General features: G+C 37.0%; 6 protein-coding genes and 1 pseudogene across 18 annotated transcripts; 4 read left to right on the top strand and 3 right to left on the bottom strand.

Moving 5' to 3' along the window:
- The first annotated feature begins 10,711 nt into the window (after nucleotides 1–10,711).
- LOC139783907 (complement component 1 Q subcomponent-binding protein, mitochondrial-like) lies at nucleotides 10,712–12,582 on the top strand. Of its 2 annotated transcripts, none has more exons than XM_071723066.1 (4): nucleotides 10,712–10,924; nucleotides 11,292–11,494; nucleotides 11,719–11,807; nucleotides 12,350–12,582. In XM_071723066.1, exons 2-4 carry the CDS (start codon nucleotides 11,347–11,349, stop codon nucleotides 12,497–12,499), a joined length of 387 nt encoding a protein of 128 aa, XP_071579167.1. In that variant the 5' UTR covers nucleotides 10,712–10,924; nucleotides 11,292–11,346; the 3' UTR covers nucleotides 12,500–12,582. The 2 variants fall into 2 exon arrangements, with proteins under 2 accessions (XP_071579167.1, XP_071579168.1); XM_071723067.1 differs by lacking the exon at nucleotides 10,712–10,924 and adding an exon at nucleotides 11,012–11,182.
- A 9,425-nt stretch (nucleotides 12,583–22,007) lies between these two features.
- LOC139783908 (uncharacterized) lies at nucleotides 22,008–25,333 on the bottom strand (annotated as a pseudogene).
- A 1,484-nt stretch (nucleotides 25,334–26,817) lies between these two features.
- LOC139783909 (uncharacterized) lies at nucleotides 26,818–28,560 on the bottom strand. The gene is made up of 5 exons (XM_071723069.1): nucleotides 28,417–28,560; nucleotides 28,208–28,324; nucleotides 27,989–28,079; nucleotides 27,686–27,831; nucleotides 26,818–27,492 (listed from the first exon to the last, which is right to left on the bottom strand). Exons 1-5 carry the CDS (start codon nucleotides 28,482–28,484, stop codon nucleotides 27,309–27,311), a joined length of 606 nt encoding a protein of 201 aa, XP_071579170.1. The 5' UTR covers nucleotides 28,485–28,560; the 3' UTR covers nucleotides 26,818–27,308.
- Nucleotides 28,561–42,361: 13,801 nt separating this feature from the next.
- Ints8 (integrator complex subunit 8) lies at nucleotides 42,362–47,222 on the top strand. Of its 3 annotated transcripts, XM_071723082.1 has the most exons (12): nucleotides 42,363–42,575; nucleotides 42,811–43,228; nucleotides 43,327–43,564; nucleotides 43,642–43,878; nucleotides 43,957–44,202; nucleotides 44,456–44,705; nucleotides 44,823–45,233; nucleotides 45,320–45,574; nucleotides 45,791–46,037; nucleotides 46,209–46,327; nucleotides 46,427–46,779; nucleotides 46,930–47,222. In XM_071723082.1, exons 1-12 carry the CDS (start codon nucleotides 42,371–42,373, stop codon nucleotides 47,047–47,049), a joined length of 3,099 nt encoding a protein of 1,032 aa, XP_071579183.1. In that variant the 5' UTR covers nucleotides 42,363–42,370; the 3' UTR covers nucleotides 47,050–47,222. The 3 variants fall into 3 exon arrangements, with proteins under 3 accessions (XP_071579185.1, XP_071579182.1, XP_071579183.1); XM_071723084.1 differs by having other exon boundaries at nucleotides 42,362–42,575; nucleotides 43,642–44,202; nucleotides 44,564–44,705; XM_071723081.1 differs by having other exon boundaries at nucleotides 42,362–42,575; nucleotides 43,642–44,202.
- A 191-nt stretch (nucleotides 47,223–47,413) lies between these two features.
- On the top strand, nucleotides 47,414–49,098 carry Spase25 (Signal peptidase complex subunit Spase25). Its single transcript, XM_071723085.1, has 3 exons — nucleotides 47,414–47,609; nucleotides 48,073–48,377; nucleotides 48,602–49,098. Exons 1-3 carry the CDS (start codon nucleotides 47,589–47,591, stop codon nucleotides 48,843–48,845), a joined length of 570 nt encoding a protein of 189 aa, XP_071579186.1. The 5' UTR covers nucleotides 47,414–47,588; the 3' UTR covers nucleotides 48,846–49,098.
- Nucleotides 49,099–49,758: 660 nt separating this feature from the next.
- Naa20a (N-alpha-acetyltransferase 20 A) lies at nucleotides 49,759–51,215 on the top strand. The gene is made up of 6 exons (XM_071723086.1): nucleotides 49,759–49,982; nucleotides 50,086–50,110; nucleotides 50,399–50,489; nucleotides 50,581–50,710; nucleotides 50,785–50,921; nucleotides 51,006–51,215. Exons 1-6 carry the CDS (start codon nucleotides 49,930–49,932, stop codon nucleotides 51,089–51,091), a joined length of 522 nt encoding a protein of 173 aa, XP_071579187.1. The 5' UTR covers nucleotides 49,759–49,929; the 3' UTR covers nucleotides 51,092–51,215.
- Nucleotides 51,216–51,350: 135 nt separating this feature from the next.
- LOC139783910 (uncharacterized protein CG43867) lies at nucleotides 51,351–113,512 on the bottom strand. 10 transcript variants are annotated; one of them, XM_071723070.1, is made up of 21 exons: nucleotides 113,294–113,507; nucleotides 106,605–107,930; nucleotides 70,754–70,816; nucleotides 64,174–64,341; nucleotides 63,537–63,722; nucleotides 63,066–63,277; nucleotides 62,374–62,608; nucleotides 62,038–62,212; nucleotides 61,655–61,891; nucleotides 60,991–61,282; nucleotides 60,518–60,791; nucleotides 59,799–60,188; nucleotides 59,118–59,336; nucleotides 56,468–56,760; nucleotides 55,502–55,835; nucleotides 55,024–55,263; nucleotides 54,741–54,877; nucleotides 54,510–54,639; nucleotides 54,158–54,367; nucleotides 53,945–54,080; nucleotides 51,351–53,608 (listed from the first exon to the last, which is right to left on the bottom strand). In XM_071723070.1, exons 2-21 carry the CDS (start codon nucleotides 107,658–107,660, stop codon nucleotides 53,544–53,546), a joined length of 5,052 nt encoding a protein of 1,683 aa, XP_071579171.1. In that variant the 5' UTR covers nucleotides 107,661–107,930; nucleotides 113,294–113,507; the 3' UTR covers nucleotides 51,351–53,543. The 10 variants fall into 10 exon arrangements, with proteins under 10 accessions (XP_071579171.1, XP_071579173.1, XP_071579174.1 ...); XM_071723072.1 differs by having other exon boundaries at nucleotides 59,163–59,336; XM_071723073.1 differs by having other exon boundaries at nucleotides 56,468–56,757; nucleotides 59,163–59,336.
- Between the last annotated feature and the right edge of the window lie 334 nt (nucleotides 113,513–113,846).

Here is a 113,846-nt window from a genome sequence, read left to right as displayed (position 1 = left end):
CACGAATTCTTTGTATGAAACACAGTGCACAAGATGACACTAATGAGATAGATGAGCGAGCGTATATTTTATTTGCACAGTATAAACAGCGCTAAGAGCAGAGATGCATTTTGACAGTAGTCACTGCGGCGAGCGCAGAATGCAGTTTGACAGTAGTCACTGCGGCGAGCGCAGAATGCATTGACATTTAACAATAGTCACTGCGGCGAGCGCACAAAGTTTGAAAACAAATGGGATATTCAAATTTTATATCACGTATAATCATCGATAATTCGAGAATTTTCTTTCTCTAAAACTATATAAATTTTCTCCAAAATTAGTTATTAAGACTGTATATTTTGACATTAAATTATATAAAATAAAGAACGCCATCAGTCCGAGCTAGGATCTAAGTAGCAAATAATTTCCGTGTGAATTTCTAATACTATTTCGAACTAAACTGCGCGCCAACGAATTGTCGGTCTTGAACACAGTTTTTCGTAGAACAGTAAATTTACTTAAATAAATCGCAAATCGATTTAATTTTTTGATGCTGATACAAATCGTATCTAACATCCCTCTTTCCCCGAATATTACTGTAAAGAAGTTATTGCGAAAAAATATTATCTCAGTCAGGGTTTTTTCGCAATAAGTTGTTATGTAATACATATAAATAGGAAAATTATTGACAATCATTAAAAATATTCGCATATTTTCTAAACAACTTTAGGAAAATTAACGATTGCTAATAAAAAAAAATTAGAAAATTATTTCAAATTACAAAATAAGTTTTCTTTATTATTATATAATAACAATAGTATTGTTATTAATCCTCGGTCTCGGCTTCATATAATATATATATATTTTTTTTTTTTTATATTATTATAATTTATATTTATATTATTTATTTATTTATTTTATATGTATATATATAAAATCAATAAAATATTATAAGTAATTAATAAGTACGACAAGACCTAGTGCGCGCGCGCGAGCGTGAGCGTCGAGAAGCCTAGCACGATTCTCGCCGGCTCGCGGCTGACCGAGCGTCGAGCATCTGACATCACTGCTGAAATCACCGGAAATAAGTTGGCGCTGGAAGTTCATATTTTAATAAACTATAGCTCAAACGATTGCTCCCTAATTGCTCCCTCAGAATCAACAATTGCTCTCCTTTTAAAATTATTATTTTTTAAGATATTTAAAAAAAACGTAAAAGTTATAACTTTCACTCAAAAAACATATTTCTAATAACTCTATGCAACTAAATCCGGCATAGAACGATTGCTCCTTATTGCTCCATCATTATTTTTAATGATTTATTGCATTTTTATTGAAAAATTAACAAATTAATCATTTCACAAGTGACGCCGCCGCCACTTATCGGCCGCCTATTGTTAACTATGGCTCGGCAGCCATGGCGGAAATATTTAACTAATTTTAATCAGTTATCTAATAATAACTAAATTTATTCATACCTAATTTACAGAGCATTCTTAAAGATACTGCTAAAACAAAAGTGGTTCTTTCAATGCAACAAATTGTCCAATCCACAACATCTTCAACACCTTCCATATCTCATTATCTAAACGACTACAACTTCTAATTTCATTGACGCGCATGTTATACTGGTCCCATAAAGTTATCCAAACAACCGAGCCATGGCTACACATAATGTCTACACTATAGTGCCAGACATTAAACAAAACCCTGGCGTCCCTCGAATCGGATCACGCGGGAGTATTAACGGCGATCGGCCGCGAGGCCTCACGCCACTCTGACACGCTTGGCTGTAGAACACCGTGACCGCCGGGGCACGACCTCGGGGCACGCGCTCCTCCTAACCGAGTAAGTAAGGAGGAGGACTGATGGATGGCCGATGGATTAACGCACCCCGGAGGATGGCTGTGGATGACCGATGGATTAACGAAAGCCGGAGTATGGCTGGTGGATGGCCGATGGATTAAACGCACGCCGGAGGATAGCTGGTGGATGGCTGGTGGATGCCGATGGATTAAACGCACGCTGGAGGATGGCTGGTGGATGACCGATGGATTAACGAAAGACGGAGGATGGCTGATGGACGGCCGATGGATTAAACGCACGCCGGAGGATGGCCGATGGATTAAACGCCACGCCGGAGGATGGCCGGTGGATTGAACGCACGCCGGAGGATGGCTGGTGGATGGCCGATGATTAAACGCACGCCGGAGGATGGCCGGTGGATTAAACGCACGCCGGAGGATGGCTGGTGGGATAGCCGATGGATTAAACGCACGACGGAGGATGGCCGATGGATTAAACGCACGCCGGAGGATGGCTGTGGATGGCCGATGGATTAAACGCTCGCCGGAGGATGGCTGGTGGATTAAACGCACGCCGGAGGATGGCCGGTGGATTGAACGCACGCCGGAGAATGGCTGGTGGATGGCCGATGGATTCAACGCACGCCGGAGGATGGCCGGTGGATTAAACGCACGCCGAGGATGGCTGGTGGATGGCCGATGGATTAAACGCACGCCGGAGGATGGCTGTGGATGGCCGATGGATTAAACGCTCGGCGGAGGATGGCCGGTGGATTAAACGCTCGCCGGAGGATGGCTGGTGGATGGCCGATGGATTCAACGCACGCCGGAGGATGGCCGGTGGATTAAACGCACGCCTGAGGATGGCTGGTGGAATGGCCGATGGATTAAACGCTCGCCGGAGGATGGCTGGTGGATTAAACGCACGCCGGAGGATGGCCGGTGGATTGAACGCACGCCGGAGAATGGCTGGTGGATGGCCGATGGATTCAACGCACGCCGGAGGATGGCCGGTGGATTAAACGCACGCCGGAGGATGGCCGGTGGATTGAACGCACGCCGGAAAATGGGTGGTGGATGGCCGATGGATTAACGCACGCCGGAGGATGGCTGGTGGATGCCCGATGGATTAAACGCACGCCGGAGAATGGCTGGTGGATGGCTGAGTGATTAAACGCACGCCGGAGATGGCCGGTGGATTAAACGCACGCCGGAGGAAGGCTGGTGGATGGCTGATGGATTAAACGCACGCCGGAGGATGGCCGGGGATTAAACGCACGCGGAGAATGGCTGGTGGGATGGCCGATGGATTCAACGCACGCCGGAGGATGGCCGGTGGATTAAACGCACGCCGGAGGATGGCTAGTGGATGGCCGATGGATTAAACGCACGCCGGAGGGATGGCCGGTTGGATTGAACTCACGCCGGAGGATGGCTGGTGGATGGCCGATGGGATTCAACGCACGCCGGAGGATGGCCGGTGATTAAACGCACGCCGGAGATGGCTGGTGGATGGCCGATGAAATAAACGCACGCCGGAGGATGGCTGGTGGATGGCCGATGGATTAAACGCTCGGCGGAGGATGGCCGGTGGATTAAACGCACGCCGGAGGATGGCTGGTGGATGGCCGATGGATTCAACGCACGCCGGAGGATGGCCGGTGGATTAAACGCACGCCGGACGATGGCTGGTGGAAGGCCGATGGATTAAACGCACGCCGGAGGATGGCTGGTGGATGGCCGATGGATTAAACGCTCGGCGGAGAATGGCCGGTGGATTAAACGCACGCCGGAGGATGGCTGGTGGGTGGCCGATGGATTAAACGCATGCCGGAGGATGGCCGGCGAAGGAGCGGCCACGAATAAACCGCCCGAGGAGCAGAGCGAGAAAGAGCGAGAGAGAGAGAGAGAAAGAGAGAGAGAGAGAGGAGAGAGAGGGAAGAGAGAGAGAGAAGAGAGAGAGAGAGAGAGAGAGAGAGAGGAGAGAGAGAGAGAGAGAGAGAGAGAGAGAGAGAGAGAGAGAGGAGAGAGAGGAGAGAGAGAGAGAGAGAGAGAGGAGAGGAGAGAGAGAGAGGAGAGAGAGAGAGAGAGGAGAGGGAGGAGGAGAGAGAGGAGAGAGAGAGGAGAGAGAGAGAGAGGAGAGAGAGAGAGAGGAGAGAGAGAGAGAGAGAGATAGTGAGCGAGGAGCGTGGGAGCGAGGGAGCGAGGGATGGGCATGGCACGGCAAGGGGGCATGGCAAGGCTTGGCAAGGGGCATGTCAAGGCAAGGGGGCAAGGCAAGAAAGTCTTATCAAGATTATATACTATCAAAAATTATTAGATAATAACAAACAATTTGAATAATAATTCGTATAAACTGTTTACTAAAATGTTTTTGCTTCAATAAATTTTTAAAATAAAATAAATATGTGCGTTTCGTATTTACTTTTGTACATTTTTTAATATTTTTTAAATATTCTATATATATGATAAATAATATATAACAGCGTAAAACATATTTTTTTATGTATATGTATATTTACAAAATAAATTAGTATAGATAACAATCTAAGATCTAAGACATATGTTACGCTGTAACGCTGCACACACATACACACACACACACACACACACACACACACACACACACACATATTTCCTTTTCTTTTTCTTTTTGTCTTGTTTTATCGCGATGCGAGGGAGAGGTAGAGGCCGAGAAAGAGGCAGAGGCAGAAGAATAGGAAGAGGCGGAGCTGGTGAAGAAAAAATATATCGGGCATCAACATATTATTACCAAAAATAATCTTCAATAAATAATAAAGTAACAATTAATATATATTTCATTTATACATAGCTCTCTCTACTCCTAAAGCTAACTCCTAAATTTTTGCCTTCCTGAATTAGTGTTTATAAATATTTATTTCATTTTATTTATAATTTTTACATTTATAAATAAATATATATATATATTTTTTTTAATATGCATATATATATATGGAGGGGTTAAAGCCATAGTGGTGTAAGTCAATTTTTTTGACCACTTTTTTTTCTTCTTTTTTCAACATATCTGCATGTGTAGACTGCATCTATGAACTTAACTCGATAGGTTAAAAAAAGTGACTTACACCATCACTATGGCTTTAACCCCTCCATATATATATATGCATATTTAAAAGTTATAAATATAAAAATTGTAAATATAATTAAATAAATATTTATAAATATGACGTAGCGCATCGTCGACTTGGCAGTCGGCGAGGCACGAGACACGATACCCAAAATGCGTGGCATCGTGGCAACGTCGCATAGCCGGCGCGTGCCGCCGCTGCGGCAGCATATCCCCTCCAGCTGGGTAGTTCGTACACGAACCATCAAAGACCGACAATATCGAAAAGTGGATGTATACATAGCACGGACTTGAACCAAATTCATCGACACTATCGAAAAGTGGATGTGACTCGTAGTTCCAATTCCTGAAAGTGGATGTGTGGCGCTACTGTACGGCCTAGCAAAAGCGTCCCAAGAAAATCGCCGTCATTGCGCCTCTCATCCTTCTCTCTGGTTAGTCCGGACTCAATCCTAGGGGCAAAGTCTGTCGGTAAGGGGCAAAGTCTGTCGGTAATCAAAGCACGGAAATGCTGGTCTCGACTTTTGAGGGGCCATTGGCTATCTTCTGTGAAGCCACACAGCCAATTAGGAATGTTTGGTGTAAAACTCGGGGCAGATGGCGCCATGGCGTCCAGTCCTGTCATGGCGGCGTCACCAACACTAACTCAATATACATGTGTGTGTTGGTGTATCTGTGAGCACATCCGTGAGATATAAGGTCTGTTTTCTGTTGCTGCACTGCTGAACTAGTGCACTCTAGTACAGAACTCTGTAGTACAGAACTCTGTAGTACAGAACTCTGTACTAGAGTGCACTAGTTCAGCAGTGCAGCAACAGAAAACAGACCTTATATCTCACGGATGTGCTCGCAGATACACCAACACACACATGTATATTGAGTTAGTGTTGGCAGAGAGAAGGATGAGAGTGGTCATGCCCGCATTTTAGGTGGTCCCCGTCCATGAGCGCCTCTATGTGCACAAAACGTGCACATTGAACTACGTAGCCATGTCCACGAAAATTTCTGATGGGTAACGCGTTATGTGCACGCTCTATTGGTTCTGTTCCGTGCTATGTGCACGATCTTTTGGTTCTGTTCCGTGCTATGTCGAAAGCGTCGGTAATGCATAATACTTGTATGGAGGGGATGTGCTGGCCGCGGCGGCCGCGCTCGACGCTCGACAACACTCGGCAAGCTTCGAGCCAGTTCGAGCGAAGAGAGAAGGACAGACATACGATCTGCTGTCTCCTTATTATGATGTAGCTGTAGCTGCTTAGCACGCATTTCGGGTATCGCGTCTCGCGTCTCACCAAGCGTCGAGTCTCGAGTTGGCAAATCGACGATGCGTTGCGTTACATTTATGTTTCCACTTACGAATTTTAATTGTTATGTTTATAAATATATATTTATTTAATTATATTATATATGAAATTTATAAATATAAAATTTACAAATATAATTAAATAAATATTAACAAACATAAAAATTAAAGTTTGTAAGGATAATGTATAAAAATAGCAATCCTTGTTTTTGCCCATACGCTTTTTTATCTGAAAAAAGTCCTACATTAAAAACATTAACTTTAGCACAGTATAGCATAATATTTAAAAATATTTAAATGCATAATAATAATTAAATAAATATTAACTATCGAGAAAAAAATTGTAGTGTTGTTTTTACTCTTATTAAGTATATAATTTTAGCTATCCATGTTTAAACGACCAAATCACGAGCGCCAAAAGAGAGATATTGGATTAAAATAGAAACAATTTATTAAACAAACAATACACACGGTTAACGTTTCGACTGTACTTATAGTCTTCTTCGGAACGGATTGCTATGAAAGAAGAAAATAAATATCAAAAAACATGATAACGTGTTTAAGTTAACATTTTAAAACATTAAACAATCTCTTAATAATAATATAAATAAAATAAACAATCTAATTCAATCACAAATATAAAAACGCCGAAATAATCGAATAAAACGATGACAATATAACTATAAAATTTATTTATATTGAGAAGTAAAGAAGGTAATCTCTTCCATCAGAAAAAAATGTAAAAAATTGTTAAGGAGATATTCTGGTTTGAAAAGTCATAAAGAAAGATATTTTTCAGGAATTTTTTGCAGGGAAACGAAAAGAGCGAATAACGCTAAACTGTATATACATGTTTATTTAGCCTTATTTTGAAAATATATTTTTAGTTTTAAGTAATAAAAATGCTCTTCTTTTCCATATTATATCCTGTCATTAGAAGGTGTAAATGACAGACGCGAGACGGTGTAAATGATTCTAGCTGTTCTAAGTATCTGAAACGCAAAAACCAAAAATTTTTTTATTCAGGAGAAGTGTGGCTATCGTCTGAACTAGAACTGAACTAATATTTCCATTCTGGCGGCCTTTTTATTAAAAATATTATAACTTTTTTCGAAACTTTGGAAGTATTTTATTAAAAGAAAAAAAAACTAATAAACGTATAATGTTTATTCTAGTTCAGACGATAGTCACACTTCTCTTCTGAATAAGAAAAATTTTGGTTTTTGCGTTTCTGATACCTAGAACAGTTGGAATCATTTACATCGTCTTTCATTTATACCTTATTCTAGTGACCAGGATATAACATAGAAAATAGAGCATTTTTGTTACTTAAAAATAAAAATATATTCTCAAAATAATGTTAAAAGAACATGAAAAGTTTAATGTTATTCGCTTTCTCCGTTTCCTACAAAAAATTCATGAAAAATACCTATTTTTACGAACTTTCAAATCAAAATACTTCCTTAATTTATTATTTGTTATTAATATATATTGTTGGTAATTCATATGTAAGTAATTAGAAAGCATATAGTACAAAATAGTTTCAATATTCAAATTATTGCAATAATGAAGAAATCAATTATTTACAATATATTTACATTTTCTTCTGTGTCTGTATCGTATGTATTATTGCAGACAAGTTTCTTTGCACGTTTACATTTCTTTTGCAGATTTTTTACAAGCTTATCTTTCACAAGTGTGATATGTCAAATACAGACAAGATTTTTGCACGCTCATCTGTTATAAGCGTAATGTCAATTGCAAGATTTTCATAATCAAACGTTCAACATTTTCGACATTTTTCTACAAACGAGGGACCAGCAATATCGTCCGCAGCATGTAGCCTCATAGGCCAGTCAATTTACGGTTTTAATCGAATTTGAATTCGGAAGTTTAATTTATGTGCCATTCGATATAGTAAATGGCACTGCAGATATAAACATATCAATTTTGTGCTTTGTAAAAAAATAATAATAATAAAATATAAATTATAAAAAATTGGTCCCTTTCGACCTTTTACTCGAAACGCTGCGAAAACCGTTCGAAATACAGCAAAATTGCACAAAGATAATTTTGTAGAGAATTAAATTTCCTATAAAAAGATCCGGGAGGAGGGCATTTCTCTTGTAAAATTAATAGCTCAGACATGAGCCGAAGTCGCGCGATCAGGAATTCGCCAGTCGCTAGCTCTGGTTAGTTGTAAAATTCAATATCAATACTTTAGCATTGAATGAAAACTCTCAAAAAATTCAAGGCTTAACTAGGTAAAATAGGAAAGCTATTTCTGGGTTCAAACATTTTTTTATCGATAAATTCAAATTATGACAGTTGTGTGACAAAAATTTATTTTTCGTTCGATACTGTATAACTTTGATCGGCTATATCTCGGAAAGTATTAACCGGAGTTCTATTCTTCCTCTATGAGAAAGCCAAATTAATAAATACTTATTATGCATCAAATAAAACACAAGAGCTTTCTCATAGAAGAAGCTTTATGAGTGAGCGAAATCAAATGGTTGATGAAGCAACGTGCAAATTCTTAATTTGCACACTTAACAATGGTGAAGAAGCGATGTGCAAATTCCTATAGGAATTTATTAATTTTGAATTCGAAGTATAGGTTCCAATCGAAATCCGCATGAATATAGAAACCGGGCTAATTAAGAACCAGCGCGGTAAATGATGCGCGAAAGTTTTATTTATATTTTTATTTTACATATTTTCCAACCTTTGACTGCGTGACGACTAGATTTGCCAGACTTGAAACACAGAACCTGGAAGGAAGTTCCAGGTTCGAACCCCCTGGCAGAGGTAATATTTTTCGCAATGATTTCTTTACAGTTATTTAGATGCATATAGCATCAAAAATTAAATCGAATCGATTTAATTAGGTGAAGGGGGGGATGATTTTACTACTCCAACCGGAGCTGTGTTTCAAGTCTAACAAATTTAGTCGTCAAATGTTAAATGTAACGCAACGCATCGTCGATTTGCCAACTCGAGACTCGACGCTTGGTGAGACGCGAGACGCGATACCCGAAATGCGTGCTAAGCAGCTACAGCTACATCATAATAAGGAGACAGCAGATCGTATGTCTGTCCTTCTCTCTTCGCTCGAACTGGCTCGAAGCTTGCCGAGTGTTGCCGAGCGTCGAGCGCGGCCGCCGCGGCCAGCACATCCCCTCCATACAAGTATTATGCATTACCGACGCTTTCGACATAGCACGGAACAGAACCAAAAGATCGTGCACATAGCACGGAACAGAACCAATAGAGCGTGCACATAACGCGTTACCCATCAGAAATTTTCGTGGACATGGCTACGTAGTTCAATGTGCACGTTTTGTGCACATAGAGGCACCGCCGTAGAGTTAGCAGACAAATTGAATATTTTTGAATTATTCTTTTTCATATAATTTGGGAATTATTTGGGGAAGTTTGGGAAAATTGTTTAAACATTTGGGAAAGAATAGATTTTTTGTTATTAACAAAATTTATCGAGCGTCAAGTTAGCAGATAGCGACTAGGTTTAATGTTTATTATAAATGGAATCGATTGGAAATCATTTGGGGATGACATCTTCATTGTAATTTTTATTTAGGAAAAGTCGCTTTTTTTGTAATTTAAGGTGGTTCAAACAGTAATTTGAAGTCACAAAAACAACTATTGTTACTAGTGACAAATATGAATGATTTAGTATGTAAAAATCAGCATACATTTAAATTAATTATTCCGTAAGGTGTTTTCTCATTTAACCGTTGCTATAAACTGAAAATATCAGAGCAAAGTCACAAATTTGATTAGAGTTGGTGATATAACCATAAATATGATCACGCCGGTAAGAATAAAATATACTAAAATAGAAAAAATATACGTCACAATTTTTACAATTCCGCGATAGTGAATATATTCATACAAATGCCGAAAAAGATATGTTATCCTTATAACCTCCATTCAACGGTGGGTGAATGGTAGGACACGCGTCTTGTGCGTCAGCTGACGCGTGCGACGTTGCCAAGCAGCCACTCAAGACAGCCGCCATGACTCTCGTGTCGTGTCGAAACGTCGAAAGTTGCCGAAAGTTTGTCGAAAGTTTCGCTTTATTTATATACGGTACGGTCAATCAATTTGGTGTCGCGTCAGTATCTTTAGAAATGTTTATTGCATCGATTAAACAGTTTTTTATTTGTTCATCTACTCGAGAAGTATGAACGTATTCCATAAATGTGCGATCTGACCCTCCTTTCCCTATTATCACCATGTAAAATTGGCAAAGTTTACGGACATATATCTCCGGAACCAAGCGGTAAAAAAATTTGAAATTTTTCAGACACACTTTAGGAACGTTAACCTTTCATTTAATATCATATTTTCCGGGCTATCTACATTTGACCTAAATGCTTGAACCACCTTAAATAAATCTTTGTATTAATGTTCTTTTTCGCTGCACTTCTGCACTAGTACATACAACAAGTGAACTTATTGCACTAGTTCAGAAGTGTAGCGAAAAAGAACAAACCATTATCGGCAGTAGTGTGAAAGTTCGACATGACTCGACATGACAACATACTCCGAAAAGAAAATTTGTAGATGTTATTTTCTTTATATATACCTACGTATATTCACTTAATGAACACATATGTGTATCTCTACACATATATTTATGTAATTTGTAAGATTATATATAAACTGCAATAATTAATTAAGTTTAAAATGTTTTATCGTGAAGAGGTTAGTATTTATATTTAACATACTATTTGAGCAATATTTCTTGACGGGAAAGCAATTCGTGTTAATTCATAAAATATATACGTATATTCACTTAATGGACACATACCTACTACGTTTACGCGAGCGTTACTTGAAGATGTATGCGAGCAGTCATTATATATACTGAAGTCTTTGGTAAATGTGTAAAACGTTGAAAAGCTTTTAATGATTTCGGAGAAAGGATTTGGTGGAAATTATACAGATACGTAGATATATATTGTAAGATTAGAAGATATATTGTTTATAAGATATAGAAAATTTTGCCATATCGACTTATGGATTATTCCGTACATTTTTGATATATTAAATCTATGCTATTTTTTTCTAGTATTCATATTTCGTTTAACGTGAACCATACAGTGGATGCAGATGCCGAAGAGAAAATGAATCCTACTAGTGATAATGTAGAAATTGGCGAAATAAAGAGCAAACCGACTTTTACAGTAGATATAGTGAGGAGTAATCAGACTCTAGGCTTCACGTGTTCTTTTAATAATCAACCTGGTGCATCGGGTGCAGATGATAATTATAGTATGTACACTTGTTATATCTTCTCTTTTAAAATATTGAATATAAAAAGATCTCTTGATTTTATCTTGATAATTATTTCTCGGTATTGTGAAATCACTCTTCCGTATATTATAATTAAATGCTACAGATAAAATCGATATGCGATTTAATTTGTTATATTATTAGTTTATATTATTTGTTTCTTTAATTTTTTTTAAATTGTAATTTAACTTTCTTTTTTGCAGATGACATATTTGGCATCGATGAAGTCTCGCTGTATGAAGGAGAACACAGCGATAAGGTATACTCTGTAGCTGGTGAGATCATCGATGGTGTAAGTATTTATATTCTATCTCTATTTTTTTCTAACATGATAATTATTTAACAAAAATTAATATAATTAATAATTAAATACGTTATTAATTAATTTTATATAGTGATAAATATCGTTAATCTTCAGAAACTTAATAACCGGTACTTTAATTGCTTTTCGAGAATATCGCTTTGATACTTAAAAGTTTTAAAGTAAAAAATTAATGGAGTCAAAATACATCCAATTTGTGAAGATTAACTATCTCCCCAAAGTGTTGAGTACAAAGTGGCTACATTATGTATGGTTACTTTGATTATTGATCTTTGGGAAATTATAAACAGTCTTATAAAGCTAACTCATGATCTTCTTTCATGTGTGCGTTGAATTAAGATTGTGACATTTTATTTTAAATCTTTAGTTGTTACTAATATGTTTCCTTAATTCTCTTTTTTCTACAATATTTAATATTTCTATAACCAGTCATAGGCACAAACAAGACAATCCCCTATAAGTGTTAATTAAGCTTCTTTATTATATTAAATAAAGCACTATTTATTTTACAGTATCTGTACGACCTACTGATGAACTACATCGAGGAGAAAGGCATTTCAAATGAATTTGCAGAGAAACTGATCGATTTGAGCGCATGCTACGAGCATACAGCTTATGTTAGCCTACTGGAGGGCTTATCGAAATTCACATCCGGAAAGTAATTCTAGGATCTAACATTAAGTTTATGCGATTCATGATACTGTAGTTTGTAAGAATTGTTAATAAAAAGATGTGCTGACGCGTATTTTTACTGATTAATTTCCAAAATACTCAAACAAAATGGAAATAGAAAATTAGAATAAACGATAATTTTTTTGTTTGTCTTATTATGTGAAGAGAAAACATAATTTCCTGTTGAATAAACTATAGTTTTTTCATTTCATAAGTTTTATAAAACTGAATTAAATTAGAACTAAAATTTTTATTAAATATTTTAAAAGAGTTTGGTCACACACACGTTAAGATAATTCTCTGTATTTTTCTATTCCCTTGTTCTTGCCTATTTAATAGTTTATATATATATATATATACATATATATATATATATATATATATATATATATATATATATAACATGTTACATGTTTGATATGTTACATAAAAAATACAAGTAGAGTGCTTTTTCTTTATGTTTTTTAGAAGACAGCCATATGATAGAATGTAACTTATGTACTGTATTGTATTATAAGTTGTCTAGTGATTATAATGAATAAGAATGAGTTTATAGCATAAATCAACTTGTACTGCTCTTTTAATTTTGCTTATAATGTAGAAAAAAAAGAAAATATAATATATTACTGAAGTTTTTCTCTATATCATCTCCTATATCTCGTTTAAATTCTTCTGATACTTTATTTACTTTGAGGAATTTAGATTTTTGCCAACATTAGATTTAAAATTCTTGAAAATGGATAGTGTAACTTCCTTGCCGATTATGTTTTCTTGATACTTTGGAAAAAAGCATGCTTATTCACAAGACAAGTATTTTGTGTTAATGCATAGACTTAATTAAATTTTTAAAAATTACAAAATAATTACATTGCTTTTGCACTTACATTCATGCTTATTCGTTCTTACATTATTTTAATTCTTATAAAATACTCAGACGGTCAAGTCTGTCAAAAGCAGAGTATCTGCTACAAATTTTTGTCAGCAGAAAGACTACAGATTTGATGACGGTTCTGATATATTACATGATGTCAGTAGAACGCTAACAGAAGTATAACAGAATCTGCTAACACAATCTAAATAAATATGTGTTCATATGTGTTCACATATGTGTTTATTAAGTGAATATACGTAGGTATATATAAAGAAAATAACATCTACAAATTTTCTTTTCGGAGTATGTTGTCATGTCGAGTCATGTCGAACTTTCACACTACTGCCGATAATGGTTTGTTCTTTTTCGCTACACTTCTGAACTAGTGCAATAAGTTCACTTGTTGTACTAGTGCAGAAGTGCAGCGAAAAAGAACATTAATACAAAGATTTATTTAAATTACAAAAAAAAGCGACTTTTCCCAAATAAAAATTACAATGAAGATGTCATCCCCAAATGATTTCCAATCGATTCCATTTATAATAAACATTAAACATAGTTGCCATCTGTTAACTTGACGCTCGATAAATTTTGTTAATAACAAAAAATCTATTCCTTCCCAAATGTTTAAACAATTTTCCCAAACTTCCCCAAATGATTCCCAAATTATATGAAAAAGAATAATTCAAAAATATTCAATTTGTCTGCTAACTCTACGGCGGTCATAGAGGCGCTCATGGACGGGGACCACCTAAAATGCGGGCATGACCACTCTCATCCTTCTCTCTGCCGGTATTCATAGTCGGATCTTATTTCAAGACCGTCTTAAGTGATATCTTAAGATGCTAATACGGCTCTGTGATTGGTTAATGACATCTTAAGATTGTACTTAAGACGGTCTTAAATATAAGAACCGACTATGAATACCGGCCTATATCTTGGGACTAGAGTTCCTCTAGTAAGAGTTAGGACACCCCGGTCTGACTTCTGATTGGTTCCGCCATTAAGAATGGGGAAGACGTTAGTGGGAGTGAGACAAAGCTATAAGTAGGAGTGAGACAAAGACCCATGAAAAGTACGAGTGGGGAGGCTGTCTCTCTCGATCGTTCGCATAATTCCCCATTAATGGCGGACGGTGTCCTAACTCTTACTAGAGGAACTCTACTTGGGACGAGGTGAAAATTACAAAAGTGAGGAAATTCACTAGAGAATCTACAATTTCATTTGTCGAAATCTAGTAAATCTGTTCACTTTTGTAATTTTCACCTCGTCTCAAGATACAGAATCGACCCCCAGGAATTTAAATCGAAGAAAATATTGAACACCAAATTGGTTGTTGAACGAAATTCTTACGGGGCTTTATATATAAAATAATTTCCAGGGATCTCCGGAAATTTTATAACAGCCAATTATAACACATTTAGGACAATTTCGATTAACAAATTCCGATTAATGTCTATTTCTATTAATGCAGATTAACTTTAATCTCGATTTAATTTACTTTTTACACAATTATAGATAAAAGTTACTTTTTAAAATTAACTAATTTTCTTAAAAGTAAATTTTACGAAAAGAAATAAAAAGTAAATTAAACCGAGATTGAAGTTAATCTATATACATTGATAGAAATGGACATTAATTCGCAGTGAAGATAGCACCGACATATAGTTGGCAAACAAATTAATAATTATTGAAAATTATCTTATCCAATCGTTTGAAAATCATTTGGAGATATTTGGAAAAAACTTTTCAGAGTTTGGAAAACCATACAATAATCACAATTAATTAAAATTAATTAAGCGTATAATTAGCAGAAAGTGTCTAAAAAATATTTTTTTTAAATCCAATCGCTCCTGAATTATTTGGATAAAGTGTCGATATAATTTTTATTATTTAGAAAACAACTCTATTCTAATAAAAATTAATTAAAGGCGTCCAACGGCGGGTATGCTTCACGGGCTTGGAAAAATTAGAGGGGAAAGAAGACCCTGTTGAGCCAGAGGGTTGAGCTTGACTCTTAGGGCCGGTTTCACCATCTCCGATTAACTGTAACCTTTGATTAAGGGGTTATACTACCTTGGCGCACTGAATAATGAACCCTTTTTTGAGAATTTTTTTCTCGAAAACTACTCAATGGATTAAAATGAAATTTTGAGACTTTATTATACATGTATTAAGGTATACAAAAATAATTTTTATTTAAATTTAAGATACAAAATGGCGTCGTGGCACTAGGTAACTCGAAACCACGTTTTTCAAATTTGCGTACATCGTAGCTCGCTCAATTTTTATTGGATTGACTTGAAATTTTAACTGCAGCTTCTTAGACAGATTATCCATCAAAGTACATAGGATTATAATTTTATTTTGAAAATTCGCGAATTGACATCAGTTTTAATTTTGTTGTTTCATTTTTGGGCTCTTGAATCGACCTTAAATTGTTTATTGCAAATGTAATTATTTATCAATCTTAAAAACCTTATGTACTTCGATGGATAATCTGTCTAAAAAGCTGCAGTTAAAATTTCAAGTCAATCCAATAAAAATTGAGCGAGCTACGATGTACGCAAATTTGAAAAACGTGGTTTCGAGTTACCTAGTGCCACGACGCCATTTTGTATCTTAAATTTAAATAAAAATTATTTTTGTATACCTTAATACATGTATAATAAAGTCTCAAAATTTTATTTTAATCCATTGAGTAGTTTTCGAGAAAAAAATTCCCAAAAAAGGGTTCATTATTCAGTGCGCTAAGGTAGTATAACCCCTTAAACTCACTCTTCGTCTCTTTCTAAGGGGGACAGTTAGAAAGAGATGAAGAGTGAGTTTAATCGAAGGTTACAGTTAATCGACGTTGGTGAAACTGGCCCTTATAGCCGTATTCATAGTCCTTCCTTGAGGAATAAGGATTCCTTGTTCCTTATTAGTTATTCTACATTTCATTAACCTTCCTTGATCGATCAAGGAACCTTAAAATTTATGAAGTGTAGAATGAGGAACAAGGAATCCTTACTCAAGGAAGGACTATGAATACGGCTATTAGTCTGGCACTGTAAAAAGACATGAGAGGTGTAGCATAAGTGGGAGATGGCAACATCGCCGGTGAAATACCACTACTTTCATCGTTTCCTTACTTACTCGGTTAGGAGGAGCGCGTGCCCCGAGGGCTTCGTGCCCCGGCGGTCACGGTGTTCTAGAAGCGTGTCAGGCTGCGGTCCACTTGACGCTACAAATGCTTCGAAGCATTCCTCTTTTCTTTTCTTTCAATGAAGAAAGAAGGAGAAGAAGAACGCTGCAAACCATTTGTAGCGTCAAGTGGACCGCAGCCGAAGTAGGGGTAGAATTTTCCGGGGATTTCCATGATGTGTATAATTTTTCGTTTCCGATTTTTTGGAAACCGGTACCGAAATTTGTCTAATTTTTTGGGAAATAATACGTAATTTTTCGGGAAATAATAAGTATCTATTAAGTATATATAGCGAACCACTTATTCATTAACCAATTTTCTTGAAACTGCGAGTTTAATTTTTCATTAATGTACCGATTTTCTTGAAACTGGTGCCAACATTTTTCTAATTAAACAGGGATGGGTTTAATTTTTCATTGATGGACCTGACGTCTGTCTGTCTGTCTGTATATCTGTCTGATCGCGAATTACTCATTCGTTAATGGACCGAGTCTTAAAGAATTATGTATGAAACAGAGGTAGAATTTTCCGGGGATGGCGGTGATGTGTATTATTTCTTGTTACCGATTTTTTGAAAACCGGTTTCAAAATTTTTCGAATTTTTCGAGAAATAATAAGTATTAATAGATCGATTTTCTTGAAATTAGTGCCAAAATTTTTTTGGTTTTTTGAGGATAAGTTTAATTTTTTATTAATGGATCGATTTTCTTAAAACCAGTGCCAAAAATTTTCTAATTTTTTGGGGATAGCGATGATTTGTAGAATTTTTCATATGGGTTTAATTTTTTATTAATGTACCGATTTGTTGGAAACTGCAGGTGCTAAAATTTTTCTGACTGCGAACTATTTATTCAATTAATGGACCGATTTTCTTTAAAACGGTGCCAAAATTTTTCTAATTTTTCGGGGATGACGACGATGAGTTTAATTTTTCAGTAATAGAAGCCGATTGAGTCTGATATGCAAACAGTCGATACAGATCATTTCTTCATTGAGCATTGAAATGCAATTGACGGAAAAGAAATTGATTCGCTTGTTTTGCTTCCTCATAGAGGAAGCTTTGTTTTCGTAAATTCGTATATGAACCTTTGATTGCGTATAAAGTTGGTTCTAATCAACCAAATTTAAAAGAATTATATATAAAATAGGGGTAGAAGAAACCAAAGAAAAGATTGTTTTTTGAGTTTTTAATGTCAATATGTTCAGAATGTTTTAAAACGTCGAAATATTGCATTAAAAAAAATGTCGGTATGTGTGTATGTCTGTGCCAAATTTACAGAAATTTCTATAACTCCAAAACTGATCAACCAAATCTTAACGAATTATATATGAAATAGGGGTAGAAAAGACTGAAGAATATAATAGAATTAATAAAAATTGTTAATAATAAAGGGGTTACCGATTTCTGTTAAAAAAAAATAACTAAGTTTACCGAAATTTCTATAACTCCAGAACTAATTAACCAAATCTTAACGAATTATATATGAAATAGGGGTAGAAAAGACTGAAGAATATAATAAAATTAATAAATTTTGTTAATAATAAAGGGGTTACCGATTTCTGTTAAAAAAACAGCCAAACTTACTAAAATTTCTATAACTTAAGAATTGATTAACCAAATTTTAAAGAATTATATATAAAATAGGGGTAAAAAAACTGAAGAATATAATAGAATTAATAAAAATTGTTAATAATAAAGGAGTTACCGATTTCTATCTAAGAGAAGAAAATAAAAATATATATATATTATTATACATATAATATACTCTTAGAGACAGAGTAGAAAATATAAAATATTTTCTCTATCATTATATTTTTTACTGTATATATGTATACATATAAAAATTCGATCATTTTCTAATATTATTTTTTACACACTCGTCTTTATGATAAATATGACGCCTTGTTCACACACGATGCCTTGTTCAGACACGATGTCTTGTTCAGACACGATGTCTTGTTCAGACCCGATGTCCTGTTCAGGCACGATGCCTTGTTCAGACACGATGTCTTATTCAGACACGATGTTTTGTTCAGACACGATGTCTTGTTCAGACTCGATGTCCTGTTCAGACACGATATCTTGTTCAGACCCGATGTCCTGTTCAGACACGATGCCTTATTCAGACACGATGTCTTGTTCAGACACGATGTCTTGTTCAGACATGATGTCTTGTTCAGACACGATGCCCTGTTCAGACACAATGTCTTGTTCAGACACGATGTCTTATTCAAACACGATGTTGCAGACATAATGTTTTTACAAATTAACATAAAAATATGTGAAAATACAATGAGTGTGTGTATGTGTATCATTCTGTATGTATTATATCCTTTAAATTTAAATTATTTTTCTTCCGGAAAAAGCAGTAATTTTTTTTCTTTAATAATCTTTAGACAATGTTTACGCATCTTTATCATATCTGTTGAATATTTTTTAATAGATGGATTTTCTCCCCTTGCTATTGATATAGCAAATGCTGCTGCAAATATACCACATGATGCTAGGTCCGGCTGCTTTGTAACTTTTTCAAATATTACATTATTCTGGGTTAAATTAGGATATCGCTTTTTTATGTATTTTTGTTCAACTAATGTTAGATTGTCATAAGAGTGCGTCTCAAAATACAAACTGTCATATATATGAAGTTTTACACCGTCATAATAAATACAATGCCAGTGGTTGCCAGCCTGACAACCTCCAACAATCTGAACATCCGGGGTAAAAATTGGATTAACCCAATGTAAACCAGTAATAAATAATATATCAACACGATTAAATTGAGTGTTATTTTCTATTATTTTCATAATTTCATTTAAAGGTCTATCATCTAGCCACGAATTTTTTTCTAGCACGTTTTCTTCTAAAGTTTGTGGGGATGGATTAATCTTTACTGTATCTGCTATTTTTACATTTTTTTTGTTGTCTTTCCTAAATGCCTCATTAGTTTGTTCAGATATTACATTGAATAAATATTTTTCTGAATTTTTGTTCTTGTTAGAATAATTTTCTTCTTTTAATTTTTCCAACATCTTTACATTTGATATTAGTTTCTTGTTCTGCTCGTTTAATCCGATAAAAATAGGTTTATGATCTAAAACTTTGAGAAAGCAATGTTCAGGTTTCTACTTGCACACTTAAAAATAAATAAGGAAGCAATGTGCAAGTTTCTACTTGCACACTTAAGAACTATGAGGAAGCAATGTGCAAGTTTCTACTTGCACACTTTTTTTAAGTCTGTACAAGTCGTATAATAGCGCTTCCAGTTGCTTCCAGTTCTATCGCGCGCCTTTTCTACTTCTTGTTTTGTTTACTTGTCGGTTGAGTTTTCTTGTTTCCTTTTTTTTATTTTAATTTAACACAAATTGTTTAATTTAATGTATGTACATACATGCAAAATATGACGATATACCACCGTGTGATCAAAGTACCTTATAAAACCATTTTTACTGGCTATTTACACCCTTTTTTTTAAGAGAGGAGTGTGTGGTCCAATCGATTGATTTGAGTATGGCAGCAACGTAATAATAATAACAGATGTTTATTTCCCATAAAGAAATACTTCGTGAAGAGGGTTGCGTGACAGCGTGACAGCGGACTGCGCAGATGCGATTCCACCCCTTCCAGCGCGTTATACTGTAACGTTCCTCATTCTAGTGCGTGCTGTCTTGAGTTACGGTTATTTATTCGCAATGGTACAACTTGCACTTGAAATGTCGACGTAACGGTTGTCAATATATATTGCTGATAAATGTTACATACAATTCCTTCTAGAAAATATCTTTGATTCGAGTATATTTGTATTTCCTAAATGGTGTTTTCTTACTTTTATTTGCCGATTGAATATTCTATAGTTTTGTTTCTTTTTTTATTTAAATATTCAGCTGAGTTGCCTAATTTTATTGACATGCAGTGCATAGTGAACGAAACACCGCCGTGAGATCAATATATTTGGCCATTTACATTTTTATTCTAGAAAGGATGTATAGTTAAGTGATCGATTTTTATGTGACAATAAAGTAACAGATGTTTCCATCAGCAAGTGTTTTGTTGAGGGACTTGTGCGACAGTCGACTGTGCAAGTGCGGTTCGACCCCTTCCAGCGTAATATATTTTATTTTAACGTTCTTCTTTCTGGTGTGTGCTGTCTTAAGTGACGTTTGATTCTTGAAGAAGGATCTTAGCTCGATACCTCGACGTAATGATTATCAATATAAATTGTTGGTAAATATCATGAAATGTTTCAGTGAAAATATCTCTATTTTGTGTACGTTTGTGTGTTTTCTAAATTTTATTTCCCAAAATCTTACATCCATATGTGTTCAACATACCTTGTATCTGTACGATATATTTTATATTTACATTTCGGACTTCATATCGCAATATCTCCGTTCGTAGGATACGTAGAGGAAAAATAAAAACACTTTCCCCTTATGTAAATCGAACCCAAGCTATCGATTGAGCTTACTTAGAACTTAATCGATTTAGCCGTTATTAGGATCCGATAATCTCAGGTACTCGCAACTCTCGGGCTCGCGTATAAAGATACACGGAGCGATCTCGCTGCGCGTATACTTGGCGCGAGACACTACCGTGTCTCTTGATATTATTTCTGTAACACTACTTGTGAACAAAGTTATAATTTTATAGATGGTAAACTTTCGCCACCCGCAGATAGTAATCAATATTTTCTCTACATTTTTTTACGTATATTGTTCTCAAGTTATTTATCGTGCAAATATGGATTAATTTGTGGGAAACTCTTTCTATATAAAATAAATAGATATTGAACATATATAATATTAAATAGTATTCGAAATTAAATAATGTTTACGTTTTATATGAGAATAAAATTATAATAACAATTTTCGATGTAATTTAATAGTTAAATTATCCAAAATTTTATTGTATTTACAAAAAGAAACTTATTTCGTAAAAATAATTAAACAAAACTTGAATAATGACGAATTTATATTGTACATAACGTTGTCATTTTTACATTTTGTAATTTTTATAATTTAAAGTACCCCGATATTTTTATTTAACTAACGATTTTCTCTCGCGCAAACAATATTACAAAGAATATTATCTAAGAAAAAATCAATTACCTTAACACATTTAATTTGTGCAAACTTTACTTATATCACATTTTATTCTGTAAATTATAAAAATTTATAATCGATTTTTATTACACGGAAAAAAAATGATGTATCAACAGCATCATTTTTTGTATCAACAGCATCAGTGTTATTGAGATAAAATTGATTGATGCAACATCAATATTAATGAATAAAAAACATCAGATAATTGTTTTAATAATTTAAATATTTGGTCCAATAATGTCCAGTTGAATTAACTACTTATGCTTGTGGCAGCCCGTGACGTCGACGTTTAATTGAAGTAACCATTTTTTTTCCGTGTAGATAGCATACCTTGATATTATTGTTGCATAGAATACATAAAGGTGAAATAGGACATCGATGCTTTTAATAACTGTAATAAAATATGTCTTTTTACATTATCAGTGGAAGAGTGAATAGTCATTTTTAAGATCCTGTATGAATCTAATGATTATTACCGTGGCGAAACATTCTAAAGATGCCACGAATATTTGGCCGACATTTAAAGCAAAGGCTTTGCTGCTTCTTCGTAATATAAAGAGTATCAACTTTTGTGTGTGCACGGGAACTATACATACCATCGAACATTGTATCTATAAAATGATGACAACAAATGAGAAGAATTTCGTTTACTGACAAAATGATCAACTATATAATGCCTAAGTACTTGCTGATATTTTAATTATCGTCAGTTCTAATTGCAGAGAGAGAGAGAGAGAAATTGTACGTATCCTATGCGAAATTTAGGATTGAGACGTCGCGTATTGAGATGTTATCAAATATAATTGTTTTGGTAAATCGACCAATGAAAAGTCAATTAATCGAGATTTCTCTTCCCTTCCTCTCAAATAATTGAGGAAGATAATTATTATAATAATTCCAATATTTGTATAATTATACTAATTATTAATATTTGCTTTCACTACTCGAATATGTACAATACAATTAATGATATACAATTATATGGACATTATATAAAACAATTTCTTACGCTGCAATATATATGTCGTTATTGTAATCCATAACTTCTTGTCCGGTATAGTTAGCTAAGAACATGTACAAAAGAATGACCGACACAATCAAAAGATGAAATACGAATTCCTCTTTGTTTCCGAGCGACACACACTGAAAAATCTGAAATATCACGATTATGATCAAAGTTCTAGTTATATTTAATCATTATTTATTTTATATGCAAAAATAGGTTATTATATAAAATTACAAATAAATAATACAAAAAATCATATCCATAATTTTTTCTCTTTTCTCAAAAATTTTGATTGATTAAAAATAATTTAACACTTTTTTCAATTACTTTTGTAATTATTGATTATATTATTCTTTATCTGCAAAGTCTTTAAATATTATGAGATAATTTACAGAAGTCATTGATTAATATGTTTAAAAATGTGAGAGAAAACTCACTGCAAAAAGATTGAGACTCAAAGAAATTACATTAATCGCTATTAAGAAGAAGAAGGATCCCTTAAAGCTGGATAATAAAAATTGAGAATACCTTATATAAAAAAGTAAAATATTATGACAAATACTATGTAAATAATATCATGTATAAACACCAACTTTAAAGCTTTGCGTTGAATGTCAACGGCACAAATTATTTTCTTGTAAATCATAATCTCGTTTCTTGTACTGATATTTTTGAGCATTTTTATCGTCATCGCTTGCTCGATACGATAACTATAAATTAATTTTAGGCTATAAATACATAGTTCTCCGTAATTTGTTTGTACGGAGGCATTTGATGCAAAATAAGTCTTATTTTCAACTATATAACTTTTGTATTTTTTCGTAGATTTGTTTTTTACCTGGCAATTTTAAACAATCCGTAAGCGTGTATGAGATATCCTCTGAGTAATGTCCCTGTTGTTGTCACTGTAGTTGCTCCTATACATATGACTGCATTTGAATGCAACAAAATTATGTAGAAATATTTTTCTTGATCGATAAAATATTCAGTCATGAAATGTAGTACTCGACCTGGCTGAGATCCATTTATATGCAAAGCAATATCAAGAACTGGCGTCAAAATTGGCAATAAAATAACGATAAATAAACAGCACATGCTGAACACTAAGAGCATTTGAAAAAAATTACTATATAAATTTTGCTTTTTTTAATGTTCTGAAATATTATAAGTAATACATTTCAAATTTCTGTGCTGTATAATTTTTTTCAGTATGATATTTTCTGCAAATGATGACTGCAAAAAATTCTTATGTTTTAAAATGAAACGTGTATATCTTATATTCCGTATAGTAAAAATATTCTTTGACTTTTTAAAATCACTTTTAAATTATATCTTTACATTTTAGAAATATGTCGATTATATTTAGTGTAAGTATAAAAAATAATAATGTTTAAATAGTCATGTTTATTTGGTCGTTTAATATTTCTTATAATTAATTCACTTAGCTTTAATTCTGCCTATTCTGCCTAGATAACATGTGTTATCTTACATATAATTACAACTGTATAACGTTTCACGCTGTTTCTATATCTCTTTCATAATATTAATCTCGTTCTCGTCTTTCAATTCATTACAAATTTGCTGTAGTCGTTCCATTAAACGCTTTACCTATTATAATATTTAACGCGTTTCTTATTGAAAAACTTGGAAAAGATTATTATATGTAAAAATTTATTTATGAAGTATGTTTTTTTGAATGCGCAAGCTTACATTATGCGTATTCATCCAAAATGCGTTATAATTTATAATGTACGTACTGCAAAACATCACGTTAGAGAGAACTTTTATTATAAGATAAGGAGTACATTCTGCGGTCAAAAATGTTGTAAGCTACAATCAATAAATTTACTGAATAGATCACAAAGCTATTTTCTTATTCGATTAGCAAATTACAAGTTAAAAATGATTAACTGCTTTGTAGTGCAAAATGATATATAATGAAACTTTTACAATTCTAATTCTAAAATAGCAGGTGTATCTCACGATGTGTTGTTAATATTAATATTTGGAGTTGGATAAAAGTTGTGAGAAGATAATAGTATATTGTGCACCAAGAGGCGAAAGTAGCGTTTTTCAGACGTCTTCGGCTCGGGCGGCAAATCACACGAGTCTGAAAAAGGTTTCGACCCGAGGTGCACACGATATTTTTCACAATACCTTTACGGAAAGTTCGACTTCCATGCCTAGAGAGAGGCGAGAGTGGCCCCTTTCACGTCAGGGCTTACTTTCCTCTCTAGGGAAGAAAATTGATACGTTCCACCCGGCATAGCGGGCGGAAAGTGATTACTTTCGCCCCTCTCTACAGAAATAGAAAGTCGAACTTTCCGTGGAAATGTTGTAAAAATAATTATTGTAATCAGTAACTTATGTAGTGGCTTATAATGGTACAATTAACAATGCGGTATAATATAATGGTGTATAATTAAAAAAATGTAAGATATAACATGGAATATACTTACTTGGAAAATAATACAACTTGTCAGAATACTGAGACACAAGGTTATCTGAAATCGAACAAAATTCGATTGATGATGAGGCCATAAGCCAAGAGCAAGTAAAAGAACCCGATTGAGATAAAAGTATTTAGTCTCGATACAGATCATTACTCTATTAGGAGCATGCGTTGACTTTGAAAAAGTCAGTGATGGTTTGTACACACGCACATTTTTCTCCTTTTATTGAATACTTTATAACTTACTACTTTCTTATAAATTGCACCATATCTAATCTAGCATAAGCGTAACAAAAATTAGCGAAAAATATTACTCTAAAATTGGAACATTAACAATTGAACAATTTTACTAGAGAAGGGGTCGGCGATTAAGCGATCAATATAATATGGGCAATTGAACGGATGTTCATTTCTCATAGAAATATAGGGGAGACCGGGGCGAAGTCGGCCCTTTTTTTCGGTGCCGATTTTTAACAACAAAATAAATTATTTTAGTGAAATATAGTATACCATTGTAAAGAGTGTACCCTTGGCTACAAAATTTATATAGGCATTTTTGGTCTACGTCGCTTTGTTCAACCGGTATAGAGTAAAAACGATAAAGGTGCAAAAATCGAAAAGTCAAAATTCCCGAGGCGGAGTCGTGTCTTCATTCTCGGACTGGATTTTAAATAAAGATACATAATTTTGATCATAAAAAATAATAGAATACACTTTATTCATTGTTTTTTAGTAGAAAAATGAAAAGCGGAAAATAATTTCAAGAAAATCAATTTTCTTTTTCGCTAACAGTTAAAGCATGTAAAAACAGAGTCTGACGAGCTCACGCACTCGTTGTGTGCCTTACGCCTGCACGAAATGCACTGTTTTTCATCGGCTCTGTTTTCTATTATCTCCGAGCATACGCAGCACATATTATTTAGCTTTCTTGACTTCGTTTTGGCTTGGAAACGACTTCGCCCCGAACACAAGTTTTAGGTTTGGTCGCTTATAAAATAATAGAAATCAATGAAAATAAAAAAACTGCACTGGATTCGTGTTCAGCATGCATTACTCTTTAGAATCACTTACTTTGAGATTCGGAGAGACAATAATACTTAAGATATTACAAACTTTCGACGCGGAAGAAATTTTACTTTTGACCTGCGAAAACACGTTTGCTTCGATAAGAATCACAACATGGCATGTAACCTCACTAAACTCCCTTGGTCACGTGGGCACCATAAGCCGCGCTTACAGTATTAATGGCGAGTACACAACATACAGATTTCGAGATAATTGCAAAAACGACTCCGCCCCGGGACCGACTTCGCCCTGGTCTCCCCTACTTGCGTATTCCCTGACAGAGAACCGCACAAGCATTTCGCCAATTTTCAGTAACGCAATAACATGTCTCTTCGTAGCATGATGCGTGCTCTCATAAGTTATATTAAACCATTTAGAGAAATGGTAATCGCTTAGTATTACATATCGCACTCAAGCAGAATACACAACTCAAAAAATTTCGATTTTGAGTTTGAGTTAACCCATAAAAAGTATGCGTAAAAGGTGTTCTCTATACATGCTATAATAGTGTTACAAATCTATATGCAAAATTCGCTGCACGGGAGCAAAAGTGTCGTTATTCTTTCAAACCGATTAAGTGGCAATCGCAGGATGAATAGTGTCATAAGTGAATTGACAAGTAAATCACAGCAGACGTCTTTAAAAAGACAATATAAGTTCATTATAACAAAATGTCGTAATTGCAATTGCGTTAGTTGTCTCACAATTAAAAAAAAAGTTGAATTATTTGTTTTTCCTCTCTCCCGAAAATTGTGAATTTCTGAGTTGTGACATTGTTTTTCTTTTATGGTGCGAGATATATAGGTATATCGATATATCAATTATTAATATATTATTGCTAACTTACTGTAAACATCACTGCTTTAAACACTTTCATATTTTCTTAGAATTAAGAGTTCTTACAATTTTATCGAGATTATCAGTCAATACAACTTTTTAGATTATAGTATGTAATTTGTTTTAGTGTGCTAATTAGTTTCTTCACTATCATTATTCCACTACACTATATCAATTGATTTGCTTTACATTAATTCTGCATCGAATGAAGAACGGTGAAATACGACACTGCCGTGCTCAGTAACTATAATAACACATAACTTTTTATTTTTATCTATCTATAAAATATATTTTACATTCAACACTATTTTGAAAGATATTCTTCTTACCATAGCAGCACCTTCTAATGATCCCACAAACAATCCAGCAATATTCATAGTAAACGTCTTGGTACCTCTTTGCAAGAGAAACAGTATCATTTTTTGTATTTGCAACGGAGCTACGTACCACTGAACGTTGTACCTACGTGATGATTAATTAATAATTGAGAAATATAAATAAAATCTGTGTTTGCAAACAGTTTTATTATACCTTTCTTAAACTATGAGTATGTTAAATGTATTTTTTATTACAGTGATTCATATAACGAATATGTGCATATTTGTTGTACGGATATACATATAATATAATTTTAACGCATAAAATAATCCCTTACACGGTGACAAAAACGTTATTATTATGATCCATAATTTCTTGCGCAATATAGTTGGCCACAAACATGTAAGTCAAGAGATATATCATAAATATTAATCGTAATGAAAGTTCTTCAATATCACATTTAAAGGATTTCATCTGAGAAATCTAAAATACATGGATATTGTAATAATTGTCATAAAAATTAAATCAATATTATAAAAAAATAACAATTAATTAGAATTGTCTAAATGAAAATTTAGTAGTAACTAATCTTATTACTGTTATTTATGAGTATATATCATAAAACAAAAGCAGTATTTACCAGAAAAATATTAAGACTTCCGCACATTACACCGGTCATTATCAAAAGGGCGAACATTATTTTAAATCTAGATATTGTCGAGTTAGAAAATCTTTAAATAAAAATATTATTATATGCGCGTATTTTATATCCTAATTATTATATATGTATATATATATGTATATATATATATATATATATATATATATATATAATTCATATTGCTTATTAAATACTAACTTCATAGCTTTGCGATGCATATCCACAGCAGAAATTAATCCCTTGTATATCAAATATTTGTTTTGCAAGCTGTTTTTTCGTAGAGTTTCGAGTGTCATTGTACGTGCGATACGATAACTGCAAATGATTCTTTTGGCATCATTAAATGGCCTTTCTATTTTTCCAATTTGATAGATCTTTTATATTTGTTTTTATATTTATTCCCTTACCAGGTAATTCGAAACATTCCACATGCATGTTGTAAGTAAACTATGAACATTGTTCCTGTCGCTATCATTGCAATTAACCCAATAAAAAAGGCTGCATTTGTATGGAAATATATCAAGTAGAAGTATCTTTTATCGACAAAGTATTCTGTCACAAGCAGCGGCGAAATACGTGCGCGAGTTTCATTTATAGACAGTAAGGTGTAAAAAACGCGCAACCAAATTGGGTATAAAATTAAAAAAATTGCGATAAATATAACAAGCACTGAAAAATGTTAAAGGATCAATTATTTCGATAAGAAGTTCATTATAAACTCGCCGCGCGTTTAGTTTTCTAAATACAATATTCCAAATATAATAATTCGCGTTCAAAGTAAATCTAAAGCAGTTGTCTTACATGTAAACGCAATCGTGTAACGTTTTGCATAGACAGCATACTGTTTTATGATATTGATTTCATTTTCGTCAGTTAACTCGTTACAAGTATGCTGCAGTTGCTCCAGCAAACACTTTATCTGTCAATATTGCATACTATTTCTCTTAATCATATTTTTAAAAAATCTGTCTTGTTTGTGCTATTTTTCGGAAATAATTCTGAAGAATTGATCTTTTTATACAATACAACTTGTTTCCGAAAAATAATACACATATGAATACAATATACATATAATATACCGCATGACACTCGAGAAATTATTGAAGCTGAATAGCTAATATTCATGTAATTAATCAACAAAATGAATAAATTAAACATATTACACTGCAGAAGAATTTCATAATTATTATCTGCATATTGCGTGAAAAAAATATCTGTTTATATACATGTAAAAATAAAATCTATAAAACAAATAAAAATTTGGTTAATTGCATAACTCAATAATATAACATGTGTATTTAGGAAATATCGATATGGATACTTCCATGAAAGAAATCTCCCCAGGATTCTTCAAAAGCACAGTTTCAGTTATTAATGTTAGATAGCATATGTAATTTTTAATATTTTGAAGAACGCCTCAATTATTGTGTCAGTTCAGTAGCCATCTCGAACTGATTATTGAGTTGTGCTATGAACTGAATTGTTGACCCTTTTTTATAATATTAATTTTTACAAGTTTATATATGACTTTTCTTTTACACTACATGCTGGTACAAAAAAACTGGTCTCTTTCTGTAGCGTTTAATTTATTTTCTGCTTTCTGCTTATCATAAAATGAAATCGATTTAGTTTCACGAACTTCCAGTCATCCAGTATGTTTTACTTACGACTTCAACGTTAATACTAAATAAACTATATTTAATTGCAAAGGTAATGTAAAATAATGCAGATGCAAGAACATTGATGAGGAGATCTGGAGTACATTGTGATGTCAGAAATGCTGCAAACTGCAAAGAAATTTTTTAATATAATTTTGCACTGAAATTATTATTTTCTTATGCAACTAGAGAAAGGCTCTAAGTCTTTAATTGTTTTACAATGTATCATAATTTGACATGATAAATCTATTTAACTGCAATATATTAAGCGAAATTAGAAATCAATTTTCTTTATATGTAATAACAAACACATGTTATAAAAACAATATCAATATATTTAATATTGTGACGGTCTTATAACGATTTTGGTATATTAAAACGCAAAATAAAAGATTGCTAAAAATAAAGTTAGATTTTTTATCTTGTTACTAGACATTACAGGCGCGCGCTACGCGCGCGCTATTTAACTTTAATATTTCACTGTTACTATTACACTATTAATCACACAACTGTCAAAATATGCCATGACAGCCGCTCATGAAGTAAGCGCAACAAGAGAACCAATTAATCGGCATCACGGAAAAGCGACAACAATATTTCGATAGATTCGAGTATCGATGACATGCCCTTTTTAGAAGAGGAACTAGACACTACAAGCGCGCACCATTTAGCTTTTTTTATAACAAAACATTTACACCACAATAAGAAAATAACTGCGTTTTGAATAAGTAACTTTAATTGTCATTCTACTTTGGCGATGACAGCCACATAAATCATATGGTGAAGCAAGCCGGGATGCAAGCTTCACACGAGATAACATCTGACACGAAGTATAACGCGCGCAATACATCGAGATAACCAATCAGCATCGCGGAAAAGAAGCAACAATAAATTCGACTATTAACTTAACACGGCCTTTTTAAGAGTGGATTATATAATTAAAATTATTAACATACCTGACCTAGGATAAAGGTCGCCAAAACACTAAAAAGCAATGTGAACTGGAGTTGAACAAGTTTAGACCGTTGATAAGGCCACAGACCAACTGTGAGTAACAGAAACCGATTGAGGCTAATATGTAAAGAGTCGATCATTTTTCCACGAGCATGCAGATGCGTGTGACACCGGAGAGGCCAGTTCGCTTATTTTTTTCTTTTTTTATTAGTTGCATATTGTATTGCTCCATTTTATTTCATACTCTATAGCTCAAATTCTAACATAAATTATCTAATTTGCGAAAATGTAACAAAATATTACCATGAGATCGGAACACGCGCAATTTAACAATTTTCTGTAAATAAGTCGATTAAGCGACATAAGATAATAGACAGATGTATATTTCTCATAGGTAAATATTTATGAATTCTCTGACAAAAGATCGCGCAGGCGTATTTGCCAGTTTTCAGTAGCGCATTTATTCATTCGTTTCGTAGTGAGTGAACTCGTAAGTTTCCCTTTGATCCTTTAGAAAAGTGGCAGACGGTCAGCTTTACATTTCGATATATCAACCATTGACTTAATATTTGTTAAATTTAATATACCACCGTTACCGATAAAATATATTTATATATATATTATTATAAACATATAAATTATTGTGTTTTACGTACTGTCATATCGATCGTTGCGCCCGTGCCGAGACACAGGTGTACTTGTGGGCTGAAATTGGCTCCACTTCGCAGAAGCTTCAAGCCGAAGCGCGTCCCTTGACAACGGGGACGCATAGAATTATTGATTTATTTACCGCCTGTCAGATTGATCTGGTGACCCGTTTTGTTCGGACCGGTTTCCCAGAACTCTTTATTGTATTCCGTTCTGAGCCTGAATAAACCCGAGTTCTTATTTAATAACGAGAGTGGTTATTTCTGCGATCCCGGGAGTACGCGGACGCGTTCGCGAGTGCGCGCGACTCGAAGAGCGAACGGAGCGTAACAATATTTTCTTAACTTTAATAATCCTTATTTCGGTTTTATCTATTTAATCTATCAGTTCTACTTCTTTCAAAATAGTAGGTAACACTACATCCTTATAATTATAATTATAATTATAATCTCTATACATTTTTTACAATATCTTTAATTAATGTATCTTGCCGTCAATGCCTCGTAGAATAAAGAACAGTGAAGTATGATAGTGCGGTGCTCAACAACTGTAATAATAGGTAAACTTCTTTTTACTTTTCCTGAAATATATTACATTTAACATATAAAATAATGCATATTCCAGATACATATTAGTTTCATATACGTTTTTTGAACGTATATTCATAGTTTCATAACCGTAAAAAACCATTAAGAAACGTTTGAACAAAAATGTTTTTGAAACCATGATTTAAGAAACGTATTTTTTACGTTTCTGCAGTTAACAAAAATACCTATTTGTTAAATTTTTCATTTCAAAATTATAATTTGCTTTATCTAATAATCTAATAATAATAAGCTATAAATAATAGCTTTAATAGCCTTTTTTGAAACATTTAAATTTATATCATACTATCATACTATTATATAAAATTCGACTGTTTGTCTGTCTGTCTGTCCGTCCGTCCGTCCGTATGTCCGCGAACTACTCATTCGTTAGTGGACCGAATTTTTACCAAAAGTATATGAAACAGGGGTAGAATTTTCCGGGGAGTGCCATGATGTGTATAGTTTTTCGTTACCGATTTCCTGGAAACCGGTTTTTCTAATTTTTTCTAATTTTCGGGAAATAATTTACCGAATCTCAAAGAAATGTATATGAAACGGGGGTAGAATTTTCCGGGGAGTGCTATAAAGTGTATAATTTTTTGTTACCGATCTTTTTGGAAGCCGGTATCAGAAATTTTTCCAATTTTTCGGGAATTAATTGACCGAATCGCAAAGAATTGTATATGAAGTGTAGGGGTACATTTTTCGTTACCGATCTTTTTGGAAACCGGTATTAGAAATTTTTCAAATTTCGTAGGAACAGGGGTAGAACTTTCCGGGGAGTGCTATAAAGTGTATAATTTTTCGTTACCAATCTTTTTGGAAGCCGCTATCAGAAGTTTTTCCAATTTTTCGGGAATTAATTGACCGAATCTTAAAGAATTATATATGAAATATGAAATATGATAGGGGTAGAAAGAACTAAAAAATGTAATAGAATTAAAAAAATTGCTAATAATAAAGGGGTTTCCGATTTTTGTTTTAAAAAATGTACGTTAAAAGACGGTCAGGATGATCTACTGCTAAGAGCAGCACTAAATTATGAAATGGAGAAAGCTGCAAAAGCCAAAAAAAATTAATGCTTTTTATATAAAAAAATTATATCATATTATAATATAAAACCCGACTGTTTGTCTGTCTGTCTAATAAATAGAAATAAGTATAAATTAATATATACATTAAAGAAACATGCTAATAATAAAGGGATTTCCGATTTTTGTTTAAAAAAATGTACGTGATTTAAAAAAAATGTACGTTAGAAGACGGTCAGGATTTTTATATAAAAAAATATATAATAAATATAAATAAATATAAATAAATATAAATTAAAAAAATTAACAAATGATATCGTTCATAGATCGAGCAATTTTAAGTGAATTATGTTATATGTAGGATAAGTTGCTGCTTTCACATATTATATGTTAAAACTGATAAATCAGTCACTTCAATTCGTGACCGTAGCGAGCAATTAAGAAAATATTCGCACATTATAAGAAAGAGAGAAAGCGATTAAGAGGATATTCGCACATTGTAAGAAAGAAAGAGAGAGAGAGATATATATTATATATATACAAAGAAAAAAGGTATGTATCTTAAATATCAAATTTATATTTCAAAAAATTTACGTCTTTCAATCTCTCCATCTTTTTTTTTTATTTCCTTTTTATTTCATTATATGATATCTTATTGACTTTCTGTCTTTCCGTTTTTTAACAAAAAGAAGGATATTCGCACATTATAAGAAAGAGAGAGAGAGAGAGAGAGAGAGAGAGAGAGAGAGAGAGAGAGAGAGAGAGAGAGAGAGAGAGAGAGACAAAGAAAAAAGGTATGTATCTTAAATATTAATTTCCTTTTTATTTCATTATATGATATCTTATTGACTTCCGTTTCTCATGAAAAAGAAGGATATTCGCACATTATAAGAAAGAAATAAAGAGAATAGAATTAGAAACATTGCTAATAAAAAAAGGTTTCAGATTTTTTAAAAAAAATGTATGTTTTTATATTTATTTCATTCTTAAGAAAAAGAAGGATATTCGCACATTATAAGAAAGAGAGAGAGAGAGAGAGAGAGAGAGAGAGAGAGAGAGAGAGAGAGAGAGAGTTTCCGATTTTTGTTTAAAAAAATGTACGTAATTGCCCTAATTTTCGCAAATTTTGAGATATCAAGCTGAATTTAGAGACAAAGAAAAAAGATATATTTATTTTATTATATTTTATTGACTTTCTGTCTTTCCGTTTCTTAAGAAAAAGAAAGATATTTGCACATTATAAGAAAGAAAGAGAGAGAGAGAGAGAGTTTATCCAGACAACTTATTTATTGCAACATATATATTGCGTAACATATACATTGATTTATCGCTGTCAGATTTATAAATTTTTAATGGTATTTTTTATAGTATGATTTCTGATCATGTTTTTTACCTTTAACAGATTTTATTTTACAAAAAAAGTTATTTTATCCTGTTCCGAATAAAAAGATTTGTCCCTGTTTTCTTGAAATTTCTATATAAATAATAGCTTTAATAGCCTTTTTTGAAACATTTAAATTTATATATATATATATATCCGGTTTTCATAGCGTTTTTCGCCTTCCGGTTCCCAGTTTCCAGCCTTTCCTGTCTTTCCAATCTCCTGGTTGTAGATTGCGTTCTGACATGGCCTTCTGTATTCCGCCCAACCACGTTGCTTTGGGCCTTCCTCTTTTCCTTCTCTACGTTGGGGTCCACTTCAAGATTTGCTTGGGGAGACTTTCGTACATTTAAATTTATACATTTAAATTTATATTGCACTAATTATTATTGAATAAAATAAATTATTTTATCCATGTACATATATCCTCTTATTTACTTAAATTAATTTTGTCCTACCGGTCTTAATCTATTTGTCATCGGACAAATCTGAGCTTAGAAAACTTCCAACGGTTGCTAAATGAACGTTCTGCTGAACGTGGCCATTGAAAGAACATTTATACGTGTGTTCCGTTTTGAAGAACTTCCTGAATTGGTGCACATCAGTAATGCAATTAAGTTAGAGTGAGACAAGTATATTTTGTTTCACTTTAACTTATTGCACGAATGTGCACCAGTTCAGGAATTTCTTCGAAAAAGAATAGACGTCATAGATGGTATATGCATAAAGCTTGTAGAACATTCTCACGCATGTCTCAAAGACGTCATAAACACGTTCAAAAGACGTATAAAGTACTTTATCATTCAAACAAAACGTTTCATCGAACGTTTTTCGAATGGACATTTTTACTCATGAGAAACGTTTCTAGAAATCGGTTATAAAACGTTTCGGAAAAACGCTTATAAAACATTTCTGAAACGTGTATGTGCTACTTGGGATGTTTCTTTTACCGTAGCTGCACCTTCTATTGATCCGGCAAACAATCCAGCAATATCTATATTAAACGCCTTGTTACTCCTTTGCAGTAGGAATAGTATCATTTTCTGTATTTGCAATGGTGCCGCATACCATTGAACGTTATATACCTGTAGAATAACGTGAATTGATGGTTAAAAGAAAATGAAAAAATTGAGAATAATTTTTAGTACATTGTATTTGTTCTTTAATTAAATAACAATGTTTATTATCGCAATACTCCGACGGAGATGTGTGATCCACAGATATCTATATATATATTACCTAGACCGCTAATACAGGCTTTGCGAATAAAGCCACAAAAGGGGAGGCAAGTGAAGGCAAGCGGAAGAGTAGGGGAAGAGTATATAGATATACTGCAGCTGCTCCAACAAACATTTTACCTGTCGTTTTAACAAGATTTCATGTCGTTGCACGGAAGACATTATATTTATATCGTATTGAAATCTATATTTTGAAAATGTTTACTCATATGTACGAACAAAGTACATAATATACATATAAGAATTGTTTTACTTACGATCACAGTATTAATACTAAATGAAATGTATTTAATTGCAAAAATAATGTACAACAATGCAGAAGAGAAAACCCTGATAAGTAAATCCAATGTACACTTAGTCACTAGGAAACTACCACAACTGTCCGGCTCCGATTTGAATTTCCTTTAAGTATGTTGTTAAACACAAAAATCCAACAGACACGTATTTTTTTATAGGGGCTCTAATTCATTTTTAGGGGGTGAAACACCCCTTCGAAAGAATCGGTTTTTCTCTTTCGGGTCGAATATCTCCGAAACTATACGAGATAAAAAACTTTTCAAAAATGGAAATGAAATGGCTTCAAAAGTACTTTGAAATAATGACAAAATAATTTTTTTATTTCTTTTATTTTTAAATATACCCCCGCCACCAATACATTTTTTTCAAAATTTTAAAAATTTTTTATCACCAAATAAGAGGTTATTTTTTTACGAATTCAACCATATATGATAAAGTTATGTTACGATAAACCATTTTCAAGAATTAATTACAAACGCCTCCGTATATACGCTATCCATGCTCATCCGTACTATATGCGTAAGTAATTATTATCGAAACAATAAGATATATAAAAAAGGTTGTAAGTAAAATTTTTATAGTATGTGTGTAATACGTTATGTGTGCAATGTGTATGTGCGCAATAATGTCATGTGTGCAAAGTGTATGTGTGCAATAACGTTATGTGTACAATGTGTTAATATGATTTTCTTATTTTATGTGCGCAATAATATTATGTGTGCAATGTGTATGTGCGCAATAATGTCATGTGTGCAAAGTGTATGTGCGCCATAACGTTATGTGTACAATGTGTTAAAATGATTTTCTTATTTTATGTGCGCAATAATATTATGTGTGCAATGTGTATGTGCGCAATAATATTATGTGTGCAATGTGTATGTGCGCAATAATGTCATGTGTGCAAAGTGTATGTGTGTAATACGTTATGTGTGCAATGTGCTAATATGATTTTCTTATTTTATGTGCGCAATAATATTATGTGTGCAATGTGTATGTACGCAATAATGTCATGTGTGCAAAGTGTATGTGTGCAATAACGTTATGTGTACAATGTGTTAATATGATTTTCTTATTTTATGTGCGCAATAATATTATGTGTGCAATGTGTATGTGCGCAATAATGTCATGTGTGCAAAGTGTATGTGTGTAATACGTTATGTGTGCAATGTGCTAATATGATTTTCTTATTTTATGTGCGCAATAATGTCATGTGTGCAAAGTGTATGTGCGCCATAACGTTATGTGTACAATGTGTTAAAATGATTTTCTTATTTTATGTGCGCAATAATATTATGTGTGCAATGTGTATGTGCGCAATAATGTCATGTGTGCAATGTGTATGTGCGCAATAATGTCATGTGTGCAAAGTGTATGTGTGTAATACGTTATGTGTACAATGGGTTAAAATGATTTTCTTATTTTATGCGCAATAATATTATGTGTGCAATGTGTATGTGCGCAATAATGTCATGTGTGCAAAGTGTATGTGCGCCATAACGTTATGTGTACAATGTGTTAAAATGATTTTCTTATTTTATGTGCGCAATAATATTATGTGTGCAATGTGTATGTGCGCAATAATATTATGTGTGCAAATGTCAAAGAAATAATGTCAATAACATTATGTCAATAATGTTATGTGTAAATGTCAAAGAAATAATAACAAGGCTGGGAGTATTTTAAAAATTATTACATTTTTAGAAAACCTAAATATATATTATATACATATATACAATTATAAAGCATATAGAAAACTATAAAAATTTTACTTACAACATTTTTTATATATCTTATTGCTTCGACAATAATTACTTACGCACATAGTACGAATGAGCATGGATAGCGTATATACGGAGGCGTTTGTAATTAATTCTTGAAAATGGTTTATCGTAACATAACTTTATCATATATGGTTGAATTCGTAAAAAAATAACCTCTTATTTGGTGATAAAAAATTTTTAAAATTTTGAAAAAAATGTATTGGTGGCGGGGGTATATTTAAAAATAAAAGAAATAAAAAAATTATTTTGTCATTATTTCAAAGTACTTTTGAAGCCATTTAATTTCCATTTTTGAAAAGTTTTCTATCTCGTATAGTTTCGGAGATATTCGGCCCGAAAGAGAAAATTTTTTCGAAGGGGTGTTTCACCCCCTAAAGATGAATTAGGGCCCCTATAAAGAAATACGTGTCTGTTGGATTTTTGTGTTTAACAACATACTTAAAGGAAATTCAAATCGGAGCCGGACAGTTGTGGTAGTTCCCTTGTACACTTAGTCACTAATACCGTAAACTGCAAAAAATATTTTTTTTACGAATTTTATTAAAATTACTATATTTTTTTTGTTGGATTAGAAAATTGCGTAAATCACCGATTGCTTATTAACGCATACTAATTTAATGTAAGAAGTTCATACAGAAAGTAACTTTTACATAAATAGAAATTATAAATCTTTTTATATTTTTTATTGTATATACATACATATAATGTTCGATAATTTTAACTATAAAGTAAATTGCTGTAAACAGAATGATCGCAACAATAATATTGTAATTGCACTATTATCTTTCTATCTGTCAATATCTGTTTGTAATGTAAAAAATTGCTACATATTGAAACTTAATATTTTATTAATTAAAAATTACAATGTGATGTACCTGAAATATAATGAAAGTTGCCAAAATTCCAAAAAGTAAAATTAATTGAAGTCGAACGAATTTAGATTGCTGATAAGGCCATAGACCAACTACAAGTAATAGAAGCCGATTGAGTCTGATATGCAAACAGTCGATACAGATCATTTCTTCATTGAGCATTGAAATGCAATTGACGGAAAAGAAATTGATTCGCTTGTTTTTTGTTTACTTGTCGGTTGAGTTTTCTTGTTTCCTTTTTTTTATTTTAATTTAACACAAATTGTTTAATTTAATGTATGTACATACATGCAAAATATGACGGTATACCACCGTGTGATCAAAGTACCTTATAAAACCATTTTTACTGGCTATTTACACCTTTTTTTTTAAGAGAGGAGTGTGTGGTCCAATCGATTGATTTGAGTATGGCAGCAACGTAATAATAATAACAGATGTTTATTTCCCATAAAGAAATACTTCGTGAAGAGGGTTGCGTGACAGCGTGACAGCGGACTGCGTAGATGCGATTCCACCCCTTCCAGCGCGTTATACTGTAACGTTCCTCATTCTAGTGCGTGCTGTCTTGAGTTACGGTTATTTCTTCGCAATGGTACAACTTGCACTTGAAATGTCGACGTAACGGTTGTCAATATATATTGCTGATAAATGTTACATATAATTTCTTCTTAAAAATATCTTTGATTCGAGTATATTTGTATTTCCTAAATGGTGTTTTCTTACTTTTATTTGCCGATTGAATATTCTATAGTTTTGTTTCTTTTTTTATTTAAATATTCAGCTGAGTTGCCTAATTTTATTGACATGCAGTGCATAGTGAACGAAACACCGCCGTGAGATCAATATATTTGGCCATTTACATTTTTATTCTAGAAAGGATGTATAGTTAAGTTATCGATTTTTATGTGACAATAAAGTAACAGATGTTTCCATCAGCAAGTGTTTTGTTGAAGGACTTGTGCGACAGTTGACTGTGCAAGTGCGGTTCGACCCCTTCTAATATATTTTATTTTAACGTTCTTCTTTCTGGTGTGTGCTGTCTTAATTGCCAGGCAACAGGCAATAGGAACAGGGAATAGAAATCAGAAATCATGTATAAATGCAGAATAAACAGTGATGCTGGGTCTACAATGCGAGTCGCAAAGTCGTGAGTCGCAAGAATTGACCAATCACAGTCGATTATTCTCCTCAAATTCGACTGTGATTGGTCAATTCTTGCGACTCACGACTTTGCGACTCGCATTGTAGACCCAGCATGACACAGGTAATAGGCACAGAGTTTCCGTCACGTTGGAAATTCTGTGCCTATTGCCTGTCGCCAACCAATCATAGCATTCGAATTTTTTAGGTTGTAATTAACGATTTTTTGGTTATTTCCTGTTCCTATTGCCTGTTCCCTTAGGAAAATTTACTTAAAAAAACTTAAAATAAACTAGAAAGTTTACCAAAGAAATTACTATTGATAAACTATTGATAAACTAGAAGTGATTTCGAACCAAACTTTAAGTTAACTCATGCAATTACTATTAATCACCCAAAAAAAAATATTCTGTCATTTAGTGGCTCCCGCTTGATTTTAGAGGATTTTCCTCTGAAATACGGTCTCAAGAAGATATTTTAAAATCTAGAGGAATATCCTTTAACCATGAGACACTAGACTTAAGATTGCAGTCCTCTTAATACTAGAGGACACTGATTTCCGATATTCACCCGGAATAAAAAAAAATTATTTATTTCGAAATTTTATTACTATTTTATAACTAAATTTGTTTCTTAAGATGCAGTCTATGATTATAAATATTTTCTCGTATTTGAAAAACACACTTACCTTGGTGGGATTCGAACTCGGGACCTCTGGATCGTGAGCCAACTGCCTTACGTGGTAGACTACTTCTTAATTTGATGTAAGTGTTATATATAGTCTACATATGTCATAACCAGCGCAAATATATAATTTTCCAAAAATCATTTTAAGAAACAAATTTAGTTTAAAAAGAGTAATAAAATTTTGAATTGGATATACTATATGATATAATATTTCTTAATGTCTCGTGTGGTGCAAGTGTGGTGAAAAAGGGAACTTGTCTTTTTAAGTATACTGTTGAAACAACACGCATAAGTTAAAATCAGCTTTAAGTATTACCTTTATAAAAAGTAAATTTAAAGTATATTTATAAGTATTACGTTTGTTAAAAGTAAATTTAAAGTATATTTGCGACTTGCTTATAAAGTTTTTATTGAGGTTAATAACTTAAAGAAAACTTTACGTTCGGCTGTCAGTATACTATTAGTCTACTATTATACTATTAGTATACTATTATTACGGCTAGTATACTTTATAATACTTTAAAATACTTTAAGTAACTTTAAAAAACTTTAAGTAAATTTTCCTAAGGGTTGCCTGGCATTGTGCAAGGGGCTTTACTCCTGTCGACCAAAAAACACAGGCAAAACACAGGCACCGAAATTATAGAAAAAAAATGCTTTATTGTATGTTGCTGGATATGTAGCACATAGATTCCGTAACACTTATAATAATTTAGGTGTCCCTACAAAAACACTTCCAGCAATTTCAGACGATTGGGTTTCTTTTAAATCTAGAGGAAATTTAATGTATCCCACTACCGAATTAGAAGCAGCAGCAAATATTATGAATTCCGAATTCGAAAAATTTCATGGTAATTTTTTAAATAAAGAACCACGGATTTTTGATAAATTAATTGATATTATTTGTACAAAAACTAATAATAACTTTCCTAGAACAGTCATTGCTTGTCTTGTACGTACTCGTACATATATACGATTGCGAAAACTAAATAAAGAAATTGTAGAAAATAATATTTTAAAGAAAAAAAGCAAAAAAATATCTAAAATATGTAATAAAACAAATCCCACATATATAAGATAATATATATATTTTTGTACAAAGTACTGTATAAGATATAATGTAAAATGTAGTGAGAAATAAAAATAACAGCATTTTTATACTACAAATTGTATTATTCCATTGTTCTTTTACATGTTACATACTCTGTCTATATTATATTCTTTTTCTTTTAGTAACACATATACATATACCTTTTGAAAAGATACCTTGTAATTTATTTTATGAGATTACATAAGAGATAAAATATTTATTATTTATATTTTTTTGAAATTTTATATATATTAATATTTTTGTACATAGTTAAAAAAATTTTTACATTTTCCTTTTACAATCTTAATTATAAACATACATTGCCACCGACGAGGTACTCATCGGTGACATTGATTACGTGATTATTTCCTATTTGAATTTCGCGCGTGTACTTGGACCCAAATTTCATTGGCTAATTTTATCGTGCGACCGCCATATGCGCAATGCTTCACCTTGTTTGTTTACACCATGGACGCACTTAAGCCGTGATCAGACTACGGATTGGGATTGAGATTGGATTGAAATTTGACCAATTAGAGCAAAGTTCACTAAACTTGAAGTTAGTTTTCTTTATTCTGATTGATTAAATTTCAATCCAATCTCAATCTCAATCCGTAGTCTGATCACGGCTTTACGCGGCTGAACCATTTACCCGCTAAATTCGAATAAAAATTATTTTTTTATTTATATTTTAGACAAAAATATATATTTAAATGAAAAGTAAATCAATTATTAAGAATGTACAAACGATATACAATCCGAATATATTAATGTTTTTGTATTTTGTCGTAGATGAGGGGCTAAATATATGGACCTATATTTGAAAGAAAAGAAATAACAAGTAAATTAAACCGAGATTGAAGTTAATCTACATTGATAGAAATGGACATTAATTCGCAGTGAAGATAGCCGCATTTATTTGAATCCACGTGCCCCACGAGGAAGAAGATGGAGTGCGCGATCTTCGTTCATTCTTCATGACCCGTGCTTGTAATTTATGTGTTTGTGTGGCATCTCGCACGAGCATTTAAAACGCAACGCTAAATTAATTAATTGTGGATATATTAATGACAATATCGGTGTTATGGATGTGGATTTGCTTAGACCGGGCACCGTGCCGATCTCGCCGGACACGATACTGTGGTTTGAGTTTCTGTTGAATCCTTCGTTGTTGCAGAAACATCTGTCAAAACCATTCCCGGGTAAACAATTGTAGCGCGTTATTCTAACCGCATGGAATCAAGGCATTCCAGGAATAATATTGAAATAATATTAGAAACACTTTCATTATTATTATTAATTAGCATAATGTTAGAAATAGTTTAAAGAATATTGAATGACAAACTGTACGTTTTATATATTTGATGAAACCATTTGTGGAATGAATGATATTAATTTTGTATTAAACAAAAGCTTTTTAAATACCATGACTTTCAGATCCATCGCCTACAGACCTGATGATAAAATTTATGACTATTAATTCCGATCAAAAAGAGACCGAGCCAAAGGCGATTGATTCAGAATCTAATGACGTAAAACCCAATGGCACAAACAAATGGACTCACAGAAACTTGGCATTAAAGATACTCTCACTGAAAGTAGCGGCTTACCTCAAATGGGACTTGGATGTGCTAGAGAAGAAGCTACCGCTGCCGATACAGTTGACGTTACTACAAGATCTGTTTTATATCGCTTCGGACGTTGTGGTAGAAATTCCTACAATTCCAGAATTTTTTATGGAAACCACTTCCGACCAGCTCCTGTTCACATTGGTTTTATATCATAGATGGCACCTAAGAGCGATTATTTGTAGGGCTCTCAGCAATAAACAGCCAAAACAACAATTACTTCACATGTAAGTTTTATTTTTATACGAATATGCATTATTGCAGTACCTTGAAATGATTTTACTTTATTATAAGCTATGAATAAAACAATCTTATTGCAATCTAGACCAGGTACTCAAGAATCAACGTATGTACCTCCCGGTATAGTAGATGATATTATTAGGAAATTAGAAGCGCACATACCAAGCAGTGTAAGTGCCCTAAATAGTATTTTACAAATGCCCGATATAAAGCCAAAGGTTCTGTCTTTTGATACTTTTCAAATGCTGACCGAAGACAGTACGGAGATCAAGCAAAATTGGGAAAATATGTGCCTGGTGAACATAGACGAGTTTAAATGTCAGGTACAAAATTTGCGAGCTGGATATTACTATTCTTGTTGGAGTTGATAAAAAATATAGTATGTTATTTTGCTTCTTAGATACATTATGATCTCGCGACGTTTCATTTATTGAGGGAAGAGTATCAAGAGGCCAAATGCCATATTAAACAAGCGAAGGAGTTGTACAGTAATTTTAACCCGGCAGAAAAATTGACATATTGTAAAGTACAAAGAGAGTTTTTAGATGGCTGTTGTTTAGCGTGCGAAGTGCCGATAGAGGAAGTCACGCCTAGTCTTACGCAGCGTTTGCACGCTTCTATCAAAGATCAATACACTGTGAGTATATTTTCAAGCATTTATCACATGTATGTACTTTTGGATACTATATATTCACCACACACGCAAAATCTGCAGAATATATTGCAGATTTTGCAAGCAGATAATGTTTTCAGGGAGATACCACAGGTTTATAGAGATAATTTGGAGTTAGATGTACAAGGCGGATTAGTTAACAGGAAATTTGTGGTTGCCCGGGATCTTCTGTTGCAAATACAGTGCTTGAATCTGGTTAGAAAAATCCTTGGTGACAATATAGTTCTGGGTGATTATGTAACTGAAATTAAGGCAGCTGGTACGAAGGGTCTGGATATCTTATTCTGGGTAAAAATAATTTCTATTCATATTTTTTAGTCTTTCTCAATCAAAAAATCTCTCTGGTCACTGGCAAAATCATTTCTCCTAACTTTTAAATGGTTGAAAATAAAAGTTTTCAGATTTTCTTGTTATTATTCTGTAAAATAGCTTTTCTTAACTTTTTTTTAATACGCATTAATTTATAAAATTTTTAATAAAATTTTTTAAAATTATTATTAAATAACAAATTAATTACTAGTCATATTTTGCTATGTGCTAGGCTTTAGATAATGTCTTGGAAAAAGTAACGACTGCGGATAAAAAACGAATTGCACGTTACCTTCTTTATCTTGTAAACACTACTAATATAGAAGGGCTTGCTTCAAAGATATTCAACAATCCTTCCTACACATCGTTATTCGATGAAGCAGAACTCGCTACTCTTCAACAAGCAGCTATTTCTGGTGAGATAGAATTACCAAGCTTGTTGCTACATAATGACTGGGGTATCCCATCTGTACCATATATACGTAAGTACAAACTGTTAAGAGAAATAAAGAAAAGAGAATATTATTAAAGATATTAAATGACTTTACTTGATGGTCTTACATGTTGACTAAAATTTCCTTTTTGTTAAAAATTTATAGAAAACGCGAGGATCGAAGTGTTCGAATTGGAACAAAAATTAATAGAGTCCTATGATCCTCATGTAATTCGTGAAACGTTGATCCACCTGGACGGAAAACATCGAATAAAATCGTTATATCATATAAATGGCTGTTGGGAGTTACCCATTCCATTGCAGAGTGTAGTAATGTCACTTCCCAGGGGCTTTATCCAGGATTATTCATACGTCCTGCTCGCGAAGAGTCGAGAATTGGTGACTTCTAAAAACTTCGATAGTGCCATCGAACTGCTCAAGATATTGGATAAGGAGCTACAGGAGCACGTGAAAAGCGGAGGCTCGTTAGTCTTCAAGCTGTCAAAATTAGTGAGCTGGGAATGTCTGCTCGTCGAGATATGGAAGTGTTTCCAGACTTGGCCGGTGACGAACGGTTGTACGTGCATGAAGAATTAAAAATGTTTGTGAAAGAAATGGCGAATTTGTAATAGCTCAATATACAAGTACGATATTACTTTTCAGGTGATGTGCAAAGTATGATTGTACGGAGTAAACAGTGCCTCGGTGCATTACAAGCGTCCGATCAGCTGATTCCGCGACAAGAAATAATGGAATATTGTACGGTCTTTCTTCTAAATTTGGCTGAATGGGATTATCTTACTAGTTTGGAGAAACGCTGGAATTACACTGAATTTGCAGCTGCCATCAGCAACGTTTGCCAGGACATCGTTAAGTACAAAGGAACCCGCAAATTTCCACGGGACGCATGGGATATGAGTATGTATTTTTATTAAAGTCACATACAAAATTTTTTTCGTAAGATTTATACCTCGAGCTTTAAAACTTTATGTTAATTTGATATAATGTTCTCAGATTAATATTTCTTCAAACGCAAATTTTGCAAATAGTCTAATTGTGTGTATTCTATATTATAAAATAAGAAATAAACACTAAAATAAGTTCTATCAAATAAAATCATGGGTTTTCTCTTAGTTTTAGCAGCATTTGGTCCCGCTAGGGATCAGTCACAAAAACGTAGCAGTAGTGGCAGTAACAGCGGGAGTTCTTCATCAAGAGATGTTGCCACTGGTATTGCCCATACACTTACTCGACTACGGGAACCTATGGTCCTCACTGTGGTGATATCATTATTGGCTCGTTTGCACAATGTCTTGCGCGATGAGTCTAGTTTGGAATTAAACACGCAGTATCTATCCCTTTGGCCTGCCGGAATACCAAAGTACGTTTATCATATTACATATTTACTGTAGTTTTTACAAAACTTGTAATACATATTACATATCCCTAATATACATCGACAATTTCAAATTTGAATATTAATATTACTAATGTATTTCGGAAGTCAGCGGAGTATTTAATGTCTTAGTGATACAGAAATTAACGTTTACAGTGCAAATTCGTATAACATCAGACATATTGGAGAACTGTTATTCCAACTGCTGACGCAAGCTTTAAAATATTATCCCTGCAATGTGCCTTGGTTGAGGCTAATGGGTGATCTCAATTTTGGTATGTTTCGTCCCGTCACAAATACAAGTATTAAATATTATTATATACATACTTATATTGTCTTTGTATTACACTTATACTTGTCTCTCCTTTTTCTAGTTCTATTGTACTACGAAAGTGCAATGAGATATTATTTGGAGGCAATCATGATAGCCAGTGATTTGTTTAGTCAACCCATCACATCGCGCTCGCAGATAGACGATCTAGTTTACAGAAGGATGATCAAGTGTTGCGCTCATTTACAGTGCTACACTCAGGCGGCTGTGCTGTGCCAATTTTTGGAGGAAGTAGATTATTCTCTGGCGTTTAAAATGGCAGCCAGCGATCAAAAGAGCTGCGCCGCGGCTGACGCTATGGACGCGTATTATCATTGCATTTGGGATACTACGATACTCGAGTATCTCATACATTTGCACACGAAACGCGGGGAACATCACAGAAAGCAACTCGCGGTAAATAATTGAATTAAGTCATCTAAGCGTTGAATGGTGTAATAATAGTTACATAATTGTACGAATAACAATCAAATAATTGCTTTAAATGAATATCACACGATCAGACTTCTTTACGTTTTTGCTCTTTACAAGAATTTCATTTTGCAGATCAAAGTTATCGGTTTGTTGGAATTAAACTCCAACAACAACGAAGAGATCCAAAGAGAAGCGGCCAATATTCGTAAAGCTAAATTTTTGAGAGCGCTAGCGAAACAGTACGTTTATTGAAAGGATTGCCTGAGATTTTTTAAAAATATACATTTATACATATAATATCGAATACATTAGTAAGTTACAATACGTACATTCGTACGCGTTGCATGAATTTTTTACGTTTAAATGTATGCTGCGTTACGAAACAATGTGTAAAATAAATATGAAATAAATATGTTGGATTGTGATGCGTCGTTTCGACCTAAATTATTAGAGAAACGTTTAAACTTCGCGGAGTTTTGCGCGATCTAAAGGCGAGTTGCTATATGTGATAAGTTTATAAATATTCGCGATTGGTTGAATATAGGAGGCATGAAATTCCTAAAAAAAAAACGCCGATACAACGGCCAATCGACATTTGCCGACAGCTTCATGCAGGAAACATTGTCCTAAAACACTCCTTCCCCGAACGTCCCATCGAGAACGATTTCGAGGTTATGGTTATGGTCGCTGGTAGCGATCGACGCACACACAAGCCCGATCATTCCAGATCATTCGTCCGTGTGTATCTCGAGGAGACGCGACGTATATTTTGCTGAGAGGTTACGGTCGTTATGGCTGCAGCAGATAATTCCGTATGTTTCTCACTCATAACTGAAATCATCCTCATTCGTTGCCGAAATGTCATTTCACGAACGGCGCGTGCATCCGCGACGAAAATGATTGTTGCTTCGGATCGCGCGATATTCGCCTCGCCGACAATACGGTCGTTCGTGTTGCCACGTATGGTACCCCGAGTAACTGGAATCGTGTCTTAACGGGAGTCTTCTCTCAGCTGTGCAATTATCTTTTTTTACAGTGCATTTTAAATACATTGTTGACGATTTGCAAATTTTCGCAATAAAACGAAAGTTCTAGTTTTTAATTTTCTGAGCAAGATGTACGTTCTAATTAAAAATTCGGACGCCTGTATGCAATTCTCCTTACAATATAAATTATATAATTTTTTTTATAATGCAACCTTGCAATTTGTTTTTATATAAAATATAATTTCTTGTTGCAGAAACAAAAAGTGTTTAATAACGTTTAATTCCGCAGGTCATAAAGATCAATAAGTGGGACGGTTCAGCCGTGAAAAATGCCTTGGACGATGCGGTCAAGGACGTACTTACGAAGAAATATAACTACATAGAAAATTTTAGTCTCCTCGATGGGAGACTCTTTCTCTGCGGAATCGCTGTTACAATAGCTATCGTAGCATTGTTGTGCGATTATTTATATCCATTCCCTGCCTCCAAGCCTGTTTTAGTAGCTTGCGTCTCTTTCTATTTTCTTCTAATGGGACTCTTGACTGTGTATACGTCATACAAAGAGAAAGGCATATTTGTAGTTGCAATTCAAAGGTGAATTTACATATATTTGATGATTTATAACTTATAGGACGTCTTTTCGTTTTTATCTCTATTTAATACTTTTATTTAAGCCATTTCTCTTTTCACTTTGCTTCTTTAAACTCAATTTTTAATGTGTTACAGAGGAAAGAATCAAAGTCATATTTAATACTGAATGTATAATAGAAATATGGATTTGTAGAATTGCATAAAATGTCAATCTTTCTCGCTTTCAGAGATCCAGCAGGTTTCAATCCTGACATGATTTGGGAGGCAAGTTCCTACTTAAAGAAATACGATGATAAATACAATTTGGTGTTGTCAGTCAGGAGCGCGTCAACGGGAGTCTTTAATGAGACAAGTGTGACCAAATCTGTCGCGAATTTCATCGATGTCAATGGTGTGGTGATACCGGAATTGATAGAAGTCGTAGTGACGACCATTCATGACAGTCTGACGTCGCAACGCAAGGAGAAGTAGCGGCGTTTTGAATTCTAACCAGTAAAGCTTTTTTCTCTAAAATGATAAGTGTTTTTTCCATATGAAATTGTGCATGTTCGTTGCGTCGCAGTTCTTCGGCCGTATTGAGATGTATGCAGTCCACATTTCCAGTCTCGTGTAACGATGTAAATAACACGTAAAAATAAGAAATCAAGCATTTTTCATTGATGTATTATAATTATTAATAATACTATATTCGACACCTGAAATAAGAACATGTATTACAAACCTTTTTGTAGAGCATTTATTACTTATCCCCAACTTGCAGAGAGGCCGCTGATAAAATTGTTCTAATATTTGATATTGAAGAAAAAACGAAACTGAATTAGAATTTAATTTTTTTTTTAATTTTTATTCGAAAAACCTCTTATCAAGATATATTTTAATAATTTTGATGAATTTTCGAAATTCATAAGACGTGTACTCTATAATTCTTGCTATGTAAATATTTTGTCTCAATAATTAGTGATTTTTTGAGAGTATCTTAAAAGATGAATATTCCAATTCTCGCTTTTCTATGAGAATATAATATCTTCTAATAATTTTGGCGAATTTTTTAGATTCTCAAGACGTGTTTTCTTTACAGTGTTTACTATCTGAATATATTATCTTAATAATTAATCATTTTTTGAGAATCTCGAAAAATGCGTATTTTACTTCTCGCTATTTTCTATTTTCTATAAAAATTTTTCTAATAATTTTGGTAATTTTTCAAGACTTGTAAGACCTGCATTCTAATCTCTTTGCTATATAGAATTAGAATGTATTTTCCTAATAATTTTGACGAGTTCCCGAGACTCTCCTATACATATAGTCCAATTCTCGTTATCTTTTTTCTATCTAAATATATTCTAATAATATAATTGATAATTTTTTGAGGATTTTAATTAATAGCGTGTTTTAATTATCGACTGATATGAAGGTGTATGTGGCGCCTACTGTAATAAGTGTATCGTTTTGTTGTCGAGTGAGACCTGGTGCGACCGTTCTCCTTCTGATCCGTTTCAGCTAAATTCTATCGACAAGTGATCCAAATAAACTAGTTCTTCTACAACTTTCAAAAATGACGACACTCAGGCCTTTCACATGCAATGACTTGTTCAAATTCAACAACGTGTAAGTAATTTTTAAACGAGTTTCCCTCGTCTAACCTAAAATTCGATTGAACGATAATTATACCGATTATGCCAAGTATTATGATTATATTTGTCATTTTTAGGAATTTGGATCCACTCACAGAAACAGTATCCTTTTGCCCGATCAAAAATTGATAATGTATCATTATTTTATCTCAAGTTTATTGAATCATATTAATCATGATATAAAATTTGATAAATGTTTAAAGATAATAAATTCTTGGAGAAAAATTATTACAAAATCACCTCGTTCGTAATGAATAATTTTATATGAAATTTTATCCATAATAAAGTGGAGCATTGTCCAATAAGTTAAGAAACTAAAGTGTTTTTACATTACGAGTTACGTTTCATTGAAACAATTTATATTCCTTGATTTTTCACATTTCTATTTAGTACGGCCTTTCGTTTTACATGCATTACCTCTCACACTGGCCGGAATACATTCAAGTGGCAGAATCTCCGAGTGGCGAAATTATGGGTTACAGTAAGTTCGTTTGATCCAAGTACATTCTTGCGAGTAAAAGCGTGAGTGCATTATTTAACGTTAACGTTATTATTATTTGAAACCAACAAAGTCATGGGAAAGGCTGAGGGTCACGGAGAAAATTGGCACGGTCACGTAACAGCCCTCACAGTTTCTCCCGATTACAGAAGGCTGGGTCTCGCTGCGATGCTGATGAAGTATCTTGAGGACGTGTCAGAAAAGTAAGCTCCAATTTATTACCTGTCATGGCTTATCGATACCCCTTGTTATATGTATATATTTTTATTTAAATCAGGAAACAGGCGTATTTTGTGGACCTCTTTGTTAGGGTAAGCAACAAAGTGGCTATTGCAATGTACCAACAATTGGGGTACATTGTATACAGGACAGTGTTGGAATATTATAATGGGGATCCAGACGAAGACGCATATGGTAAAGGTTCTTTAAGAAATCTAAAATAGTAAAATCTTTATGTGCGTGAGGTATAATAGATGTTATAATAGATCCTATTTCCAGACATGAGAAAAGCCCTGTCGAAAGATGTGAAAAAGAAATCTATGATTCCACTAACACATCCTGTGAGACCGGAAGAGGTAGACTGAAGCGTTGAGCTTCTCCTCGCATTGACAAAAACTGAAAAGTAAATTATATACAAATTTTCTGTACAAATTATAAAATTAATGAATACGTAAGAAATATGTCGTTAAAAATTTATAACGAATCTCATTTATAGTGACTTCTTTACATTTATCACAGAATATCTAATGTCCTTTTATGGTTCTCCCTTTTATCAGCATACTCCAGTCTCTCTCAAGTGAGATAAAAAAAATAATTCGACAATCGCTATCGACGTCTGTAAAATTGTATTAATGTGCAGTTTATTTGTTCCTCTGTACAATAGTACACAATGTTTTCCACTTGTCTCGCTCGTACCTTTTTCATACGAATAAATAATAAATATAAATGTAAGATGTGAGATAGGCTCGGTAGAACGCGATCCAGATAGAGCTCGATTGTGTAAATTGCTAGCTGCCTATTTTGATTCTACTAACTTTTTAGAAACGCAAGTCCGTTCTCATGATATTTACACGAATAGGTGAGTGTAATACGCGTACGATTCCCTCAACTACGTCATGATACACGGGTGCTAATCACCCACGCAACAGCATTCGATATCGCTTCGATATATTATATAAAAAATTAAGGACAAAATGTCGTTCTTGCATATCTTTGTACTGCTCTCAATAGTCTGAGGTTCGAATTATTCGTACAAACATTCACAGTGTGCTAAATGAAGCCGAGTATATGCGCGCCTAGTCCGTACAGTCCGTCCATATTTTCAGATATTTTTAAAAGAGATCGTGAAGACGCCTGAGATTTTTTTAGACGTCCTCCAGACACCTCGCAGAGATCCTTCGAAAATCGAGACCCGCTATTCCGCTCGGGACAGACACATAGTAATCTCGAAAATTACAAAACCGTAGAAGTCTTGTACGTATTGCACGAAAGCCCTACTTTCAGCTCATAATTTGTAACCGCTAGAAGGAAGACGTTTACTAGTTACGTAGGACACGTCGAACGCGAGTACAAAACTTCTCTCTTTCTCTCTCTCTCTCTCTTTCATTCTCTCATTTTCTCTCGTTTTCTATATATATATATATATATATATATATATATAGACAACTCTATAATCGTTACGCATGTTTAATACACAGTGTTGCACACGTATTACGCGTAGGAACGCAATGTTAATTATATTAAATAGTAAATTACGTTCCCGAATTACATCTATTTGGTCGTGAACCTGTAAAAAAAAGAAAAAGAAACCATGTAGTCGGTTATACCTTAAATAAATATCAGATACGAGACTAGTTGTTATCAAAGTTAATATGAGTATATCGGATTTTCCTCTGTTTGTTGATTGATTTCGCGAGAAGCCTCACATAAAAGAAACAAATAGACGTCCGAGGATATAAGAAGAGAGAAATATAGTCAATTTCTTTTTTTTTGTCAATAGACGGGATGTAAGATCATTCCGTTTATAAGATCGATTTGCTATTTTGTAACATATGACTGTTAAAAGAAAATTATCTTTATCTTTTCTCTCTTTATATTTAGCTCTTCTTTTCTTGCCCGAATATATCACAAAATCGAACTTAATTTCGAATAAATTGAAATTATGAAATATATAATTTCAATTAAATTTATAAATTCTCACGCACGACTCAGATCTGTATTAAATCTAAACTCTCAATTTCAGTTAAATTTAAATATGTGACAAAAATTAATTTATTTTAACAAAATAAATTTAAATAAAATTGATTTTTATGTCCGAAGAAGTAGAAACGCAACAAAAACTGTTGGATAGAATTAGAAACAATTGTGTTATGAGTTACATGACATAGCGATAGCATTCGTGTAGGCTTGGAGGTATTTCGTTCGACATCGAAAATTGGGAAAGAACGCATCGCTGTGTCATTCGAGAGAGATATACTCCTAAACATTTAATAACTTCGATTAATATATAATACACGACACGGGGTGAATACATTTCACTATTACGTATATTTTACGCATTCTTTTTCGTTTCTGTTGTGTTCTTAATTTGATATATAAATACGTAGCAAAAGTCTCAGCGTACGTAGCCGCGGGATGAAACTATTCGATGTGTAATCGCGCATACTAATTGGGCAGTGTTACAGATCGATTCGATTCGATTTCAGCCGCTCCCTAAATCACCAGCACGATCGTTCGTGATTAGTTCTTGCGCTTATCGTTAAGTATTTACACAGATACGTTCTTATATAAGCGTCGATAGTAATTTACATGCACATATGACGTAACGTAAACATGATTCGAATGCGTCTGACTGCGCGTTTCGTAGAAAAAAAACGACCGCACATCGCAGTGTACGATACTAATACTGCACTGTTACGCTGCCTTTATATGATACAAACAACAAAAGAAAATATGCATCGTAATCAGATCTTCGCGCGTATCAAAGAAATATATTCCCATTATCTTTCCGAAAAATTAACGTGACCAGCCTTTTTATTAAGGTCTTTGGTGATCCGGCGTCGATTTCAATATGTCAGGTTGAGTTGGAAGACAGCTTGAACCTGTAAAAATAAAATTCATTAAGCACTGTTCCTGTAAAATATTAGTTAGAGTTAATTGCTGACTAGCAATATATAATTGCTGCTTTATTAGACAGAAAATAATTACAGATTTATTAATTTTAACTTTTAATTTGTCGCTTGTCTATCAAAGAAATTAATTCTGAGAAGAGATCGATCATCAACATTTACGACACAAGAAATCACTAATCAAAAGTGGCTATTTTAGATCAATATTTATAGTAATTTTGTTTCCTTATTTATCAATCTCCGAAACAATCCTATATAATTATAATTTTGTAATAACGTTAAGAAAACAGAAATCTCTCTTTCACCGACCAGTCGCAGGTCTCAGAGTCGATTTGATGGACCGGTGTGATCCATTGCGTGTTAGAGTATTCATTTGTGGAGTGCCCGGTAAAGCGTGGCCCAGCGCGTTCATATAGTCGGCGATCAATAACGTTATCTCCAATATCTGAAAAACGTTACGATGCCGATGGGTGAAATAAATATTTTTCTAGTAGCTTTCCACAACGTTATAATTATACGTACTTTGGGTTTAGAGAGTGCGAAAAGCAATTTCTGCTCGGCCGCACCCTCGTCCGGGCAAGCGACGAGCATGAAATCGTCCAAACAACCGCCGAATGTTACTATATTTGCATAATTATACCGGCACATGACAGCCATTGTTTGTAATTCGAGCAACGTTACACTGTCCTCGCACACTGCTATCCAGACCGTCACAGGTTCGGTTTGCTTCAGCTGAATGAAATTACTTTAAAGTAAAATCAAATCACACGCGCGTATATAATCATAATTATATTACATTCTATTATTATACAATCATCTTATATAAAATATACTTATATAAAATGTTTGTAGCATAAAATTTGTATTATTATACCTTTGCTTGATACAAGGTAGCTCCGAAAAAAGGCCACTTTCTGGTACATGTGAGATATATACGAACGCAATCCAATACGCTACGTCCTTTTAAAGCGAGCCACTTTTCCTGTAACTTCTCCTGCAATTCCCTGAGGGAATCAAAATAATTTGTTATAAAACAGCGAGAAATGACGATATAATATTTAAATAAATATTCTCTCGATATCGAGTTAAATTATCGATCGTTTACCTCAACTGATCGGCGGTAATGTTGGCTCGATAGCGTATTGGATAAAATTTATCCAGAGCTTGGAGTACGAGATGATGCGGATTGCATCCAGGACCGCTGCCGCGCGCTTTATCATTGTTGTATTCTCCAAAATCGATCTATAAAATTCATTAAACAATCTTACAGAATAATAATTTGATTAAATTATCCTCGACGATAATTAATATGATAAAACGTATATCTACAATTATTTAAAATATATGAAAAACATGTACTATATGTATTTAACGCATACGAATCATACCTGTGCCATTAACGATGCCAGTTCAAAAGCGAGTTCACGATTTAACGGAAACTTTCCTTGCACAACTTGTTGATTCACTTGGTAACACAGCAAGAGCCTCTCCTTGTCCGTTTCCATTTTAGCAGCTTGCCGCCAGTAGCAACGAGATTTGTATGTCAATTGTATCACTCTAGTATTCTCGAATTTTCCCGAGCCCTTCTCTCGTAACGCTGTCTCCCACTTTGAGATAATGTCGCATAGCTAAAACATAGTTTGTACTAATTGTAAGTCTTAAAGATTGAAGTACATAGAAAGTTTCATTTCCATTTAAAATTTTTAATTTTGTAAATTTTATTAGAGATACAATATAAATTCTATTAATCCCATTAGTATATTTTTAATATTTATTTACTAATGAATTGGTATATTTTTTATGTGAATAGTCTCGAATAACTTAGTGTGAAAAGAGGAATTTCGCGCGGCTTCAATTTTCACGAACCTTCGCTTCTGGATCGATGAAATGCTCGAGATCCTTTTCGATCGGGTCATCGCTGAATAGCGCGAAGCCGGACTGATGAACGTCCCTACAGCCAATCTCTTGATTCAGAGTATTCAGAAATTCCTCTATCGTGGTACTACCGTCGAAGCTCACAACCTGATAGGTGCCGTTCAGAAAGTGAACTGGTATGGCGTGCGGCAATGAATGATGGTACGGATTTTTCATTAGTATCGACAGTACTTCCATCCTCGACGGCTTCACTTCTCTACCGCCGTTCTGCAATGTTCGTTCCAAGGCTCTCTCGCAATAAGCCGCATACTTGCCGCATTCCGTTCTGGTATAATACAACGCAACGTGATGCAAGGTAAACCAATGCTAACAAAAATTAGACGCGGATCTATCATTGCAGAAAAGTGTTTTTATGACTCGTTTTTTAATAACTTTTTATTCAACTCGTTGAATCAATTAAAATAGATATTCCATTTATCGCAAAGATTATATCGTCGGAATAGCTTCAGTAATGCACGTAGGAAAGTTTCGAGTTCCGAGAGTTTTGAACTAAGCTAAGATTCCTAACGAAACCTTTAATTATACTTGCTGAAAAGGAAAATGTATTAAAAACTTATATCCATCTTATATCTGCAAAAAATGAGCGAAAGTAGAATTGTGAAGATTCATGGAGTCTTGCAAGCCAAATCTCATCTCTTAAAAATCTAATACTTTTATTGGAAGGCACTGCCTTATAAAATTCTTCGTTGAAATTCCAAAATGGACTTTAAAATCTATTTTTATGTTTATCTTGTGTAATATAATAAGTCAGAGTAGCGCAATTATTACAAACTAATTCTCCTTCCTAAAAGAGAAACTTTTCTTCTTATTTTCCCCTGCAATGATCCGAGAGAGAGGCTTTTTCTTCACATTACTCTCTACAATGATCGATCCGCTTTTCGAGCGGCTCTCACTCACTTGCTGTCGGCGTTTCTCTGCAGGTGCAGTTTCAGGTACCATAGTAGCCGATTGTTCTTGGGCAGGAAGAGGGAAACGGCGAGCGCCAGGAGCTGCCATCCCTGGATAAGCACATACTGCGCGGGAGTAGTTTTGCAGTCCAAGATAGTGGAGGTCGAGTGGCCCTGCGTGAGCGGAGGACTGTGAGAAGTCGAGGCCGTTGATTGCGCGTCCGCATTTTCACCGCTGCCATTTGCCGCGGGACTTTGCGTATCGCAGGTGAAGAGCGATTGCGTGGCGCAGAGGAGGAGCTGCTGTAATGGTATGCTGGCATACTACTACGTCCCGGCATATAACTCAGCCAATCCTAGTATATTACTTCTCGTCGTCAAAGGGTAAACGCGACACGTTTTACACGAGTGACGAAATGTCTCGACATTATGCCATTTTACTTATTTCTTTTTTCAGCTATTTATTACTTTTAATTATTTTCTCGATCTATCATTTTGTAGATGGATATTCATTCTCCATATGTATGCATAGATACTATTTCGATCGTGAAATATGTACATTTTGGGAAAAATCAGCGAGTTAAAAGAGACTTGAGGCGAAATTAATTCTGTCAAATCGAATTTCTGCCCTTCGAGAGAATGCGAGGATTTGTTTAAAGATTCTTCGTTTTCTATATTCCTTTCTATTCTACCCCTTGTGCCATTCTTATCATATCAGTGTTGCATGTGTTACGCACAAGTGATCAAACAGATAATCTTGCTAAATTTTTCAGTGCAACAGTGATTTTATCTTTTTAAGAACTTGAAAAAATTATTTTACATTTAATTTTCTCAAGTTCCCAAGATTGATTTTTTCCATTTATTTTGTGAAATAATTAGCAATATAATTTAAGTGCACAATGTGGAAAAAAGTCTTTAACTTTTGATTCATTAATTCTTTTTAAAGTAAAACTGAAATTTTTCTTAAACTAAAACTGCTGATCTAATAAGAGTAAGTTAAACGAGAGAAGGAATAGAAAGCAAAAGAAAAAATCTAAAAAAATCATCCCACGATCTCGAAAATTAGAAATTCGTAATTTTAGAAAATAAATCTTAATTGATTTCCTTTAATTAACCGATTTATTACACGACAAGTCGATTCCTCTTTCTTATACAAAATTTGCACCATTAAAAATTAAATTTAACTTCAATTAATGTGCTTCGGTAGTAGTTAGTTAGTAGATAAGCACGAGAAATCGAAATTTCACCGCACAACTCTACGTGTTAATCGAATAAAAAAACGCGTACTCGGTATAAACCCTCAAAAATTGCATGGAAATTAAAATGTGTCAATGAGAAAAGCTCTTAGGCCGCGTGAATCTACCGTACCAACTGTAAAGCGTTGCGTTTACGTTCGTTGACATTACATGAGACGACTGAGGCTCTTTCTTCACAAGTTTATGTATAGTGATGCAAAATTCGGGACAACATGTCCATATACTATGTTTCCTTTTTTTTTCCAATAAAGTTGAGAGGAAGAAGGATAGACAGAGGGGGAGGGAGAAAAGGATAGCAGAGAGGAAAAAGAGGGAAAGGAATTGGAATAATACAAGAATTCAAAAGTTGTCTGTAAGCTGTGTAAAAGATATCTGATATCTGACATTTAAATCGTTTTTTAGATATCTTTACAGCATCTTGATGACATTTTTTAGAAGCTTGTATTGTCTGGAAAGGGGTATAAAGGATTATAATAAACTTTACTTGTTAGAAGAATCTAATTCGGCGATAAAAATCTAAATCTCTAAGCAGCATTCAAACAGAGAATATCCAAGTAACTATATATTGCAGCTATTATAAAAAAAGGAACTCGTGTGAAAAATTAGAAAAAAAAAGAATTTAAAAATGTTTCTTTCTGTATGTGTCCTCATGTACACCAACATACCATTCTGCAAGTGTGTGTGTGTGGCGCGGAACGTATTTTGACGCATCTCTCATTCAGAAAAAAAATATTACGCTTTGTAACGTACAGATTTAACATAGATTAAGCGTGAGATTTAACAGACGCGATCGATAGACATTCACATAGATTATATTATGATAATCGTCGAAATATGTTCGGCTCACATGGGCGTTAGGGTAATTTGATCGGGTATGATGTATAAATATTAAAGTATATGATAAAAAGTAAATGAAACTTAACACCATCGTGATGCCTAACAGAATTATAAACGCATGCGATTGAAATAGAGTGAGAATCTAAAAGACAGCACACTTAAAGCGGCAAATTAGAATTAAATGTGTGAATGATTGTTAAAACTAAAATAGTCGTTGAACTTGGTCAAGTATTATGGCTGCGATAAGCGACGTATTTCTGTCATTAAGTATTATCGAGTGCTATATTTTTAGTTGAACCATTCCGCTAAACCACTACTCCGTGACCACGCCCGGAAGGATTATTTGTAATACTTGACTAAGCATACCCATTGTACCATTTTCCGCGTTGAAAGAAATATCGTTCGAATGATTGGTACTGAAAAATAGCTCAATGATACAGATGAGATACAGATGAGATCTATCCGCGTTTAAAAAAAGAACGGATGATCGATGAGTATCGCTTGAATTTCAAAAATGGTACAGGATGGTTGAACGGTTGTTTTTGTTAAACAATAAGCAGGACTTACAACGCGCGCAGTACCCAGTGACACAAGTTTGGCGGCCTTTTTTACCTGTACGCCCAAACGGTGTTGCGTGTGGCGACTTGTCTGTTTTACCAGTGCGCATATAAATTCAGACTGAAGTTCAGGCTGGTCTAGGCATTGTTGTAATGCGTTTTGCGCTAGAACCACGTGGTAGTCGATACCTGCTTGTTCTACTGCCACCGACATAAACAGCTGACAAGCCTGTACGATTAGAAATGTGTCAGATTATTTTAGCGATACATTAACTCGTTCCTTTTAGCCACGCCTTGCTATACACTTTTCTGCATTTAAGATTAAATGAATATATATATATATATATATATCAAGTATAAATGGAAAAAGAAGGAAAAACTGAAAAGTGTAGAAAATGTAGCTAAGAAGAACAGATCTCAAATAAGATTCAGTATCCACATAAAAATTGAGTCAAAACTTGTAAATTCTGTATTTAAAATGAAACAAACATATCTACATTTCGGAAACAAAAAGATAAAAGAAACAATTAAACCATAAGTTCCGAAAGCATCGTAAGATCTAATATAATAAAGTTAATAAACCGTTGGAAATTAGAATTGTCATTTTTATCATGCAAAAGAAAAATGTTAAAATTTTGGTATAAATCGTAATAAAGCAATCGCGAAAGAATTGACGAGGGATCGTGTCAACCTTGAAGAGTTTTATGGCTTCAGTTTGCAGAGATTCCGAAGTCAGGCATGTCAGCGGGCTCGTGATACTCTCTTTCGTGTGTAGCAGCAGAGGATGCCGCCACAGCACGCAACTAGGATCACCGTCGGTTTCCATTAGTCTCTGCACCAGTTGCTCGTATTGTGTGCCCGCGCTCGGTCCACCGCCCGACACCACTGTCAAGTGGTAGAGCCAGTTGTCCTTATCCTGCTTATGTGGCATTAGTAGATAAGTTGGGCCCTGATGCGTCGGAAAGATGCCGATTGTTCTCTCGTGTGGACACTCAGCGTCTCTCTCCTCACTGTCGCTATCCGAAACATGTTCCACCTCCTCCACTCGAGCGTCCCTCATGTTGATTTGGCCGATAGGATTCTGGTGATTTAAAAGATCGATTAAATATATTTGATATGTAAATATAAAATAATATTACTAAACTTTCAGAAAAACACAATTGCGCAACCATTATTGAACAAGTAAATTCGCTAAATGAAAAGCGATCAGTGAATCTCCTGAATTTATAGTATGGAATAAATTTAATAGTAATTAATTAAATTATTGCGATAGTGTTTAATGTTTAAATTAATTAATTAATAAGTGTTTATGTAAATTAATTACGATAATATCAAACTCGCTTGTTGTACAATCATTGTATCTCGAGAATGCATCTAATAATGATTTCGTTAATATTCGTGTACACTCACCATATCACTTGGGCACTTAAAGTAAAGGAACATCTTGCCGATGAGCACGCACCAGCACTTCTTCGCATGGCCGTTTTTCACCTTCGTCAACCAACCCTGTATCGTTGGTTTATTATCTTCCCTGCTGAGCAAAAGTTTCGTTGCGTTTCGCCTCTGCACGTTCTGCAGTACCCTTATCCAGTCTTCCATTGTGGCGATGCAGTCCGCGGTCAAGTAATAAGTCTTCTTACCTGTGGCTATTTCGAAAGTGGCGGCTCCTTCGGCTCTATTGATCCTGGAAGATACACAAAAATATATGAAACTGCAGGTTCTTCAACAGAAATGAGAATAAAATGTAGTCAAATATAATGCCTTTGCTAAAATACTAAAAGTATTTTTAAATCTCTGTAATAATGAGCTTTTATGTTATGATCTATTCGTTCGATCAAGTCTCTTTTTCTCCGTGATCTATGAACCAATCTTATATCGCATACCTGCACACTTCGTCCAAGATTATTTGGCCTTGAGGTTTCCGGTTGACGTCATTTTGACTCTTCCAATACGTTAACACACCGTTTTTCAACACGAACCATCGCTTCCGCCAAGTTTTTAACTTGCCGCCTAATTTCGCCAGATGACCCGTCTTCTCCAGCGATTCCTGTCTCTTTGGACTTTCGCCAGAGACGCGCATTAGGAGGCTAGGCATGCTAGATTCTAGAGATGTCGAACTTAGTGCATCGGGAGGTATTGCATAATCCTCGGATAATCCTGACTCAAGAGAAGTATCTGCAAGGCAAACAAACTTAAAGTTGTTGGATGTCGGTTATTTTATACGTGAATGTATTCTACTTTTTCAGGTTGGTTAACAGTTTACCTTCCTGTTTATCATTCTTACTACCGCTTTTTCGATGTGCAAGATAGTACCGAAACAATTACAATAAAATATATTTGATATATTTCTCAATTAAAATAATTATAGATGTTTATTAAAATGCAACAAAAATATTACTTTATTATTATTTATTATATGCTGATTTTTTCTTGTCCAAAAAATAGATAGAATTTTAAAAGTAGTAAAAAAATTGTAAAATGTTAAATGCTATTTAAATTTTTATCGTGAAATAAATGGATTTAAAAAATCACATTAATTAAACTCACCACGTTTTACGCTTTTACTGGGAGATCCGCTAGAACTTCTTTTCGCGGGACTGAGACTACTGGTTGTTTTGATACTTTTCGAGGGACTGCTTCCGCTACCGAGGGAGGAATCTGTATTGTCCGAGGAGCTATTGGTAATTCTAGTATTAGTTTCAGTTTGATTCGGATGTTCCTCGCCGTCCGAACTATCATCAGAGCTATCGCCGAAAGGCATAGATCTGATTTGACTGGCACGTCCTGAAAAATATATGATCGATAAAGGCAAACATCGTAAATTTATATATTACAGAGCTAACTATTAATCACACTGATAAATGTAATTATTGTCACATTTTCTTCTCTCACGCTACACCAAAAATTTAATAAATATTTTTATAATCTACCTTTGACAGTAGCGTATACTGGAACTGAGATATCGCAGTAGCCTTGAGAGTTGTGCGCTGTTAAGTTGTGTCCCGTGGCCTGAGAATGCTTCGATGAACTCGTCGTAGTGGTCATCGTTGAAGGTGCGGACTCTTCGTTTGTCGGTGGACCGATGCCAAGGCCACCGTCCGCTACCTACAAATGATCATCGAGGCTTAGTTATTTCAGAAATTAACATAAAATATAAAAAAAAACTAGATTATCCCGAAATTTTAATTAATGCACTGATGTAATTTGATCTTTACGGTTTTTACTCCATTTATATGTCTTTGAATGAAAACTGAGTTTAATGTTACCTGGTATATTTTCGCCTCCCAGCTAGGAAACCTGTGCAACGGTGGAGTGGGTGGACGAGGACCTTGTCCTCCTCCCTGCAGCCAGTTCATGCCCTCTCGGCTGGGTGTGTATATCTCGGCATAGTCGTGCAGCGCTTCCGAGCTTCCGCTGTCTCGGCTGGCCTCCGAAACACCGGATATATTTGGCAACATCACCAGGTTCTCCACCGCCGCGGCCAGCTCCTCGGACAGTAGACTAAGAGAGGATAAAGAGAAGCGGCAAGTAAAGCACATAATCATATCTATTATCTTCTGTGCGGGGTATGTGCGTGTGCGTGCTGCGTCTTTAAATTCCACTACTATTCGTTATAAATTAAAAGCGCCACGTAAATGTATTTCAAAATTATGAAATATTGTGTCATAATATAAATATAATAAACGTATAAATATAACAAATGTGATAAATAAAACACATGTAATAATAAAAGTATAATAAGAGGGGTGGGACGACGGATCCCCTCAGGAAGTCCCAGGACGTTACAGGGTACCACATTTCGGAAACTCGGGCGCCGCTATTACGTCGTGAGGCCTCCCAAGGAGAATCGAGATACGAGTGCATTTAGTGTGCCCGTGAAAGTAGCGAGACAAGTGTTTAATCTCGTAAAAACACTAAAAACGTATCCCGAAGCGTTTATTGGGCGCCGAAGCTTTACCTCGAGTCCATGTTGGCGGTCGCAGCTCCTCGTTGGATGGTACCGCAAGCGGACAAATGTCTCCGGTGCTTCGTGCTCGTTTGCGGTTCCGCTACGACAGTCTGCACGCACTCCGGTGCCGTCTGCGGGGTACCCTCCAAGCTCTCCGATCGTCTACGATCGATACGCAAGGTGGGATCCACTTCTAGGGACAACGACGCTCTCGTCGGTGCCTGCATTTACGGAATTTTTCATTAAGAGACCATTATATCTGTCAACTTTCCGTTAATGTCACAAAACCGGCAGTATAACTCTTCTTCGCGCGAATAAGTAACATTTGTTTGTAATTATTTCCACATTTTATTTTAAGTACATTAATTATTATTAAAGCATACATTTAAATTAAAACATTAATTCATTTAATACATTCAATTATTAATGTTAAAAAGAAAGAAAAATGTCAGTCACAACTATTAAGAAAAAAAAACTTACAGGAGGTTTGAGTCCGATATTTGTTATATGATTGCGCAACAGCTCGAGTTGCTGGTTACACTTGTTGTTCTGCTCCCTCAGGTGTTGATTCTGTTGTTCCAATTCCCTCAATTTATTAGTGACCCATTCTTTTATCCTCGCTGCTTTCGCTTCCACTTGCTTGGCGTCATGCAGCCGTAACTGCCTCTGTGAACGATGATGACTGATTGATAAGGTGATAGCCCGATCCCGCCCATTCGGGTAATCATCATAAATGTCTCAAGAGATTATAGATAATCTCAAATCTTAAGGAAAGAAATTGCAAACGTAGAATAAATCGTGCGATCATCTTTAAATAAAAACATGCACGATAAACACACGCAATATTTTTAGATAGATATTATTAGATAAATAATCGTCAAATGGTTGCTTATTCAAGTAGTATACAATTATATTTTATATAATCTTTACTTATTTAGATTAAAATTACCTTTTGTACGAACCCATCACTGTTTTTCGATAATTATAATTGCCAAGAAAGATACTTTTTTTTATCTCGGCAAGATAAGTTTAAGATAATTTGTGCCAAAATATTATTCAAAGATACGTTTTTCGATCCTCCAAAAGTTTTCCTGACATTATAGGGACTATGTTTTACCTGTTCCTCGACTTGAGTCTCTAACTTCGAAATGCAGGCACAATGAACCTCTTCGATCTTGTCATTCTGCGTACCGGAGGTCGACGGCAGCGAGTGCGGCGGAGAACCAACGCCGGATGTGCTGAGGCAGTACTCACCCTTCACTAGCCGCTCCTCCATCATCCGTACCTGAAGTGGACAGAGAGTGAATGAGCGTTCAATGTTACATTTCCTGAAGACGTCGACGTATATTCGCGGTTTATAAACACGCACAATGTTATCGATGTTATCTAGATTTAATCATCAGTGATTCATCTGTTACTTTCACGAATTATGTGATTAAATCACCATTTCTTTAATTCAAGGAAGAAACGTTCAACGATATCGTCGTAAGTTGTAAATTTAAATATCTGAAGATTCGATTAATCCTCAAATTGTACGACAAATTTGTATGAAATTAAACAGAGGATAAAAGTTTATTATTAATGTTACTTTTCTATAACTTGATTTTTGAAGAGCCTTTTATTTTCAATTTTAATTATAGCTTGATTATTAGATGATAACTGTTACGTCGCAAATAGATGTAAATGCATTTATATAAGTTATATAAATAAATATTTCTAAATATATTTCCAAATATTCGATGCGTCACGGTTTTTTCAAAATGATTTATAGTTCACATACATTTCCTAGTGTGCCGTCAAATCCAGCGATAATTTCGCTAGCAGAATAAATATCCTCATCGCAAATAGAACTCGACGAATCAAACGGTTGACGGAGAATTTTGCTCGATCGTAAATAATCGCGAATCGACGGCATCAAACGCTTACCGGAAGATCTCGTAAACTTCGACCGGAAGAGACCGGTCTCATAAACTTGGCAGACAGAATAATCGTGAACCAAAGATGCTGAAGAACCACCGAAAAGAAAACCCGACGGTTCACAAATAATTGTCAACAATGCTAAATAATTCCTGCAGAAAGTTGATAGACAATGGAGATAATCGCGAATCGTGAAAAAATATACAAGTACCAGAATACGCTCGTTGTCGAGTAATCGCGCATCCAACTGGCTACCGAGGGAATTCGAATTCCCTCTGCAATAACTGCAAATAATCGCGAACTGAGAGCACTAAAAAAAAAAATAAATAAAATAAATCTGCCCGAGCGCGTCGGATTAGCGACGAGCAATCGTTAGCGAAAGCTCACCGCGCTCACGATCGGGCAATAAAACAAGCGAGCGTGCGGATCGAATTTGCGCGAGTGCGTACGTCACGTTGCGTTGCGTGTGTTACGTTACGTTGCGTAGCGTTACGCTGGGGAGAAGAGAGAAAGAGAGAGACAGAGAGAAAGAGATAGAGAAAGCTTTGTGTATACACCGGGGAGAGAACCCTTCCCACACACCGTACATACGTACCCGCACGTCCCCGTGTGGCGTTTGCACACGGTATATGTAACGCGGCGGAGAGCAGCTGTCAAAAATCGATATCGCCTTAACGGCACGACGGATATGTACGGTAAACGCCGCGAACGGGCGAGAGCGAGCGAACGTCCGCGGCGACTAGTCGAAAGGGGACTCGAGAGAAAATCAATACGGGGAAATCCTCTCTCGCGCCGAATGTTTTCCCGGCGTGTGCCTTCGTCGTCGTCATCGTCGTCGTCGTCGTTGTCGTGCATGTGCTCTACCCTTACTTATATCGATCTTTCTCCGTCTCTATCTTCCTCGCGAACCCCCGGGCTCTACTACCCGTGGCCGGCGCCGCGTTTTCTCGCGCGCGTTTCCGTTTTCTCTCGCGTTGTCGTCGCCGGCTTTGCCGGTCGCATCGCTTACGTTCGCCCGCGGAAAGAAATCGATCTCCGCCTATAGGCAAGATGATTTCAATAGTTTCTCACGCTTTCTTTAAAGTGTAGCGCACGCGGGACCCCAACGGCGTTAATTTGGAGTCGACTTTATGTCAGCAAAAACGAGGGAGATTATCGTTTGTTCGCGATATTCCAAGTTGCAACGGTTTATCAAACTTTTTCATTTACGGAAATTAAAAAAAGTGAATCGATACTTCAATGATACGATGTTTCGATTCCCGAAAGTATTACGTTCACTGTACGATATATAAGTCTATATATAGAATTCTGCCAGACGCGTTATAAATTCACTTGCATCATTTAAGCTGTACGAAAAGCAGATTATATCCAAAGCATATTACGCAACTTAATTACTGATTTTTTTGCAGGATTATTACAATTATTACATAATCAGAAATTAACTTTATTTATATTTTAAATAATATATAAAAGCCGGTAATGTGAAATAATAGCTTAATAGACTAAAAAACTTTTATATCTGGATATCGCATAGATTTCATTCGAAAACTCTCGCTGCTATCATAAAATCTTACCACTATTAGACGTTTCCATGGTGGATGATTTTTCGACAACGCTAGCTCTAGTTCCTTCTCTTACGTTCCGGCGATTCGTCGGAAAATATACTCATCCACGGCAAAACAACTCTCCTCCGGCGAGGATTCGGTCGGCGGCACGGAGCGATTCCTCAAATAAGACGGGGACACAACAAAAACGAGACGGCGAAATCTCGCGGACGAGTGCACGTGCGGAGAGCTGGAGTTCCTCTCGTCCGTCCGCCCGCCGGTGAAGATCGCGCCGAACTGAAGCGAAGCGAACGAACGGAACGTACAACCCGAGTACATAAACTACGGGGGGGTTTTCTAGAGGCGGTGAGTCATGTTGGCTCATAGCCAATGAGTGAATTTGTGGATGCTACTCTCATGTGCATGTACTCGGGACGCGCAACCACCGTGGGGTCAAGCCGATGACCCTGAGGCGAAGCGAACTCGCGCTCCCTGCGATGCTTTCTCGTGATGCAACGACGAGCCGATCGAAAAAAAGACAAAGGCGCGAGAGGAGAAGTCAGCTTCATAAATGATTAAGAACGAGTTAACTCCGCGGGAAAGATATCGGGTACAATACCAAATTTGGAGAAAATATCTGACCCCGCGATTAGTTTAAAATTTGAGACGCTGACTGCTTTAGAAAGATCAAATTATGGAAGATGCAACTTGAAACAGGTCTGGTTCGTGAATGTTCCATTTTCGTTCCGTTTCTCCGGGACCGTCTTGAAATTTATCGATTTACTCCATTTCCCGCTAACGTGTCCCGTTAGCGCAGGCTTAAAGGAAGAAGATTCCAAGGATGATGAAAACGATTCGTGCTCTTTGACGAGCGTAAGCTTCGGTAAAGTCGGAGCCAGCTGGGCTCGAGCACGTCTCGTACAGGGTGACTCATCTAATTTTTCACGATCCGGAATACTAATTAGATCGTTAGTATCGTTAATGTTAACGTTCGTCGTTTCAGCTAGAATAGGTAAATGCACTTTGTTGCTTTCCAAACTATCGTTGGCGAGATAAAAAAGCGATTTAAAAGCGATAACGAAAAATGCATATCGCTTTTCTCTCGGTGCACCCCGACGCGACGGCGACTGGCGTCGCGATAAAACCACTGGCGCACAATTGAGTCAGCGAAGATTCCCATAATTCGTATACTACAACGAAACTATTCATGCATTCGAAAATCACATGCATGCAGATTCTACGAAATATATTATAATAATGTATAAAGTAATTAAATGTTAGGTAATTAATGATTGTAAAAAAAATATATAAGTACATACTGCCTTAGTCAATGTACCTATTTGGCAAATATCGATTCGCTGTGCCGCGTAATTTCCCATTAAATATGTATGAACATACACATTGAAACCACCTGCTACAATAGCCGGCGAAAATATTTTATGATTTTAAGGGGAAAAGCTCTCGCGAACAAAGAATATTTTTCAATATTTTTATACAAAATAACAGCAATATTCATCTTTTATTCAATCCAATATATAAATTTACATTCCAAATTAGAAATCTTCCTACTGTAGCTTTCGGAATTAATTTTAATTAAATTTTAATTAATTTGAATTAAATTTCAATATACAGATTCGTTTGTTTATTCGTTTATATATGTAAAAGCTTTTAAAATGAACAAAACAAAATTGTAGAGAAAGCGAAATATATCGAAATTAAAACGAGAATACTAATTTAATTTGTTTTTTTTTTTTTTTTTTTTGACAAACTAACTTAATGGCTTCGCGAAATAGGGTCCAGGACCGAAAGACGCGCAAGTTACGGAGAGAGAGACGAAGACATCTTCGTTTTATTTAATGCACGGATGTCGGCGGGAAGTGAGGATTACTCATACACTGGCCGTAAGCCAATTTTACATGAGACGCGACTCATTAAGTCGCTGTTGCAACCGGTACGTCGGGTTTAAGCGCCGCTCGTTGTTCCCGTCGCGATATCTACGACGCGATAAAAACTTGTCGTCCCTTGCTTCGACACTGCCTCGCTTTTGGATACTAAAGTGTCTTAAAGAATGAGACGATAAAGTACTATACATTTAAACCCAAATTATCTCTCCTATCTAATATTACGATAATACTTTTCTAAGAAATTTTATCGATTTTTGTACTGACCAAAGATACAATTTTTTAAATAAATCCAAATAATTAATGGCAATACAATAAAATTAGGAATAAATACGGATAACTCCCTAATATTCTGTACCACCGAATTCTATCTGATACACGATAAAATTCTCGATCTCTAAATGTAATTTCGATTAATGCAATTTTCGACGTTGCGGCTTTTCTATAAGTTTTACCTCGATTTTTGTGCTGACCGAAGATACAATTTTTTAAATAGATCCATCCAAATAATTAACGGCAATACAATAAACCCTTAAGAACGAATAGGGAGATCATTTTAACATCCTGTACCATCGAATGTTACCTAATTTGATAAAATTCTCGATCTTTAAATGTAATTTCGGATTAACACAATTTTCGACGTTACGGCTGGCAGGAAAATGGACGTTACATTAATTTGTTTGTATTGCCACTAACAAACAATGGAAATCAGTTCTGAGTAGCTACAGAATCAAATTTCATACTGAACGAGATTACGCTGGATTTAATTGGTATTCAATCAGAGGTTCAATCGAAATCTGCTGCACAAGAACATCTCTTTTACGCCAATTATCATGCGTTGCGAATGAAAATGGAAACGCGTGCACGCGAGATCTCAATTCCGCATGATAATCATATCGGTTTTCAGTGCCAGATAGAATTTCAGTCGGTCCGATACTCGACGCCGCGGGATATCTTCGCGCGGTCGTGTGCGCGAAGATGCGTCCCGCGTTGGTCGTCGTGAGTTCGCGAACGGGGATCATTTTCGTTGCGGCTCATTTGAGCTCGTCGGAGAAGATATCATATCAATTTTGTTCGATCCTCGGACAACGGGGACCGCGTTTATTACCTTTCATCGATGTCACCTGCTGCGGGCCATAATTCCTCGCGCACGAGAACGACGACTTCGACGACGGCTTCGACGACCTCGACCTTCGACTTTCGACCGTGGACACGCGCGACAGATCGACGGTCGTAGAACGGCAGTGATCAGAGATCGTTTCCGAGAGATCGAAGCGCGGGGGTGACGTCGCCGCGCGATGCACCGTCGCGGATGCACGTGGTTTCGCAAGAGCGAATCTCGGGGTCATAACAAAACGACGACCTCGCCGGCCAGCCGCACGGCCATCTTGCCACTCTTATCACTCTTCCCTCTCGCCCTCACCCTCTTTCCCTCCGCGCCTCTCTTTCGCGCTTTCACCCCTTTCTCCTTCCATCCCTTTTGAGGCACCGACGCGGATACCGACGGATACCGACGGACACCGACGCGACGCATCAGTTAGGTAATCGATATTTCGTCCTCTTCGCGGATATCGGTAATGAAACTGCCCCGCTTACCCATTTTCACGTGGGACTTTAATTAACCAAGGGATGGGGAGATCAAACTTGTTAAAGGACTGTGAAAAACTCGTCTTTTGTTTGTCCGTTAAAGTAATAAATCACGCGTGGTTCCGAAAATTAATTTTCATTAATCTAAAATTAATGTTCATCAACCTAATGTCACGTATATGTCGCTTTCAATTACCTTTAAAAAAAATGGAGATACCCACCGTCAGTGGGGTTGCGAAAATTTGGCAACTCGCCGTTGCCCCCGGCTGGTAAATCGAGCTTGTGGAGGTTCGTAGGGGAGTGTACGATTCACGGAGGGATGTTTTGATGTCCGTCGGTAAAGCCGTATAAAGATATACGAAGATAAGAAACGCGCAGGGTCGGAGAAATGAGACCGACTCGTCGTCGGTAAAAGAACCAGTGTATGGTATAAAACGGGGGTAAACAACCCCTGAAGAAAGAGAGAATAAGGGCTGATGGAACCGTTCCAGAATCCACCGCAGGATCCGTCACGTATCATTGCCAATTCCACCTAGATGGGGTGGAGATTAGCTCGCGAGAGGAGGATGTAGAAGAATATACACCTTTGCGCTCCAATTTGATGAGATTTGAAAAACCATAATTTATACATCAGACGTGATAAAATAAATCTTGCATTTATTAATTTTTTTATCACGTCGTTTCGTCGTTTCGTGCGCGTTGAGCATATATATTTTTCCAATCTAGAAATATCAATATGTTCGCTCACCTTGTCTTCAGCTTCGTCCGCCCTGCCCTCCGCCTCCAACACCCGCTGCTCGAGCTCCGAGAGCTGAAACAAAAAGCAGGATCGTTTTAGCGATACGTCACTTCACGCAAGATTGATGGCGTTTTGCGAGATAGACAATCTCGGCCTTTAACCGTGATTCTATCCGACTCCGTCAAACGTTAAACGCCGCATTGTAATTTTCACGATTGACTCTTCTTTCTATGCTATTGTATGCAATTGTTGTTGCTTATTCTGTCATTTTGGTAGTAGCGGTTTCTTTTATTTTCAATAAAAAGTCACTTGTGCGTAGATTTGATTAGATTTATTCCCTTATATTGCCTGGCTTCCGACGTTATCAAGAACGGGTGACAAGAACCTTCAATATCGCGTAAGAAACTCGATGTTCTTGAAGACGAAGAAAGTTCAAGTAGTTTGATGTCTAATTTCGCGAGGGAAAGTTTCGTCAAACTTGGCTAAATCCACAGACGAGGAGTACTACCGACTCGATGACAGTTTAATGGATACGGCGAAGATAAACCGGACCGAAGAACCGGCTCGATCTAACCGAGATTGATACCCGTATAAAGTGACAATTTCGCGCGAAAATCTTATCAGGATTTCAGCGACGTTTCAGCGACTCGCGATTTTAATTGTAGTGATAAGTCCTCCGATCAGTTTCGAATCGATCTTTCATCGATAATCAAGTCTGGAAATTTCAGTTGGACTTACTTCGTCTTGGAACTTCTAAAACTTCCGAAATTGCAAAAATATAAAGTTGTCAGTGTTAAAAAAATTATTAGGACGCGTTCATGAAGCTTTATGGAGATCCTTTTAAACAGAATCAACCTGATATCGCTATATTGTTGATGATTTTTGGTGCTTTTTAAAAAGTCTTTTGAACAATTCTTGTAAATTTTAAAAACTTCAATATTGCTTTCTATCTCAGATGCAATCTTCTCGTTTGAAAGACGTGGTTTTTGCGCGGTAGTTTGTCCCGTGATATCACCGAGTAACGAATGATCGTCAGAGCTCCGCCACAATAAGAGCAGTCGGCGAATATAAAGAATCCGTGGTTTCTCCTCGCTCGGGCGAATAGGGCGGCCGTGTAGCGCGATCTCGTCTTTTTCGAGGAAGATGGATCGGCGAGAGCGGGAAGAGAAAGGGGGAAAAGAGACGCGAGCTGCAGCGCGAGGCGAGAAGCGGAGGGAACCAGGATCTCATCAGGGTGAGCGCAGTTAGCAGCATCTGGCGTCGGGAGGGAAAAGAAAAAAGGCAAAGGGCTGCGAGGGAACAGAGTGAGTAGCGGAGGGGGCCCGCGCGAAGAGAAAGCGTAGAAACGTTCCTCCTAATGCGGAGGGGAAGAAAACGCGCGCACTTTCTCGGCGTGTTACACACTCTCGACACGCTGCTGCCAGAGAGGGAAATTCGCGACGTTAAGGCAGGTGGATGACGGGAGAACGACTGGTACATTAGCCGCAAGGAGGGATGCGCCACCGGGACCTCTCAAACTGTCGTCAGTGCGTAAATTTCGCTTTTTGCGACGCCGAGATGACGCCGGAAGGTATCTGGCTAATCTAATCTGCGAAATTTCGCATATGCGTTCCATCTGTATCCTACGGCTATAATACATGGATCCTTGCCTCCATTTAACTCCTTTAACTCATGATCCTTCAGAAACTGCGATAAAATTCCCGTATACTTTTATGTCCAATAATATAACATGTTGCTAGAAAAAGTATCTACTTGAGGACGAAACAATGATTATAGCAATAACAATTTAGCCGCAGCGAAAGGGGTTGCTCACGTGTTCGTCGGATATTCGGGGCTTCAGAGAAAGCATTTTTTTTTAGGATAGAAAGGAAAGCAGCGAGTAACCTTTTTCTGTGGCAAGCAGGGTTTCTCCATAATTTGTCCAGGTCCACGCATAAAGCACGGAGGGTTGAAGTAAGGCGGAACGATAACACACCCTCTCGCGTTTCGATCGTCGGAAGATCGCGCGCGCCGAAACGTTGTCGTCGCGAGGATTGGCTCTCGTTAATGTTATCGGTGGCTCGCGTGACGCGAGACATAGAGGCCGGTACTTTCTTGAATTTCGTTCGCTTTGTGCGCGAAAAATTTATGGCCGGTTCCCGATGTTGTCGCGTGCGGCCAGGGAGAATCACGGAAAGTGCGGAGAAGGAAAGAGCGCTGAGTCGGAAAAGGAACGGCAATCCGGTTTGTTTCTTTTCCAGGGGTAAGAAAAAAAAACTCACAAAAGCGGAAATTACTTCCGGTTACGTGATTTATATACTCCTCCCTTCCTCTCCCTTTCTTTCTTGATACGCTTCTGGATTGTTATTAAATACGGTTGCGGTGGTCGTCCTGTATGAAGTAGATAAGTTAAAAGTGATATGAACAGTTACGACGCATCTCAAATCCGGAAATTGGCTTTGCTATCGTTAAATTGTTTCCTGTTTCTTTTCATTTCCATTCACGTTTATTTGTTCTCAAGAGAAAATTGAGAACCACCACAAATAAATTTCTCAGTATCGCGATCAAATGAATTTTTCCACACTAAATTTCCATTTCAATGTAGAGCACTTCAAGAACTTGAAGAATTAATCGAATTCTAAATTTTTTATTAAAATTAATCAATTATAATTAAATTATTGCAGGAAAATGATAATAATCATAATTTTTCTATTAAATAAATCGAATAAAGATTTTAGAGGTAACGGAAAACGTTAAACGTCAGCATAATTAAACACGTGGAAATCTTGTTGTTTGCAACAACAGATGGAATCAATCACCACCTTTTCTGGTATTTTCTCGATCGATTCAATTTTCCTGCTTGTTACGGAAAGACCGTGCTCTGTATCGAACACTCCCTCGACTTGCTCGCGGTACGGGAGAAGAGTAATGGCCGGTGGAATTAGCTCGACGAAAACGAGAACGTATAACGGTTAGCACCTCGTGCGTTAGCGTTTCTTCTTCTGCGGTACCGCAGGGCGAGTGTGCACGACCCTTATTTATAACGAAATCCCGGGGTCGAGAAGCCGGATCGCTCTCCCGTGCCTTGTATATTAAACTATGCCAGCCCCTAGGAAAGGGGTACGAACGTACGGACGGTTTCACAAGGGTCACGAGGGAAGGGAATTATTGTCGATATGGCGAAACCGAGATTCACCATTGATCCACATCTCGCGATATTAACCCTTATTATTTAGTCTTTCGTTAACATTATCGATAGATATTATGACGAACGAGTCGTCATAATATCGACGTATAATGACCCGAACGTTTTTAAAGCCATAATTCTGTAGCTATCACCGAATAATAGAAGATAATTTTATATTTTTAGAAGTAGGAGGCTCTGATAATGAATATGGTATAAAAATGGTATAAATACGTTACACATATACATGCAAAATATCAACCCTCATTTGGCAAATACATAACAAATAACAACATAAATATACTTTTACTTTACAAAAGAACACTCTATCAAGAGCAGATTTTCCAAATTTACTTTCTTGAGGTAACGATCTTATATTAACCGAATACGTGTCCGCGTTCTCCGCCGTAGATACTCCGGATGTTCGGAGAGGAACAAACGGGCCGAATCGTCCGGCCGAACTAATTCTCGTATCTTTTTATTATCGCGGTCGTAACGCCGCCGCCCGTCATCGTCACGTAACGTTGTCGCGAACGTTGGTACGATCGCAGTTATCGTTATTGCACCCGCCGGTGCATCCCGCCGCGAGTACGGGAACGCGCGCGCCTACGTGCCCAATTCCAACTGCAATCCGCGTAACTGCGACATTTATTCGCGGGACGACCGATGGAAGTGCCGGCCGGCCGGTACACGTGCCCTATGTACAGGGTGGTAAGCGTCGCCCGCTATCGTCTGAATCATCGTTACGAAGAAGAGCACGAGATTTTTTCGTCGGCTTACAGCCGCCTTATACTCCTATAGTTACGCGATGTAATCTTTGTCGTCAAACGTTCGCCAACACGGTTCATATGGTAGGTCACGAGTTTTGCACGTGGTCTTGCGTCTAATATTGAACGCAACGCTAGTTTCTCGTGGATTGTATGTTCCTAAAGAATGTGTGTATTTGCTCTGCTCCCCTTTCAGTATAACCCCCCCTCTAAGGTATCACTCTTTTCGCCGTAATATGATTTTAGAATCGTTTCATGATGCGTATCTAAAGTGGCCCCATTCAACGATATTTCAGCTAAGTGTTTATAAGCCTGGGGGATACGTACAGTCGTAAAAAGCCTGGAAACCACTGACTTAGTGGAGACGCAAGTGGCGCAGGACTGGTTTTGATGTGTACGGTAACGGGTATCCAAGTCGTACCACCCCACTGCTTTCTCTCGGCATTGATCAGAAAAGAAAGTTTAGGGGCTGGGGAAATAAACGGAAGGCATCCTGAACGAAACGACAAAATGATCAGAGAGTATAATCAGGGCTGGATCTTTTATTAGGCCTCGTAGGTATGGTGCCCACAGTCTATGAAGTATTTGAAGCTTATGAAAAAAAAAAAAAAACGATGAGGAATGAAAAATCGAGACAAAGAAGTAATCCGATTAAAACTAAAAAATGAAACTGCATCCACTGGACTCCACCATATCTTGCATTTTAGAATAAGAGTAACTTAGGTCCAAAGAATGTTTGAGCAGGAAAACAAACTTTTCTTCAAACAAATAAAGAACGGAGAAAATAAGACAAAGAAACAACGCAGTCGAAAAGCCGAAATTATGTGTATCGATGTAATTAGAACTACGTCCGTTTCTCTCGGAACAGAAGTGTCCAAGTTGTACGAAGATCCAACCCCGAGTGTGTGTAGGAGCGACAAGCTGACACGGAGGTTACAGGAAAACGGAACGCGGGCAGAGGAGACGTTCGAGAAATCGCTTAGGGCCGAAGTGATGGCCCCGGCACGAGATAAAGAAAGAAGCTAGTGCCTTGTAAAGCTCGTAACCCAGATGCGTCCCGTGTGTTTTATTGCCCTTTTACGCTCCACGGCCTGTGGGGTAGGAAGGGGGTGTGGCGGATAGCGGCCGTTCGCCGTCGTTTCTCGTCCGGCGCACACACATACATACGATCTTATACGGAAGCGCGAAATCGTGCCGTCGACGTTTTAGCTGTACGTCACCGGCGAAAAGTGCGGAAAAGTTCGCTGAAAGGTGAACGGCAAACTTCCGCCGATCGCCACACCGAGACTCGTTGCTCGTCGCTAGCCGATCTGGTAGTACAGCGTTGAAGTTTTATCCAGCCGTCTAATAATGTATCGACACGATATAACATTAAAGTCAGCGGATATTATATAATAGAAACTCTCTTAATGTGTGTCTCCCTTCTGTTGCTAATATTCATAATGTTATTAATCAATAATCTGCACTATACACGGAGAGAATTTTTTGTTACATTTTACCCTTAAATTCACTACAAACTTGGGACAACTTGGCAACCAAGGAATTTTTAAAATATACAAAAGACATTTTACAAACAATGTGGTAAAAATTACCAAGCAGATTGGTAAATTTTGAAAAATTATTGAAATTTCCTAGATATATTTTAGTAAAATTAATCAAACATATTTCATATTTGAATGTAATAGATATTAATATTTTTTATTATGGTGGATATTAATCAGAATAGCTCGCATAAAATTCTTGATGGTACATGTTGTCCCACAACTATACCATGATTTCAAGATAAATTTTAAGAGAAAATTCTCTCCGTGTACTCGCTTACTTCATATATTATATCTCTTCTTCTTCTGAAGTATTGATTTTGATGAAGAAAATCAGTGGAATAACTTCCCGTCGAAGAGCGAAGTTTTACACAAGTGATGTTGGTAGAGAGATTAGTGATCAGTCATACGCAAAAATTCGTTTCCTGAAGAAAACTTATACCTCGTGACGAAACGTTCTCCTTTCCGGCGACACGTCCAATTACAACAAAAATATTGTCAACCTCTTTTTATTCCCTTCGTCTTCAAGGTACCGCGAGGAATCCACCCTGTCGACCCGACGTCAGTGTGCTTGACATTCAGGATTAATATTTTTCGGCCAGTCGCGGTAGGCGGCAAGAGGGTCGATAATACGCATCCTTGCCGCAAAAGCGGAAAGCCGCTTAGGCCAGCAACCGTGGGCGAAAAAGCTTTCTGCCAAGGGAAGGCTTACCCTCCTACACTCTTACGTCCCCGTTACGAAACGCGCGGATGTCTGTTTGGCGATAAAGCTCAGCGTCCCTTCCGCCTTCGGTACGTTTTCTTAGCCCCCGATACACACGGAAGCTTGCTCCCGTTAGAAAAGGATCAGTTTATGCCCGGCTGAATGTTATGAAATAGAAAAGGGAGATCAAAGATCGGAGATCTCAGATATAAGGATGCAATGAGATCACCCATAAATTTCAAAAGTGTTCGACGATGAAAGAACAAAAAAGAGTTCATCTTTATTTCTATGTATAGTTATATGTATAGAAATCTCGAATTAATATCGGTTTGCAATAAAATGTTATAAACAATGTAAAGTGGTGAATAACGTGTTGCTTAATTCGGCGATTTCAGACTGCGCATTGTCTGAGAGTATTAGCAAGAAAGTCTTTCGTATTTTCGTTTCTTACCACGGCAAATCCGGCTCTTTCCGTCTAGCGCACCGATTGTACCTGCGGAATAATAAAATTAAAAAGAGACCGGAGAATTGAGATTGGAGTCGCCGGGCTTGCGAGCCGAGACGCCCGAGACTTGTCGCTCAAGACTTCGCGCGCGCGCGTTCCCCAAGAAATACTAATTACAAAAGTAATTACAGCAGTAACAGTAGACACGATAAACGGCATTATCCCGCGCGACAAACGTAATTGCACGGTAACGGAAGGACAATTAACTGCTCCATTTTCGCGGGCAAACGGCGCGTTACCACACGTATACGCGCACACGCGTGGTCACACGTACGTCGGGTACAAAAACACACATACTCGTACACACACATACGCCATATATATATATGCGACGTTATTTAAGCTTCAGCTTACGTTACCGCGCGACGCTTACCGGCGCATCCTGCTATGCAAATGCGTGTTGAATTATGCATTCCGTCCGCGAGTTATAGATACATTCCCGCGAGCGGAAAACGCGCGCGCCGAGTTATTATTCCGTAACCCTTCCGCTAGGGCCGCGTATCGCGAATTCATTTTGCATTATAATTCCCGAAAGATTGCAACCGGTGGACGGATACGGGGCCGCCGCGCCGCGTCGGCTTAATATCGCGCCCGTTGCCCAGGGTGATCCCACATCCGCGACGCACAACGCGCAATGCGGTTTGAAACTGCGGGGAAATTAACCGGGGCTGTCTGCGCGATTTTTTGTCCCGCGCGGTCGTTTTTTCGGCCGTAAGCCGTTTAAAGTTCGGCCAATGAACCGATGATTCAGCGGCCGCGAACGACGATTTTCTGTCGCACTCGGCATTATTACGAGAGAGCGAGCGGTAACGAGGGAGGGAGATGCGTCGGATAAAAATGTCACGCCGTAAAACGTAAACGGTAGTAGCTTTCTGCCAGCTTTTTATTTGACATTTATTCGTGACACTTGTGCATGTGACAGCAGTATAGACGGTATGGTATAAAATGTAGGCACCATGCTAGGTTTTACATCTGACATTTGTTTCACGACACTTGTGTCTGACAGCGGAGAGCGGTAATATAAGCGATGAAGAATTTCTCTCAGATTGCATTACAATGAGAGAATGCTAGCGGGAGAATTAATGGAAATGTCATAAATGTTAAGTAAATTTAGCTCGGGCAACGAGATAAACGACATCCTATTAATTCGAATTATAGACACATTTAATTCAACTACGATTTAAATCCTCCGTTTAAATCCTTTTCAACAATTTAAATTACAAATCTTTCCAAGCGAGGGAAACTCGTTAAAAATTATTTCTTGTTTTTCTTTTAAAACAAATAAAACTTAAAAATTGACTTGAAAAACTGAAATTTTTATTTAAAAAAAATATTTCTTCGATTAAATATAAGTATAAATTATATCAAACATTCCCTTTTTTAGTTCAATTTTTCATATTTTTTTTAGTAAACGATGTTAATTGAAGTAGAATGTTTTTTTTTCGGGTAGAAGGAAGACGTACAGATTTAATTGCTAGAAAAACTGGTTACTTTACGCTTTCTCGCCGCTTTTTCGGACGATTCCGTCGAAGTGGCCATTAACGCGCTGCTAGAAAACTCGCTTTAACCCTACACGCGGCATATACACGAATATCCACGCGTGTGGCGAGGTGTGGATGCTCGCTAAGTGGTCCATTCAGCGATGCCTGACGGAATACATTACAGGAATAAGCCGCAGTTACAAAACTCTCGCTCCCCAGCGAAATCTCTTTTGTTCGTGACTTTTCAGGTAATTCTTTCCTCTTAGGAGAAAAATTTCCCTGCGTTCAGATAGGCAAACATATGGGAAAACCATCGCTCGAGATTATTCTTGATGTTCGCTATTCCTTAATCGGATTTTTATGAGACACTACTTTCTTAAGCTTCTTTCGGTATTCAAGGTAAAGTATCTTGTTAACCAAGCCTGAGATTAAAATTCGTTCAGACGAAATATATTCGTACAGATTATATTTAAACGATTCACAAATTCTGATTGTTATTTTTACCTAAAAAATAATACAACTAAAAAAATTGACTTCTTCGACTTTTTGTTTAGTATAAGTACTTGTAATCGAGTTGCGTATTATAAAAATTGGAAAAACAAACCGTGCTGATTCGCTCATCATGAAACCACTAATGCGAAATAAAAGGGGATTATGATTACGTTACCTTACGAAGCATCTCTTCGAGCGATTCCATGTCCAAGGCGGAGTTGTTGTTTTCGGTGTGTACGGGTTGCATCATTGGCAATTTATCAACTCCAGATGAGTCACTAGTCTCGGTGAGAGAGTTGTACTCGCGGGCACTAATCAAAATCGTTCGGCTATGATTTCATCGAATGCCATAAATATCGACGCGGTCGAAACTTATCACCTCGTAATCACCATCATTTCTCACGTCACATTGTCCATCATAATCGAAACTGTGTTCCCAATAACTAACTGTCTATAGACGGACAGATATGTGGTAGATATATGTTTGGATTCTGATACGAATTCAAATATTAAAAGTCAGAAAGTTATCACGTTTCCAGTCAGAGTTAAACACTGATTTAATCACCATTGACAAATTTAAACTTATAAAAAATCCAATTTTGCCATTTTCATTTTGCGTTTATTAAATATTCCTGACTAAAATAAAAAGTCTGATATTGTATTTTTGCTCTTATACAAGTTTAGTGAACATTCAGCAGGAAACCTTTGTCACATTATTGATTTTTGTTACACGTGCTTGTATATTAGGTCGCCGTGTGAAACCGCGGTTTTCTGTGGGTTGCGGTAAGAAAGGTTTGAGAAACAGCGAATCAGAGAGCCAAAAAGGAGGACGCTGTAAAACGGGACGAAAAGGGAGGGTTAATCTTTCGGCGGGGGCGAGAGAGACCTGCCATCGTCACACGGCGTCGTCATCGAGGACTGTCGAGAGCGTCGCTCTCTGCACGACTATTTTCGGACGTGGGGTATTTTTAAGCCTCGCTTTGGGAGTCCCGAAAGGCGCGATTTCCAGAAGAAAGAAACGCGCCGTTTCCTGCCACCGCCTGTCGCCTTTCACGATGCAGTTAGTCGGTGCAGCACTTCACGGACAATCGAGAAAGAAAATATGAAGGGGGAGGTGTGCGTGCGCGCGCGCGCGCGCGCGTTCTCACAGAGAATGTATACGTTCGTTTTCGACTAATTGAGACACAGGATAGACAGTAAAAATATATTTCAAACCCGACAAAGAGTTTTGTTCGAAGGATATTTTAAGCAATTTCCACGAGACGATAGAATGAGGTTCCCTTTCATCCATCTCACGAGAAGGATACACCTATATAATAATAAATAATAAATATTACATACAACGAGATAATAAAAATAAAATTCGCTTCATCTCTCTTATATAAATTTATATTCTTATTTATATTTCATTACTTAAAATTGTACGTCTCTTTGGCTTACCGCAGAGTTTACCGTGTGGAAAGTCTCGAAACGCGATATTTATTTTGTAAAAACGGAGAGATAAATTTTTCAATTCAGAATATTATATCTCCACGTTAATATCGAAGATAAATTTAGCACGAGATGAAAAAGGTACTTTTTCTCTGAACAAGCGATTTAATTATTGAGCGGCACCCAACCGCCGCGCCGACCGGATAATTATGGACGCGCGTAACTTTTTTTCACATTGATTTTTTTCACGTGCATCCCAACGCTGCTGGTCGGAATACAGCAGTCCTGTCGACTTCTAATTTTCGCGAGCCGCCGATAGAAGGGTCAATATTTATTCTCTCTCTCCCGATAATACCAATCACCGAGAGAGCGCGGTTCACTTTCGCCGCTCGTCCCTCGTTAAAGTTCGATTCGTTCCGGTATTTGGTAAGCAAATAGAGGCCGGATCACCGACGACAACCTGCCTGCCGCGCTATCACGTTATAAAGAGCCGAAGAGTATCAAAGGATGAAAGTAGTTCACGCAGAAAGTTAGTTTCCGCAATTTCGCGCTGCTTGTTCGCTCCGCGCGCGGTAGTTTTATTATTTTCCCCGCTCGAGATAAGCTCGCTCAATATTGACTTTAGCGACTGCACTGTCTGCAGATCGGCACCGGTTATTGTTATGTCAATAGTTAAACAAGTGAAATCACCATAAAATTAAGTGGAGTAGTCACGAATCGGTAATTTCCCGAACTAGAAATGAAATAAAAAAATGCAATCGGATTGAAGAGCTTATACATTGGCAAGGAACACTCATCAACTTTTATTATTAGTTTCTCAATATTGTAGTATCAAAAAATCGATCGATCCTAAATTGACAAAGAAATCTAGCTTTAAAATCAAAAGGCAAGTTCCGGAACATCGCGTATCTCTGTCTATAGAAAAAGATAGATTGACGCAAAAAAAGGTAGATTGACAATTAAATAAATAAAGCTTCACTTAAACTCTTTGGAAAATACACCCCTCAATTAAAATGCGAAACCCGGAGAGAGCGCGAACGCGCTAGATGCTATTATAGACGAGCCTTTCAAGTGCTTCCTAGCGCGTTGACGCGAGTCGAACGACATATGATTTCGATCCACCGAGATTTTTGTTCCATTCATGAGCGTCCGTGTCTCGTCGCTCGTCCCTTTATCGAGTGACATTCGTTTGAACTCTCTAACCAGCGAAACTCACGCGAAACAGCGCGCACACTCGCTCTATATATCCCGATGGCCCCATGATCAAAGCTTAATTGAAAAAGAGGAGGCCGATCCTGAATGCGCTGGCGACTGATAGTATCTGGAATAGATAGATACCGCTTTTATCTCTCTTGTAAGCGGATATATAGGTTAGCGCTTTGATCAAAGGGCGAAAGAGCTACGTAATTTTTTGGGGGAAAAATTAAGAAGCATTTTGTACGACACGAAGCCGGCAATTAATGGAACAGTCGGCTATAATAATAACTTAAGCTGAAAAGTGCGCTCAGAATTTTAGAATAAATTCCAAAGACGTATATTACTCAAAAATAATAATTGATTCCCTGTCCTCAAAAATAATAATTTAATACAATTTTCTAGATATAAATTGAAATTGTATTCTTATAATTAATTGCGTTCTTCATCAAATAAATGCCAAAGTTTTAAACTTTAAAAATTATATTGTTATGTGTTGAAAATTACTTAAAAGAAACAAAGGAAACGTTTAGTGAATAAAAGCAAAAAAATATATATATTGCCTCCTCACAACAGTATTTTCTTTAATTTCTAAGATTGTAAATTTAGATGAAAAATTATGACAGAGATTCGGATTCTGCGTAAAAAACGAAACACGTAGTTTTAATTATTTCGTCGTAAACATTCCTAAAATTCGATCTAATTCTGAGATCTTTAATTGTTTCGTTTGCCCTTATTCCCCGGATTTATATCGCCGACGTTTAAAAAGGGGAAGATTTATTCCGGTCGGGAAATTAAATTTCTTTAAGAACGATAAGAAAATACAAAACAAGTAAAAACACGAAACAAAAAATATAACATTGGATTAATGATGTAAAGAGATATTATTACAGGAATAAGGGTACGATAAGTGAAAGCGATGACATACAAAGATTGTGAAGAAATTTTCGTGAGTTACGAACCGTTCTTACAACACCTTACGTTAAAGCGAACGGATTTTGATCCCAGAATTAATTGTGTAACAAGTTCTAAAAGTAATTGCACGCGCAACTAGGACAAACTTTTGATTAATTGCAGTACAATGCGGCATTCTACAGCTTTCTACGGGGAGCGCGCCAGAATAAACGAGTGAAATTTTAATAAGACGGATCGACAAAAAAGTCAAGCAAAGTCACCATTTATTACAGTCTCTTTCAAGTTTCAGTACGGCATCTTTTTGTGTAATTATGTTCAGAAGTAATGCTCCCGGATTAATATTAAAGTAAAGCTTATTTCGAACCAAAAAAGAATACATTTTTATTATAATATTTGTAATATTTCTTTTTAATATCTATAATATTTTAATATCTATAATATTTGTTTTCATATTATATAATATTTATTATTATTAATATAATATTCACGATTATCAATTTACTTTCTGAGAGACTTACTTATTTCGTGAGAACGTATTTATTTCAAATTAAAAGTTCAATATTTTTACTGAAGAAAAATCAATTCTGAATCAAATAATCTATCATTATAACTTTACTTGTTTATTATGGGATTTTCCACGGTACCTTGCCGGGGCTGAAACTAAAAGTTACTCCGTAACTTACTCCTTTCGACTAAGCGCATAATGTATTCCAGTTTCTAGCGAATTATTTATAATAGTTTAACAAATCCTTCGTGCAATCTTTCCTCAAGAAAGATTCGATAAGACGTCAACTTTCATGAAAATTAAAAAGAATCAGCAATATTCTCGGGTAATACCACCGTTAGAAATATTGTAGCGTGAAACAACTGTGTTCGTGCGTCGTAAATCGCTATCGTATTTGCATTCCGATTGAGAAAGATACGCGCGGGCTTTCCTTGCGCGTGCATTAGATGCACTTACTGAAGCGAAAACGTACCTTTGTAAAGTTCTTTTATAACATCTTTTATTACTGTAACTTTTATTCCGGTAAGATAATTAAATAAAGAATTTAGAGTAACTATGACATAATAATAATTATACTTACAAAAAATACTTTTTAAAATAATAGCTATAGGTATATATAAGTCGTAACATATAAAATCACCAAAAGTATATCTCATAATTTATCATTTACCTGTGTTCATATAATTTCATATTTATGATTATTAATTAGTACTCTGCTTCTGATATCGCGGAATGTTTAAAAAGCGACCAAATTGCTAAATTCGTTAAAGAACATCGTGGTATTAAAATTAATTAATTTAACTCGAGAATAGCCTGTATATACTTTATGAGTAAATTGAACGAAGTTATTGTGACTGAAAGGTCTCTTTTGATTTCTCGTTTCGTTCGACGTGATTTAGTAGCTAATTGACATCGCCTTGGTAGAAAGAAGCTACTAATTGCTTTAACACCGCTGTTCAAACGTAACCGTTGGAAACGATGTTTGCTCATAATGCGACAAAGAAAGATAATTTAGTCTAAGAAAAGAAGATCAATTTCTCGTCTTTATGATTTTTGTATATGATAATAACAAAAGATATAAAAGTGACAATAATATACGTTGCGATTGAGATTTTTATCTAGTGTGAAACGCATTTGACGCCCTTTAAATGAATTATTGTCATTTACCATTATGTCTTTTGGAATTTGACTTTCAAAATTAAATACACCGGTTACACGATAATCGTATTGATCGCACGATTTAATACGACTGTCAGCTTGTTTCAGAATTCATTTAACAATACACCAATTCTTGCGATCAATTGCGACACATGCTCACAATGCTTTATCTGAATATAGTGCTTCAATCCGATTACGCTTGTTGGTAACAGTAACAGAAAAAAAAAATAAACGGAGGTAGTATAACAGAGTAAAATAATGTAATATTTGATTCGGAAAAGATTCGGTATATCAAGTTGATTAAATCATCAGCAGAGAAGAGCAATATAAACCTATAATCTGGGATACAATAATTTGAATATTCCGACAAGGACAAAAATAGTTTCCAGGATTTTTTACATTCGTCGAGATTTACATTTCCGCGCTCTCGGAAGATCGCAAAAATCGCTGGAAAAAAATCGCGGTGCATATTTACAAATGTGCTCCAGAATTCAAAAGTACTCTATCTGTCTCCCTCCCCCTCCGCTGCCCTGCGTCACGTCCTTTCCGCCACTTCAGATGTCAGTCAGGTATCGACACACAGGGTTTGACTGCCGTTCACGCAGAAACCGATTCGATTGTCCCCGAATTACGTACCCCTTTGTCCCTCATACGCGCCCACTTATCCCCCTCCGATAATTTACATCGTAGAACACCACGAGGGCGAGATCTCCCCGTCAAACGCGACGCTGGCGCGGATCAATGTGATGCGGGATCGCGGAATTGCGGATCCCGCGTGTATCCCGCGAGGGAGGAAGATCGAGAGGACGTAGCGCTCCGATCGCGTTTCACGGACCACTGAGGGGAAGTCACGTCCGTCGCGGTGGCAGCGGCGATGTTGGAGTCGGAGTTGCGTCGGGCGCATACGTCACATGCGCGCCTTGCGCGCAACGCGGCGCGGCGTGGCGCGGCGTGGCGCGACGCGACGCGACGCGACGCGACGCCGCCGTCGTCGCGTCGTCCTCGTCGACACGATAGCGAATGGCACTGTATACTCTCGTAGAGGGATGCGACGTGAGTACTCGTAAAGCGCCAAATCCGAGAGAGGTCTCGGATTATACGAGCCGGCTTATTCGACTCGCAAACTACTGGATAAATTCGGAATTATCAAGCTCGCGCGCGAGACTCTCGCGTTAAGTTCTGCTTTAAAGTTACGTAGTCTCTTTAAACAGGAGCAAAAATTCGTCACCGGATGGATTAAAGCACGATGAATCAACGATGACTGTTGCAATTAATAAAAATTACCTCTAAGCCGCGCTTCCCGATTAACGCGACTCCAAAGTAACTTCGAATACGCCGAAACTTTTGCGTCGCTTTTCACGAATGTTTTGCAATATTAATGTATGTGATGTTACAACGGATAGAACAAATGAACGAATTTTATTCTGACGCGATGATTTATGTCCACGCAAATTCGTCCCCTCCCAATAATACGATTCCGTGTATCTCTCCGCCGCACTCCGTGTATCTTTATTGCTGTCGTGCCATCTCGCCGATCCAAGACGTGTACCCATGCCGCCGGAAGTACCCATTAGACGAGAAGGAACTTAACAGTCTACGTTCGTGTCAACGGTAGTCGCCGTTGGTTACGTGATATTACAAGTACAACGATGCAATGCATTTGTGATAAGAAGCTTCGTATGCGAATCACCGTGTAATAATGTACATTTCGCCGATAATCTCGAGAGAGAGAGTTCCTTTTAATATTTAGCGGGGTAGACTATATAGGAAAACGTGACTACCGAAAATAACTCATCACGCAGCGTGCTCTTAGCTTGATTAATCGATTCCATCTAAATGAATTAATCCGGCATAGCATCGTTACGTATAGGTGCCATTTGCGGACGGTAGTTATGTCGAGAATTTTAGTGAAATTCCTAGTGACCATAATAATTTCTAGGGCCCTTATCGTATTATCGCGATAACCTACGCCACGAGTTTGAGAAAGTTCTTCATGTACAATGCGCCTTCGAGCTAATCCAATAACGTACGCGACGCCCTGGATCCGCAAAATGTCCCCCTCAACTATAGAGAAAGAGATCGAACTAAAATTAAATAGAAATATCTATTATAACAGACATCAAATATAGAAAATTAAGTGATCTGCGAGGGTTTAGCTTTATGAGAATATAAATAAGTAACGATAAGTAATAATGTCGTTTAATTGTTGAATTATGTAACGCGTTTAACGACGAGCAATTAAGCTCCTAAATATTGAATAAATTAGTTATAATCGATAAAATTAAGCTTTAGATTAACATCATCTCTATATAAAATTTCTCTAATTAGTTTAATTTTTCATTAGTTCAAGTATATGAGGTTTTTAACTGTTTTTTTTTTTTCGGTTCAATGTTTAGTACAATAGATACTATATATATATAGCACAGAAGCTATAGATAGCATCGCTGTAAAAGCAGACAAAGATTCCCTTCGGTTTCTTAAAGTTCGCTTAAGTGAATTTTGGTTTAGAAATAGCGATAGAGACTCTCAGAAGATCTTCTTTCGACAAGACGAGAAGGCGAGGCACATCGCCATCGCTCACAAACAAAATCAATATTTAATTTTACGGACTTTTATCCGTGGTCGAAACTGCAAGAGAAGGAAGCAGGGAAGAAAGGTGGAATAGAGGGAATAGAGGCAAGAGAGGGAAGCGGGGAATCTTTAAAACTCGATAAGGTTCGAGAAAATCGAGGTCGTTGGAGCCCTTTCCGAATCGGAAACGATCTATTCACGCGTGCATTTACAAATACGCACGACTACCCTCGGTGTGTACTTTAAACAACATTTTCTCGCGAATGTATCCGACGTTCTATTCTCTGTCCCGCAAATAAAAATACTTGCCGATTGGATAACGTTACACAAAGGATGACTGCTGAGAAATGTTTATCTATGCACGTTATATTAATAAAACTTAATAACTCTAATCTTAAAAATCTATGATAGTAATAAAATAAAAAAAAGTAATAGATTTTAGAAAATACTTTAAATTACAAGAATTTCTATTAATTTTATTGCTTTTATTTAATATATTGCTATATATTAGCAGTAATTATATTATATATAATATATAATAATTATACACTGTTAAAAATTCGTAGTATCAAATTATACTCAATTTGAGTTATTTTTAACCGTTCCTATAGACCGCCATTGCTTCTACTCGTTAATTTAACTAAAACAATGTTAACTTAACAGACTTAACTAAACCAATAAAGTTAAAATAATAAAATGTTATTTAACTCAAGGCATGAGTTTAAATTTCATCCTTTAACAGTGTATAACTGCTAATATACAGTAATAATGGCAGTTCACAATTAGTTCCTATATTCTAACTATCCTCGAACTTATTACGTTATATATGTTATAGTTTAATTATTTTGAGCGAGATCTTCTATCAAAGTGGATATTAAAATCTCGGAGAGGGATCAAGCTGATTCATTTTCAAGATATGCTTGATTATGTTTGCCGTCGTTGCCACAGAAATGGGAAGCCGAAGTGACTCCATAATATTAGCTCGTCCTACCAAATGCAAATTTAATGAGGCAGAAAAGATCCCACTTTCTTATCAAGGCTTCCTTTTACCTCGGTGGCTTCATAATTACGTTAGACTGTTATTTGAATTTTGCGTTATTCTATATAATTAAGATTTCGATTATAATATATAATTTATGGATAATTGGATGTAACCGATAAAACGGCGGAAATTATTCTGCTAACGCTCTTGTAACATTATCTTGAAATAAACGCGAAATCAGAACGGTAGAAAGGGACTCGCATGTAAAATAATAGCATTACAACCAGAGTAGAAATTCGCGATTAGACGTATTCGAATTCAGTTTGGCGATCCCGGGAGGATTTCCCGGCATCTGCGGCGCGTGCCGAATAACGTACGAGCAAACCCGACCAATGACACATCATTCGTCTCTATACTAATCTGAGTAAAAGAGATTAGATATACGACCGCAGCCATTAATTCAACGCGGAGATGCCGTATACCTCTCTCTTCAAATGTCCAATCTTCTTTACATTATATTTTCCCACTGTCTGCTAAGAACGCGAGTGAAATAATTTATTTGCTAGCATATAACACAGATTGATATATACAGCAAATGTATCAATTACCAAATGTTATTTCACGAAAATCGGCGCAGAATTTTTTTGAGTAAAGATTATAGAAAAAAACTCGAACGCTCTCGATAACAGAATTATTAATAAAAATCATAATTAGGAAGTGAAGTAATCCGAACTGTGTTCGGAGATTTTTTAAATATAGATTATCCGTTATTAATGGTGAGGAATGCAGCACGAAAGAAATGGAAGGACGCGGAAGATGAAAGTGCGAAGCTAAGAAATCCATAGAGCGTCTAATGACGTTTAGGACCAGTTGGAGAAGCTTCTCCGGTACTCGTCCCGTCAAAAATGTAGCGCGTACAACCCGGGACAACCAGAGGGTAGAGGGAGATGATGAATCATCGAAGGAACCATTTGTCATTGTCATAAACGGTACGGAGAACGCAAGCTTGAGTCGCGCCATTCAGTTCGCGCTCGGATAATTAACCAGCAAACATCCACCAATAATGCACTTTGGTGCCGCCGCTTCCGTTACGCTAGAAATCCCTTTTCCAATCGCTCTCTCTCATCTAAATTGTGCAAAAAGAAAGATCTTTTTTATCGCGCAGTGTTAACGATGTCAAACTCTTGCCAATGCTTTATTGCTACAAAATCATTTTTCTGTCTGAGTTTTTGCGACGTTCCATTAGGATTGGCCGCGTGTTCTAGGGTCAAAGTAGCCTTCCGGGGTTGCTCTCTCAGATTCAGATGTGTGCTCTACGGAAGTTATCCAACACTTACAGCGGGACTACCGCGACGTACGCGATGGGCGAATGCAACGACCGTTGACAATATCGTCATAAATCCGTCCTGCCGCCGCTAGATATTCGTTATTCCGATGCTATTTTCGCCCTAACGCTCTTCCGGTAAGAAGCGACTGCTCTAGTGCTCTAACGGGCGATGAGAGCGGAGTGAAAAAGCGCAGCGCGCGGGTATAGCCGCCCCGCGTATATTAGAAGAGACGAAAATTAGTCTTAATTTTATAAATAGCACTACCGGGAACAGACACTTATAGTTAATAAGCCTCCGGCGCGGAAAACGCTGCCGGGCCCCTTTAAGCCTCGCTGCTCTCTGCGCCGCTAATAGAGGGAGAGTGGATTAGAGCGCGAAGTGTAACAGAGATATAAATTTCGCATCCTACGCCAGAACACAAGTTCTGGCATAATACGCCACGTAAAAGAGCTGATCGGAAAGAAATGAAGGAAATAAAGCAGGACGAAAGAATAAAAAGTATAAAGTAACGTTATAGATAGTAATACATATTTGTTTAAGTGTAAAAGCGTTTCTCAAAAGATAGACAGAAACCATTTTCTCTAGTATTAATTACAATTAAGATTGCATGTTAGATATTCGTGGAATAAAGATTATATCAGAGCTTTAAAATCTGTAAGCGATTTTATCAGATAAAAGTTCTTGCCTATGCCAAAAAAATCAGCTAGTTCAACAAAAGAAAGGAAGAGAAAATCTTTAGATTATCTATCCCTTTATACGAACTGGGAAAAAGAATTATTAAAATTTTAGCAACGTTTTTACCGTCAAAGACACACGGTTGTTTGAAATTCTGCACGTTGATTGTTCTATTAAAGCGCTCCTTATTCTCAAAATGCTAATACAACCTCGAAATTATAAATATCTACGTCGGAGGTAAATACATATCTGGGAAAATGAGACTCTCGGTAGCTAGCGCGAAGACGAAGATGAAAATGAAGACAAAGTTGCCTCGCAGCCTCTCTCCGCCTCGCGATATTAAGACACTCGAGGCTCGCGCACGTCACGGCCCAATCTTCGCTCTATCTCGGCCCTGCACTCCATCTCGGCCATTTACATGCAAGATATTCCGGCGCGAGCGTACGTTCGTATCACAATTTGCATTACCTCTCTTATCCTCTCGCTCGCTCGTTCGTTAGCGGGGTCGCGAATAAAGGTTACAAGGAGGAACCGGGGAATTGAAACCGGGATAATTTCGGTGAAACCGTAAATTTCTTTCTCGCGCGCCGACGGGCGTTTCGATCTTTCGTCGACAATAGAAACGTGGTCGGGAAGCCCTTTCTTTCGCGTTTGCAACGTCGAAAAAATTACCGAAATTATACTGTTCTCGATATATCTGCTTTCATCGAGGGATATACAATAAACGACAAGCACACACATGAAATATCGGAATGTTTGTAAGACCAGTTCGGAGGCAAAAGGAGGGAAAAGTGGAACACCTGAGATATCATGAGTTAGAGGAACACTTCGGCTGAATTTTTCAGGGATCGATTTAAAAAACTTACGATCGTTTCCTCCTGCGGAACGAGCAGCAGACTCCTCGTGCGCAAGGTGGCATTCTCATCGCCCTTCATACCCGCTCGGTGAAATAGCCGGGCGGAAGAGGGGATTTTCACTTTACGATTCTCTCACCTAATCCACATAAAGGTCGCTCGTAAGCAGGAAGGCTCGATCGTGACGAGTACGATGATAGGGCACTCGCACTTCCTATTTCTCCCCCTTTCGGCCTCTACCTCTTTTTCTTTCACCGATTTACTGCAGCGTATCCCGTCCCTTCGGATCGATTTTATCGCGTCGTAATTTGCAACGACGGTCACTTTACCCAATAAACGCTCGTGTAAAAACTACAATTTGTACTTTTCTAAATATAGTTAATCCTAGTAAAGTGATATTACTTTTCGTATAGAAAAAAAACAGTCGAGCAAAGCATTAAAAGATACTTTGGTGATACGTTAAAAGGTGCAGCTGCATTTTACAGCCGCAGATATAATAATGAATAATAGTGACACGAAGGTACAAAACATATACCACATATTGTCTTGTTAGTCTCACTTGTCAGTTTTTGCTTTTACATCATAGAGATGTAGGTTTTGCGAGACGATCCGTACAGAGATCCGTATAGATACAATAAATCAATATGATTGAGTAAATCGAGAAAGTAGCTAAGGAAAAAAAACCGCACTTCTCAGTAACGGTGGTAATGCGATCGCAGTCGGAGGAAATGTGGAATCGCACAATTGGGCGCGGAAACGAGAAAAAGGGGCGCGTCGGCCGTACAGAGAGCGGGCAGTCTCGACGGTCTCGACTAAATATATTGTATATTTAACTCACCGCGCGTCTATATACGCCGTTACCTGCGCGAGGCAGAGCGAGAGTTTCCGACATTGAATTAACTCGGAACAATATATCGCCGCCATTGCATTGTGTACCGGGCAGGCGGGATTGAGCTTCCGTGCGCCCGACTACTTCATTTATCAAGTTAAACAATAGAAGAGACTACCTCCCCCAAACCGCCCCCGTCTTCGACCGTACCCTTCAAGGGGAAAAATTTCTTTCTCGCCCCCCCCCCCCCCCTCATTGAATCTCGCGCTCTCGCTCGATTTTTCGTCACACCGTAACACTCGTCCGCTTGACAGTTCACTCGTGGCAACATTCGTTACACAACGAATCTTTCTGCCGAGGGGAGCGATGATAAAGTAAGGTCTCCTCTCTCCCACGTGTGGTTACAAGATATTGCACTTTGCCACAGAATGGATTAAAAATGACAAGTAGATCTGACATAAAGTCAATACAACGAATTGATAGTTTAGCATCGCACCTGGAATCGCGGTGTATTCATGTACCTATATAAGTAGCATATCATTTATGGCGAAAATTCTTCATTAATGAAATTCCTTCTCAGTCGCGGCGGGCAGTCTGCAAGACTGGCAGTATTATAGATTAGCTCGTCGACCGCGGATTAAGAGCGCGCCGCGCGAATGGAGTTACGATGAATCTCTTTTCAATTAAATCACAAAGTTTCCCGGCAGACGGGGAGAAAGGTAACAGGGCGAGATAAAGTGATGACTAAGGAGGGAGAAAGGAAAGCCGGCCGGCGCGGCGTGGGCTCTTCTCCACGTCCTGGACGTCTATTGACGACCGTTATCGCTCCGAAGGGAGCCGCTTGACCAAATCACTCGATAAAAAGCCCATCGAGCATCTTATTTTTTTTTCTTTTTCTCTTTCTCTCTCACTCTCTCACTTTCTTTATCTCGATTTAAACCGCCCCCATTTCGATATCCGCGGGTCCCATTTGGTCAGCCAATTTCTTCTTCAGTCCTCTTTCTCGATTCGCGCGATTGCTAAATTTGGGTGATCTATCTTCTCTCTCTTTCTCTTCTTAAAAAGCTTTGATTTATTAGACCCAACTTACTTGTATTTTGCTCACTGGCCACTCATTTTGCGAAACTCTCTCATTATCTTTTGACGTAAAAAAATATCTTTATATTGCATTTTAATTGTATATATGCAAGATACTCTACACGAGAAATGCATGTGACGCAGCACTTCTTTTATCGGCATATTAATCGGAAAATCGAGAGTTCAACCGGCTGTCAATGGAAAATAGTTGTCCGGAGGAAAGAGGCATCGAGGATAAGTGGAAAACAAAGCGCGAAAAAGCGTGCTCTCCGCCGACCCCGGTAAAGTTCCTCGAGATAACTTTCCAAGCTAAATGGGATCTGCTCGTACGATCAACTTTTATTTTCACAAAATAGAGGAAAAGGGAGACTAACGGGTCGGCTGCGCGGGACCTTGGGCAAAAAACAAAGGGGGTGCGTTAATCGAACTTGGAATGGAAGGCTTTTAAAATCTCTCAACGCCGGACAAAAGAGAGCCCGCGATAATTGCGCATATCCATTTTATGTTAAGGCGACCGGGCGACTTTGGAGAGCGAAGAAGTGACATGCGTTTAATAGAGTATTGTAAAAGAACGAAAAAACCGGAACAATTAATTGCTTTTGTATGTATTAGACAGTTTAATTTAGCGATTGCAGGTACAATAATAAGATTATATATATAATTACTTAGGATAAACTCGAGTAAGGTGGCCATAGAGGAAAGATGGCCAACACATGTTTATTCCAAGTTTCATGGCGAGCTAGATTGAAAGAACATAGGTTAGCCGTCTTTCCTCTATGGCCATCTTACCCGAGTTTACCCTAATTATTCATGATCGTCCATTTATCAAATCTTTCTAATTTATATATGCTGAATGGATTCTTGCTAATGCTTTTCAGTTCTTCTTATATTTTATTCAAGTAAATTATGTATACTTCAAAATATTACAAAATGCTAAAAAGTTTAATAAAGTACGTAAAAGTAATTTGTATATCTGCATTAAAATCTAATCTATGCAGAATCGTGCGGTGTAACTTGGATATGCGAAAAGTTTTGCGAGTTACTGTATCACAAATAACGGAAGAAAGATTGGCGTTTCTATCCACCTAAGCCCACGGTGGATCACTATATCATTTTTTGGCAGACAAATACCGAACGGTAAACAAGGGGAAGAATGCGGCGGAAGTGAAAGTAGAGGAAACATAGGAAATCCGAAAAACGTAGGAAATTGCGCGTGGTCTCGTATATCTCGAAAATTGGATTCGAATCGAGAGATTCGTGGCCGTGATAAATTCTCGTGCTGCCGAAGAGAATTTCGTCCGCTTTACTTTCAAACTTCTGCGCGGACTTTCGCAACGTATTCAACTATTCAGTTATTCAGTTTTCAACTTATTTTACTTTCGTCAACAATCTCAAGTCGCTAGAAAATAATTATAATATTAATTTTTCGCACATGTAAGAATATACTTAAGAATATTACCAAAATAATGCATGTAAATATTATATATATAGATATATATTATATTTCCATGAAAAAATACGTAATTTGTATTAGTTTTAGTAAATGCCTGTCTCTCTTCTGTTTATTACTCGAATTTATCACTATAAGTGATTATTACCATTTATATATATTTTAAATACTTTAAATAAATAAATTATATATATGTAATTTTCACTAATTATATAACAAAAAATATTATATAATATTTCAACTAATACTTCTAACATATACTTCACGTTGAAATATTATTCAGCTCTGACGATTACGTAATACGAATAAACTTTCCTCTCTTTTCTGTAGTTTCATTCAGAAAAGAGAAGAGAAAGGTGCTCTTATCGCGTACGCGAGGGCGAAAGTGCCATGTGTTGAAATTCTACTTTGTCGTACTCGACGGCGTCGACAGACGATATGTAAACGCAAAGGGAGATAGACAAAAAAGGGTACAGTCGCAGAAGAGAGAGGAAGATGGATAGGGAAGTCGAGACGAACTACGGGAGATGTATGCTTCATGGAAGATACAATAGAACAAGCTTCTGGACTTGCAAATCCAACAGAGGATATTCTCTTACGCGCGTGTTCTCTCCTCTCTCCATCTCTTTACTAAAACGAAATATCGATCTTTTTTCGAAGGAACATATGACTGCAGGGCGAGCTATATCGAAAAATGGCCGTGAAAGAGAGTGCCATAGAGTCGAAAATCTCTAAAAGAAACATTACTTTTTAAATAATATATAGAAAATACACGCGAGGAAAAAGTGTATCAAGTCCAATAATTATGTTGGTTAATAAAGATTATATTTAAACGTATGTTATATATGTCCAGTTCTATTTGATGGATACGATAAAGCTTTTTACGTCAACCAAACAACTATCCATTTTATAGAAGTTCTCAAATGTGCTTTGCAGTGACGCGCAGAGTGGCCTGCGAGGAAAGCAGCAATGAAACGCACTTCATGATCCACGAGCTGTATACATAAGGCTCGGCTTATACGCGCGTTGCAATATGTAACTGTCGCGACGCAAGCCAATAAATACGCGAGCTTTTTTCTTCTTTATTTTCTCCCACATGCAGGGATAAATGGATCGGCCGGACGTGAGCTTTAGGTTGATCGTGCGGTTCGACAGATATGCCAATTGGGATAGACTTCATGTTGAATTTAAAAAAAAACTGTAACAAGTGCAGAATTGTGTTCCCATAAATACTTTCCACGAATATGTTATCAAAATTACACTAGCCAAAATCAATATTTAAAAAATGATCAAGCTATTGGACTAAATTAGATACTGAAAACTTATTAAATGCGTCCCGAATGTGCTTTTTGGGCAAATTGCACTTTTCGACCTTTATTGCAAATAATATTTTATACCATTTGTCGGGCGATTAAAATGATTAATATTCAGCAAATAAACGGCGGTTGCAGAATAAACATGCGCGACCGCCTCGTCGATATTCCTACACTCCGTAGACAAACCGTGTCCATCTGTGGGTGTAATGGATGCGAAAAAAATCAATTGCCGCCCAAGGGCTTTTAATCACCGGAGCCTGTCCTTTCATTTCCGCGGCTTGTGTCGGCTGTCGAACAGTCTCAATTCCTTTTTTTCCCCCTGTGCTCAGCATCAGCGGCAGGTTTGCAAAACGGTTGCGCATGACAAACAGAATGAAAATTCAACCGTCCCTCCCATTCTTTCACGCAGATGGATTGTATGAAAATGGGAACAACGCGTGAATTATTTAACCTTTTTGCGGCCGACGAGTCTCATTTTTTAGCTTTAATTTAAAACCTGCTGCATTACCGTAAATTAAAACTGAATAAAAGCAAAGTAACAGTTTCTAATAAGTAGAGAGCAAGAATTTCGAAAAAGACGTAATAGTAATCACCCGTTTAATAAAACCTCGAATAAACCTAAACTTTATGGCAGACGGACTGGTGCATGTCCTTCGGAAAAATAGCTGAGATACGATATTATCGATTTAATCATGGTAATGAAATGCCAAGATTAAAATAGTAACTTAAGTATCTTTTTGAAGCTCTCTTATTAAACTGAAAAAAAAACCAAATATTCTTAATATTAAAGATATTAAAAAGTAAAAATAAATATAAAATATTAAAAAATTTCATCAATTCTCTACGGTATAACTTATTTTATCATGACTATCTCTTTCATTCGAGAATGGAAGATGATATAAAATATAAATATATAAATTTTTACTCAAAATTAAAGACACGTAAAGCAATACTACGTCTCTGTTTTTACGTATCACGAAGGGAATGTATATATAATTTAATTATGCTTCGTTTCAGCGAAGCATAATTTATCCTTTTTATTTGACTCGCTTAAAATTTTTGCTTGAGACATAATGCAGGAGGTTTAAAAGGTTTTCCATCACCAATAACACATTCTCCGGAGCGTGGGTAATAGAATAAAATCCCGATGTGATTAAAACTCGAAATTACTTATTACTCGAGCACAAAGTAGATGCCGCGGTCGAAAAGAGAGTAACGGCATGGCAGGCAAATGATATTAACGTGTCCATCCGTCTAGCGAGGTCCCAGGTTAAAAAGAGTCCATCTGGAGAACACGGTCTCAGTCCGTTACGCGCGAGCTTTATCGTACGTCAGATAGAACAACCCCTCAGTGCCTCCGATCCCTTCGTGTTGTGCCTCTCGCCCTTATATATATGCCACGACTGCGACAACGCTTCCTCCCTCGCCTGGTGAGACAATTTCTTCGAGATTCACGCAATCCCGGACTTTGGAAACCGTTCCGTGATGCCGTAAACCGAGGAATCGAAAGGAAGGAATCGGAATTGGCCGTAATATCGCGGTACCGAATCACCGCTTTTGGGATATTTAGGAGAACCTACTTTTAGAATATTAAAGAAAGTTACACACAATACATTTTACGTGTTCTGGTTTCGCAAGTTTTCCGAATTGTGCAGCCGGAAAAGTAATGTAATTTAAAATCAAACGAAAGCGAGTGTGAATCGGTTCACGTGGGTCTAAAAGTTAAAGAAGGTCGCGCTCGCGGAAAAGAGACTGCGCGCGCTTTTCGGGCGGGTGATATAGCGCTACAAGTACGAGAACCGCCCCAATTTACGATTACGAGGCACATGGGGGCTCAAACGAAGGGTTAAACCAGGTTTAATCAATTCTCGCCGAAATGTGCCCGGCGTATCTCGACATTGATGGCGGATTTATCGAATTCCATGGAGCGAGCGATCAAGAAAACTGCGAAGAATAGAACGAATAGATCGAAACGGATTTAAAATTACAGCAAAAATAATAAGCTATATTAGAAAAAAATACAGCAAAAAATTAAACGCTCCGTATATCACAAAAAAATTATATAGGTAAATCAAATAATATACGTGCAAGCATAAGTAAATTCGATATACACTCATCTTAATTCACAATTATAATGGATGATGTGGAATTTAACATGTTTCCCTGTACCGTAAGAAGTTATATCAATAAAGTATGTAACATTAAATATAACTATATTATATTATCGTCATAAATCCATCTCATTGAAAAAAATTATATGCGCCGTTGTTTCGACCTCATAATGGCTCATCTCTGTCATATACTATCGCAGTTATCGATATACTCTAAACAACATATATTATATTCTAAACAATTAACGTTATCCAATAATTAAAATATGGATATATGTCCATCAAACCTCTACAAATACGATATATGTAAACCGCGATTCAATTATAACTATGCGAATATAGAAATTATTATAGCGTTAGATAAACATATCGTAATGTTCAATCAAATTATTCTTGTTTTCTTTCGTGCAACCTTTACGTTTGTTTCGCCCATAGCGCACGATATAGTACTGCTTTGATCTTTTTTACTTCGTTGTTGGACAATCTCATTCGAGGAAATATCTTAAAAGATATCGAAAAGTTCGCTACTCGTGGTTCAGGTTGAACAGTTTTTCCTACACCTCGCCTGTTGTCTTCCCACCCGTAAACGATAACGCAACGGACCGCAATTCAACGCGAAAAAGTCAAGAGAGCTACGTTTAACCGATGGCTTACTATTTTTCGGACGCAATACCTTCGCGGCGCCGAAGTTTTCTCGTAGCCAGACAGAATGCCCGGGCGGCGGCGTCGCGGCGCCGCTCTCTCGCAATACAGTGGAACGAAATAGAGATAGACGGAGAGAAAATATCGTCTTTTCTTGATTGTATTCTAAGAATACTCGTTAAGAATATATTTCACAGATAAAGATTTCAAATTATATACCTATGTTTATTCCTGCGTTTACGTTTCATATAAAATATGTAATAAAACGTAATTTTTTAAAGCAAAAAATGTACAATGTAATTAAGTCAGTTAAATAAATTCGTTGTTTAGACAATATACAAGATAGGAAACTTTTTTCAGAAACATATTATTCTTAAAAAAATGTGGCAAAGAAGTATAACGTTTACGGAAATTTTAATCTCTTTTTCGTGCGCGTGATTTTGATTACATCATTTTATTTACGTAATAATTCGTCATTAAGCAACGCATATCTGAACAAACAGCAGTCAATTTGAAGCTGATTGCCACACTCTATGATAATATTGTCCATATTCTCATTATATTATCATGTTACGTATACGATATCAAACGCATAAACTATATGCGATAATGTTAGGTCAAGTAGTAAAATAAGAAGTAATCAAGACTTCTTAGATCATTCCAATTATATTTTGATAAAATTAATGATTATTATTTTTAAACATTCTTTGATAGTTATTGACCAAATTCAATTTTTGAAATTCTTGTAACAAGAATTAATTTCATCATTAAAAAATCATTGCGTTGTCCCGTTTATCCGACGCCCTCAATTAGCTCATTTGACCTTACATAGCTAAACGCATTAATTAAAATTCATGGCCAATTATAAAACGGATCCAGCTCTCAAGTGTGACCGCGTTGTCGTGCAATTGAATCATCGCTTTGATCCGCTAAGACTAACGTACTCGTATTTCGACTAAGGCTCGTTGTGATATTTAAATCTTGCATCAAAAAGCATATTAGATGGAGATGTTCAGAAAAAAGTTTCATATCTGGAGACATAGATGATTCAATAATTACGTTTTGATTAAAGATCAACTGAAGATGTACTCAGCTGATCGCAAAAAAACGAATAATTACTCCTATAAAAACTGATCTATAAAACTATCAATAAACAAGGATGAATAGACTAAAAATTAGAATAAATGTTTTATTTATTTAAAAAAGTTGATAAAATTAATAATTATTGTTTTATTATTAAATAAATTGATGTTATCTGAGAGTAAAATATTTTTATTCATCTGTCGCTTAATGCCTCCTAAGCCTCCTTTCCTCCTCTCAGATTAGCAATCGTAGCACTCGTATAGCACAATACTCGCGTTAATTACGAACATGCGTAATTATCAGAATACAATAATCACGCAATACTTTATGCGGCACTCCTGATATTAATCACGATGTATATTTTACTAATTGGAATTCCATCGAAACATGATCAAAAATAAAGCAAAAATGTAATATGAAGCTTGATGATGCGCTCAATATATCCACAAATCTCGAAAATTAATATTACAATAAACTGCACAATATTAAAATCGAGTTAATGGCTAATTCAGGTGCTATCACGCGAAGAGGTACAATCAAAATTCAGCATTGCATATGCGCAATGTATTTCGAAAATGTAAATTTAATGAAATACATGTACCTATTATTAATAATAAATGACCAATATATCGCGACCTTCTATATTTTGAATTATGCAATATTCGTGTATTAATCTGCATTTACAATCCGTGTGAACAAATTATATTTAAAGAGTGATGGCAAAAAGACCTGTTTTTTCGCCCATTTTTTGGGGACCTCGAATTTCAAAATTTTTTTTATGCCAAATAGTACTATTAGAGGAAACATTAATCCCAGTAAAATTTCAAGATGAGCATAGGCACGGTTCCGGAGATACAAGGGGGTGAAAATACGGGATATCGAAAATTCGTATAAGGGTAACTTTGTCATTTTTAGAGATATTTTAAATCCGCAAGCGGGTGCTGTTTCGGAATCGTTTGTAAACCCGCTTGCGGATTTAAAATATCTCTAAAAATGACAAAGTTACCCTTATACGAATTTTCGATATCCCGTATTTTCACCCCCTTGTATCTCCGGAACCGTGCCTATGCTCATCTTGAAATTTTACTGGGATTAATGTTTCATTTAATAGTACTATTTGGCATAAAAAAAAGTTTGAAATTCGAGGTCCCAAAAATGGGCGAAATTTGCCATCACTTTTTGCAAAAAATTTAAAGCTCGCTACAAAATACATTAAAACAATAAGAATCATTATTGAAATTATTGACTCTATAAATATCGCGATAAAACAATGCTTTAAAAGTTAAAAATTCCCATCCTCTGTCGCTTCTCAAGTAAAATGAGTAAGGCGTGCGAAATATTTGCCTCGATAAAAGTTGTCGATAAATTAACAGTCGTCAATCGTGTGAATTACTTAATCACACGTGCTGATACGTGGCTAATTCGTAGAAAATAATCGCGTTTCGATGGGTAATTATCGATCATATAAATATCGTAGTGAAACAATGCTTTATAAAACAATTCCCATCCTCTATCACTTCTTATAAGTGAAACGAACAAACCGCAGGAAATACTTGCTTCGATACAAGAGATACCTGCTTCGTACATACATTTATAATCTCTAAAAAATCGATTATTGCAAATAGGCTGGATCTCGAGGCAAACTTCATCTGAATTTCTCAAGTGAATCGTGATTGCAAATGTAATGAATACCAAGCTGAATCTCAAAATCTACTTATTAAACCGTATCGTGTCTCGAAACTGGCGTCAACTAGTTGTAAGTTCTCAAACAGAAACGCAAATATAGATACGATCTAGAAAATGTTAGCGGACTTATAATGTTCGTGTCCAAGATGTCGCGCACGAGACTATCTCTTCTTTTATCGGAGTTTAAATAAAAATAATTTTTAATGAAACTTGAGCTATAAATGGGGCTATAAAGCCACAGAGAAAGGCTCGCCGGTACTGCGCTAGTGTAAAGTATGGTATCCTAATCCTCCGCGCCAATTCTCCAAACTTGAATTTCGTCGAAGTTTCGCGTAAGCTTAACTACTAATTGGGCGCAATGTCCGCGGCTCTTGGAAGTGTACTATCCGACACAGACGTCTATTACTACGAGAACTTTGCAGATTGTAATTCCCTGTCTCGCTCTGTCTACCTATTTTATCAAACCTACACACGGACGCGCTTGGAGAGACGTTCGTGTAACATTTGTACTCGCTTTGTATCCCGAATTACGTTACGGCGTAGACAGAATACCTATCGATAAGCTGTAAGGGATATACCTGTAATGATTAGAACTTCCCATATCATCTAGAATTACATTCAATTTATACAAAACTGGAAATAAATTAAATTATTTTTTAACGACACGGGATTTACTTTGCAAAATTATGAAAAATGTTGAATCACTCTCACGAATTTTCACAGATTAGCAACGAAAATCGGAGAAAAAAAATATCACCGTAGACAAATGTCCCGATTGAATTTCTGTAAATGTCTTCTTTCCTGTAGAATCACGTTGATTGGGGTCTATCTCGGAATCGAGAATCAGGTAACAACGAACTTGACACAGTACTGATTTTCGAGATTGTGTAGTGATTTCAAATCTGTACTGAACCTTATACCGAATTCCAAAGACGTATGCTTGAAGAGACGTTCGTTTTTATGGCGATAGATATGTCATTGTTTCGTTTTTCTTTTTTTTTTTACGTTCGAAAGACGTATTGTCACGAATTATTTATAGATTCAAGTTGATTGAGCACCACATCGATACTACGGCAATAGCACAGTGACACGTGCAAAAGCTATCGATAGCGATCCATTAGGATGAAAAATTAAAGGCTACAAGGGTAGGGCGAGTCGATCAACAAATTAACCGTTCGAAATATTGCGTACGCACTCAAGGTAGGCGCAAACAAATCAAGATAATGGCGGATATTTCACGCACATGGCAATGCTAACCGGTATCTGTCTCGCATAGGTCCCGGGAGATTCGAGCGCGTGCGTCCGGTGCGTCCCGTCGTTCGTATCGATAGAGAGACGAGTCGCCTATCCGTCTTTATTTGTCTTGTCTCTATCGCGCATTTTTCTCTTTACCACGCTCTAGACACTTTTCCGTCAATTTTTGAAAGTTTCTACGTGTGCGTTGTGCGTTGCAGAAACTGATAGCGAATTAGAAAAGAGTGATACTGTGTCCCAAAAGGGACATTCGTAAAAGAAGGGGGAAAAAATTATAAAAACGGGATAAGAAGAATAAAAAGTGCTCTATCACAAAAGTCACACATCTCCATAAAGGAAGAAAGAAAAAAGACTCTTTTCTTCTCGAACGCCTCCTGCAAACGCGTAACGAAAAGTCGATGGAGGGTTTTTCGAGAGAAAACTAAGCTTCGTTAGCGTGAAAACTCATCAGCGCGAGGACTGCCAAACGCAGAGAAAGGAAAAACAGTGGTAACTGATGGCGTGTTATATAAATTTTTCATCGGTTTAATTGCAAACCGGTTGCCAATATTAAATGTTCCATTATCGGAGAAAGTAATGAAATTATCGCGGGACAATTCTTCCGCTGTAGGTATTTTAATTCCGTTAATGTTTTATTATTGTCACGTTTACACGGGGAGTATTTGAAAAGCGTGGCTTCCAATATTGTACGTATTTTAATTTACAAGATACATAAAACAGAGAGGTTTTTTTGAATGCAACGTGTTGTCTAAAAAAAGGTATACAGCGGGTAAGCCACACGCGGTTTTCCAAGGTTTATTCTGTTATATAACAATTAATACAGTAATTTTGCTTTAATGTAAAGTTTGTTCGATGTTATATAACTATTAATACCGTTACTTTACTTAGTTTACCTTAATATAAGACTTTTCTCCCTCAGGGATTAATATAAACAAATTAAAAAGTGTTTTTATATACTTTAAAATAAACGAATTTTCACTCGATAAAATAATTCATTACATTTTTATAAGTAAAGAGGATGGAATAAGTATGGAAGGACTGTTTTGAACGTTATGACGTTGACAGACGTCCTTTAAAATCCGTATCGACGTTCAAAGACTCGTGTGTCTTGTCTATTGTGGCGTGAGGACTTCCATTAATGCCACACGCGCGGCGAATCAATATTAATATTAGCTACATATGTACATACAGGATGTCCCAGATCCAGCGGGCCACCTTCTGTCTAAATATTCTTGGACAAAAATAGAATCGGTTTTTGCTAAACAAAAAGTATCGAGACCTCGATTGCTTTTAACTTACGACTGCTGGAAGATTCTTTGAGAATATTAACCTTCAAAGATACAAACGGATTTAGTAAAAATCCCTTTTACTTTATTGAATTTGTATAATTGTGATTAATTACAATGATAATTAATGCTGAAAACCGGAAACTTGTGAAATAATGAATTCTCTCGATATCTTCGTTGAAGAAAGATCGATTCCAAATTAGTCGAAGAAGAATTCGTGGGTGAAGAGAGGGATCGTTAGATCTGAGACATACTGTATTATCGGGAACGCTTAATAGCTGTTGGTACACGTCGTTCGAAAATGGAATTGAATAGAGTAATGTGCACGCTCGGACAATATTCCCTCCCTGTCGGCGTATTGTACGTTTGCCTAGATAATGAGACGTCACGGTCAGTTCAGTGCGGCCGTTATTTATAGTCCACAATTGATTCTACACACTCTCCTTTCTCTATTCAAGCCGCTATACAATGTAGTACGTGTGCCCTCATGCATATCACATTAAACCACGTGCACATCGGAAAACGATGAGTGATAAGCGACGTGTTGCGAACAGTGAAGAAGATAAGCTCATGTATTAAACAAACTCAAACACGTTTAATAACTTTACACAAACATTATTCAGTATGTTTCACTTTTGTTGGATCAATGGCAGAATATTAGATGAGTATTAAGCGAACCGATCTTTTTAAAAGATAAAGAGAAGCAGCGAGAAAAGATTTTATATCATTTTTCTTCATTTTTCTATATTTTCGATATCATGTATCTACAGAATTTATCTTCAAATTTGAAAGTCTGCTAAAGTCCGCTTATAATGTAAGCTTCAAATTTTTATTCACGCAACCGAGTTTTTGTATATTTTTACATGTTTGCGCACAAACATGTTTACGTCGATACACAAATAATTGTATTTTAAATCCGCTTTGCGTTACAAGAATGTTCACTATTCAAAATAAGATCATCGCACACGAGGGTAGGAAAACCTATTGCCTCGACTCGTAAATCCGTTTGGGATCCCTTCCGTGCGAAAGATAGCCCCAAGATACATCAAGGATTTCGTCTTGAATTTTGCACGCGCTCAGGGGCACGCGGCTCCCCGCTTCGATAATATAAACAGCACCCGCTTTCAGCGAAAGGTTACGCCGCAAGAGGATACACGGCGAGGTTGAATATGTTATCTGTGCAACGTGAAAAATAAATAAAGTCAATTTGCCGGTATATTCCTAAGAAAATATTACAGTCAGAACTCTAATCATTCGAATTACTATTCATCTTAAATATTTTTCCACAGTAATTTAGTAAATTTCATACACATTAAATTATTTTAAATATTTTAAATATTTAACAGAATATAAAACAGAATTCTAAAATATTCAATCGGTTTGTAAACTATCTCTTCTGTCGATACATCATGCTGTGAAGCTTCAGGAAAATTGCAAGCTTTCGCCCGTAGAATCTGCCTTGCGTGGCAAAAAAACATGCGGAAAGAGATAATATCACCTGGACCATTCGTATACGGATATGGACATTGCGATACGGATATGTATCCGCGATACGGTTTCCCGATTCGTCGTTTAGCTCTCGACCCTGTTCCCTGCCGGTGAGAAATAAAAACGACCGTTGTAACGCGGCGGGTAAGCGGGCGGGGACGGGTGGTAGGTATTGTGGAAAAGTTCGTAAAAAAAAAAAACTGTCAGCGATATTACGGCGTGTCCGCCGAGGCGGACGTATAATTTCCGGTCTGACGTTGAATCCTCGTCAACGTGTGCTCCATACACGTCCATTCCGCTGCTGTCGCGGCACGACGCGTGTCCCACCGTCTCTTTCGCGAGGCAGTTTGTTTGCGTTAAGCCGCGTATACATCTAACGAATGGATGAACAAACCTGAACATACCCATCAGGGAATCAAACCGAAGCGTACCGGGAACGGGGCTTTCTCTCAATTTTTTCGTCTCTTTCTCTCTGTCCTATAATATCGCGCATTAATTCAAATCTTACAAAAATTTCTCAAGCGTGAAAAATTCTTCAAACACATCTGAATTAATTCCCACGCTTGTCATTGTCTGACGCGCGGGAGAACATGCACAGAACCGCGTGCAGCGGAATGTATTTTTTCAAAACAACAGCCGTATTAACTGTCGTCCGCACTCCGCGGGAGCTTGTTTCGCTAAATGATCGATGCGGTACTTACATTTTGAAGAGACAAGAAACAAGCCGACGCCGAACAACGCGATGCGTCTATGTGCCTTATCTAAGGTGACGGCGTTAAATCGGCGCGCGTGGCCGCGCATACTAAACAGACTGCGAAATATATATTTAGGTTCGCCCCGCCACGCACTTAAGCTCTGCGTGATTTGTTTAACGTATGCCGCGTATATCGGATAAAATTCCGGTCAACAGATTCGTTAACCATCGACCCTTGGCCACGAATGGCTAACGTAATGCGATTAAACAAGATAAACGATGTACATACTTCTTATCGCGGCTTCTTGTTGGATCTTATTGGATCATTAATCATTGCACTACTCCTCAACTTCATCTTTTAACACTGTTTTGGAACAGTGGGATAACAATTAACTCTTTAGCTGCTATATATAAAGACGAATGCCGTATGTGAAGACTTTAAATAAGTAAATATGTAAATACCTTAAATATTTAAATAAGTTAATAGACTTTAATAAATTTTATAAATCATTTATTATTGAAAAAGAGAGCTATTGCGAGCTCGAATTTTCGATTCTAGTCTTAAACTCCAAAATGTTAAAGGTATAATAATTATATCTTATTTATCGATAATTTCAAAAAGCTGTTTTGCATGCAGCTAAAAAGTTAATTCACAAGGAAAAAACGAGCATAAACTTACCTTTTCTCGGAGCATGTCCCTCACCCTGGTCGCTTGACTCCTGCTCCTGTGCAGCTCCAGCTGCAACTCCAGACACCTCTCCTGCCAGTTGAGCTCCTCCACTGTCGTCGTGTACCCGTCGAAGCTCTTGGAGGTGCTGTAAGTGGGCCTGACGTCCAGCTTCTCCCTCTTCAGGTCGACGTTGCCACTGGCGGCTCTCGGATCAACGAACAATCTGCTCGTTTCGTATATCCGCGAGGCCGGTAGCTGCTCCGCCTGCGGTTGTCTGCCGGAGAACGAAAATCCCCTATCGAAGTGGCTTCTACCGCTCGAAGGTCCCGGATCATAGTTCGATCTTCCTCTACAGAGAGGACTACCTGGTTCCTTTCCGATGTCGTAGCCCAGGTCGGACTGAACCGGAGTGACAAACGTTCTCTTATCCGCATACTCCACGTGACCGCTCGATTCGGATGTGAAGTCGTACGGGCTGCACTTGGGCTTTTCACGGAGCTCGATGTAACCGGCGCTCCGGGCGCTCTCGGCGAAGCTCTTGTCCTTGTGGAAGAACAGATTCGGCACGTTGACGTAGGGCGAGTCTCTCGCGTGCACTACCGGCGGCGGGGCGTCGCCGTCGGCGCTGCCTCCCGCATTGTTGTTGTTATTGTTGTTGTTAATGTTCGCGGAGACGGAGGTACTGGCGGTGCTGATGGCTGTGACGGCGGCAGCGGTTGGGGCGCCGACGTGCCTAGGCCGTGGCGGTGGTGTTGGAGCCTGTCGAAACTGTCGCGGCCACAATCGCGGGCTATCGGGTCCGGCTTTGGAGCCGCTGGCCGTCCCGGCGCCGCTCGGACCCGCTCGAGACGATGACGAAATAGCGGCGACGACGGTGGTCGTACCTGCGGCGATTGGGCCCGATTGACCGGCGGCTGCGGGCCCGCCGCTCGCGTCTTGCACGCGCGCGCCCAGCCGCGGGCTGCACGGCGCCGAATTGGAGCCGAAGTCGCTGGCGAGCCGCGTGATCGGATCGAGGATCTGCGAGAGGCGGCGAGCCGACGACGAGCCGCGTATCTCGTCCATCGTCCTTCGTGATTCGTCGTTGCTCGTCGACCTTATAATGACGCCTCTTCCTGCCCGCCGACTTCTGTTTCCTGCCGTAGGATCCTCAGCGCATCTGGCAGCCCGTGCTTATGCTTCTTCCCTCCTCGGGTTATCGCGTTCTTCCTGCGAGGGATCGACTCGATACCTACGCTCGGGGAGCAAGAGCTGCTCATCCTCGCCATTTCGTTACTTCACACGCTCGTATGGTCATCGTCGAGCGCGACATCGGTCTCGGGCTTGCGCTGCGACCTAAAATAAAGATTTCTTTTTTGAAGAAATATTATAGAACCTTAGTGATAAAGTAGGGAGGGACGACAACGTTATCGCGGATACGGTTTCACCGAACGATGGAAGCACCCATTTTTTACGTAGGGTACTGCTATAGGGATATCATGGGCCTCTATCTTGTCAACTACCTGATATATTTTCTGATCGTATCTATAGATTACAACACTACGCAGTAAAATTTCGCATTATATATTATTACATAATTTAATAGTTTAATTTTAGTTAAAGTTGTAATATAATATGATTAACGATTCACCGAGAGAAAAGCGAAAATATTTGCTCAGGTTTCTTGCCGGTTCGTTATCGTGAATATTTTATTGGCGAGATATGGCGCCAAAGTCGTCTGTCGCCGAGCGCTTCCGACGTTTCGGCGACAGAGGCAAGAAAAGTGCGACGCGGAAAGATGGCACGCAGGGCTGCAAAGTTTATTTTAAGGTCGACGTTAAAAGGAGCCAAATGAAAAACCGGATGGAGGGAGTGGATGAGCGCAACCCGTCTCGTTCTGCAATTACTACACGGACGACGGGTCGGCTCGTGAAAAATTCCAGCCTTTGCGACCTGCCTCAGGAAGTAGATGACGAGCGCAAAGGGAACTGAACTTAACGCAAATGAAAAAAATAAGAGGAAACGGCTGCGAGTGTTAAAGAATAAAAATCGAGGGTAGCTGTGTTTCAAAATAATCTCCAAATGTGTTTAGAGAAACAAAGAGAAACGCTTTCTTTTAAATGTACATACATAAAATATATTAACACGGAAAAACGGGAATTTTATCAAGAATTCAGATCATTCTGACCCGATTGTGAATGGCTTCTGTTTGAACGAAGGGAAAAGTTCAAATGTTTTTTTTCACTGTTAAAAAATTATTTCAGTACGTTAATTCGTCGCTTGAGAGAGACGTATAAATTAAATGACAAACGTTTTAAATTTTTTTCCTGGGAATTACGACATGCTGTTCACTGTGTAATGCAAGTCGTGACTCGCGAGTCGTGACATGTGACATATATGTGACACGCTGTGAATTAACTTTAAACGGTCGTGAGGTCACCCAATCTCTTCTCGCAAACTTGCCACTAATTTACCGGACGGATCTCTTCTTTATGCCATTTATATTCATATGATTCTTGACAGAATGAATATTTCCATTCCTATATGATATTTGTACAATACAGATTAAAATAATCTTTCAAAGGATATAACAAAAGTCAGGAGTACACGTACACAGGTGTGCAAATAAAAGAGAGTAACTAGAACGGACATTCTGTATTCTTTGACCGATTTGTAGTCGATTAAAAAAAATAAAAACATAGATATCAAATATTTTTAATAATTTTGAAGCATTTGAAAATAATTTAAAGAATTATTGTAAATTAGCGAAGCTTTATATGTGCAAAAGAAGATGGTAAAACTTCATCTTTTCGATTTAATTTCAAGAATCTCTGTTTAAGAGTTTATTTTCAAGTTTAATAAACATAAAAATTAAAATTTCTTTGGAAACTCGTGACTAGTAACGTACGGTTGTTTTGCCGAAGAAAATTCAGATCGGTCAAAGAATTCGTAGCTACGAAGGGTGTCAGATTTAAGTACCCCCCGTATCCAGGCGATGCTCGACCTACGGTCCCCCGCGGTGTTCATGAATAAATTTCAAATTAACTTTCGAACGATTTCCGCGTTATACGAGGCGCGACGGAAGCCCTCCGCAATCTCGGAGGCTCTTACGAGGAGGCAGCCTTTATATCACCGAGGGCTCGCTCGCATACTCGCTCTCTAAGTAAAGCCTCGCCGCCGCGCCGGAGACTACGAGGAAGACTTTCATCGACGGCGCTGATCGTAAAAGTATCGCGGTATTCAAAAATCCGAGGGCTCGCGCGGAATATCAAGTTGTGAGACGCGAGAGAAAAGTGCAATCTAAAAAGTCCAAATGCGAAAAAGATATTGAGATATGAATCCCTCTTTCTGAATTTAAATTGAAAACGACGATATTAAGGGGGGAACCTCGTGTAAAAAATTTTTTTTTTTGCATTTTTTTTTATGGCTTGAAAAATTCATGTACCATCTGAAGAATATATTTCCAAAGTTTCAAAGCCTAAATCAAATCCAAATTTACTGATACTTATGATAAGAATCGAGTAAAGAGGCAAGATCGACGATCACAAAAAGCGACAAAAGAGGCCAGGACTGCTCGAAAAGAGGAAAATGCAGCACAATTAGATGTTTTTCTAGAAGAGGAAGGATTACTTTACGGCCCTGGCATCGCAGATTAAGCTTAGGTAAATATAAGTCACTCTGAACCTTTTTGGTAGCGAAAACTTTAAACGCGTTTTTCTCAAAACGCTTTTTTTTCGCGCCGGGCAATATAACTCAAAAAGTTAATGGCCGATTAACTTGAAATTTTGCATAGATATTTGTATATGTATCGTATACTTCATGAACCTAAAAATATATTAAAATTGTTATAATAAATATAGTTTTTAACAATTTGTTTAAAACAGAAAATTATATAAATTTTTTTAAATGTCCCCAATTTTTCATTTTTTTGTTTTTTTTGCTAAATTTAGGTTCATGAAGTACAAAATAATTTATTTCAATAAAAAAAATTTAATTCGTTGATTTCAGATAATTACAAGGACCTGAGCGTTGCCCGGCGCAAACTCGAGGAGCCAACTTCAAGTAGCTGTAGCGTTGCCATTTTGTTTTTTTTTATAACAAAAAAATTTTTTCTTGTACCTTTAAACTTAAATATTACAATGTATTTTATTTGAACTCAATAATTACTCCCACTTTTTTGTAATAAAATCTTTAAAAAAGTGTTGTTTACACGAGGTTCCCCCCTTAAAACCGGACGTTCAACGCTACAAAGGTATCTTTTAATCAATTCTTGATTAACATTTTTATTAACGTAAATAACTCGTCTATTTTCGCCGGAGAGCCAAAAATCGTATTGTGCAGTGCAATTCTTTTACAAAAAAAGAACGCTACAGAAAATTAAAAGCGGAAAAACGAATTAAATGTAGGTACATGCATTAAATTCCGGTATAGAATTTTCTGTTTACGAACATCCGTTCGTAATTTAAATCCTCGTATATTTGAAACAGACAATCCTTTACCGAAATCTAACGCGTACAGCGCAATTAAAGAGGTTGAAAAACAAGAACTGATTGCCTGCAAAGCGAAAATACACAACCCGTCAGTTAATCAATCTTAATTTAAAAAATGTAAATTAATAAGAAGTCAGATAGATTCAGTCTAATTACATACGAAATAATTTAACTGCTGTAAACAATTTAGACAGACATATTTATTTACATATAGAAGAGATTTCCTTTATCACAATAATTACATCGTGTTATCACGGATAACAATGATTGCAGGAGAATGGAAGCGGAGAGCGAGCGTTCGGAATATATTTTCGGGAATATTTCCCGCAGATATATACACCGCAGAGCTGTAACGGCAGTCAATCGCCGTTGTTAGAACGCTGTTTTGTCATTGCATAACTAGCGGCGGTCACGAAGCAAGCGGTAGTATAGCCGTGGGCCGGACCGGCCAGAGCGGCGCGGCGCGGCCGGCTCGCATTTTGCATAAATTACGCGTTCTTCTATGCTTCTGTCCAGCTCGGTCGCGTGATCGCGCGACGTTATTGTCGAAATGACGTTACCGCGGGGAGCGGGCCGTCGCTGCAGGCGCGGCAAAACAAATAGGCCGGCGGCACGTGAAACGTATGTGTACAAGAGACGTTCCCGTGAACGAGCGTGTGCCGTCGCGTCGGTTTCCGGCTACCTCGCGACAAATTTCATTTCGACCGCGCCAACGGCGGAGGGGGGCGGGAGGGACTTCGAAACCTGATATCGCGGTGGCATCAATTTACGTGCGTAGGGTTCATTTTTTTCCTCGTCAAATCAAAATCCATCACGCCAGAATCCAGAACACGAGTATTCAAGATACATACGTTGATTTACTCGTTGATTTATAAGGATCGTTGCGCGCGAGACACCGCAAAGTTTCAGCTTTCTCGAACGCTTTTATAAATAGGTACCTTCAGTTTAGATGCTATTTTAGTGTATTAAATATCGTGACACGTTGACACGATTCTTTTATAAAAATATGCTCCAGTTTTGAAACTGGTCAAACTGTAAATAATGAAAAATTGGAAGAAACTCGTATCTAATATCTCATAATAGAATGACGTTGTGAAAACAGTTCGTGGCATAAATTCCAGGGGTAGCAACGCGAGAGAATAAAAATAAACATCAGCATGCAAAATTTAACGCGATTAAATGCGATATGACAACAAAATTTATCGAGAAAACAATTTAGTATTTTCGCAGAGCAGTATTCATAGCCGGATCTTATATTTAAGACCTTAGGTACAATCTTAAGATGTAATAAACGAATTACGGAGTATTAGCGTCTTAAGACGTTACTTTTAAGACGGTCTTGAAATAAAAATGGACTATGAACACAGACTACTATATTTTTAAATAATCCATTTTAGCATTCCATTGCTACAACTTTAATCGTTACAACTGTCAATTGTAAAGTTGATCGATGTTGCCTCTTTTCTACCCTTTCCTCACACATTCATTGAAGTGTCGCTCAGTGGTAACGATTTCTGCGATATCGCGTTTTTTCGACTATAGAACGTCAAAGATGTTTATTTCGCGCGTGTTCGCGCCGCTGAACGATCGCGAATCTCGTCACGGCGAATTCTTATCGCAAAGCCCACGCTGTCGCGTTAACGTTCTCGCCGCGTCCCGGAGCCCAGCTGTTGCAAAAGGCTCGCGCTGATTCATGCCGGGGATCCGCGGGAATATTTACGCACGAAAATCGGTGTCGCGAGACACCGTGACGGACCGGAACGGGACGGCGTGACGTCGATACGCGACGCGCGGCGGCCGGCGCGGCCGCGACGCGTTCGATTCCGCGAACCGCTCGTAAATTTCTCGCGCGGACGTTCGTTAAAGGAAACCCGAGAAGTTCGTCGTGAGAGACAGGGAGCGAGAGAGAGAGAGAGGGGGACGAAAGAGAAAACGCCGTACTCTGTGCGAGAGGCGCGGACAAAAGATGAATTCGAGACCGATGACCTTTCTCCCTCGAGGGAGAGAAGACACGAGAGAGAGAGAGGGGGGAGGAGGAGAGAGAGAAGGGAGGGAAGGAAACGAGAGGAAAGGAGGGAAGAGAAGGCGAATAAGAGCGAGACGAGGTGAGGAAAGAGCGTTCGGGAAGACGCCGTTAGTCGATCGAGCGCTCGATGACTGTTTAGCATTCCGCTCTTCGGGGGGGGAGGGGGGGGGAGAAGGGGGAAAATAACGCGCTTCAGAAATCACCTGGTACGGCGGCGATCGACCGGCGGTGCCAGTTTTCAAACTCGTTTCGTCTCCTCTCCTTTTCCTCCCTTCGTCCACGTCGTCGCCGTCGCTGTCATCGTCGTCGTCGTCATCGTCGCCGCCGTCCGTTGTCGTGCCTCCGTTCTTACGCGCTCCCCGTGACCCCCCACTCTTTGTCCACCCTTCGGCGCGACTCTCCGCGGCCCGGTCTCACGGGTCTCACCTCCGCGAGAAGAGAAGATTCGCGCGAGGCAGACCGCGCGGAGAGGAGTTACGGCGCGGCGCGGCGCGGCGTCGCCGAAGGGCGCCGACCAGCCGGGGAGAATAGTACCGACCGTAGGATGACAGCTCGGGCGCAAGTAGGTCAGGTACCGGAGCGGAGTGAGAGTGAGGCGGGGAGGGGAGGGGAGGGGAGGGAAGAGAGGCGGGAGGAGAACGGAGCAGAGCAGAGCAGAGCAGAGCGGGAAGGAAGGTAGAGATCCCCGTCTCTCTCTCTCTCGTCCTCTCTCGGAGCGGACCCGCGGGCCACTCGAGGACCCTTCGTCGTCTCTCC

This window comes from Temnothorax nylanderi, unplaced genomic scaffold, assembly GCF_030848795.1.
Source record: "Temnothorax nylanderi isolate EJ_2023f unplaced genomic scaffold, tnyl_v1.0 TNYL_tig0558_pilon, whole genome shotgun sequence".
Lineage (NCBI taxonomy): Eukaryota > Metazoa > Arthropoda > Insecta > Hymenoptera > Formicidae > Temnothorax > Temnothorax nylanderi.
The sequence above is the reverse complement of the archived record's forward strand: the minus strand, read 5'-3'. Positions and strand labels throughout refer to the sequence as shown.

Coding starts and splice junctions, on each gene's coding strand:
- LOC139783907 (XM_071723066.1), top strand. CDS start 11,347: ATGAATCCTACTAGTGATAATGTAGAAATTGGCGAAATAAAGAGCAAA. Junction 11,495..11,718: donor GGGTGCAGATGATAATTATA/GTATGTACACTT, acceptor TCTTTTTTGCAG/ATGACATATTTGGCATCGAT. Junction 11,808..12,349: donor CTGGTGAGATCATCGATGGT/GTAAGTATTTAT, acceptor TTTATTTTACAG/TATCTGTACGACCTACTGAT.
- LOC139783910 (XM_071723070.1), bottom strand. CDS start 107,660: ATGGACGAGATACGCGGCTCGTCGTCGGCTCGCCGCCTCTCGCAGATC. Junction 62,213..62,373: donor GGGAGGCGAAAATATACCAG/GTAACATTAAAC, acceptor GATCATTTGTAG/GTAGCGGACGGTGGCCTTGG. Junction 61,283..61,654: donor CAGTAAAAGCGTAAAACGTG/GTGAGTTTAATT, acceptor TTTGCCTTGCAG/ATACTTCTCTTGAGTCAGGA.
- Spase25 (XM_071723085.1), top strand. CDS start 47,589: ATGGCTGCAGCAGATAATTCC. Junction 47,610..48,072: donor TGGCTGCAGCAGATAATTCC/GTATGTTTCTCA, acceptor TTAATTCCGCAG/GTCATAAAGATCAATAAGTG. Junction 48,378..48,601: donor TTTGTAGTTGCAATTCAAAG/GTGAATTTACAT, acceptor TCTCGCTTTCAG/AGATCCAGCAGGTTTCAATC.
- Ints8 (XM_071723081.1), top strand. CDS start 42,371: ATGTGTTTGTGTGGCATCTCGCACGAGCATTTAAAACGCAACGCTAAA. Junction 46,328..46,426: donor AATGGGTGATCTCAATTTTG/GTATGTTTCGTC, acceptor TCCTTTTTCTAG/TTCTATTGTACTACGAAAGT. Junction 46,780..46,929: donor ATCACAGAAAGCAACTCGCG/GTAAATAATTGA, acceptor TTCATTTTGCAG/ATCAAAGTTATCGGTTTGTT.
- LOC139783909 (XM_071723069.1), bottom strand. CDS start 28,484: ATGATAGCGACAGGAACAATGTTCATAGTTTACTTACAACATGCATGT. Junction 28,080..28,207: donor ATGCATCGCAAAGCTATGAA/GTTAGTATTTAA, acceptor TTTTATTTAAAG/ATTTTCTAACTCGACAATAT. Junction 27,493..27,685: donor AATAACGTTTTTGTCACCGT/GTAAGGGATTAT, acceptor ATCATCACGTAG/GTACAACGTTCAGTGGTACG.
- Naa20a (XM_071723086.1), top strand. CDS start 49,930: ATGACGACACTCAGGCCTTTCACATGCAATGACTTGTTCAAATTCAAC. Junction 50,111..50,398: donor TGGATCCACTCACAGAAACA/GTATCCTTTTGC, acceptor ATTTCTATTTAG/TACGGCCTTTCGTTTTACAT. Junction 50,711..50,784: donor CTTGAGGACGTGTCAGAAAA/GTAAGCTCCAAT, acceptor TATTTAAATCAG/GAAACAGGCGTATTTTGTGG.